We start from the raw sequence: 144,179 nt of genomic DNA, 5'->3' as shown, positions 1-144,179 counted from the left end.
AAGCCGTTAACACACCACAACATGTACACACGCTACTGCGCTTATTACCTTAAGGCCACGTTTATTGGGTGCATAACAAAATTTAAAAGGTTGCATGCGTTAAGCGTTTCAAATACGCACTAGTAACAGCCTGTCGCTATTGAGTACAACTCCTAAAGGTGGAGCTTTAAGGTCCCCTAATTTTTTATAGGTCCAAACGGTCACAAAGCACTCTTTTTTGTGACAACGTAGTTCGTCTCAGCTCTTCTGAGGGTAGGGCTTGCGTATGCCACGACATATCCATGGAATCCGGGTTCGCGCTGCTCCGGGCCAGCACCGAGGCTTTGCACTCGGCGAAGCACCACCGTAATCAACGCAGTGGAACACCTGCGTAGCAGTCACACAGGTGTCAGTAGCCAGAAAAGGCACCGATGAACCGTGTGCTTGTTCAGCCATAAAACCAGGCTTCTAAGGTGGTGCATGCTTGCAAGAAATGTTGGCTTAGACTCGCACTCGAAGATTAGAGGTTCTAGATAGTTTGAAATCTTTACCACTCTCACACCAGAAATGTAATATTATTAGTAATATTATAAATATAATTATCAATCGCAATATTGATAATTTTCTTAATAATATTTGCGGATGTTAAATATTCCGAAACTATCATACCATATGATGCCATATCATATGAGAGGTGCCATAGTGGAGTGCCGTGGGACTTTCGACCGCCTGAAGTTTTTTTAACGTTCACATTCGCGCCTTCATAACACATACAGCCAGCGCACACAGCTTTTGATTAAGCGATATTGAAAGAATGCTGGAGTGTTTTTATTATGACGCTACAAATTAAGAGAACGTTTTCAACTGCCAGTGCTTCAGAATATTCAGCTCTATTCTTAGTGTTCACTTCCTTTTAAAGCCGACCATAACGAGAAGTAATAACGATAATTACCAGACAAATATGCCAAGTTAAGTATGAGGAATGTATCGGGAGTAGTATTTTGGTGGAAAGAAAAAAAATATGGCATATTCCATGCAATTTGGGAGTCGACGATATGTGAATCACGAATGATGAAGGTTGATTTGACTTTAAAATGACTGCAACTTTACGAGGTGGACGGTAATTATGCCGAAGATGACTTTCGTGCCATGATTATCATGTTTTGATGTGTCATTTACCTTCGTCGTCCATTCACCGCACATAATACCAAATTTGGTTTTGGGGAGCCAGAGAAACGGCAGCGAGTACAGTATCTACGTAGAATACGTCATCATGTGTCACGTGATATTCATATCATGATTATCACGTTTTGATGTGTCATTTACCTCCGTGTCTATTCAGGTCCCGTAATACCAAATATTGTATATATGGCGCTAGCGAAACGGCCGCGAGCACGCTATGAGCGTAGTCTTTATTCATGTCGCACGTAATACGCATATCAAGATTATCCCACTTAGATATGTCATTTGCATCCGTCTTCCATTCGCGTCACATAATACGAAATTTCGTATATGTGCAGCTAGAGAAATGGCCGCGAGCGCTGTATGACCATAGCATGTGGTCATGCTTTACATGACATGCATATTATGATTATCATGTTTAGACGTGTCATTTACCTTCGTCACCGGTTGCCGTCACATAATACCAAATTTCGTATATGTAGAGCTAGTGAAGCGGCCGTGAGGATGCTATGAGTATAGCATGTCATCACGTTTCACATGACACGCATATCAAGATTATCATGTTTGGACGTGTCATTTATCTTCGTTGTCTATTCAAGTCACGAACGTAACACCCAATTTTGTATATGTGTAGCTAGCGAAACAGTCGTGAGCACGCTACGAGTGTAGCATGTAGTCATGTTTCACATGACAGGCATATCATGATTTTAATGTGTAGACGTGTCACCTTTGTCCTTCATTCATGTCACGTAATAGAAAGTTTGGTATATGTGAAGCTAGTGAAAGGGCCGTGAGTGCATTATGAGCGTGGTGGGTTGTCATGTTCTCACATGACACCCATGCCGAGATAATTAATGAACCAGACATGTACCTTCATCGTTCATTTACGTCGCTTCATACCGAATTCGAAATACGTGAAGCTACGAAACGACCGCGAGCTCCCCACGAGCGTGGCGGGTAGTCATTACTAGTGATAACATGAAAATCACGATATGCTTGTGATGATTTCTATGTTAGGGTCTGTTACTTGCGTTGGCTATGCACTCATGTCATACCATAACAGTTTCGCAAATTGTCATGTGAACGAAACCACCCCAAGAGCAGTAAGACTATGAAATGTAAATCACGACATCAATAACATATGACATACGTATAATGATTTTCAAGTTATGACCAGTCATTTGTTCTCGTCATACAGCCATGTTATCTTATACTGGTATCGGTATCGATACCATTGTCGAGATGGCCAGGAGAGCTAAAAGCATAGATAGATAGATAGATAGATAGATAGATAGATAGATAGATAGATAGATAGATAGATAGATAGATAGATAGATAGATAGATAGATAGATAGATAGATAGATAGAGAGATAGATAGATAGATAGATAGATAGATAGATAGATAGATAGATAGATAGATAGATAGATAGATAGATAGATAGATAGATAGACAGATAGATAGATAGATAGATACGCTCGAAGTCGCCGAAATTTACTGAAAATGCTTCGCATATGAAAGGTGGCCGACAAAATAGCTTGCCAGCAGCAAGAGCTGAACCTGCTCTATTCGAATGAGTCTGATGCTCTACCAGTGAGTTACGGCAGTGATCATTTTCGCGCCTATTTTATCTAGGATATATGCGCAGTTAAACGTGGAAGCGTCAGTCAGTGCCGCCCCTGACCATTTTGGTGACTGTGTAATACTTGTTCTTTTGCCTTCTGTCATGTACCAAAGCATCTTATTTCCAGCTGGTAGCTGAAGAATATTTCTTCGCACACTACTTGAAGGTTTAAAACGTGCCGGAACGAGACGGTCGCTCGAAGCGAGGGCCCCAATTCATTCAATTTGTTTCTTGACATTTACCGTTGAATTTCCTCTAAAAAATCCCCTATACTCCTTATACAATTTCCTCTTTATAGAACGCTTCTGCTTTCCGCTCTTAGCAATTTTATTGAGACATAGATTTTTCTGGGAGATGCTGCTCCCGTCCCAGGATGACGGACGCGGAGTCTTCCACCGGCGCACCCAGTTAGAGATCTGCTAAGGCGCGCTGCTCGGTAAATCAGCACACCTTGCCCAAAACTACTGAAGGCCACTGCCCAATGGCTATGGATGCGGATCCTTCTGTGGCGCTGACTGAGCAGAGATCAACTTACGCAAGCCTGTCATGGAAATGAAGCACCTGTTCAAGCACCAGCGAAGACACGGAACTGCACTTGGTTTCTAGCGATGACTCGTTGGATGACGGCTTCGACACCGCGAGAAGCAGGAAGGACAAATGAAGAAACGACAAGCCATCTTCATCAGCGGGGACGTTAAGCGAAAATTCAGAAGAACAGAACTGACCGCAAACCATCTAGTACGTGCCCGTGGACCCCTCCATTAGCCCTCGAGCAGTAAACAGGCAAGCTATCTTTAGGTACTTTGAGGAGGCTGTGCCAAACAAAATTAAAGATATGCGTTTGAACCCACGCAAGCATATGCTTACTGTAGACAAAATGACTGTCAGTGCCTTAGACATGCTACGAAGCTTATCAGAATTCGCAGACATCAAAGTCTGACTGATAATTCCAATGAATGGTACCTGTTAGGCACGAGTAATCTGTGACAATGATTTGGCCATTGCAAACGTGGAGCTTTCAATTTTTATGAAAACAGCGAACGAGGAAGTTGTCATCACGAATGTACTTTGCCTCGGAAGCACCCACTGTGTAAAGATATTGTTCAAAGTTGACAATATTCTGTCACATGTCAAGGTGGGAAATTTCCGACATCCTGTTCAGCCATTTGTTCCTAAGCCTCTTCAGTTTCATACATATATGAAAATCGGACACGTCAGATGTGTATTGGACATGCGCTGAGCCACGCAGTGCAGACGCCTGTCAAGCCAAAAGTCTGAAGTGCGGAAACTGTGAAGGTTCACATAATGCTGTCTTTAAGAAGTGCCCGTCGATAAAAAAAGAAATTATCATTATCAAACAAATGCCCAGAGACAACTTATTTTATTGCACAAAGAGGCTGCTGAGAGGGTACAGAGCTGACACAGCCGTCGTAGAAGGCATGCAATACAGGGTTTTGTGTGTCAAACGTCTTATTCGAACACCAGTAAAACAGTAAGCACGAAGCAAAATGAGGTGCACAATAGCTGCGGATGACTGGCCTACACTTCCTCGCACGCAGCCTGCGATTGAGCCCCCTCTCAGGCTTTCCCACCTTACAGCTTCCTCTGAGCCTACTTTCGTTTAAAATGTGTCAAGAATAGATCGACAGATTATCCCAATGCTACGGTTCCTGGTCGCTGTTATTGCAGACCTACTGAGAAGCCAAGAAACTCCAACTCTCTAAGTGGCTACCAGTGCAAGACGCGTTGAGCCGAGTCTTTGCCGCCCTCGCGTAGAGTCATGGAAGGAGTTCAAAATCGTTACGCAAAGAGGTCAGAAAGCACCAGTTATTCAATGGAACGCAAGAGGACAAAAATAATGGATTTCTGATTTTCGTCAGTACGTGTTTCTGAACCGTTTCCCAATCATCTTGATTATGAACCGAACCTAACAAACCCAATCGAACGATGAGGATACGTATCAGTTCTGTCCAAAACCTGCAATGAAAGCAGCAAGATGCTTTTATACATTTGTAGCGATATTCCTCACACTATTCATCATGTGCCACCACATGACGAAAACCAGTATGTTTGCCTGACTGTGAAGCAAAACAAAGTCGCCTTCACTTTAGTGTGTGGTTACCTATCCTCTTCAGCTCGTTTTGATTGAAAAAGACTACACGACATACTTGTGAGCGAACCGGGTAAGTGGTTGAATACAGGGGACTTCAACGCTCACCACCCTATTTGGGGAAGCTCAAAAGTCAATGCCACAGGCGGGAAACTGGCTCTAGTTGTGTCTGCGCGTGAACTTTCTCTACCTAAATGAGAGCACTACATTTCTACGAGAGTTCACATGCAGCAGCTGTTTGGCCTTGACATTTGTGTCACGTCAAGCGCCAACTGATTTTTAGACATTGAGGCACATGGTAGCGACCACATTCCAAGATATCTTCACATCAAAGGCTCCGCCAGTGGTGAACCACCGAAAACCAGCCGGAGGATCAAATTATATGCATTCACAAGCAACATAAAAGACGCATGTGCAAAAGGTTTTTCCTCTGGCATTGAGCAAGAGATCGAAGAAGCAGCGAAAGGCACGATGTGCACGCTGACGTGCTCTTCAAGGCCCTCGAGAAAGGACGTAGAGTTAGAGCGACTTCACGCGATTCGTCGGCGTGCAGAGCGCAGATATCAGCGCACAAAGCCCATTGAAGATCTACGAATATCAAGATGCATGCAAGAGAAGATTCAGCGCCTATAGATAAACCTGAGTTTCAATGGTGGGCAAAACTTTGCTATTCTCTAGACTCTCGCAAACCACTCTATCAAATATCGCGAACTACGCGAGGCATACGCACATTTCCCGAACAACGTTTTCCATTCAAAACCTTGCCACTATTCCGACGTAAAAAGGACGTCGAGCTACCAGAAGATTGCTGGCCCACCACATTGCAAAGGGGTCCTTATTGCTGCTACCGCACCACACTCCCTTGGTCCGTGCATAGAACTGCATTTTTGGCTTTGGTCCATTTTTGGTCCGTTGGCTTGAGTGGGCGAGTGTACCACTGGATCTGCTGCTACCTATAAAGAGATCATTTTTTATAAAAAGTGATGATGGGCCGACATCTGAGCATTACAACAGCGTGGCATTTCTTAAGTTGGTGTGTTGAGCCGCACACTTGTTATGATCTTGTCTTGTTATGATCAGTCTTGTTATGATCGGTGCCGTGGAAACTATACCAGCTGAGTTCTATAACATTATGCTATGCAAATATTACCAGAATTTCAACATTTCAATGTACCCTTCACCACCAGAAATGTTTTCCTAAGTGTAACAAAGTTAATTATGCATATAATTTTGTAAAGCAATTCTCAAAACTGTCTTTTAAAATTTGTCATTATTTATGCTGTAGTGCATTTAAACTTTGCACCATGTAAGAGCGATGTGCATGTAGAAAGTTAGGTTTGCACAAAAACACTTTTCCCTTACTCTCAGCACATACTCCTTTTTCGAATAAACAAGTCGCATTCACATGAAATGTTTGGGACGGCAGCGCACTCGACCGATTAAACTGTGCTACCCATAGTATTTTCACGTACAAGTTTGCGTATTTCTCGCTGTTTTTCGAAGGTTACCGGGAAATATGATGGCTCCGATTCATGACCGCGTAGTCTACTCGCCGTTCCCCAGTGTGGAAATTTCCGAGTGCTCTTTCTACACTCTGGCCAAAAAGCAACTGCTGGTGAATCCTGACAAACTATTACTGGCAAGCACAGATTGTATTTTTCTAAGTTTCTATCAGATATTTTTCTTGGTGATGACTGTTTATGTAGGTACAGCTTACCAGGTCTTATTGCATAAGCAGCGTGAGAAACATAGATGACGACGATGAAACTGGTTTGACTTGAAATCAAGCTCGAAAAAACCGTTACGTCAAAACCAGAGAAAACGAAACACCTTCTTAAGCGATACAGCATATTGACGCGTGTCTACATTTGGACGAAAACGATGAAGGGGGATTTAGTGGACAGGAGTACTGGGCCTCTAGCTTCACTCGAGACCGAAGAAGACGATCTTGTGGTTCAGCTGTTTTTAAAAGACACAAAATTTTATTGCTTCCAACGAGGTGTTTCCACGCCGAAGTATAACCAAACGAGAGGTGTTACTCAAGGCTCTGTTCTATCGCCTGTGCTATTTAACATTTTGTTAAGTTCAATACCACTGAAGAATAAGATACAAGTATACGTATATGCACATGATATAGCATTATTTGCATCTGACAACAATATTTATTTACTACATTCGACTTTACAGTGTTATTTGGCAACATTGCAAACCTGGTTTCAGAAACTTCATATGAACCTCAACGTAACTAAAAGTGCTATAATAGTTTTTCCATTGGACGCATCAGTTACTATTTTTCTTCAGTACCATCAAAAAATAATACCCCAGGTTAACTTTATTAAATATCTGGGCGTACTGTACGATCAAAAACTGAGCTGATGTGACCACATTGAATATATTAACATTAAGGCTACACGCGCTGTTGGAATAATAGGTAGGCTTGGCCGCCTCCGTTAAGGTCTTCGCAGAGATACGCTGATCAAGATTTATTGCATGTACGTTCGTCCGATTCTTGAATTTGGATGTGTACTATTCTCTGGTGGACCAGCATACAAAATAAACCCCCTGATTCTCTTAGAGCGGGAAGCTCTACGTAGTTGTTTAGGTGTGCCAAAATTCACAGCTAACAATGTTTTGTATCAAGAAGCTCGGATACCCACCCTTGCTTGCAGATTTCGTATTTTAACAGTAAAAACCTATTTAAAGTTTCCTGAATCCACTTTAAGAAGGCGACAGTTTGTATTATTTGCCGAGCCTGGTGTCTTTTTCAATGAGAATTGGCCCCGTGTATATATACCCCAAGTGCTATATGTTCAAACACTTCTAGATGCTTTAAACGTTAATATATTCGAGATCACACCATCTGTCAAACCAATCGGCCAAGTGCAAATAAAATTTGACGATATCTTTCCCATGAACGCTAAACACTTGCCCTTTAAATATTTGATTGGTTTATTAGAACAACACCTGTCTCAATTAGGTACTAATATAGTAATTGCAACGGATGGATCTATGAGTGGCAAGAAGGAAGGTGTGGGTATTTTTTGTCTGTCATTATTCTGGTCATTTTCATTACGCCTCCCAGATTATACACCAATATATGAAGCGAAATTAATGGCCGTTATACTAGCTATTCGTAAACTTCCTGCGACTCATTCGACAGCTGTGATAGTGCCTGACTCGTATTCCGTGTGTTCATTTTTATCATCATCAGCAGTACTAGAAACTTTTAAATCATTAATCCCAGCTAACATTCGTCTAGTCCGAACGATATGGGTGCCAGGCCATCGTAGTATATTTATAAACGAGATGGCTGACACACTTGCACGAACATCTCTTGATCTCCCGATTGTGCCAATGATGCCTCCTACAGCTTATGTAACAGCAGCGAGGTTTAGAAAACTTTCCCTTCTTGAAGACTCATCAAAAATCATGATACCGAATCCAGACTTCTCGCACCTGCACTTCACATGGAATAATAAATGGTGTCCAACGCGTAAATTGGATGTCTTGATAACAAAATCACGTTGGCGTGAACCACCTCATAATTTCTACTTAAACAGGTTTGGTCTGGTGCCATCCCCTCTGTGCTCAAGCTGTAACAAACCTGAATATGTCGAATATTTTCTTATCACATGTCACCGTTTCAAAAATCAAAGAAAAAACTGCTTCGAAATTTTATTCAGAAAACTAGAAATATCACTTAATATTCCCAATATTTTGTCTTTTGGGGCCACTTCATCGGGACACAGCGACAGGAACATCTGCGGGGCTCTCTGCGAATTCATATATAACACAAGAAGATTACCTTGCTGAGTCAGCGATCAGCTCTCGAATTTTACTAGCCACACTACCACTTAATATTTAGCTGATACACTGCAATGATTCAACTTTCAGGAGAATTTCATATAACGAATCCACCTCAGATATTCAGGAAATTCTATTATATCTCTCCCCCCATTTTTTCACATTGCGCCAAATTAATTTCACAGTCAAAACACACTAATCATATTCCCCTAGTCTAGAAAATCAAAAGGTATTGACTTGCATTAACCACCGGCTTCTTGGCCAATCCCCCTTAGTGAGTGAGGGCCACAAAAGAAAGGAACAAGCAAGCAAGCAAGCAAGAACACACTGCTTTCGTTGCCTCAAGGTGTATCTGGATTTTATTCGCGTTGTACCGCGACACTGGTGGAAGTGCTGGGCTGCAACCCTGTATGATGCTCCTGTAGTGAAGAGGAATGCCCACTACTGCAGCGACATCGACACGTTGGCGCGAGTCACGAGCTAAGACTGCCTGGTTGCTGCTGCGACGCTGCCCGTACAGCCGGCTAGCTCTTGCTGCTTTTGTACCGACGCTCATACCGCTTTTGACCTTGCACTTACATTATATTTTCGTGGAGTGTGCTGCGGTCTTCCCCAGTCCTGGAACTGCGTAGCCGAAAGTTGCCGTTCGTCATGCCTGACGACGCTGTCTTCCCACCTCCCCCCCCACGGCTTCGCCACGCAGGAGCTTTACCGGTGCCCAGCTCTTGCGAGAACCCGACATCTTCAGCGGCACCAACGAGAAAGACGTTGAGGATTGGCTGGAATCTTATGAACGAGCCAGCGCTACTAACAAATGGGATGATCCCACGAAGCTTGGTACCGTGATGTTTTATTTAACGGATGTTGCCAAGCTGTGGCACAGAAACCATGAGGCGGATAACCTCACGTAGACTACCTTCAAAACCTGCATCGCAGATGTATTTGGACGCCCTGGTGTGCGCAAACTTCGCGCAGAACAACGCCTACAAGGCCGGTCCCAACAAACTGGTGAGACATTCACCAGCTACATAGAGGACATCCTCGACCTCTGCCTGCGTGTCGACCCATTGATGGCAGAAACTGACAAGGTGCGACATATCATGAAAGGCATTTCCGACGACGCCTTTCAAATGCTGCTCTCCAAGAACCCTGTCACTGTCTCTGAGGTCATCGAGTTGTGTCAGAGTTTCGACGAGCTGCGACGACAGCGTCTTCTCACGCGACGCCCTGACGTCCCGGATGAGACCCTCTCAAGCCTGACCACCACATCTGACCTTCAGTCGCTGCTATCGCAGATCAAAGGGTTTGTTCGTGCTGAGGTCGCTCGTCAGCTATCGCTGCTATCAACAGCCGGCCAACCACCGTCAGCTCTGCCAGCAAACATTCGCAAGGTCATCCAGGAGCAATTTTGCGCGGCTCTGCCATCTGCCCGTCCCACTTCACTATTGCCGAGCCCTGTTGCCTGTGCCGAGGTAAATGCACCTCTAGGCTATGATGAAGTAGCGGCTCGACCACCTCTTCAGACTTTTACGTCACTTCGCTCAGCCGTGCCGCTGCGACCCACTCCTCGGTTTGCTTAACCAAGGTCCGTCCAGAGCAGTGGACAATGGCGTACACTTGCCAATTGCCCAATATGCTTTGCGTGTGGGCTACCTGGCCACATAGCGCGATACTGCCGTCGGCGCGTCCCTCTCTACCACCAGAGCTACGACCAGACCTTCGAACCTGCCCTTTATGTGGCACCGCGCTCTTTGTTCACAGGCTCTCAGCCCCTCAACCAGGCCCGTACGCCGCTCGCCAACCGCACGCCGACCACCACCCTCGTGTTAACCGCCGCTCGCCATCACTTCGACGCCGCTCGCCATCGCCGATGCGTCGTCGTCCTTCATTGCAGGAGCGGGAAAACTAATTGCCGCAGTTTCAGAGGCAGGAACTGCGTCGCCAGTAAAAAGACCAAGGCCTCTCACTTCACCAACGAATGTTCTGGACGTGCATGTGGACGGCGTCGCTGCACTCGCTCTTGTCGACACTGCTGCCGCAGTTTCAGTGATAAGTGCTAGACTCTGCCACTTGCTCAAAAAAGTTATGACGCCACTAGCAAGTATATCGCTTCGTACAGCCAGCGCAGATCACGTCACACCGGCCGCTGCCTGTATTGGTCGCCTCGCGATTGATGGCCTCATTTATGTCGTTGAATTTCTAGTTGGATTCCTGCTTCCTTGACCTCATTTTGGGCTGGTATTTTCTCTCCGCTAATCAGGCAGTCATCGACTCTCTCGCGCTGAAGTGGCATTTGAAGTGTTTGACGACGCTCCATTATATGATGCTCATGAAACCGGGGACAAACTATTTGTTGCTGAAGAGGTCATCATACTGCCGCATTCTTTTGCCCTTACCAAGGTGTCTTGAAACTCTCTTGCCGAGTCTAGTGCCCTTTTCACGCCATCGGCTCTTTTCGTTCGTCGCAAGTGTTCGCCGCTACCTTATGTCCTTCTAGAACTTCATGACGGCGTCAGCAGACTGCTCATCTCGAACCTGCTGTCATGTCCTTTAACACTACTTCGAGGTAAGTGCGTTGGGCGTGTTTACAATTTCGACCCTTCTGCAATTATCGACATGCCGGCTGGTCCTTCCGCCGAACGCGAAGTCGCCGGAGTGACCTGTGCCTCTTCGGCGCAGACTCCTAGGCCGGACGTACTGAGCAGCTCCATCGCCGACACGTTAACCGTTTCGCAACGTTCTCAGCTTCTACGACTCCTGGAGAAATTTCGTTCTTTTTTCGACTGTCATCATACTCCCCTCAACCGCACGTCAGCCATGTGTCACCGCATCCACACGGGTACCAATGCGCCGTTGCGTCAAAGACCCTATCGCCCGTCCGCAGCCGAGCGCCAGGTTATCGATGACCAAGTAGCTGACATGCTCAAGTGTGGCATCATCCAGCCTTCGAACAGCCTTTGGGCATCTCCAGTCGTTCTCGTTAAGAAGGACGGCTCAGTTCGTTTCTGTGTTGACTACCGTCGTCTTAACAAAATAACTCAAAAGGACGTTTACCCGTTACCGAGAATCCACGATGCCCTTGACTGCCTCCAAAGTGCGGAGTTCTTCTCTTCTATTGACTTACGGAGTCGGTATTGACAAGTCCCTCTGGCACCTGAAGATCAGCCTAAGACGGCCTGTGTCACACCTGATGGCTTTTATGAATTCTGTGTCATGCCTTATGGTCTTTGCAACGCAACCGCAACATTTGAGTGGATGATGGACAATCTTTTGTGTGCCCTGAAGTGGAGGACATGCCTGTGCTACTTGGATGACGTGATTATATTTTCACCAGATTTTCCAATGCATCTCCGCAGGCTAGATGAAGTGCTGCAGTGCCTAACTGACGCCGGCCTTCAGCTCAACCTGAAGAAATGCCGCTTCGGCGCAAGTCAGCTCACCATCCTCGGTCATGTTGTATCTAAAGAGGGCATTCTTCCTGACACCGCCAAGCTCCGGGCAGTTGCAGAGTTCCCTATACCTGCGTCTCTGAAGGATCTGCGCAGCTTTCTTGGCCTCTGCTCGTATTTCCGCCGCTTTATTCGGAATTTTGCTATGATCACCGCCCCCTTGACTGAACTTCTACGTAGTGACTCGAAAAGTTACGCTTGGTTACCCGCCTGGGACGATGCTTCCAAAAAGTTGCGCCGCCTTTTAACCTCACCGCCAATCTTGCGTCATTTCGACCCGACTGCTCTGACGGCGGTACACACCGATGCCAGTGGTGTTGGACTCGGAGCCGTGCTCACGCAGTGCAAATCGGGATTCCAGGAGTACGTAGTCGAATACGCAAGCCGTACCCTCACCAAAGCAGAGAAGAAATATTCTGTGACAGAAAAGGAGTGTCTGGCAAATATATGGGCTCTAGGTAAATTTATACCTGACCTATATGGTCGCCCTTTCGACGTTGTCACCGATCACCATGCGCTTTGTTGGTTATCCACGTTGAAGGACCCCTCCGGCCGTTTAGCTCGCTGGGCTTTGCGGTTTCAAGAGTTCGACATGCGTGTTGTTTACAGGTCTGGCCGACGTCACACTGATGCCGACGCTCTATCACGCACACCTATGTCCTCCGAAAGCTCTGCATGTTTATCTGCCGTGGACGAAATGGTTGCGTTCCCAGCCAACTGTTACATAGCGTGTGAGCAACGCAAGGATTACTGGATCAGCTCACTCTGTGATTCCTTTCAGATCCGTTGACTTCTCCATCTTCTCGAACGTTTCGCCGTCAAGCGGCTCACTTTGAGGTCCGCGATGGCCTCCTTTGTCGCAGGAATTACAAGTCTGACGGCCGAAAGTGGTTATTGGTCTTACCTCGCCACCTTCGTGCTGCAATATGTTCAGCCTTCGACGCTGACTCTAAGTGCGCACATGCGGGCATCTTCAAAACATACGCTCGGCTTTCCTCCCGGTTTTATTGGCGAGGCATGTACACCTTTTTGCGCAAGTACATTCAGTCATGCCCGCAGTGCCAACGACGGAGAGTTCGGCCTCATCATACCTCTGGTCCGATCCAGCCAATCCCTTGCCGAGCCAGGCCTTTTGACCACATTGGGATTGATCTTTACGGGCCTCTTCCATTCACGGCTTCCGGAAACCGCTGGAGTGTTGTCGCTGTCGACTATCTGACGCGATACGTAGAAACAGCCGCTTTGCCTGCTGCCACCGCACTCGACGTATCTTCTTTTCTTCTGCGACACTTCATTCTCCGTCACGGCGCACCGCGTGAACTTCTCAGCGACAGAGGACGTGTATTCCTCTCTGAAGTCGTCAACGCACTCCTTGCCGAGTGCCGTATCATTCACCGGACTACCACCGCCTACCATCCGCAAACGAATAAATTGACGGAAAGATTCAGCCGTACCCTAGGAAATATGATATCAAAGTATGTTGCCTCAGACCACACCGACTAGGACCTCATTCTGCGTTTTGTGACATACGCCTACAATATTGCTCCAAAGGCGACTACGGGCTTTTCACCATTTTTCCTGTTATATGGCCAAGACCCTTCCACCACACTAGATACCATTCCACCCTACCACCCCGATTCCTCCGAGTCTACGCCCATCTCTGAAGCTGCCCGCCGCGCCGAGGAATGCCGTAAGCTCGCCAAGTCGTTCACAATCATCGACCATTGGAGACAAAAATCTCGGCCTGACGATAACCACCCGTACCCTAACTTTGTTCCGGACACTCTTGCGGGGCTTTGGGTTCCCGCTGTGCCTACAGGCCTTTCCTCGAAGTTTTTTTTTTTTTCAAAATACCAGGGACCCTACCACATTGTCTCGCAGACTTCACGAGTTAACTACATCGTCGAACTTGTTACGCCATCCACAGAACAGCGCTTGCGGGCATGTGAAACTGTTCACGTACAGCGGCTGAAACCTTATTACGATCCGCTCGTACTCTGTTCACCGTGAGTCGCCAAGATGGCTCCTTTTCCGACGGGGGACGAAGTGTAGTGAAGAGGACTGCCCACTACTGCAGCGCCATCGACACGTTGGCGCGAGACACGAGCTAAGACTGCTTGGTTGCTGCTGCGACGCTGCCCGTACATCCGGCTAGCTCTTGCTGCTTCTGCACCGACGCTGATACCGCTTTTGACCTTGAATTTACATTATACTCCACACACCCGCTGGGCACCGTTCATCGAGTCCAGAATCATTGTCACCGGTAGCAACTCCGTTGCATCGCTCCAGTCGACGGTTGCAAGGCCTCGCGCCAGAGCTCACTAACTCGCCGGAACCTCCTAGGCATCGTACACCTCAACCAATGGCCAACGCAAGCCCGCAACAGGTGCCCCAAGGCAGCTTTCCGACGCCCCTATCTCAGATGACCATTTTTCAACCTCTCGTTCCCGATCGCTTTAGTGGCGGTGCCCATGAAGACGTTCACGACTGGCTCGACAACTACGAGCGTGTTGCCAAGGTCAATCAGTTGTCGGAACAGGAAAAGCTTTCTTGTGTATTTCTACCTTGACGACGGTGATCGTACTTCGTATGAGAATAGAAAAGGCAATTTGTCAGCTTGGCCCAACTTTCGACAGAAGTTCGTCGATACCTTTGCCAATGTCGATAGAAGGGACCATGCGCAGCAGGTATTGGAGATACGAGTTCAAAAACCCAACAAAACCGTTGTAAAGTTTGCCGAGGACATGGCTCGTCTCTTTCATCGAGCTAACCCGCACATGACGGAAGATAAAAAGTTGACTTACCTCGTGTGCGGTGTCAAGGAACAGCTTTTCGCTGGGCTACTACGCAACACCCCAAGTACCATGGTTGACTTCATTAAGGAAGCTACGGCTATCGAGCGGGCCCTTCATCAACGCTGCAGGCATTATGAACGCATGTCCGGCAATGTCCTAATCAGCGCTAACGCCATAATGTCTGAGAATCAGACCTCCTTACGAGAGTTGATTAGGGAGATAGTTTGCGAAGAACTGCAGAGGTTACGGACTCCTGTTGCTGAAAATCCCATCCCGTCGATCGCTGAAGTCCTACGCGACGAAATTTCACCAAGCGTGGTCTACGACTGGTCCTGATACTCAGCAGCGTCCTATGAGCTACGCCGCCGCTCTCCGACGTCTAACACCCACTTTGCCGACGCTGTACCACCAGGTGCTCATGGTCCCTTGGTCTCCACCGCAAGAGCAGACACTGCATCAACCACCCACGCTACGGCCATACAACCAGCCGTCTACAACCACCCCATGGGCAGCGACGCCAGGGGAGATGCTCAGACGTCCACCGACCCGGAAAACCGATGCATGGCGCACAGTGGACAGACGTTCACTATGCTTTCACTGCGGAGGTGCAGGCCATATTGCCCGTCATTGCTGACATCGAGGTGATTCATTCCGTCGTCATCGACCTTGGTTTGACGGTTGACGCGCCAACGACGAATACACACCACGCCGTGACGACACCTCTTTCTATGGAGCCCGTTCTCACTTTGAGGATGGCTGTGTCACTGCAGAGGGGGCAACGCCTACTCACCCTCCTAGTCTGAGACGTCGATCCCGCTCTCCGTCCCCCGCGCGTTCGCCTTTGTCGTACCGCCGCACCTACGGGGACGTTAATACAAGAAGGTCACCTAGCCCGTGACAGGGAAACTGAGGGCGGCGACCTCCGGGGGCAAGGTTGCAGGCCATAAAGATGACGACAAGAAGCCCCCACAGCATGACGTCTTACGGCCAATGAAAACGATGAAATCGTGACTGCCAACCTTAGTGTTCTTTTTGACGGCCAGAAAGTGACAGCTTTAGTCGACACTGGTGCCGACTTCACTATTATCAATCAGGACCTCGCCGATAGCCTCAGAGAAGTGACGACGCCATGGACGGGCCATCACATAAGAATGGCAGGGGGCCAGTTACTGATGCCCTCTGGAAGATGTACTGCAAGAATTGACATCAGAGGTTCTCCTTTCACTGCGTCGTTTGTCGTTATCGCCGCATGCTGCAGAGGTGTAATTCTTGGCATGGATTTTTTACGGGAATATGGCGCCGTCATCAACATACCAGAGAGCTTGATTACGTTTTGCAACAGTTCGGGCTTACCTATTTCTCCAGATGCGCGACCAAACCAACTGCGTATTACTGATGACGACGTGGTTCTCCCTCCTAGGTCACGCACGCTTGTTTCGGTGACCACCACTGCTCAGTTTGACGCCGAAGGAGTTGCAGACGAAATAAGCTTGCTGCTCTTCACCCACGGTATTTCCGTCGCACGAAGTATCGTCAGAGTTGCTGCTGGACGTACGGACTTGCTGCTGACCATTTTCAGTGCTGAGCGTCGGCACCTTCCTAAAGGCGCGGCTGTCGCTTACTTCGACGATGTCGTAGATGCCGAAGGCTGCATGGCGGTAGTCGATAAGTCGCTAAATCTTGATTCAGTGCCTGTTCTGGACGTTAGCACAACTTTGCCGAAAGACGACCACGCAGACTCCTTGAGCTACTGGCCAAATTTCAAGACTGCTTTTCGACAACATCAAAAATTGGCCGCACGCACTTAACGAGGCATCGAATAATTACCGAGGAAACGGCGAGACCTATTCACCAGAACCCTTATCGCGTGGCTCCAAAAGAACGTGAAGCGATACAACAGCAGGTAGACAGAATGCTTGAGGATGACGTCATTCAGCATTCACAGAGCCCCTGGGCGTCACCTGTAGTCCTCGTTAAGAAAAAGAACGGAAGCCTGCACTTCTGTGTGGATTACCGCAGCTGAATCAGGTGACTAAGAAAGACGTATATCCGCTACCGTGTATAGACGGCTCTCTCGACAGACTTCGACACGCTCGATACTTCTCTTCAATGGATTTGCGGAGTGGATATCGGCATGTCAACGTGGACCCGAGAGAGCGCAAGAAGACCACTTTCGTAACACCAGATGGGTTACATGAATTTAAGGTCTTGCCATTCGGCTTGTGCTAAGCGCCTGCTACCTTTCAAAGACTCATGCATACCGTGCTTTCTGGGTTGAAGTGAAAAACATGCTTAGTATATCTGGACGACGTCATAGTGTTCTTCGCAACGTTTGACGAACAACTTAAGAGACTTGACGTGGTCTTACGAGCCATACAGTCCACGGGCCTGACGCTGAAGCCTGAGAAGTGCCACTTTTGCTACGAAGAGCTGCGGTTTCTTGGTCATGCCATCCGTTATGACGGTGTTCGTCCCGATTCTGAAAAAATCTATGCCGACCGATAAGAAGGCTGTCAGACGCTTTCTCGGCCTCTGTGCATATTATTGACGATTGTTCGCAGACGTCGCACGCATAGCATCACCGTTAACTCGCCTCACGAGAGAAGACGTCACCTTTGAGTGGAATAACGAAGAGGAAGCTGCTTTCAACGATCTTCGCCAGCGACTACAAACACCTCCAGTCCTTGCCCACTTTGACGAGAGAGCCCCTACGATGTTTCCACACCGATGCTAGCAATGTTGGTCTGGAAGCTGTGCTTGTGCAGCAGCAAGAAGGCACAGGAAAGGTAATCAATTACGCAAGCAGAACGTTAACACGCACTGAGGCTAATTACTCCACGACTGAGAAGGATCGTCTCGCCATGGTATGGGCGGTTACGAAATTTCGTCCGTATTTATATGGCCGCCCCTTCAAAGTAATTAGCGACCACCACTCACTGTGTTGGTTAACAAATCCTAAAGACCCTACTGGCCGATTAGCGCGTTGGAGTCTCAGGCTGCAGGAATTTGACATGGCAGTCGTACATAAGTCTGGGAAGCGACTTATGGACGCCTACTGTTTGTCCCATTCACTTGTTGAGTCGGCAACCCTACCTGAAGAGGAGGAAACATCATTTCTCGGTGTCTTCGGGACGACCACCATTGCGCAGCAACAACGTGATGGCGCTGGGTTGCTTGGCCTTAATACCTACTTGGATGGCAGATCTCGGAAGGCGCCAAGACTTTTCGCAAGAGTGTTGTCACCGTTTTGTTCACGGGGCGGAGTACTCTACAAAAGAGATTATTCGTCGACGGGAGCTGCCTATCTACTCGTCATCCCAGCAGCCCTGCGCACCGAAGTACTGAAAGCATGCCACAACGAGGTTACCTCTGGCCAATTGTGTTACACAAGAACGTTGGTCAAGGTACAGCAAAGGTATTACTGGCCAAGATTAACCACAGCCGTGAAGAACCATCTTCATACCTGTCTTGACTGCCAGCGACGCAAGTCACCATCAACTAAACCAGCTGGCCTCCTGCAACCCGTACAGGTCCCAGTAACTCCAATCCACCAGATTGCCATGGACATTTTGGGCCCACTCCCTACTTCTACTGCAGGCAACCGATCGGTTATTGTCGCGAGAGATTATCTGACCCGTTATGCCGAGACAAAGGCTATCCAGAGAGGTACAGCAGCGGAGGTGGCAAGATTTTTCATCGAGAATATTGTACTGAGGCATGGTGCACCAACTATCGTAATCACAGACAGAGGAACTGCATTTACGGCAGCTCTTTTGGACCATTTCTTGATGCTGAGTGGAACAAAGCATCGTACGACCACCGCCTAAAACCCGCGAACGAACGGGCTAACAGAGCGTCTAAACAAAACCATTGAATACTTGCTTTTGAAGTACGTAGACGTTGAACACAAAAATTGGGATCAAATCTTGCCATACATAACGTTTGCATACAATACGGCCAAGCAAGAAACGACCCGCATGACACCGTACAGCCTCGTTCATGGACGGGAAGTACGAACCATGTTAGATGCAATGTTACCGCATGAAGGCGACGACATCGTCCCGAATGCCGACACGTTTACCGAACGCGCGGAAGAAGCTAGGCAACTTGCACGTTTATGCATCAGCCAGCACCAAGAGTACGATGCAGGCCGCTACAATGCTCACCGCAGAACAGTCGTGTACCAAACTGGCGACAAAGTATGGGTTTTGACGCCGGCACGGAAACGAAGACTTTCCGAAAAGCTCTTAAGAAGATATTTTGGACCGTACCTAGTGCTGCGAAGACTGAGTGATGTCACTTACAAAGTTGTTCCCGAGAGTTCCTATAGTACAAGGCGTCGCCAGCACCATCCTGAACTCGTTCACGTAGTGCGCATGAAGCCTTACTTCAGCGAGTGATTGTGTGTGACTTTTCTTGAGAAAAAAAAACTTCATTACATACTTCGCATCGGGGCGATGCTCTTTGAGAGGGAGGCGAATGACGCGTGTCTACATGTGGACGAAAACGGTAATGGGGGATTTAGTGGACATGAGTAGTGGGCCTCTAGCTTCACTCGAGACCGAAGAACACGATCTTGTGGCTCAGCTGCTTTCGTAGCCTCAAGGTTTACCTGTGTTTTATTCGCGTTGTACCGCGACAATATAAAAGCTCCGTAGTCATTGGGAGTTGTATACTTGAAACGTCTATAATACACCCTTGCATTGCTGCGTCTTTGATGCTTGTGTGCTGTACACATGGCAAGTGCAGGGTAGTAAAACTGATAGCTGACGAAGTCTGTCATGGTCATCATAGCTGTCTTGATAGCTGTCAGGGTAGTCATGTTGTGTAAAGCAAACGATTTTTTTCGCTAAAAAATGACCACAATTTTGTTCCCACTTTGAGGAGAGGTCCAGTTAAAGGAGTGATGATTGTGTTAACATTCTACAGACATTACAATCCTAATTTGCCGAAGAAGCTGTAAAATCTTCATAAGGTAAGTGCAGCATTGAAATGACGAGGCGAACACACGCAAGCGCTGTATTTGTATCGTCTTCGTCATTAAATTAGGCGCGTTACATTTTGAAAATGTTGAACCCGCAAGGCAAGCATGCGGAAAAGCCATATTCACAACACAAAGAATATTTTTCAGTGGAGAGCTGTGAACATAACAGCAATAAATATGTGACGGCGGCACACAACGTCAAATGCAGGGTCGTACCGACAAAGATGTCCTGATTGCCATCGTCGGGACTAGTCTGGCACAACGCTCGAGTGCAGCCCAGGAAAGTGCTGCTTAAGCGTGGCCTGGAAAGACGTTAAAGAGTACTGCCTGAAGGTAGAATCATTACGGAAAGCCCTGAAATAAGGTGTCTCGAAAACACGGCTTGTAGAGCACACCCGGTGGCTCACGCTCCTTGAACTTGAGGTCACCGGCCAGCACGTGCCTGCTTTTGTGCCACATTTTTCGCGAGGTACACTACACGGTAACCACGTGTTAAAACATAATAGCGTAACAGTATCTCTTTAAAAATCGACAACGGAATGTCAGTCATTTGAAGTGTGCGAACGATGCTTTTTCAGTCCTGAGACCCAAATATTTTCAGAAATGAACCGCGTATAATACCGTGTAGGGGCACCTTCTTTCAGTGGACAATGTTATCGGACTTTTTTTTTCAACGCTCCTACCACCTTCGCCTCACCGTCACCGGCTTTGCGGTCCCGGCAGTAGAGTGAATACATCGTGAACGTATTTACAGTGCAACACCAGAAAAAATACAGGACAGGGAAGGAGCAAAAGAGAAAGAAAAGACGGTGCTGTTTTTTTTTTACTCACACACAGACGAAATCACCTTGTCAGGATACCCAGCATCTACTAAGCGTTTTACCTGGTTATGAAAAGCAGTATTCGACACGTTCACACAGGATTTCCTGAGCGACGCATTTACGATTGTCATTGCAATCGCTCTCTTCACAATCTTAGAATGGCCAGACTTGTAGTTTAAGATATGCTTCACTGATCTTGGGTCATATTTCCAACACAAATGATTTTTACCGAAGGTTAGCTTAAGGTCAAGAAACTGTAGCTCGCAATCTTTCCAGACTTCATGACTGAAGGCGAGGCCTATACCATGCTGACTGAACAACTACAGAATGTGATTCATGTCCTTATGGTGAATGTCATTGTGGGAAAAAATGACAAAATCGTCGGCGTAATGAAAAACAGTACAGCAGCGCTTACTAAGGTGAGCTTCCAGCTGCGTGTCAATGTAGCGCCGTCTTTTCTTTCTCTTTTGTTCCTTCCCTGTCCTGTATTTTTTCTGGTGCTGCGCTGTAAATGCGTTCATGATGGATCCTAACCAACTGGCCCAACTTACCGTCTTACAAGAGTGAATACCATTTCTGAATGCGGCTTACTGGTTGAGGTTCCATCTATAGCGAGATTACCCCTGTTTCATCTATAGCGAGATTATCGTATTTCGTGCAATATTGAACTTTTATAGGCATTCCATAACACCGAAATTCGCTTTTCGGACGAAAAGCATGCAGTTGCTTGTCGTATTCAAATTTTCAATATTCGCAAACCAGTACACTGAATTACAGATGACTGCTGTACTGCAATTAAATCACATTTCTGCACAAGTATGATTGCGTATTTTTATTTATTTTTACATTTTTCACGAAGAATTTACAATCCTTGCAGAGTTACTGTATGAGACGGGTCGATACAAAGGTAGGAATGATGTGCGGCTGACATTAAAAACGACGGCAAGCACACAAAAGGAAGAGAAAAGAAGGTCAACACTAAGAACAACTGCAAATACAGCAAGTTATTCGTTAGTACAAAGGTAATGATATCGTAGGTTACATTACAATTACATTACATTGTTTTTGAGAAAGTATAATGAACACACATAACTGCAGCGGACTAGACCTTAGAAAAAAGGCGAAGCCATTATTGTCAGAGTAACCAAATTTGTTTTTGGTTTTTTCGTCTGGTGTTGAGAAAAAGACGTGATTTAGCAGTCCTAACAGTGCGCTCACGAATTGATTGAAACTTTGGCGTTTTCAGGGGTTAAAGAGCATATATAATAGATAATTCTGGGATATAAACCTACACGCTTGATTCTTTATTGCTTATAACTTGTCTTTTATGCAATTTGATGAGATGACTAGGCTGCTTATGCTTACTCTAACTGGGGTTTGGTGCCCTGGGCGTGTTAAGACACGTCAAGGGCATTTTGTAGCTTGTGACAAGAAAACCTCAATCATGTTCTGCATATGTCCTTATGTACCACAATTCCGTATCACCAATACATGAAATACTTGTTAGGTTGGCTCATCAACAGATCACACATCAAACAGCACTGCCTGAATCGTATATTACTTCAATCTCGCCTGTTGCCGACGTATTCACAATAATACAGTCGACACACGCTCGGTATCTGAACATATGGTAAATACTCATTGACCGAAAGAGAAGGTTGGGACACGAAAATAGAAGTATTTATTCATTTACTTATCTCCACGTAGAGCCAATGAAACTCCTGCTTATTGCATCAGGGCAACCAAGAATCAAAAGAGACACAAGCTTACTTTTTCAAAGTGACAATGTATGACTACAGATAAGATATAATTTTACACAGAGTGTATGGCAACGTAAACTATCGCTATTCCAAAACCCAGCGCCAGTAAGTACTAATGTCCATTACCATGCCAGATTATGGCCAAGTGTCGCGATGGATACTGGGTTGCTGGAGCCGCATGTTACTGAGAGGCTGGGGTACACAGCGCAAAACGGCTTTCGAGCGTTAAAACGGGGCTACGTATTCACCATAACTAAATATGTTAGTAAAAGTGATGTAGAGCACAATAATGCATTAAAAGCAATACGAAAAAAGCGTTCATTTTGACAGCTTGGACTCACGACCTTTCTAGTCCCAAGAGAGCCCTCTACCCAATACACCACACCCGAACACGTCTAGGTGCTCGTAAAATGACCATTTATCCACTCCATTTGCCTTCACGTTTGCTAGTCACATAGTCAAGATAGACAAAATATTCCTTTTAAAATAATCATAGCGTCTTTATTAAGCAATAACGAACGGGTGCCAGTCCCCGCACGACATGCGGGTATTAGCAAAAGCAAAGTTTTTGAAGGAATACACATCTCAACTCCGAAAATTACCAAATTAATTTCAGGAGTGGCAACATATTGCCGGCTATTGCTGCCAATTTTCCTTTTTTGATAGCTTTTTCTTGCTCATGCGAGATAAAGCTAGGTTGATATGTGCTGTGTTTTTATAAAGGATTGTTTAATAGATATGCGCGTACGGGATTGAATATTGAGTATATTGTTCTCGCAGAAGTGACAATATGGCAGTATAGATCAAACTGTAAAACGAATGACACCCATACAGATGTAATATAGTGTCTATTACTCACACCCCTACACTCCGAGAAATAGGTGTAGCAAGCAGGACTACACCCATACAATGGGCGGATTTCCAAAATTCCACCCGAGGGTATGTACATTTATTAGGAGAGTAAAAGCAAATGTCCGCCCAAGTGGCCTTAAGGCCTTGTGTTAAGGTCTGGTGTTAAGAAAGAGACGTAATTTGGCAGTCCTAACAGTTCACTCACGGATTGAGCAGTGAGGATGTAAAAGCAAATATGCACCCAAGTAATCTTAAGGGTGTGAGGGTGTATTCTTTCTATTGCAACCTCACATCCTTAAACAGCGAAAGTAGTGTAGGGGTGTAATAAACTCAAAAATTAAAATGGGTGAGGGTGTGCGAGTGTTTATGCAGAATCACGCCCCAACACCCATGTGAAAAATACCATAAATCGAGTTATCCCCTCCCAGTAGGGCCCCCTAGAGTACTAGAAAGCTTAACCTTTAGCTAGACTTTCAGGCGCGGATGTTCTATTTTAGTAGCTCCTGGAACAGTGTGGAAATTCTGGCCCTAGCACTGCTTTTATGGTTTAATATGAAGCATGGAATACACGGCTCTCACATGTAACATGTAATCCTAGCTGAATACAAAATACAAAGACATCACTCAAAATGAGCTGTCACATATAACACGACGTTGATAAAGTCATGCTATAGTGCAAAATGAAATCAACCTTTATTTTATTATGTACCGAGCACATTCAGGCTTCAAAGACAAATTATAGCTTAATTAGAAACCTGCTTCAAGTGTGCAGAGCGGAATGCTATTTGCTATAAAAGAAGACCGGAAATGAAACGTGAATGGTATGACATGGAGCTCAAACGACCAAAGCATGCATAATACAGTACAACAGGAGAGCCTTTATTTGCACTCAAAAATGAAGAACTAATTTTAACATGCTCCTATGCAACACAAAAGTACAGTGCAGAGAAGAATACAGAAAGCAAAAAGAGTAGTGCAATGTAGAATGCCTTATTTCTGTAGTACACTGAAATAATATATCAAAGTGCACTGTGTTTGCCCCGTCATTACGCCACAGTTTTCATGTGTTTTGAGATGCCTTATGCATAATATGCAAGAATATAGTGGTATTATAATGAATATAATGAATATACAGTCTCGAAATTGCAGTTTCTTTTCACAATAACCTTTGTGTGTTTAGACATTCAGAATACAGGAGAAACAAATAATACAGAAGTGAAAACAGTAGGCACATATACATTGGCTTTACAGTGTCATTACATGCTAACCATGCAAAATACTTGATGTAAATGTGTAAAATAGTTAGCACATCACATAATACCATGTCACCCTGAAGCAATGCAACATCAAAAAACATAAAATGAACACATAAAAGCAGGATGAAAGAGTAACCACTTACAGCTACCAGAGGTGGAACAGCCAAGCTGGGATCTGGAGCAATAACTTGGAGAATCTTATCTTGATTTTCAAGGAAGAAGACTTAAATTTGGAGCAGGTTTCAGGAAAAACAAACGCAGCATTTTTGAGCTTGAAATTCTAAATATACAGTAGTACAACGTATGACACTGAATCACCAAAAAGGCAAAAAATATATGTAGAAATTGTTCAACATCTGCCAATTCATTCAAAATACACGAGAGCACAGAAATTTCAATAAACCCAGTCTCTTGAACTTTCCCACAGCGCTAACAATGCTAAAACTCACAATAGCAATTGCCGAGCTTGTCAGCTTGTTTGACAGGCGACCCAGAAATTCGAAAGATTCGTAAAAAAGTTGCTCAAGGGAGTCGAGAAAAAAAATGTGGCATGCTATTTTTTGTTGTTTCTTAAGGCGTACAAACCTCATGCATCACTCTGAAAGACTGCCAGCACTCAGATGTTGTATTGTTGAACATGCAAACATAAATACGAAAATGGCATGTATTAGATATGAATGCCTGAATTCAGTAGTTTATATCGCGCCAAAGCTACGACCACACAAACGAAGAAAACACGTAGACAGGACGGGTGCTCACTAGCAGCTGTTTATACCATCTATTCATAAGGTTACACACAACCTTGAAAAGATCGCGAGTTGGCATGAAGTACTGCTGCAGTTCACCGCCCCTAAAAAACTTGCAAAGTTGCGCCTTTGCATTACTGGAAATCATGCTTCAAAGGCTGTCGAAAGAAGCAGGCGTGGCCGTTGATGAAGCGTGCCACTGAAGTGGTTTACAAAATACCCCTATTGTGTGGAAAGAGACATGTTAGCCAGACGGGGCGCTGCGTCCTTGACCAAGCGAGAAAACATGCTCTTACAGTAAAAAATCACGAGGGTGCCCATTCTAGCGCGCATGTCACTTTATGTCGATTCACACCACGAGAAATTTAAGAGGCCTTCCAAAAAAAAAACGGGATAACGATTGCGACAAAAATGACACTCTTGCAAAATTATTTATTTTTTCTTGTAATGTTTAGCAGCTTGAGACCTCCCAAAATATTTTTTTCATAATATACCTTTTGTGGAGTAAGTATTTTATACTCAGAGATTCTTACAGAGTGCAACATTGCAATAGAAATAATGCAAATATAACACATTTTGGCTAAGTTCTTGGAGGCGTGGTAGACGAAGAAATTGCTTTACAGCGCAAACGACAAGAGGGAATAGGAGAGACGAGAACAGAGCACTGCACTAACAACTAAAGTTCATTGCAAACCAACTGCAATATATACGAAACAGAACCTGCTCATGACCACGCAACATGAAAAGAATATCACGCACATGTGCCATACGCCGTACCTTATGAAGAACCAGCCAAGTCAGTGGACCTCAGATAACTAAATTCACATCCCATAAGGAAAATTGAGGGTACGCTAACACAGGAAGCACGAAGTTGTTGAATGTGGAAGGCTTCACTAATCTCGTGCACGCGCGGATTTTATATATCTGCAAGATCACACACTTGTCATGAATTGGCTGAGAACCACACTTTTTACAATGGTCCGCCAAGTAGCTGGGAACGGAGCCTTTCAGAGAGTAAGCGTGCTCCCTCAACCGATTATTGATGCATCGGCCTGTTTGGCCAATGTAGGAGAGCCTGCATGTAAACAATATCTTTTATACAATTGTTAAAACACATTCTACATAGCGCGTAACGAGTTTCTCAGTGCATGCTTGTTTCTTATGTCTTTCACTGTTGACCCTATGACATAGCCCCGCGAGCATGTCGCGTGCGCAGAACGCAGCTCTTACACCCATTTTGCCAATGACGTTCTTAAGCCTATGAGAAACCTCGTATACGCCCGGGCCAAGATGGTATTCTGTACCGAGCCTTGCGCAACCTTGGGAAAGGTGCAAGAAGAGAACTGTTGAGCTCTGACAACATCTCGGGGCAGGAGGGCAATGGTCCAGACGACTGGAAAGTAAGCAGCTTGTTACCCATCTTGAAGCAGGGCAAACTCCCACTTGAACTCGCCTCATACCGCCCGATAGAACTGGCCAGCTGCGTAGGGAAGATAAGGGAACTGATGATACAAGGCCACTTGAAGTGGTATCTTGAATACTACAAGATTTATCCGAATTCTATGGCTGGTTTTCAATGTGACCGCTCTTCCATTGACAATGTCGTTGATCTAGTTTCGTACGTTCAGCACGAAAGGTCCCGTCAGCGACTATCTACAGCTTTGATTCTAGATGTGAAAGACGCGTATGATAATTTACTACAAGAAGCCATTTTGGGTGCTCTTGCGATGGTTGGCATTGAACGTCGAGGCTTTCATTAGATTTAGAGTTACCTCACTGCAAGATTTTTCTTTGTGTTAACAGAAGATGGCCCAACTACGCGACGCTGTACTTCCAGGGGATTTCCGCAAGGCGGAGTTCTTAGCCTGACGCTTTTCAACCTTGGACTAATTGGCCTTGCTGAATACTTGCCAAGTACCATTTAAATCTCAATATACGCAGACGACGACATCTGTGTTTAGACTTGGGCAGTCACACGTCCTCAGATACGTTCCCGGCTTCAAAGAGCAGCAACTATGAATGTCAACTACTTGTTAAACAAGGTCTCAGCATATCACCAGAAAAATGCGCGCTGGTGGTCTTCACTCGCAAAGCAATGACCCCTTATGTCATCATAATCTGCGGGCGACCCAGTTCTTACGCCAGAACCCACCGGTTTATGGACATTATTATTGATAGGAGCCTTTGTGGGAGTCTGCATTTGGTCTCTATGAAGAAGCGCCTGACCGCTATTTCCCAATTGTTCAAGTTTCTGGCAAGACAGGCGTGGGGGATGTCAGTAGACGCAATGATGGAACTCCACAGAGCCCTGTTTCTCGGTTTCTTGAGATATAGCTTGCCAGTGCTTAGCAATACCTGCAAGACCAATGTTCGTCCTCTACAGGCAGTACAAGCCCATGCACTGAGAGTGTGCCTTGGTCTGCCCAGATGTACGTCAACAAAGGCAACAAATGCAATTGCTGGTGACTATTCAATACAAACTAACATTGCTGTAGAAGTCCTGGGAACACACATCAGACACTTCGCACATGCTCTCTGTCTTCACTTTGCACTGTTGTCTTCAGAGAGGCGCCAAGCATCGTTCGTTAAATTGATTATGAAGTACAACGAGAAACTTCCCTCGGGCTTTACTCCTGCATCTAAACCATCGATACTCTCTTGGTGTCTTATTCGACCCACACTGCATCTTAGTGTACCAGAGATTCGGAGGAAATCTGAGCTTTCATCACCCGTGCTGAAACAGCTGTCTCTCCTTTTTTTGCACGAGAAATATTCAGACAGTGTACATATATATACCAAGGGCTCCACGAACCGCCAGTGTTCATCAAGTGCAGTAGTTGTCCCAGCGAGAGGTATTACCATTAGCTTTGAGACTAACCACTCCACGGCACCTACAGAAGCAGAACTAGCTGCTTTGCGCGCTGCACTTTGTGTGGTCAATCGGGAACTAGCACAACGATGTCGATTTTCAGCGACTCAAGGACTGCCCTACAATCTGTGCTCTCAGCACTGCGTCGCTGGCTGTATTAGGAGTTTGTTTTTGAAATTCGATGTCTTCTCCACACTTCACACAAGAAAGTGCATCATGTGACGTTTCAGTGGCTGCCAAATCACTGCGGCGTCATAGGTAATCAACATGCCGATACTGCCGTGCGGGAAGCTCTTGAAGGAACGCGAGAAAAAGCCATACCACTTTCGCGGACCAATTCTGCCAGTAATCTATGACGACTTGCGCGTGAAATCTCTATGGTGCCCACCAAGAAACGAGACGGATCGTCAACACCACCTGTCCTCTTTGATGGCTCTCCGTATGCCCCCTGTGCTCGACCGGAGAGAAGCCACCCTTCTTCATCGCTTAAGGCTAGGAGTGGCATTTACAAAATCTTAATCCTTTGTCATAGGAATGGCCGACAACGCTCTCTGCGATCCCTGTCGTTGCGAAGAGACGCTACACCACATCCTCTGTGACGGCCCGTTGTATGACATCCAGAAACAGTCACTGGCATCCGTCCTTGCGCATGTCGACAACAGCCAAATGTCTGTGGACACTGTTCTGTCAAGTGCCCGAAAGAAGACATTGCAACAGAAGGTGACAAATACTTTGTTGAAATCCCTATGCGACACGGACTGGAACAAGTGGCTGTAACAGCAATGACACGCACCACGAAAGACAAGACATGCCTATGATTGAGTGTGTGCACCTGTGCTGGCGAATGGGCCGTGTTTATCTCTCTTCCCTCTCTGCTCTCTATCTTTCATCTTCCCCATCCCACTAACATGCGCAGGGTAGCGAACCGGCTGCATATAGGCTGGTTAACCTCCCTGCCGTTCTTTTCCTCCTATTTTCCTTCCTTCGTGTACGCAGGGAATAACATCCGTGCTAGAATGAGCCTTGTTGAATCGGCTGTTGCTTTGTCCCTTATCAGGCACTCATAGTGACGTAAGGAGAGTCTCGGAAATGAAAGTTAGGAGGGGATTAGGAAAGCCTGCTTGTTGAAAGCGGTGAACTTGGAGCGAAAAACTGCATTCTATTTGGTAGTGACAAGAACTAGTTAGAGCTGCCTTTAGGCAGGAAAAAGCGATGCTTCGCTTGACTATCTTCGAGTGGGTGGACGTAAAAGATGAAGGATTGATGGATATGTGAGGTTTAACGTCTCAAAACTACCATATTAATATAAGAAACGCTATGGTGGAGGGCTCCGGAAATTTTGACCACCCGGGGTTCTTCAAAAGTGCACCCAAATCTGAGCACACGGCCCTACAGCATTTCAGCCTCCATCGGAAATGCAGCCGCCACTGCCGGGGTTCCATCCCACTACCTGCAGGTGGTAAAAGAAGAAAGCTTTTCTTTGAGCGTGGCTCGTACCACCAACATACACGGTTAACCAATAAAATGCTTTTCTAATTCTAGGCATCGTTGCTTGTCGTCAGAAATAAACTCCAAAGTCAATTCAAGTTGCTTCATTTCACGCCGAAAAATGTCAAATATCTCACTGGTGGTTCACCGAGGGTCATATTGATCGATGCGGTAAGACACTAAAACGTTGCCAACGTAGCGGAACACTTTACCTGTGCTTGTCTAATGAAGGTAAACCATCAGACTTCTGTCACAACGAGAGTAAAAGGCCACTAAGAACCGGAGCTAAACATGAGCCAATGCACACTCCTTCCCGCTGAGGATCATATTATTGCCACCGCACAACATGAATGTCTTGCGCCTATTATATCTCTGCAAAGTAACGAATAGTGGGGCCTCCTTGGGAAATGTTAGGGTAGCGTTTATCCATATTATTGAATCACGTGTTTTCTACTCAACGATGCCGAAACATGCCGCTGCAGATGCTACATGAGTGTGCACGTGGCACCGGTAGAAACAGAACGTGCTCCAGTATGCACCAGCGCATACCAGGGAAAATTCCAGCGCTTCAGCGTTTCCAGTGCTCCGGCGTCACTGTAATCAAGACACCACCCCTACAGTGCGACCAGCTATTTTCCAGTGCACCCTCTGAAGTGACAATGCCAGCGTGTGCCAGCGCCAAAACACATACTAGTATCACGTTAGGGACACTGGTTTTCGGAATAGAGATTTAGGGACAATATTTAGCATGCTGAAATGATACATAGTGCACCCTTCCAAAACTATTGATAGTAATGTCACTATAACCGGGAAAAGTATGAACTGCGTAAAGCACGGATATATTATATTCAATAACACTTCAAAACTGTACAATAGAATAAAAATCAAGCATTGAAATTCAGGAACTTGAATACGGCAATCAAGTAGAGTTAAAATATTCTATTAATTTCCATCATTTATACAGCCAAAAAATTTATCAAGTTCTCTAATTTGCTGTGGGAAGAAACGTCTAGATGAATAGACAGACAGAGCCACAAACGCATGGAGGGACGGGTGAACGGAAGCACGAGAGAACGAATGGACTGATAAATGGACGCATGGACGTACGAACGGAACCACGGATGCATAGATAGAAGGATGGAATCACGGACAGAAGCAAGGACAGACAGAAGCATAAGTGAACGGAAGTGCGGATGGACAGACAGACAGATGGACGCAAGGACGAATAGAAGAGCGGAAGCAGAGACGAACAGACATACGGAAGGACAGAAGCACAGCCGCACGGACTGACGGACGGAAGCATGGACAGATTCACGAAAGGGTGAACGGACGGACGAGTGGACGGTTGCACACGCAGATGGACGGACGAACGCTTCGCCCCACGCCTCATTATTCACTCCGTGGACATGCTGTGAAAATCTCTAACGGCGTCTGGTCATATAATTGCCAAAGACATATACACACAAAGCTATCTATTTAGGAAGTCATAAACTGGAGGTTGCTATATGCTACATACGAAAGAGAGAACGACCAATGGACAAAGGAGCTTCGCCCCTAAAAATGAAAGATACAGTTAGTGTAGAAACAGTGATGCCACAAGGTTGATGGATGTTTGTGGCCTGACCGTCTGGTTTGAGAACAGGATGTAAACCTACAACTGCCGATATTTAAATGTTGAGGATTAAGTTGGAATATCTATGTTAGCCCGCCGAGTATAGCGTGATGGCATAACGTTACTAGCCTAGCTCTTGCGAACAATTCAGTAGATAAATCGAGCAATTACAAGGCCTTCAATTAGAAAGACCTTGAATAAAGCGCAACTTGAAACACTTTTGAAGGTATGTGTCCTAGAGTGCGTAAAGGCAGTTGATCGCCGCTGCATTCGAGAAGCGATGTTAGAGTTTTCAAAAATAAATGCAAAGAGCTTTTTTGGCAGGAAAAGTAAGGGCTATGGACGCTGGGTTTCTCGAAACTCTGCGTAAACGTGGCGATGTCATCATACGTATGCCACACTGTCAGGAGCAACTCTACTGAAGAGTGGCCTCCTCGATTTGCTCCGGCAATGGCACATATTGAGTGAGTTATAGAGGCCACGGTTGAAGGTAGTACGTGAGATGCTTCAGCATCTGTCCCTCCACATACCGTAACAAAGCCGCCAAACTTCGAGCTTCACTATGAATCAGCCGCCATCGCATAAACAACGCCATCTCAGTCAGTAAGGATGCGTAAGCGACAAGAATCTTCCGATGAAGTTAGTGAAGGTGACGTAGTTTTTGACTTCCATAGTTTTGATGGCTCGCGTGGACGAAGAACAATTTTTTTTAATGCGCAGCATTTTCAGCGAACATCGGCACTTTTGCTCGTATCTATCTATCTATCTATCTATCTATCTATCTATCTATCTATCTATCTATCCATCTATCTAATCTATCAATCAAACCGCTTATGGCTTTCACACTCTAAAGAATATTGAGCAAAAAGGGTGTCCTTTTTGTCCCACAACAATAATCGTCATCAGGCTTGCGTGCGCTGCCATTCTTGAAAACCCGGCGCTGGCCCCTTCCCTACCGAGAATTCAATGTAACCCTGATAATGAGCATGTCGATCGTGACCGAAATGTACCGGGCGCGGGCGATAGCGCAAAGATGGAACGCAATATAGATGACGATATTGTTGTGGGACAAAAAGACACCCTTTTTACTCGCTCTTTTTTTAGAGTGTAGCTCCCGTGACCGATTCGACAATGGTATCTAAACCAGCATTCGTATGGCATAACATGACTTTATGACGAGCACGAGTGACTAGTCACAACATGAAAAACATGACAGTGATCTCATGAATATCATTATTTACTTGTTATTATCATCATTCTCTTGCTGTGGTTTCGTTCACTTGACATATTGCAAAACTGGTATGGTAGGACATCACGGCATGGTGAACATAAGTGACGCGCCTTAACTGAAAATCATGACATGCATGTAATGTAAGCCGTGGCTACACGCTACGCTCATGGTGCGCTCGCGGTTGTTCCGCTACTTTCACATACCGAATTTAGTATGAAAAATGAAGGTATATGACTGGAGCAAACATGATACTTATGAAAAGCGTGTCAAGTAAGAACATGACTACATGCCTTGCTCATGATGGGTTAGAGACAGTTTCGCTAGCTTCGCATATACCGAATTTCGTATTACGTGACGCGGACGGACAACGAAGGTAAATGACACGTCGAAACATGATAATCATGACAGGCGTGTAAAGCACAGCGTGACTACTGGCTACGCTCATATTGCGCTCGTGGCCATTTTGCTAGCTTCACATGTACAAAATATGATATACCGTGACGTGAATGGGTGACAAATGACTGGCGCCAACATGAGTATCATATCATCAAATTATGTACGGCATAATTTACAAGCCTACCACTTCTGCTGCTGGTAGTTCAAATACTAGTGGTACCGTCCTAGCGTGACTGTAAACAACATACTTGTGTCTTTTCTAGATACCTTAGTGCGCACATTTTACTAGTGTACAATGTACTACGTCCGTCTGCCTCGTAAGGTTGTGTTAATTTCAAATCGACACATCAACTTTCCTTATTTATGGTTCGCATATCATCAATTCCCATCGTATGTGGGATTCACAAATGTTTTCGCGTATTCAGCATTCACTACTGCCACCACCAGGCAAAAAAAAAATCAGCGAATTGTCAACAACAATGTCGGTTTTTGTTCACGACATAGTTTTGTCAAATCTTAAAACTTCTTCAGCTTCCCTTTAAGATAAACCTGCATTGCCTTTCTTTTTCGAAAGTATACTGTGATTTTCATACGCATAATTGTAGCACCTAATTGCAGGTCAGTGATGTTGTCAGCCTCACGCGGAAGGAAACGCTGGCTCACATGAAGCGATATGCTATTGGTTTCCGGAACAACGGCGTAGCTCCAGGTCACCGCATCTCCATCCACCTGGACAATGGAATGGAAAATCTGGTAGCTATTTATGGCTGCATTTTGGCTGGGGCAGCCGTCGTTTTAGCAAAACCTTCGCTCACTGAAAGTGAGTACACAAGCTAATCTTTTTCGGTTTCCCTATTTAGTCAAGTATCTCTTTGTATAGCACTGTCTCCTCGAGCAAACTTCAGTGTTTAGTGTCATAAAACATGAAGTGACATTTTGACACTTATAAAATATATGCGGAACCATGTATTTATGAACTTTACAAGCATAATGCCTTGTGGCTAGTTTTTGTAATAAATTACCCAATGAAGCGAAAAGACGTTTATTAGTATCCTTGATGCGGCTACGACAGCTGATGAAGGCCTTAATCGTTCCTTCATTTAGGCTTACCATGCAGAAAAACTTTGTGAATACATTGTCCAAGTAAGTGAGAATAGTTCACAATGAATGTATAAACAATGAATTATTTCTCTAGCATTAACAATCACTGATGAGCACAATATTGAGGTAAGCGCTGAAAGCAAAATCACTGATTATTTTTTAATCTCAGAAGAACTTTATTGGATTTGGATGAAAACAGAATAAGAGTGATTAAACAACCACGATTGTTTATAGCTGAAACGTTTTTAGACCCTCTAAAGCTGTGCATATAAGCTTTGCGATGAGCATTGCACTTTATTTCTCTGGTTCCTCTGTACCTATTATTCAGAAGCATTGTTCTTATTTTCTTTGGTTTTGCTCCTGGCTGTCCAACGTTTGAGTCGAGGTGAAGGCCTCGTCGGGAGACGTACGAGTGTCCTTCTTTTCTTGCCTCGAGAACATATATTTGGCTAAAGTAGAACTAGAAACTGGAAACTTAAGTTTTTCACACATAACCCAAAATCATCATCACAATCAGTGCAGGTCATAGAAAGGCACGAAGCCAGATGCATACCCTAAAAAGTATTTCAAAGAGCAGCAAAATTAAGATGATAACTGGGTAAGCATGTATATCGCGTAGCAAAAAAAAAACGAACAGATCACCATGTGACTAACGTATACTCATAGTGTGCTCACCCAGTGAAATTTAGTCGTTGCATTATCAGTTAATCATGGGGATTACTTACGGAGAGTAACGCTTCGAGCATTCAGTACCTTTTTTTTCGCCTGTGGTGTGTGAAGCTAAAATATTTTATGATTTCCAATCAATCTACCGAAAATCACACCTTCACTTGAGCACCTCCGTTGGAAGCTCATCGTTTAAAGCTTTTCGAAAGCTGCTTTGATGGACAACTATGATTATTTGACAGCTAGTGTAACATGTTGGCATATTTCTTTTTCACAAATATCCTCCTATTTATCATTATTGGCCTGTAGGGCTTCAATATGAGCAAGCGCCCACTGTTATTGGTAGTGTTTGGTTTGGTGATTCGCACTGTTCGTGACGGAACGCTTTACAATAAAAGGGCCCTGAAACACTCCATTGAGTAACTATAGAATCACCTCACTGGAAAAGCTTATTGCCTCACAAATTGAACGCCGTCAAAATTTCAAGAATCCGCCCAGTACGAGTGGAGTTACAAAAAATTGCGACATGCTCCAATCGCATTCTCTCTATTCTCGTCCCGACTAAAGCACTGGAAGCTAAGCAGGGAGAGACGGCTGGGGCAAAAAGAAAACGTCTCACGCTACTGATGACCTTGAGCACTTTTTTCTTCTTCAAATATGCGGTTTTAGTGCGATGGCTCGCGCACGCGTGGACAAGTGATGGCCTCTCGCAGCGATCTCTGTGATGACCGAGTGTGCCATGTTCAAATCAGCTAGTGGCTGATGGATTGGCATTCTACGTGTGATTTTCGAGCGTCTTCCGTCATTCGTCGAGGGAAGAGGGAGCAACTTTTAGTTGACTTTGATATTCTATAGGGAATTCAAAGCAGCGTACTGCGCTATAACATTTGCCTCACGTGTTCTTGGGAGCCTCTACTACGGATTAGCAGCGTTTTCTGATTATGTTCGAAAAGTTTTACAGGACCCCTCTAAGCTACAAATATCTGCACCAGGTAGCTTGTGCATCTGCTCTGATGCTGTTATTCAAGTTGTGCTGCGTATAAGCATATTTTGCTTCTGTGAACATCGCCATCCTTTATCACTTAATTTTTGTTGCCCCTATCCGCCTTCCCTTGTGTTGAGTACCATGCTAGAGCAAACTAGCTCAGGCTGACCTCTCTGCCTCTAAATAAATCATCTCTCTTTTTCTTTTGTGCCAGCTCACTAGGCTCGTACGCATGTTCTTTTGAACAGAAGCGCAAACTTCAAAACAAAAACCAACTGAAGTCACGCGCAAGACAGCTAGTGATTGTGTTGTCTGCAATTTTGTTTGTTTTCATTGGCTCAATGTGTCTATAGTGCTGCACGTTTGTTCGCTACACTAGAAATGCTAGGCATTGACTAAATTTACTAAATTACAAAATAACGATGAGAGGGGTAACTCACGCAATCATAAGAACAAGAGCAGCTGTGAAAACAAGATGAACGCCGGTATTTTGTAGTCTTGATCTCACCAAAGCCAACGAGCTCACATTTCCGCCTTATTTTTTGAAACGGTTTCTAAAGAGTATTTTGTTGCCTGCCACGACGCATGACTTTCATGCTACAATGCGTACCTTCAGGCGCTTAGACAGATGTGCTTCACAAGAATAGAAAACTTCGCTGAAAAGCCACCTGCCATGGGCTCAATACATGTTAGCCTTGTCAACAGATGTAGTGGTTTGTCGGGAAAGGAGAAACATTCAGAGAACGAAGACATGAGAAACAGGTAGCACTAGCCATGGTCTAAACATCTACGTTTTTGGCAACGTGAGTTGAGCCCTGAGATATGGTTCCCACCGAAAACGTATGCATACTTTGCTCAAGCAAAGTTCTTACAGGCGGCTACCATGGCTTCAGGTGCGCTTTTGTGTGTGGACCTAATAAGGTTAGACTCAGAATTCTTGCACAGTCAGTTAGTCAGAGAACGCAGAACGGTGCCGTATTCCTGGAATTCTGAAAGCATTTGAAGAAGTGTCAGGTAAATTGTGGGTTGTGTAACGAGGGCCGTGGGCATGGAGCTCGAGGATAGAAAAGGAAGAAGACTTGCTGTGATCGCAGGCTTGCGTTCAGTTAGCCCTTGCGCTAAATAAAGCTCTCCTTCGCCGAGTCAACTCCTGCTTGTTCAACAACCCGTTACAGTTGGTATATCAAGTTAAACCTCAATCTAACAAAACCGATTCTTGCGTAATATCTGAACTGCTCGAACATTGCCATTTCCCCGCATGTAGCCCTCTAGCACAACGTCCAAATTCAAGAATGCTTTATTAAGACTGCGCCTCTGCTCAATTTCAGTGTGACCCTCATTCGACTTTGATGTTATACGTCACTGTGAATTTCATCTTTTTGGAGATCTTAATTGCGAGATTGTTCAGTAAATAAAAATAGTAGTCAGGGTCAGAATGAATATTATGGATTTGAGAAGAAAAAAAATTCTGGTGGTGTACTAACACTTTTCAAACTTTACATGGCACTAACATCATTGCTGCTTTGACATTTTTATTCAGATCAGCTACGCTACCAGTGTGAAGATAGCGAGAGTACGCATATTCTCACTGAACAGTATTACGCCGAAAAAGTGGTCGGAACAGCGGCGGCACTCGGCATGAAGGTAAATGAACGTTACTAGAATAAGCTCAGTTTCAAAGCTCCATATCTCCGCCAGCAGAGGAGGTTGTGGCGAACAGCGGTCGCGAGAACTAGCGGTGCTGCAGTCTTACCTTGTGCTACTCTCGGTGAATCATCTGCTACGAAGGCGTACCGCGGCGCTTCGTGGCACTGTTCCAAGCGCGGGCTTCCCTGTGGCACTGTTATCGAACTTAACCATTCATCACGCGCTTCCAGACGACATTCTCGCGTCCCATTTGTGGACTGGACAAGGTCTCCTGTATAGATTGGCCCGGATGTATCGCTCATTGCAAGTTGGCTAAGAATAGATGTCCTGCCTATATGTTCGCTGTCTGCATTCGGCTTAACGTCAAAGTACGGTAACTTTCACGTTGATGAGCATTTTCAGCGTAAAAATTGTGTGACAACCACCAGCATTTTTCCACTGTCATCTCGCCTAGACAAAAAATGGCGAAACACGTGTGTAAAAGCCTCAAACGAGATGGCTCACTGATATACAAAAATGCTCTGTAAAACAGTGCTCATGTTTCCTACTATAGTTTAAAAAATTGAAGAATTTCTTCAAGAAATAGTACCTGTGCTTCACACTGTTCATCAGAGAAGTCTTCACGAAGGCTGCCGATGGAGAAAAGAGTGCAAAATGTTACAGCAACTTTACCTCCTTGCTCGCACTTTCCACCTTTTCAGAAAGCTTCCGATTGATTTTCTTGCAAAACCAAAAAAAGCGAATATTCACGAACAACGTAAAACATAAACCTCATGTTCTCCTGATGAGCGGTATAACTCAAAAGATGCAGTGGCTGTCACTGCAGCTTTTAAAGCACAATCCAAAAGAGGTCATCAGCCAGAGAGTTTTCATGAAAAGCCTCTCGACAGTTTTCTCAATTGCTTTTATTGCAGAAAAAAGGCCGCGTGAGGGATGATCTAAGCAGCCTTCTCGAAAACACCTTAACTGAATGAGTGCACTTTTGTTTAGTTTGGGCGCACCTGCTTCAGGGGTACTTGTGAGAGATGCTGGACGCCCTCTTTGCACGTTGTCATTTATTCATTTTTCACGAAGGCACCTACAGACGCAGTAGACGCATGGTGGGCTACTGCCAGTACAACCATGGTGGGCACCTTGGTTATGAACATTCCGCCTTCAGTATATGCGGTTGAATTGCTCGGAACATGCTTGTATCGGTACCGGACGCGAAATCCCACTTATCACGTCAGATTAAAACTTGTTGTCCAGCAAGTAATGACGGTAGTGCATTACGATGTCGTCATTCTCACACAGAGTGCTTTGGTTGTGAGCTGTCTATCTTTGCGACACAAAGCTTGGTGCCACCGTCTGAATCACGCCGGAGTTTTTCGGAGGTCTGTCACGTTCAACATTCATTGTTTTATACCCCAATCGAGTATAAATGATGGCATGCAATTGATTAACTTCACTATGACTGATATCAAAGTGTTACTACAGTAAAATGGTGTTAATGTTTTTTGATCACCTGGTCACCCTCCCGGGTTAATGTTTTTGAAAGTTAGAACTACCTTTCAGTAGGTTTTCTTATCATGCTCTCAAATTGCCCCGCCGCGGTGGTCTAGTGGATAAGGTACTCGGCTGCGTACCCGCACTTCACGGAATCGAATCCCGGCTGCGGCGGCTGTATTTCCGATGGAGGCGGAAATGTAGGCCCATGTGCTTAAAATTTTGTGCCCGTTAAAGAACCCCAGGTGGTCGAAATCGCTGGAGCCCTCCACTATGGCGTCTCTCATATCGTTGTTTTGGGGCATTAAACCCCATTAATCAATCAATCATGCTCTCAAATAGGTTGTAAGATAAACGACTGTCTGTACACCTATATTTATAAATGTATAATTTTTATGCGTTAATATTAATTGATTATGATAGTTTTAATAAGCTCATTTCGCAGAAATTAGGGTGTTGGCATCGCTGTCAACGTCACTGGCAGTGGGCGAGCAGACATCATCTTGTCCGCGACGAAAAAAAATCAAGAAACTTGCAAATGCAAAAAAAAAAAACTTCAGACAAGTGAAAATCTATCCAAGGCTCTCTACGTGGCAATCAGGTAGAGGCACAACAAAGACACGCCAATTGTCGAAACTGATTTGGGAAAAAATATAAATTTTATGTATTAGAAGTTCAAATTAGTATTGTGTCCAGCCAAAAAAGCGGGGTCTTTTGTTTACACCTCTTTTGTTTCGGAAAAACTACCATGGTGGATACTAAAAAACACGGTGGGCATAGTGGAAGTATTAGTGGGTATGGTTGAAATTATGGTAGATATGCTGGACATACTGGGTGGCATAGTGTACAGAAGATGAGTAAAGTGGAAACGATAGTGGACAGTAGAGGCTAGATAGTTGAAAATCATGGGAGGGTTTGTCCATCATTGAGATAATGCTGAGAAGCACTAGGCAGATGATGGGAGGTGCATGTTATGGTGGGGCACATGGCGTACCAAGCTGAGAAGCTCTTCCCACCATTGCGATAATGCTAGGAAGCATTAAGCAGATAATGGGTGGTGCTTATTATGGCGGACCACATGGTGTACCAAGCTGAGAAGCTCTGCCCATCATTGCGATAATGCTTGGAAGCAATAAGCAGATGATGGGTGGGCTTATAATGGCGGGGAAATATATAGTGTACCAAGCTGGAATCTGTACACTACATGTTCTACCAGCATGATTTCCAACAAAGGTTAGGCCTACCGACCGAGCCCGTACAATTTTGTTACCCACGCTTCTGGGTTTCAGAATACATAATTTCGACGAATAAGAATGACAATAGAGCACAGATGTGGCATAAATTAACCTAAATAAAAGATTTTTCATTGTGGACGGTGTCCGCGCAAGAAGCAACCAACATCAATGCGACGCGATTCCAGCACTCCGAGAGAACGTACGTCTCCCCTCACCGACAGCCGCCGGTCGCACTTGCCGGCACTTCTCTGGCTCTCACGTGAGAACACAGACTTGGGAATTCATATGCTTGCTGAACCAATGTGCTTGCTGAACCAATATACTGCGTTCGTTTTGGCCAAGCTGTTATGTAGTTGTTGCTAACGATAGAGCAACAACTACATAACGTACAACAACTACAACGTATAGTGAAGTCGTGCAGTGCACTGGCACGACTTCACTATACGTTGCGCGAAAAGCACCCCAATACTCAATCAATTAAATTAGGTGGGCATACCTATGGAATGAGCCTAGAGGCGTCATAAAGCGTGAGCAGATGTCACCCTTCGGAATGAGCAAGAAACATATAATAAACTTGGCAGACCCCGCCAGTAAACTGTACCTGCACCCCAGTCCACTTGTTTTTTTTTTTCTTGCGGTTGTGAATTGTAACGAAAACATAGCGCTGGTGCCATTATCACAGTGTCAATCATTACAGGCAGCAGTCTCTAGTGTTTAATAAATGTGCGAATTTCAGTAGCAGGTGGATATCTCATCGATGTCGAGTACTCGACAAACAAAACTAAAGTTCAACTGTAAGTTCATATATGAACGAGCTATTTAACACATTAGATACATAATGGTAAAGAGAAAAAAGTATGGCACAGTAATTAGTGTCTCCCAATGGCAATCCGCAGGTTGTACGTTCGATCCTTTGTGGTTGCCTGACTGTTTTGGGGGGAATGTGTGTTTTTTTTTGTACAATTCTTTTTAATTTTTTGTGGCAGCTTGTCATGGTGTTTCTCACGCCATTTCGAGCTCATGCGTTGGCGGCACTAAAGCACCCACCATATCCCACCAGACACCATAGTGGGCATTTTCTTGTATTCACCCACTACGTTAATCCACTAAAATGGTGGGTTGTGGTTTACACTATGCCCACCATTCATTTTTTTCCAACAAGAATAGTAGAAAAAATTTATTCAATCAACGCAATATTAAGTTGTAGAAGTGTAGAATCGCGTCCAAAAATGTGAAATGTGCAACGAGTGGGTGTTAGAAAGGCCCAGCCGTTACAGAGCACTCAAACTTATGTTCGCCCGTTGCTTTATGAAGGCTTAAAGGCCCCTTTGCTGATTCGCAAATGGAACAATTATGGCGCAGTGGGCACGTCGTAACCGTACTTGCTGTAGACATTCTACGATAGCTTGTAACGGCCAGTGTTGCACGCACAGTCATTCGTTCCTTCACGACATAGTTCAGGCATACACCGATGCCGAATTTCGGTTAGTAATTGAGAAGAGGATTCGCACAGGACCCAGTTACGCTACTTCAGTCTACTCTTGAAGGCCAAGCTCAAGTGTTCTCGAACTTTTCTAATTGTTGTGTTTGTAAGTGCTGCGTAATTGTTGCGACACAATATACATAATACTCTGCCATATCCACCAAATGCCACCGCATGTAATAATAATAATAATAATAATAATAATAATAATAATAATAATAATAATAGATTTTAATTGCACTACCATATGAACTCTCTCGGGTAACGTGCAAGGCTGTTCAGCAAACTTGCTTACGATCGTTCGTCTGCTAGCCCGTCACCGCAGGGCGAAAGAGATCGGAGGCTCCATATATGAGGTATTGAAGCTACTTATAGCAGCATTTATGTTGGCCCATGCCACTGTGTAACCATGTTTACTGAAAAAAATAAATAAATGATTAAACATATAAACGAACTAACAAGTTGCGTGAAGCTGAGTCGTCAATGCGGTCGCCACTGTTGAAGACTGGCGCAAAGCTAGTCCGCGTTCCTCAATGTAGATAAATGTTCCCCTCCTCGCAACGCCTCATACATGACAGACGCGTTTTCGTACAAAAAACTGCGCAGTGCCAAACAAAAAAACAAACAAAAAACTCCCAAGCATTTCCCCGAAACTAAACATGGTTAAGTGCGAATGCATGGGGTGATGCTATGAGGGGGAGAAAAGTTAAAATCCGTCGGCATTCGCCAGTGAGTTAACGTAAACTCCCCCGTGTGATCACATTGCAATTCCCAGGAACCAATAGACCCTCTTAGGAAATCTTGGTAAGTTTAAGCGTATATGTGAGAGTAAATTTGCACTATAATGATGTTTATTTGCGCGGCCCGCTTCACCCGCTTGCGCTCGGCATCACGGGCCCATCGCCGCAATGCCTTGTCTTCACCCGGCGCGACATCTTCAACGACGCGTGCAATGCTCGCATTCGATTGCGTTGTACTCGTTCTTGGAGGTATCGCAGTCGGGCTTGGTGCCTGCGATGGATCTATACCTATGACGACTTGCCGATGTCGAGCAGGTCGTGGCTGCGCGGGCGCACGCAGCCACTGAGCGGAGGGCGGAGCGCGCGCAATCACGTGGTGTGTGACGTCGCTGCGCTGTTGTTACAGACGTTCCTTTCCGCTTCTGGCGCCGTTTCTAGGAGAGAGGAGGAAGCACCGCGGACGGTGGATTCAGGGTCGCTTGTAAAGTGCATTCGCACTTAGAACAGTCCGAGAAGTGACGCGGGAATACAGCGCACCATTCATGGTAGCCGCTTGCACGTCGCCGCCGCCGATCACAACACGCGCGCCCCGCGTCGCCAGAGGAAGATTGTACTGAAGCGCCACTAGTTCTCGTGACCGCCACGCAGCCCGCCTCTCCGGCGAAGTTTTCAAACGGAGCAATTCTGATAACGTAGAGGTAAATAACGGAAAGAAGGCCTCTATTGGTTTGACGATTGGGATAACAGTAGAAAAACAGAATGTTATGGCCGGACATTTCTGCTCAATGAGAACGACAGTCGTTATTATGTGTAACAAGCAGAAATGTATGTTATTTATAGCGGTATTGTTCGTGTTTGGCCCCAGTATCAATGAAACATTTAGAAAAGAAATACTGCGTGTCACTATTTTCGGCGAGGTAGGCTCCACAAATGTCCTCAAGGATGCACGTATGCTAGTCATTGAGATCATTACGGTTTCTTCGTACAGGTGTGGCGGACGCGACATTATATGTGGGACTAAACATGTGTACTCGATACTGATTTAAAATATTTCTGGCAACTAAATATTCCTCAAAAATGATTAGGAGTTGATATCGGTCTTTTATTTCAGCTCTGATACTCCGATTGTAAACGCCAGCATATGTGAATGTTGATTCCGGCCGTGGTATTCTGCCGAAGATTGCTTTCCTCGCAATGCCTCGACATTTTGTCAGCTTTCAAGAACAGGAGTAATTTCGGTAGACATTTGACCCCAGTGTGTACTGAATTTGTTTTTTTTTAAATCGGTTTACATCGGTAGAAATATCTGATGTATAAAGAGTGCTTGAAGCACCGGCGTGGCTCAGTCGTGGAATAAGGGGCTCGCACGCAGGGCACCTTGACTCGAATAAACAGCCATTTCGGCTGAATACTTTGTTTGGAGGAGCTGAAGAAGGAACGTTTGAAAAAACATTACTAAATTAAGCGGATGCAGTAATCACCAAAGCAATAAAGTCGTATAGGTACGTTATAACATTGAGGTCCCATTTTATGCCAATAATTCAATGAAATCTTCAAATGGCAGTCCGTTCAACTATATCTATGGACAACAGTGACCAAACAAAAACCTCTAAGAGCATTCCACTGTTTTTTTTTCCTATAGCAGTAGTTCAAGCGGAGTGGAATGTTATGTAAAAGAGATCAATTACGATAAATAATCCTCAGTTATTTGCTTGCGTTCTTATACAGACTACTGCACTCATACTTGAATTTTCCAAAAGTAAATTATAAAAAGACATAGACTCAAGAACGACACAGGTGGAGGCTAGTACAAATAACGCTATTACAATAACTTTTACCATCGGCAAGATTGAAAAGAGCATTGAAATCATCAACATTCTCATTGTCATAAGGCTGATTACGCCCGCTGCAGGGCCTATCTCATTTTATGCTAATCAACTCGGTTCTTTGCTCTCTGCTGGCACGTTGTACCCGCATACTTCTTATTCTCATTGGCACACCCAACTTTCTGTGGCCCCAAGAAGACGAAGTGTCTCTCTGACAGAACGGCGAGTCCCCCAGTATTTCTACTTTTGTGGATAACATTGTTTTCACCAGCCAAGAGCGGGTTGCTGCTGGCATGCGATGGAGATGGAGTCACACGAGCGTCCGGCAGACCCCACGAATCCCGCAGAAGCCGCCTCCAGGAAGCGCAACGGTGCCGAGAGCGACACTGACAGTGACGATACTATGAACTATTATGTCATCAGTGAAGAGTTCGGTGAGGACACCTTCGAGCTGGTGAGAAGCCGAAAGGCAGAGAGAAGGTTTCTGAGCCCGCCATCCGATTCGAGTGCGTCCACCATAACACCTTCGCGTAATGTCGAGGTATTCACCGTCCTGTTCATGTCAGTTCTCTCCACGGACAATATCAGGCACCTCAACAGGCAAGCCGTGTCTGCACAACTGGAGGCACTGGTGCCAACCGAAATCAAAGACGTTAGAGTGAACACGCACGAGAATGTTCGAGCCATTGACGTTAACCACGCGGCTGCGCTGCACATATTGCGCAAGGTCACAGGGCTGAATGGCATGGCAGTCCGCTCTCACATACCGCTCGGCAAAGAAGTCATCGCTGGAGTAATTTATGATGTTGACGAGACCATTGTCAACACATACTTTCCAATCCTGATCAAGCCCGCTACAAAAGGCACCATCATAACAATTTTTTTTCGTCTCAGCACGTCCCGTCGCGTGAATATTCTATTCAAGAGTGAAACCTTGCCATCACACGTGAAGATGGGACACTTTAGGCACACTGTTCGTCCATTCGTACTGAGGCCACTTCAGTGCAGAAAATGTACGAAGTTGGGTCACATGAGCAGCGTGTGCAAGAACACCACCGTTTGTGCCTGATGCACTAGACCTCACCCCATTAGCGCATGTCAATCCAATACTCGGAAATGTTCGAATTGTGATGGGCCTCACGACGCAACTTCGTAGAATTGTCCGATTATTCGAAGAGAATTGGCAGTGCTGAAGAAAATGGTTCGGTATCACTCGTCTCACCGGGAAGCAGCCACATCTATTAGACGATGACGATCGCGTCATTGACGGCACTCCAAGACAACCAAGACACCGTTGTCTCGTGAACCGCGCTCAAAGTCGCATCCACGTCTGTCTCTCAGAACAAGTGCAGTCGGGAGAAGGATAAAGAAGCCGCCAACAGCGACACAGCCGATGCCTTGCCAGAACTCCCTCGACTACACGCCACTAGAGAGAGGGATCAGACTTCAGCAGTGAAGCACTCCTTGTCCAAATTCTCTAACCCAGCAGAGGAGGATAAACAAATAGTCGCCATGGTCAGGTCGCTCGCGAGTACCATTCGTGTGTCCGTGGAGAGGGTGCAAACACCAATAGCATGAAGCTCATTGCAGCTGCTGGATACCATCAGCCCAGTTCTAGCAAGCCTTCAGAAGTCCATTGTTTAAGAAGAATAACAGCAGAACCATTGCCTATCAATGGAAACAGCCATCGTTTGCAGATAATATTCAAAACTCCTTCATATTTCAATAAAATGTGAGAGGCCTGAGGTCCCGGATATCAGATTTCCGGCAGTTTGTGTTTAAAAACCGCTTCCGGATAATGGTAATCTGTGAGCCAAACTCATCGACTATAAGAATGTCAGGATACGAGTCTTTCACTTCAACCACGAATGGAAGTAGCAGAAAACTTATTTTTTACATTCGCAAGGACCTTACTTATTTCGCCCATGCTATCCCGCCAGATGATGACAACCAGTACGTATGCATTACTCTGAAAAAGAAGCGGTTGTCTTTTAGACAATTGGCGTATATATATCCCCCGCAAGTTCATTTGCTTGTAAAAGATTAACAGACATTATGGCAGCTATTCCAGACCCTTGCATTAAAACAGGGGATTTCAATGCACATCTTCCAATATAGGGAAGCTTGAGGACAAACTAGAACGGGCACTCACTGATATTGTTTGTGTCAGACCACAAACTGCGCCTTCTGAGTGATGATAGCCCGACATACTTGCGAGGAACGACGTACAGCAGCTGCCTCGACCTGACACTGGTGTCGTGTTGCCTCACTTCAAAAGTGCGGTGGTTTACAGATATCAAAACCAATGGTAATGACCACATCCCGATAATGTCAGCATTGATGGCCAAGAGATTTCGTCGTCGCCGGTCAATCGGTATATAGACTGGACACTTTATGAAGATCAAGTAGAGGACACGTGCAAAAATGATTCCTCGTGCGGGTTAGAAGAAGTACTTGCAGATGCAATGAAAAATTGTACGCGCCACTTCACACCCTCACAGAAGCGCACAGAGCTTGAAATCAAATTAGAAAGGCTTCGGGCGTTACGTAGACGTGCTGAGAGAAGATACAGGTGTACCAAGTCGATGCTTGATCTCTAAGTAGCAAGACGTATGCAGAAAAAATACAACACCGAATAGACAAGCTAGAGGATCAAAGATGGAAAAGCCTTTGTGATTGATTAGACCCACGCAAGCCATTGTCTCATGTATGGAGAACTCTACATGGTCTTCGGTCTGGCGCCATGCAACGTCATTCCTTCAAGGCTCTCGCACTTCGTCTCAACCACCGTGAAATTGACGTTGCAGAGGATTTTTGCACGAACATCACCGGTGGGCAGTCGTATTCTCCGATGTGCTTTTATGCCAGATCCCCTGTCCACGAGATATAAGTATGGATGCTCTATTTTCTATGGAAGAGCTGGAAGCTGCACTGACACTGCGTAGGCATTCTTCTTCACCAGGGACCGATGGGATAACGTGTACAGCTCTGCGTCACTTAGGCCAAGCAACTAGACGGAAACGGCTAAATTTATTTAATTGGTCATGGGATGATGCTATCGTACCTGAAGAATGGAAACGGAGCCGTCTTGTGCCACTTCTAAATGCAGGGAAATCCACTCTGATGCTAACATTATACCGGCCTGTTGCTCTCACCAGCTGCGTTGGGAAACTCATGAACAGATTCTCACTCGCCTGGAATAGTTCTTTGAAGGCGACAACAATTTACTCCGACTCCATGGCGTGATTTTGACGAGACCGTTCATCGATTGACAACGTCATTGATTTGGTGTCATCAGTAGAACAGCAGATATTTAGGATACGACTAGCACTTGCGCTCTTTCTTGATGTGAAAGGTGCATATGACAACGTTTCCCATCAAACTATACTAGACACACTGCTGTTAATTGAACTGGTAGGGCGAATGTTTCGGTGAATCCGAAGCTACCTGACACGAAGATCCTTTTTTGTATATACTGAAGATGGCTTGACCTCAGACTACCACACGATTAGTGGCTTTCCGCAAGGTAGTGTTTTAAGCCCAATTCATTTCTATCTTGCCTTGTTTGGCCTGGCGGAAGCTCTTTCTGAAACAGTCAGTGTTTCAATGTACGCTGATGACATTTGTGTCTGGGCATCTGCATTGACACACCTACAAGTTCGAGCAAGAATACAGAGGGCAGCGTCGCAAGCATCTGACTATCTTCGCACACAAGGCCAGCAATCTTAACAGAAAAATGTGCACTGGTGGCCTTCACGCGCAAGGCGATGACAATTCACCGGATAAGCATTAATGGCCAGCCCATCTCTTACAAGCGTAGCCATCGTTTTTTAGATGTAATTGTTGACCACGACCTCTCCTAAAGCCCTCACGTGACTAGCTTGAAAGAGAAACTGGTATCTATTGCCCACGTCCTGAAAGTCACCGCTAGAAAAAGATGGGGTCCTTCATTTAGTTTCATGCTGAAGCTTTACCAAGCACTTTCTATTGGTGTACTGTGCTACAGTTCTCCTCTGCATACTAAAACTTGCAAGACAAACATTCGAGCACTTCAGAGCGTTCAAGCACAGGCACTTCGTGTTTGTCTCAGCCTACCACGCACTACCTCAACCGCTGGAATATTGGCTCGGGATCATTCACTTACGACCTACGTCACAACTGACGTGCTGAGAGCACATATTTGGCTCATTTTACGAATGGTATCCAGCCATGTGACATTTCTGCAAGAACAACGACCGCAGGCGTCGTTCTCTAAGGTCGTCAGCTTTCTACGAGCTTCGCTACCATCCGGTTTTATGCCCTTGGTGCGTTCACCGTCCACCTTGTGGAGCCTACGACAACCCGACGTGCGCCTTTCCGTCCCAGGAATTAGAAATAGAGAAGTCCTTCCTGCCTTGGTCTTGAAGAAATCGGCTCTGAACTGTTTACACAGTTTCTACGCTGACAGAATCCATGTATGCACAGATCGATCTACCACCCAGACTAGCTCCAACGGTGCCACCATCATTCCATCGCGACACATCAACATCGCTTACAAACTTTGTCACGTGAACACTTCGGCTGGCTCGGAAATGATTGCCCTGCGAGGTGCCATTGATTATATCAAGTAACAACCGGCTAATCGATGGGCAGTATTCTGTGACTCCAAGGTGGCTCTACAATGTCTTTCATCGGCACTTCATCGCGGGTCGTATGAAAAACTGGTATGCGAGATCAGAGAAATGCTGCACTATGCGACAGAACAAGGACACACCGTTGTGTTCCAGTGGATACCAAGTCATTGCGGTATCTCCGGCATTGACCTCGCCGATGAAGCAGCCAGAAATGCACACGTACAAACAAACCCTCTGTTTGTACTTTTATCTAGGATTGACTCGGCTAGATAGCTAAGTAAGCTGGCGCAAGACATGACACTCCAGAAGTGGCAGTCATCTCAGTTCGCACATCATTGACTATATTCTCTCGATCAATCTCTACGACTGCGGCTACCCTCTGGTCTTTCCAGGGAGGAAGGTACAGTGTTATACCGTCTGTGTCTGGGTTTTTGCTTTCACCAATGCCTACTCATTTAAGATAGGAATGGCCGACAGTGTGGATGCAACGACTGCGGCACCGATGAGACTATTGAACACATCTTATGTTACTGCCCGACACACACAATTGAGAGGCTTCACTTGCGCACTGTTTTAAATCAACTGGAAAGAAAAGATTTCACTGACGAGAAAACATTGAGACCATGGCACTGCCCATCCAATTTCCGAAAGGCAACGAAAGCACTGCTGCTTTTTCTCAAAGACATCGGTCTGTTTCATCGTTTGTGATGGTGAAACTGTTACGCGTTGGCCCATTCAGTGACCTTTTATCTCCTCCTCTATAACTTTCCTTCTCCTCTCTCCTTTCCCCAGTGCAGGGTAGCCTACCGAGGCTCAGCCCTTGTTAACCTCTCTGCCTTTCTCCTTGTCTTTTCTCTCGCTTTTTCTGTGCCCCCAAAAGCATGGGCCTTTTTTTGGAATAGGGTCAGTTACCCATAATGAGAGTTGTTATCCTGCTGACACGCTACATGCCTAACCGATGTCTATTTCATATTCTTGATTTCATCTGTGATATTCTAAACACCATTTCCGCATATACACCACATGTACTTGGCAAATGGTTTGGAGCAGGACATGCAATTGGAAACACTTTTCCTCACTGCCCACATCATCGAGAATTATGCCGAGCAGATTTTACACCACATTTTTTATATTGCTCTGCTTTCTCGCGAGGAAAAACTTAGATAAATAAAGTATTTCTTGCTGATCTTCAGCATTGCCTGGAAATTTTAAGAAAATTTATTTACAAGTGGCATGTTTAACGCTTCTTTGAATGACACTGTTAAAGGTTCCACAACTTTTTACTGGAAAGTAAGAAGGCATAAGAAAAAATTACAATAAAAATATGAAAAAATTGATACCTTGTGTGCTAAGGGCATATTTACTTTTATATGACAACCACTAAAGGAAAGCAAATGTAACTTTGGCACTTGAATTTGACTTTACATACGCTAGTCATAGGGGAATGGCTTCAAGCCTAGGAATGCTCAGGGTTCTCTAAGAGGAGGCGGAATTTCATCACTGCGACCCTCTTCTCTTCCCGTTAGTGAAATAGAAAAGATAACAAGCATCGCAAGGCACGAAACAATGAAAATGATGAAGTCAATAACGCATTAAAGCTTAGAATTAGACCGTTCTCAGAACACAACACCAGCGGTTTCCATCACCATGTACAATGAAACTCCTTCATGGTATAACACTGGATGCTATTGAAACAGCAACCTTACAGGCCTCAAGGCAAACGTAATGTCATTAACACGACTGGGGCTTGAAAGGTTGCAAACGATAAAAAAGTCTGGTATTTACCGTGCGCACATTTCCTGTGTCATTTAGGTAAAACTCATGAACAGTTGTGCAGCTTGCGTGGTTTAGAAATGACGTGCATGCTTGACTTCTACGAACTTCTTTTTACCAGGGTATTTTCTGTATGGGTCCTGCCCCAGGGTTCATATCCACACCGAAATTCTTGAACTTAGACGAGCGAGACTTCTCAAAGGTGCCCGTTGAAAAGCCTCGCGACACAGTGCTCGCCATTATTTACACATCTGGAAGCACTGGCTTGCCAAAGGGAACAGAGATAACGCATTACAACTACGTGGCAGCGTTCTACTGTACAACGTAAGAAACATATCGTTCTTTATTGACAATAACCACGCCTGTCTGCATACATACAGTGGTGCAGTACGTAAACTACCTGTGCCAATTGTTATTTCACTCGCAGGAAGCAGTAGTCGTTGTGTAAGAAATGCAGTGGAAGAAGGCGAAGTCTTAACCTGTCTCACAGGGACGCTCACACAGTGACAAGGCGAAGTCACTGCCGGCGAACAAAGGACACAATGCGCGTTGTGCTTCCCTGTAATTAGGCAGTATCATTTATTAACACGCTGCGAATAGATTACGTAAGCCGTCATGCTACGTGAATGCCATATCATCACTTTTCATGCGGCTCTCACCATTTCCTGCAACAGCTAGCCTAGGTATATGTGACCACAAATATTGTTTAAAAATTAACCAATCAATTATCATGGACGTTAGTCGTAGGAATGGATAGTTACTGATCATCGACCTGGATGCAATAACTATAAATTGGGCTTTAGCTGCTAAATACGAACAAACACTGGATAAAATTAATTATACCAGTGTAGAATAAACTTCACCTACATCTACTAGGAGACGTTTTATTTTCGTGTTAAACGGATTTCTATGACAGAAAGATCAACAAGGTTTTGTTTCTTCTATCTCCTCCGTTAGTGTGTTATGCAATAAATACTGTATTAGCATATAACAGTATGCTAAACAATGATAAGTAAATGTCAATATTTGCAAATAAAGCGGAATTTAGGATAGAAAACTGCAAAAACAAGAAAATTAGGCCGTGTTCACGGACGCGTCCACGCTCGTGGCACGTAACATCCCAATATAAAGCATCAGGGATACCTCAAATGTCTTTTTCTTCATTTGAAATTGTCGTGTCTTTTACCTGTTTTATAAGTAATCTTTTTCATTGGAGACCGCAGCACCTACAATCACAGCTTGGACAATTCTTGTGTCTCAGTATTAAGGCGACCCCGTATTGCCTAATCTGGTAATTTTCTTTTCTAATCAATTGTAAAAACGTAATATCGTTCTTTATTGTGTGCACTTCATCGAATTATTTTGCAGCCAACACCTACCTTGGTCAAGTTCAGACATATTACTTGCATCCTCGTCTATTACTCACCAATCAGGTATGATGTTTACCATGTGGAGTGCCCTGCGCGGTACCATAATAGTCATAACGCCATCCACACTAACGCCCCTGGAGTTTATGGACACCAGTCATAAATACAAGGTTTGTTCTGACATCCTCTCATTCTAAAGTATCTTGACTTGTTTTTGTTGATATCAAGAACACACATAAATTCATTGATGTGAGAAGTAGGGGCAAAGCACCACATGGCCTCGGGAAGTCAACGTGCGAGGCAGTCTTCAAACTCCACTGAGAACGGGTACGCGCCGAACGAATGAGGTAAATCTCTCTACTTGACACTAGATCACAAATGCATAATATGGGTTAAAAGTTCGTCGTTACAACAAAATAGATTACATTTCGCTGAGGGACCGCGCCAGAATCCTCGAAGAAGTTTACCATGGTGATCGAGTGTTTTATCTATAACCAGAGATCAAAACGTGCCTCTTTATGGTGATATAATCTATTTACAACACTACTACTTCAAACATATCTTTAAATTGACAGCGTGTTGGAACATTGAGGAGTAAATGTAAATGTAGCCTCATTGGCTCTTTTTTCTGGTCGGGTGGAACAGAGCTGGTTTGCCGAGCAGCTCTTGGGCAACCGAGAAACTGCGGTGGATTCGCATTCCCATCCGTCTCTGTTCGCTGCCGGCTGCTTGCCCTGCGATTCTTACTTCGGTTGTTGCATGGTGATCAGTGCCCCGCGCGTGATCTCGCCTGCTATTTCTTAGGCACCAAGTTACGCTATTTACTACCAGATGCACGGCTTAATTCTGCACCGCAAACACTTCACGTACCTGCATTTTACTCAACGGCAGTAGCATTTTATCGACATGCGCTGCAGGTTTGTTCCGATGTGGACATTCTTGAAAGCCGCATTGTAGATACAACGGCGGCTCTTCTGCTTCCTCTGGTTCCTCCAGCCCGTCTAGCACAATCGAGACATGTCTCGTGGAGCGCGATAACGGCATTGTTTTTGCCTGGTCACCTCCGTGACTTTATGTGGCGCCTTGGATGGAGAGTACTCCCAACACGGGACAGACTGGAGAGGTGGGGCATGGTCCCATTTCCACTTGTCCTAACTGCCCGTTACAGGAGTCTAACCAGCATATGCTGCAGCAATGTGTCATTGCAAAGGTGTTTTGGAAGTCAGTTAACACTAGTTTTCGCGGCCTAGGTGTTAATCGCTTTGTAACATCTGGTCGCTGCCCGCGTAGTCGCTTTGCACGCCTTCTAATAGCTGCGGGAGCTTTTTGTTTATGGCGTAATAGGTGCGAAGCTGTTGCGGCAGATCATCGTCGTCGTGCTCTTTTTCCAATACTGGAACGCCTCTACTCTGAACTCATATCGTTTCTGTCGGAGGAATTGTTCTTCCTTGGGGAGGAAGAATTTCTGCGACAATGGTCGTGCCGCTTTCTGTCCGTAGTTGACAGACGCGTTCAATTAGTTTTCCACCTGGCCTGGTTCCTATAGCCAGGTCACCTGTCAATGTATGATTGGTACATGTAATCACTATGTGTTTACTATTTTTATGTGTTTGTGTGTGTTCAATATGGGTGTGAGCTCTCCTATATATGCACTTCATTCTAACGCTGTGAGTTATGTAACCTTTATGAATATTGATACCTGTTGTACATATTTTCTAACATCTTCACCAAGTCTTGTAAATTCTGTACATATATCATCATGTACATTGTCCATATTGTGATTAGTGCATTTACGTAGTATATGTACAGTTATTAGTACAACGGACTATGGACATACTACGGACTTGGACACTTTAGTTTAAATGTGTAGTGTATGTTGTGCTTTGTCTTTTGTTTGTTATTGTGCCTGTTATACAGACGCTTGTCTCTAAGGTTTGTTGCGTCCCATGAAAGAATAAACTTTTTCTAAACAGGAGTAAATGTTCAGCTGAGGAAAACAGTGTTACTGCTGCCAACACCGCATAAAAATTATATGCTTGATGCGTCGCCCCTTCCTTGTTTTACGTAAGTGCAGAAGCAACATTTTTTTCTATTTTATTGCGTGCTGCTCTCTCTTCAATTTTTCCTTTATTCTATTTATTTTTAATAGATAATTGCTTGTTTATTCTTGTTTTTTGTATCTTTTCGTTTTTATGTTCCTATCTCTCTCCCTACACAATTATCGCTTCGACTTTCTATCGTTTCTTTTACTGTTCTTATTCCTGTGTATTTATCTTATTCCTTCTTTCCTTGTTGTGCTCTATTTTTATAGCTCTTTTTTCACTCGTACGATGTCTCAGACCTTGTCTCCAAGCGCGGCATAATCATCAACAACAAGTACGTTGAAACCTTAGTCGATGTAGCTGCATATGATTTATTACACATGAGGCAGCCTAGAAAGAAAAAAAAACGAAGAAACAGAAGCCTAGAGAAGATGAAGAAAACATAAGTAGTATTATTGGAATACAGTAAATGAAATAAATAATGACGGATGACACCGGCCTGTCATGGGTTAATATTAGTGCTGTATTTTTACTTAAGTCCACTGCCAAATTTTGGTGCACCTGAAGGTGGACATGCAGATTGAGTTCTTCGTTGTCTAGACTTCATAGCAGCATTTTCTCTTGACGGGTGTTCAACTGCATGGTGAGCCAAGAACGAACCTTTCTCGTCATGTTAGTTCTGCAGCCTTGACGGAGAAGTACATGAAGGAAGTTCTCTTGAGGCACGAAAATCTTCTGCAGGTGGAATCCGTGGAGAAGTCTCTGAGTCGTCTACAAGCACAATAACAGCTTGTATTTCAACCTACACCATGTTCACAACTTTCGCAAGAGACTGCTACAAAAAAAGTGAGCGAGTCCATAAACACAATTGAACAGCAACAACAGATGACAGAATAGTCACCTAATAAAAATGCTAATTGATGCAATGCAAGGCGCTCAATCAAAGCAACGAAGGGTGGAGCAGGATATTTTTGAAGAAAGTGCCAAAAGCCAGCAAGAATGAATGCGTCCTAATAAATACGCATCACTAAACAATAAGTGGTTGTCAGATGATGATAAAAACCTATAACTTGCGTCCAGATTTTGACGCCACCGCGAAAAAGTGATATGACTGGCAGCTTCTTGACGAGACACCATTGTGTTGGAAGCAATGCATACCGAGCTTCTCTGCTGCATTTGAAGGAAGCGCTACGCAAAGACGGGATCAACGGAAATCCCAATCTCCCTAGAAAATTTCAAAATGTCATCTCTGTTACACCTGTCTCTGACTGCCTAAGGCCTAGTGTGCAGGCGTTGCATAAAACGGTTCGAAGAGTCGTTGCGTTGACATCTTCAAAGACCCCAGAACAGTTTTTGCAATGAATGAAACATTTGTTCTCAAAAGTAGACAAGAAACAAGGAGGGCCATTATGGGAAAGAATGCCTCTATGTAATAGACATGACGGGTGCAAGATTAACACTTACTGACAACTCAGTGTGCACGTATACACAGACATCCCATGTGAATGTATCAGTTTCAAAGTGGACAACGTGTAATTACCTACAACTCTCTGCATCACTAAGCTCTGCACAATTTCCAATCCCAACCTAACGAGAGAGATCCAAATCACATCAATAGCAGCCACGAGATCACGTATTTGACATCGTTGTGCCTGCTATGTAAAGTTGGTGAAATTGATGGAGTCTAAATAAAGGTACTGTTGCGTACTGAAACTTGTACGTTTATTATTAACAGAAAGCGTTTTCATGGTGTTAAAACTATCTTAGTACAAGAAAATAATGTCTCTGTGAGCTCACATAATAAGTGGGCGTTCCTAGTCAGTGAATTCCAAGGTCATTCTGTCACTCGCAGTGTGTTGGCAATGTCAAATGTCACATAAGATTGTCTGCTATCTGATTTTGACGGTTCAAGATTGCCCATTCCTGCAATAAAAAAGTTCTCGTTAATATCTTAACGTCAAAAAAAGCACCTATTCAGCACCTAGCCCATTAGGAGTAGAAAACTGAATGCGAAGATCACCAGATGACATGTCAAGAGAAAAAAAAGACTTGGCTCAAAAATCACACCGCCGAATTCGCCGAATAACGATAGCACGCCATCTGCCGAGTGAACAATCGACTACGGTAGTAGCACGGGATGGATGTGTTGTTACCAGGATGTCTTCGGCAGTTCGCACCTGCAGTGCACCCGTGAAGTGTTAGATTTTTTTTGCCTGTTTCAACGCTCGTTGCAACTCTGACGAGAAAGGCAACGTTATCCCAAGGTGCTCATGATTTGCCGAGTAAAGCAACCTAGGCCCAGGTACTCGTACTTACCGAAAATCTGAACCGGCTTCCTATGTTCTTCCTCAAGTTGTCCTTTAGAAACATGTTCTTGTGCTTTTGTGACGTTTGTTGTATATGACGAGGTGGTTGCGCATCAATTCGTTCAGCGTTTTCGCTAAGTGTACGTTACTTTCCCGTGACAAGATGACCGAGTCGTACTTGGCTGCCATTGTTCAATATTTACTCAGCTAGCGCTTCTATTGTGAGCTGATCTGGCGCCAGACACCGCAAAAATCGATACGTGAGCGATCAACGCGGACCAAGCCCATTCGGCGGATCTCGCCGCAGCCAAATCGAATTTGGTGCGCTTTCGATGGCCGGGGTTCTCAATGTACACGAGCCATAAAGGTGTGGACGGTGCCACAGACCATAGAGTTTCTCAATATACACTAGAGGGAACTCTGGCGCTAGTGTCTATGGGAGCTGCAATGCACAGCGCTTCAGTGAACATGGGAATGATGGGTACTACACACATTTGTCTAAACTTCGTACTTCTGGCCTGCTTTTGGCTCCGCGTGTGTTCGTGTGGCTTGAAGATGTTTTCTCACGAAACAAAAATCAGCAAATTTTCAGCGATTGTGCTTCACCACCCTATTTTTTAATTACCTTTCCGAATTGGGTCACTAAGTTCAAAAGAGTTGAATCTTTCTTTCAAAACAAAATCGAAACACAGCGATAAATGAAACCGCAAGTATGATTTGCCGCCCGCAAGTACGAAGACTAGGCAAATGTGTGTACTACCCAACCTTCCCATGGTTGCTGAACGATCGCAGCGCCAGAGTGCCCTCTAGTTAATTTTGAGAAACTCTATGCAACAGACGACGCTAAAGCATGGCATCTCGCGACTGTAAAATGCTCCGCATTTAAAAGCGTTAAGCGTTAATGAAGCGCTGGTGCTCGCAATGATGGAAGCCCTGTACACTCCTACAAAAATCAACATCACAGCATGGCGCCTAACGTCTATTGACATTAACCCGATGTGACGGCTGTATCATAGAAGTACATACGTGTTCTTTTTAAAATTGAATAGTCAGCACTGGGTGATCCCACGAGAGATCAACTCTAGTCGAAAGTCGATATTTCAGACTTGATTGTTTATTTTTCATTTTCTGCACATGCGCCCCAGTAGCCTGAAAGTGAACTTCGTTTTTTTTCGCATTGATTAGGACGAAAAAATATTGAACTTATTTTGTTCTGTCCCTTGTCATTTTCGAAAGTTGAGACAATATAAAACACAAATATTAGCTCGATTAACACGATTTTTGAAGCAAATGTACGCGTAATGAAGAGTGAGGCGGAGGAAGAAAGAACTTTATTGAGAGTGCGGCGAGTTGTTGGGTGGCCCAATGGCCCCACCTAGGTTACGGTCAGGAGTCCTTAAATCCCGGCGGCTTCCTAGGCCCGCTGGACGGCCCGCATCTGATGTTCGAGGACGGGGCTGAGCAATGCAGCTTCCCAGCGCGCGGGAAGACTGTCACTACAAGCTGCATACTCTTTGTGGGCACTAATCCCTCTACATTCACATAACATATGCTTCAAAGTGGCCCTGGGGTCACAACAGTTGCACCAGTTCGTTTTGTATATATCGGGATATATAGTGTGCGATAGTGCAGGATTCGGATACGTCCTAGTTTGTAACTGTCACCATTCGACAGACTGTCTTTTTCTTAATTTTGGGTGAGGGTGCGAAAATACACCCTATGTATTTTATATTGTTTTGTAATGTCAATGTATCTGGTCATTCTGTCCTCCCACTCGTCTGCCGCGCCGTCATCACCGGAGGATGCTGGGGTGGCCCGTGAGAGGGCAGTAGGTCGATGAGCCCTCGAGCAGCGCCATGTACAGCCCCTTGTTGCTGTCCCCCGCGATTGCGTGAGCAAGTGGCCACATAATGTATGTATTTCTGTGGCTTGTTCAACACCCTCCAAGTAGAATGCGTAGTGCCTCCAGGGAGATGCGACCATTAGCATAGTTTCTCGCTGCCGTTTGAGAGTGACTATCACGATTGCGTTTGTCTGAGCTGCCGCGAGCGCTATGGCGACCTGTTACGCTGTCTCGGTACTTGTGGTGAGTATCGTCGCGCATGTCATAGAGCGTCTATTGCTGCCGATTACGGCTGCCGCAACCCATAGAATTACCTAAATACTTACTAGAGGGAACTCTGGCGCTAGTGTCTATGGGAGCTGCAACGCACGGCGCTTCAGCGAGCATGGGAATGATGGGTAGTACACACATTTGTCTAATATTCGTACTTCTGGCCTGCTTTTGGCTCCATGTGTGTTCGTGTGGCTAAGAGCTGTTTTCTTACGAAACAAGTATTAGGAAATGCTCAGCGGTTGCACTTCACCATTTTGTTTTTTAGACCTACTTTCCAAGTCGGCTAATGAAGTTCAAAATGGTTCCATCTTTCTTTCAAAACAAAACCGAAACACAGCAATAAACGAAGCTGCCAGTATGATTCGCCACCCGCAAGTACGAAGACTAGGAAAATGTGTGTACTACCCATCATTCCCATGGTAGCTGGAAAACCGCAGCGCCAGAGTGTCTACTTAATTTTAGAAAAGTCTATGCCGTCAACCTCCATCTGTGCTTGTATCGATCAGCGTCTACGAAAAGTGCGTCCTTGTCATTACCAAACTTTTTTTGTATTTGCTTTGCTCTGGTCTCTCGCCGGCTTTATTGCGTTCGGGATGCATGTTTTTGGGCAAGAGGGGTAACATCATTGTTCCCTGGTGTCTCTCTGGATGTCCCCTTGACGCCGTGCTGTGTGTGATACGTTATGCCTAGTCGCTCTAAGATATGTCTTCCTGCTCGTGTCTTAGACAGACGGTCATATTGTGCCGTACGCTGTGCCTCATTGAGCACATATATGGTATTGTGCAGGTGAAGTTCTAGCAGTTTGTCTGTGCTTGTGCTAATCGGTAGCCCTATTGCTGGTTTGAATATTTTTCGAATGAGGCAGTCTAACTTGCACTTTTCCGCCACTTACTATTTCAAGTATGGCTCTACGTATACTATTCTGCTTATCACGATTGTCTGTATCAACCTTATCGTGCTGTCCTTCCTCATGCCACTGTGCTCAGTTGCTATTCTTCTTATGAGTCTCATTATTTGGTGTGCAGTTGCACCCAGTCATCTGAGGGTTTCTCCATTGTTGTACTTGGCTTCGATGAGCAGGCCCAGTACCCTGATCCTGTCGACTATGATTAGGGTTTTTCCATTGAATGTTAATAACTTTATTTCTTCGCTATGAGCGAGATCTTGCAGGCTACTGGGAGCGCTATGGCTGCCTCTTCCTCTGTCTCGGTACTTGTGGCGAGTATCATTGCTGGTTTGCGACCTCTTTGAGTAGTTCTGTACAACAACAGCTCCGAGTATCCCGCAAAACAGGCTAGTCCGGTACGTTCCATATAACGCTCGACCGTTTCGACTGCTGTTTGAAGCGTTCCCGATATTTGCCCATCACTCCAATTCCTCACCCATAGGGTGATTTATTCTGCATATATAACTTTATTGAGTCCTTCGATTGCTTAAAGCTTGGCCGGCAGTCCAATTAGAACCAGATTGTATAACATATAGGCCATAATACCGAACCTTGCGACGTACTTGCACTACCGATCTCAATTTCCTCTGAAACTAGGCCCCCTATTATGATCTTTTCCATCCTTCCGGTCAGAAATACGTACGTATTCGTACGCCTGTTGTGCAAGTCTTAGATCGTTTACCCTTTTCAGCACCATGGCGTGGGTTACATTATCAAAGGCCTTCTTGAGGTCTAACCCTTAAATGGTCTTTCTCGCTGTTCCCGGATCATCTATAATCTGATGTTTAACTGTAGCATTGCGTCTTGTGTTGAGAGCTTCCCCCTGAACACTACCATTGTGAGTGGGAGTGCATCCCGGTCCTAGAGATACGTAGTTATCCTCTCCAAAATTACGTGCGCTATGAGTTTCCCAACGCAAGATATCAGGAATATCTCAATCTGCCGTCGCTCGCATGGCTTACACAATTTTCGCCGTCTTATATTGTTGGGGAATCTGTCCTACCTTGCATAATTGTTAATGAATTCAGTTGACTTAGTTATTGACTCATTATCTAAAGTGTGTAGCGTTTTGTTCGTTATGCCATCTAGTCCAAGTGCTGATTTAGTATTGAGGTTTTGCAAGGCGGCCCTCACTTCTGCCTCACCAATCTCCTCGTCTTGATTATCATTTGCCAGCCTTGTGCGATCAAGGTGTGTAATGGGAAGCGCTTGAGAGATGTATGTTTTCTTGATTCCGCGGCCCTGCTCTTACCGTTATTTCAAGTACAGAATGATCGCTTCCCAAATAATGTTGCGCATTGGTCCACTGCGTGTCCAGCAAATTTTTTGTGAACGTCAAATTGGGTGTGGTATCCGCGCAAATTCTGGTACTTGTTCTTGTAGGAATTTATGAATCGGTCACGAGCGTCAGCCACAAGTTCTTGCCTTTCTGGGTTTCAATCCTGTATCCTCATTCACCGTGCGGGACGGTGAAATTGCCTTCAATCACTAGCGCTCAGTTGCCTGTTATAGCGAGTGTTTCGTGAAACAGCGTGCGGAATATGTGCTGTCTGCATTTAAGACTGCTGTAAATGTTTATTACAAAGAGACTGTCCTTTGCTTTCAGGATTTGTATGAGTTCGAGGAGAACGCGATTAATTGCCTTAATTTTCGTGCCGTGTTGAACCACCGCGTGATTTTGCCTAACCAACATTGCTAATACCTTTGTCTCCCCATTGGCTCTGCCGAATGACTTATCTCCCGACAATTTGGCTAGCACGTGCGCTTCTTGCATCATTATAAAATCCGGGGCACTGGTGTCCTTAAGATGTTGTTGCAAAATGTATCATTTCCGATTATATCCTCGACAATACCATTGCCAAATAATGTAGCGATTTTGTTTGCCGTGGTGGCGTTACAGGCTCTTCGATCCCTCAGTGGGCGCCGAGGTCCTACCGTATGGCTTGAAAGATGTCTTAACCGGGCCCCCACCAATTGTCTGCGATCCCCATATTACTAGCTTGGCGTCGGAATCAGCCACCATTTGCTGCACTTTCTGCAATATTCTCTTGCCTAGCGCCTCAATTTTCGCCTCAAATCTAACTTCTTGTTTGAGCTTAGCTTGAAATTTGCCTTCACTCTATTCTATTTTTGCTTCCATGATGTTTGTGAATTCCCGCAGTCCTTCTTGTGGCGTCGCCACTGCTTTGGGTTTCTTTACCACGCTTTTATTCGGAGCGTTCTCTGGTTTACGTTTAATGGGGGTGATGGCTGCTACCTCTTCGTCCATTCTGCGCCTTTTTCATCCGTAATAACTTGTGAGGTTTCCTCGTTGCGTGTTCTCCCCCCGTTTTTCAGAAGGTAATTTCTTTCCCTGAGTTTTCTAATCTAATTCATAAATGCAACATTGTTCTGTCTTATCTGCACCAATTCAGTCTCTAGCATCTTAATCCTACTTTGAATAGCAGCCTCCGCCTCTATGCGCGCACCGGAAGCTTCATCAGCACAGCTCACCTGGAAGGGTCCCGCGGTGCCACGGACGCCGCTCGGTTTTATTTATGTTTTTTTTTGGGGGGGGGGCTTTGGAATTCTCCTCTCCCCGGTGCTTGCGGAGACCTGGTATTGCTGGCCTTGGGTCTGGACATCGATCTGAATTTCGATCTGGACCTCTATCTGGATCTCGACTAAGATGTGGTGGTAGTGAACGTAGAGTGGTTTTTGTCTTGTGCTTGAAGCTTCGGGAAGGCTTCTGGTTCGGATGCGTCCCACGTCCGATGTTCCGGTCGTTGACTTGAGTCACCCCATCCTCGCATGTGAAGTGCTTTCGCTTTCGTGTCATAGTAAATCGCTTTTTCTTCCTCTCGAAGGGCCCGTTCCCAGCGGCGTCATTTCACCAGTTACGGTACCTTGTATCTGGCCTTGCAATGGTGATCTGCCATCAGGTAGTTTTTGCCGCACAGCTGGCACTTAACTTCGCACTTGTGGTCCTGCGGTGGGTTCTCAGCGCCGCATCCTCTGTATATTCCGCTATTCGGGCTCGGGCAGACACCAGCTCTGGGACGAAGGCGTCCACACAGGTAGCACACATCTATTTTCTTGCGGTATAATGAGTACTTGATGAGTGCTCTTCCGTATCTCTCATAACTTGGAACATGATGCCCATCGAAAAGGACGATTGATTGATTTGTGGGGTTTAACGTCCCAAAACCACCATATGATTATGAGAGACGCCGTAGTGGAGGACTCCGGAAATTTAGACCACCTGGAGTTCTTTAACGTGCACCCAAATCTGAGCACACGGGCCTACAACATTTCCGCCTCCATCGGAAATGCAGCCGCCGCAGCCGGGATTCGAACCCGCGCCCTGCGGGTCAGCAGCCGAGTACCTTAGCCACTAGACCACCGCGGCGGGGCGAAATCGAAAAGGACGATGACGTTCTTGGTGTTTCCCATCGTCTTCGCCATGAGGACCGTCGGATTTTTTGGCGTTCCTAGCATTTCCACCGTCTATCTTGGAGACACGTCCTGCGTTACTCCTCGGATCACCACTTAAGATGCATCGCCCGGAGCGGACTTGTACGCGTAGGCTTCGAATTCCTTGTCTCCAATCGTCAGTTGAGCGAAGAATCTGTATTTTTTGGCGCACTCCTCTGATGGTGTGCTGACCACTAGAATGTTCTGTTGAAAGTTGGCACATACCGTGACTTGTTCCGATTCATTCCTAGGTTTTTTTTGGCAGCGTCGGCAACATAGCATTCTAGACAATTGATCCCGTAGTCAGTGACCTTGATGTCGTCACGTGGGCGCACAATTATCTTGTAGACTTCTTTTGGCAGACGGGGCAGCCTGCTTGAGGCCACGATTGGTCTTGTTCTCTGTTCCTTCCTCTACCTATTACTGACCGCGTTCTCACTTGAGAAGTGCGTTTCTTGGTCCTTGTCTTCATGCGTTGTGGTTTCTTCATTGGCTCGTCTTCTTTTGTTCACAAAGCGCCAACATGCTTCATTGTCATGCTCTTGTTGCGTGATATCCTCGCCGTCCACGCTCATCGTAGCCATCCTGTGGCATTAATCCGAGAAAACGCCGCCTTGACTGGGCTCAAGACGCCATCGTCGATGGGCTAGGCCAAGGACATCAGGCACAGCAGCAGGAGGCAATGGCGTCATGCGTTCATCGGCGTTACAAAAAAATGGTTGATGTGCCGAAAATCAACCGCTTACCTACTTGAGAGCGGTATCAGGGGGTTGATTGATTGATTGATTTGTGGGGTGGACGTCCCAAAACCACCATATGATTATGAGAGACCCCGTAGTGGAGGGCTCCGGAAATTTCGACCTCCTGGGGTTCTTTACCATGCACCCAAATCTGAGCACACGGGCCTACAACATTTCCGCCTCCATCGTAAATGAAGCCGCCGCAGCTGGGATTCGAACCCGCGACGTGCGGGTCAGCAGCCGAGTACCTTAGCCACTAGACCACTGCGGCGGGGCAGCGGTATCAGGGGGTTCCGTGAAACTTGGACTTCCTTCACTGTAAGAAGGCGTCCGTGAATTTTTTTCATTTCCCCCTGAGAATCATTCAAAATCTGCGGAGCCAATGCGACGTGCGTGTTTTCACTCCATGGCCCCCTGGCGGTCCTCCAATGAAGAGTAAAGCAGCATTGTTTAAAACTTGTAAGTCAAAGCAAACTGTTTCTGAAAACTGTCTGAACAGGTGAAATTTTTGAAAGTTGCTTTATTTGGGTTTTTTTTCTCCTTATGTAAAAGAGCTGGTGTTTCATAACTTGGTGACCTACTACAACATAATGATTACAATATTTCCTGTCAGTATTGTTGCTGTAGCTCAAACACACAAATTTGTAATTCGCCTCAAGCTTTCAAATTTGTCGACAGTAAAGCCTAATGAAAACATAATATTAAAAAAACCCTCCTTCAATTTTACCTAAATTCTCATAATACGCTCCTCACAGATGATATAAAAAGAATATTAAAATATATTGCATTATTCTGTATGAGCGACAATATTACGGGTGGAAGTTCCATCTTTTTGAGCATGCACTTAGGCGATGAACGCATGAGAAGTCGGGCTAAAAAAAGTGGGCTTGAGCTTCTGAGTCGTTTCAGCAGGACCATACTTACAGAGGAGAAGCGGATTTAGCACATCGAAGAATAAATTTCTGTACAGGCGCATTTATGGTGCGCTTTCATAGGCTTCGTTATAAGCTGGACGAGCAATACATAATGACACACTCTAAGGCTCTACGTACATATTGGAGACAACACAATAAATTAAAATGCTGTAGCACCAGCATAAGACCACGGAAGATAGTACATGAACACTTGGAATGAGCCCCTCTTCTATACCCTCTTAAGCTGAGGAATGAATAAAACAAAAGGTATGGCGTGCACAAAATGCTGCATTTTTTTACATATGGCTTACAGTAGTGCTTGACAATAACAAAACACGAGCACCATTTGTGTCGTTAAGTGAGGTTGACCAAACGCATCGAAAACATATTCCTGCAGCACATAGAAAAAATATGTACTAAAACAATCTTAAAATAATGAACGGTCTCTAGGTAATCTTTATCTCAATAGACCATTTTGAAATTTTTCAGCTATCTGATCTTCTACACCTTCATTTGAGAGGCCAGCTTAATCAATCCCAAGCTTGTCGCTCTTAGGTGGGAGAGGGAAGTTTCGTGCTTTGCTAGGCTTTAAAAAATTATCTTCCGTTAACGTTTCAGATTTCTTACCGTTTCCTATAGTTGAAACACTATAATATTATACATTGCCTACAAGAGGGGGTGCGCATGAAATTGTTGAGCAGGCGACCGGGGAAGGAAACGCTAAACCATGTTCAGGTTAAGCAGGTGGCAGCAGCGTTACTAAATCTTAATATTCCTTATGCTTCGGTGGTTCCTTGCACGAGCCTATTCCCATTTAAGTATACTGAACCAAAACATTAAAATCAGATGACTGTAATTTAACCGATGGAAGCAACTGAGGTTTGAATTTTTTTTTGGGGGGGGGGGGGGGGTCTCAAGCCTTGGCTTAAAACGGCAAATTGAGGTATTTCAGTAGGCCTCGCTCAAAGGGGTCATTCTCTTTTACCAATTCTGCTTCTCCTCTGTAAGTATGGTCTCATTAAAACAACTCCGAAGCTCAATCTCGCTTTTCTAGCCCGAATTTAGCCCGAAGTGCATGCTCGAAAACATGGTACTTCCACCCGTTATATTGTCTCTGCAAACGAAATAATGCAATATGCTTTTATATTCTTTTTCTAACATCTGCGGGAAAAGTTTTATAAGATTTCAAAGAAATCAAAGATGGTATTATTTAAATAATATTTATTATTGAACTTTATTGTTGACAAATTTGAAAGTCTGAGGCCATTTATAAAACTATGTGTTTGAGGTAGGGCAACGGTATTAGCTTGAAATATAGTAAAAATTATGGTACAATAGGTCATCAAGGTAAGAAACACGAACTTGTTTAGCTTAAGAGACAAAAATTCTCAAATCGAGCAACTTTTCAGAAATGTCACATGGTCAGACATTTTTCCAGGCACAGTTTGCTTTGGCATACAAGCTTCAAGCAATGCCGCTTCACTCTTCATTACACGTACATTTACTAAAAAATTGTCTTTATCACGCTAATATTTGTGTTTTATATTGTCGTTAACTTTCGAAATCGATAAGCGATCAAACTGGTCTCTCTGTACAAAATATTTTCACAATTTTTTCTTTCTAAACTATGCATGGAATAAAAAAACGACGTTCACTTTCGGGCTACTAGGTGGTATATGAACAAAATAAAAAATAAACAGTTAAATCTAAGATATCAACATTTCGATCAACACATGTCGATCTCTCGTGGAATCACCTCACTGCAACCACAATTAACATCTCACGAAGTAAGGGACAACCTGAAAAATGCCAGGCCTGCGCAGAGGGTGCAGCCAGTCACAGCGAAAATATGAAGAGTGGCCTTTCAGAGCCTTTTCTAAATGCTCTTTGGGTAAATGCCAGAAGCACACTTTCTAGGGACGCATTACGCCATGAATATTCATAATTTTTGCATAGTAGGCCAGCACTCACTATGCTACCTTTCGTCATTTTTTTTTTTGGAGAAGCGTGGTATCTGCTAAACACTTGCAACGAATTTTTTATTGCATTAAGTGGCTGACAACCATGAAGAACAACGGGTGAAGTGGGTATGAGGCACAGCTTAATTGGTGATGAAGAACAACATTTTGTCATGTGTCGTATCAATGCACGACCGATTCCTTACGTGATTCGTCTTGTGTAAGCCCTGTTTGTTCCTTTGCTCTTCTAAAATGTTTTATTACTCATATTAGTGCGACTCTTTTCCCGACATCAAACCTGCCTAAGGCAAAATTGCGAGTCCCAAGTACCAAGTACCGGCGTGGCTCAGCGGAACAATATTGCGATGGCACGCAGTGTACTCAGGTCGGAAACTCACTATATTGTCAAATCTATTTGGTGTCCTTCATTTGTGTTTTTTTTTTATTTCGCCAGATACCCGTTTCGGAGACCGGCGGCCGCGGCAGCAGTGGACAACTACGGCAGTGCGCCTGACCCGTGTTCTGATTTCATAATAGGAATCATCGTAAACGTAGTTCCCTAACCTGGCGGGGCTCTATGGTACATACTTGATTGCCACGCAGAATGCTGGGGTTTGATTACTGCTGAGGCCCTAGAATTTATGGCTTGGTCACACTGAGCGTTCCGGCCTCATAAAGTGCACCAAATCCGATTCGGCGGCGGCGAGACTCACCGAAAGGGCCCTTTCTGCGTCGATCGCTCTCAAACTAATTTTTGGGGTGTCTGCCACCGAATCGGTCATCGCAAACCAATAGAAGCGCTAGTCAAGAAATTTCAAACAATGGCGACCAAGCCCTTCTAACTTGTCACGTCGCTGTGAACGTAACTAAATGTTGTTATCAACGAGAGTTTAACCTGTTCGGTGCCTACTTCACGTTCCTATTTCGTAGAAGAGGTGACCGAGTTTGTTGTTGGGATACCCGAGCTTGTCGGGGTCTTGCAGAGCAAAAGGAACCCACGCTGCTGGCTTCGGCAGTTTTTTCTGCTCTTCATGCATAGAAGACCACGACTTGCCAGCAAACTATGCAGTACTACTTCTTGCTTCCTGCGTACGAGAATAATAGAAGGCTAGACCACCGAGTAGCGTAGCGATGCTTTTGCGGGCCGCGACAACAACTGGGTGACAGCGCATCCAACCCGCGTTAGCCCTGAGGTAGATGGCATTATTGGCGGTCCGCGGAACGTGGAGTGCGTAGGACGCTGCGTTTCGGTTGTAGGAGAGTTTCACTCGCGATATGAAGTGGATGCCTCAGTGTAAACTGGGGGTTATTCTTCGTGTACGTCGGGTCAACATGGCCGACGTCTGCTTTTTCTTACAGCTCACGCGTTAAAATTGCCTGTTCTCGCAGTTCCTCGGTAGATCAATCAACAACAACAATCATCAGCCTGACTACGTCCACTGCAGGACAAAGGCCTGTTCCATGTTCCTCCAGTTAACCCGGTCCTGTGCTTGCTGCTGCCAATTTATACCCGCAAACTTCTTAATCTCATCTGCCCACCAAGCCTTCTGTCTCCCCCTAACCCGCTTTCCTTCTCTGGGAATACAGTTAGTTACCCTTAACGACCAGCGGTTATCCTGTCTACGCGCTACCTGCCCGGCCCATGTCCATTTCTTCTTCTTGATTTCAGCTATGATATCTTTAACCCCCGTTTGTTCCCTAATTCCCTCTGCTCTCTTCTTGTCTCTTAAGGATACACCTACCACTTTTCTTTCCATTGCTCGCTGCGTCGTTCTCAATTTAAGCTGAAGCCTCTTTGTAAGTCTCCAGGTTTCTGCTCCGTAGCTAAGTACCGGCAAGATACAGCTGTTATATACCTTTCTCTTGAGGGATAGTGGCAATATACCTGTCATAAGTGTCGATGACTTGTTGCACATGGTCGCAGGCAGGCAGGCAGGCAGGCAGGCAGGCAGGCAGGCAACCAGGCAGATCACTAAAGTGTCTGCAGTACACAAAGAAATACTTCAGATTTAAATGCAACCCGAACTAGATCCGCAAATTTGGGAGACTTGGCTGTTGATTATAGGGCATCCTGCTCCACGACGATAGATATTGTGTGGCCAACGAACTACGCCGCCAGCGTACTTTCGAATAGTCCTTTAGACTGCCCTTATATATCTCACTTCTCCATATAATAGCGCCCTTGGTTTGGCGGGCTGATATGGCCTGATACGAGCGATGAGCCGAATGACTGCATTATGACACCAGCTTGGAATGTCACAGAGCACTTCGGCATTCTCAGCACTACGGCACCGCGATTCCGGCATTCGACCAGACGCTGGTATCAGGGTGTTCTACCATTTCACCTAGGTGGCGCTGGCCCTACTAAGCTTAGTGAAACGTTGTTTCCGCAATTATCTCTGTTGTTTCTGAAGGCACATGCAGACGTCATATATCAGAGGCTGCGATTGCAAATCTCTATAAGCGCTGCATTGAATCATTGATGACACAGTTATGCACTGCGATTATCGTGCTGCACTACTTTGTTCAGCTTCCACAAGCACCAACGATACTTGTCCCCTATCTACTGATAGGAGAGTGATGACAACGAGTACGAGAACTGTTGCATTAAACCCCACCGAAAGACAACAGTGTGAACATGTGAATGCCACGCAAGTGAGTTTAGTGGAGCGATAGAAATACAAGGAGAGACAGGAAGGGGGAGGGGGGGGAGTGCTCTCGCACATGCAACACTTAGGCTGACATCTCAGCTTCCTTCGCTTCCGAAGTTAAGCGCGTATGGCTGGTTTTCTGGTGACCTTGTGCCATTTGCATTTCAAAGGGGACATTTGGCAGTAGTATTATCTTCAGTTAGACTGGCTCTGAATCGGTTTTTCAGGTGTACAAATATTCGAAGTAGTGGTCTTTATATTAATTCGTTAACTAGCAGTGATGTCTTTCTGCATATCTTTTCTGTACATTTACGATAACCTTGCTCTAATTGCAGGTGATGACAGCATTCCTATTTCCCACACAGCTTAAAGCTGTGGTGCGTGAGATGCGTCACTCAGGAAGAAGGTTACCAACTGTCCGCAGAATTGGTACTGGCGGCAGCGTGGTTCCGGCATCCGTAGCAGAAGCAGCCTATGAAACATTCAGTGGTCTCGAGCAACTCTTTATTCTATATGCCATGACGCGGTTTTGCGGTGTTGTGACGGCTCATCCGAAGTCTTCCAAATGTCAGAACAGTACGAGTGTTGGAATTCCTGCAACCGGAGTCACTCTGAAGGAAGATCACAGCAAACTCATGTTGCCGTTCCGAGTAACACTTGCACCTGATTTGTCTATGTTTCCTGTAACATTATGATTACATATGGTGTAGAACTGGACATCTTAAAGGAGTCGTCAAAAGTTTTCCGAAAGTTTTCAACTACTTCTGTGTTCAGAATTCGCGTCATGTATTCTATACAATACCTCGAGCTTGTCTATATGGTTGATTGGTCGAGTTGGTGATACATGATTTTCAGTTGGTAGTAAGCACTTGTCCCTGTCTTTCTGTCCGCGTCTTAGTAGTGCGCTCACATTTCAACACAAACTCGACCTTGTGTCGTCGCCCGGGTTTATTCAAAAGTTTTAAAAACACAATTGCAATCCTTAGCTCACTTTCTTCTCAACTCTACAGCGGACGCCAAAATACAGAAAATAAAAAGTCCATGTCGTCAAAAAATCATAGCGACGCAGTAATATTTTCCCAGCGACTGCTTATCGATGTTCGTAGCATTGTACAAATTCGATTGAAAAACCGAAAAGGCATTACTTCCTTTTTTATAATCTGTACTGCACAGTTTGACGATGCTCACAACTAGCATGGTGGGGACAAAGTCACCCAAAACACAGCGTCAAACAGAACCTAACGCAATCAGTGAGAAAAAAAACAGCTATGTTGCACTAAGCGAGCGAAGGTATTCGAGAAAGCCCGAATGCACACGTGATGCTGCCTGGACGTTCTTCAAAGCAGAACCCAGCAGATCAGTTACGGTGTTGCACAGTATACAACACGGGACGCAGTAATCGCTTTTCTATGTTTTCATACGTTAATAAATCAAGTTAGAGCAAAATAATGCTAACGCTCTGTTTATTGCTTGTCTGATGACGTCACACTGACGTCCAACGGTTGTGCCTCCGGCACCTTGTGGTGCCGCACGGTCGCTGTATAGCCTGCAGGAAAACAGTGATCTCAAACTGGTCAGAACATATGGACTGAATATTGTACCGAGTTATTGGGGAAACGGTGTGTGAGATCCGCATCAATGCAAAGAAAATCACGAGCGGCCCACCCCTTATTGTTTTCACGAGAGATTTGTATATTAAAAAATGATACAGCACCGGCTTTTTTTACACGAGAAACGATTTTCCAGGGTCAGAAAAATTAGGCACCGTCATTCATATCAGCCACGGTGCGAGCACATCTGTGTGCGTTGAAGAAGCGCTATGCAAGACTGCCATGTATTACACCTATTAGCTCTTTCCCTATAAAAAAGACTTCCTTTATCGCAGTACAGTATTGCGGATCCTTAGGTTTTTCTTGAGAAATTGGTATTGTTTACTAACATTGAAGTTACACGTAATTATCACAACATTCACTGCCTATTTAGCAAGCGCAAATGGTAAGTATGAGGTTAGGAGGCTCATGACCATAAAAGTAGACAATTACTGTTACTAATTGCAGGGAAGCAACAATACAAAGTCCTGAGCTTACTGCCACGAACATTAAAATTTTGCTATTTTGGTTGTTACTGCAAGTAAACCGTATGTTTGAACTCATTTGCAGTTTACTAAAATGTGCAGTATGCACTGTCTTCTAAAGTTGATTCTCTTTGAAAGCAAGAGAATCAGATATGAGTATTGTACCTTACAGCACTGTCCTGTTACGCTAAAGATGCATGAACTGCTTCATGTGATTGGCTCGGTAAACGAAATGGAAATCACATTATCAGATAATAACATGCATCTGGTCGCATTATTATTAATAGCGTCGGCATATTTTCGACGTCTGGTGAGGCTTAGGTGGTACGCCGTGCACGAGATAATTTCGTGACGACATCATATTCAACAGGGCTGATACATGTGCATGAACGTGTTTAAAATTAGCAAATACACATGCTCTGTGGGCTAGTTGTGCAGCATAATCAGCAAACTAAACATTCTCTTTAAACAAAATATTTGATAGCAGAAGCGAGTAGCTTCCAACAAAGAATATGGTAACGCTTTACGCCTCCATTTCTTTCTATATTATCTTGTTGCTAACACTTTATGCACTATTAGTCAATTATACTTCATTTGTTTATGACCTATGTGTCAGATTTTTTAAACCCCTAATGCCTTATCCACTCTGCAAGGCAGCCAACGGGACGCTCGTCTGGTTAACCTCCCTGCCTTTCCTTTTTTTGCTTTCTCTCACACCTCCGCCATAACCAAAACAGAAACGCCAGGATAGGTGCTTAGATGTTGGTGCCATCTATTTTTTTTTGATATCTGAGATATTGGCGTGATGTTGTAGGCATTTTCTTAGATAGCACTTCTATGGACACTATAGGCTGAGTTTTGGCGTTGGCGTCACCGTTAGTCGACGTCGTATGCCTACACCGTCATGCCCCGCATGTTCATAAGTCCATATAAATACAAAAGCCAGGAATAAAAATACTTAGAAAAGTATTTTCCGATGATCGTATTTTAACGGATGACCACACGCGCCGCAACGCACGGCATTGGCCTTTGCAACGGCAAGCTATTCATATACGATTTTTATCGCTGCACTTTGCCGATCTTATTAAAAATATCAGCGTGTTCTCAGCTTTTCCAGCGACATAGAACGAAGGACGCCCTCGGCGTAAAGCCCAGATATTTTGAAAATAGCAACACTCTCCTCCGAGTGCCCGTTTTCCTCCTCGACTCTGCTCGGATGTTTACCCTTTCCTGGTTGGAGTGGCGCGCAGATCACGCTGAATTATCCACTGGTTTGCTGTAGCTCTATTGAATCAGTGCGCACGCTTTGTTTATTCTGCTGCTTCGATGCAGTCAACGAGGATTTGTCAATTAAAAACCCCACCTTGGTTAAAAGCAAGAGGCTTGATGTACAACATAGCGGATGATATAATTTTTATGCGGTTCGATGAATAAAACTGGAAGCCTTTCCAATAAAATGAGTACCGTCTAGCGGCAGAGTGGTTTGCCCTGTCTACGCTTGTGCTGTCCATAACGCGGAGACATGTTAGGTGCTATAGTGCAAGCGCATAAGGTGTGCACTGAGTTTTGTTTCATTTACTGCGACCATGACGAGATGAAAGAAGCTAGTCTACAAAAAATGTAGAATGTACGTGATAAATTTCCTAAAACAAGTGGACCTTACGTCCATTTATACCAACACCAACACGAAATATTTGTGTAGTGCATCCAAAAATCCAGAGTACCTAAAAGCCACAGTGTTAGCAAAATGACAGTGCCCGTGCCTTCACTTCGTCACGGTGGAATGACGAGATATTGTATTCAATTACCTCTGCGACTTCCCTCGCCCCTAAAAAAAGGTAACTGGTCATACAAAAGTTTCTAATAGTATGGTACATCATATTTGCAGTTTAGACATACACAAATGCAAGTGCACACTCGCGCATACATACACGCAAAAACACGTGCGCGCACTCAAGTGCAAGCTAGCGCGCAAATACAGAGAAACACAAACAAAGCTCACACGCAGGCATATATGTTCGCAAAAATGCATGCCTGCGCACGCGCACACACAAACACACGTTCACAACTGCAAGTTAGGACCTAAGTTAGCTTACCTAAGTTATGTAAGCTAACAAGTTACACACGTTAGCTTACCAGTTGCATACATTGAAAACCAACGCACGCGGACAAACACAACAAAGATTTGTCAGGGCACAAATAAAACAACATAGCATAGTGACTCACTCAGAAAAAAATCGACAGATCCTACGCAACTGGGAATGAACGTTATGCGAAGCATGTGGAGGAAAGGTTACCGTGTTGAATTTTTTTATTGAGCGACACTTGATAAAATGACGGTAAATATATGTGCAAGAGTTGCACGCACAAACATGTGTTGAATAGTCGCAGATGTTCATATAACCAGTTGTTTATACTTGCGGAATCATGCCAACTGGAACATGCGTGTTAGCAACACCAGAAGCTGATATGAAGCGCTGATGCTCGCTAGGAGGCTGGCCCTAGGCACTGCTACATAAGTCAACTTCCGCTCATTAGAACTAACCACAATTGATGTTAACTCGACGTGGTGGCTATATCAAAGGAGTACATAAGTAATGTTTATAAAATGGGGTAGGCAGCGCTGCAACCACTATTGACATTTCCAGAAGATTAGCGTCTATTTCAAAAGCAGTTCCGAGACCTGGTGTAGCTCTGTGCTAGAATGCTTCATTGCCATGCAGAATGCTTTGGTTTTATTCCAGGTAAACCCTGACATTTATTCTTTGCGTTCGTCTGGTTGACGCTACAAATGTCGGGTATTTCTAAACGCTCGCGAGTTAAAATTTCCCATGTGTGTTCTCGTCACTCCTGGGTAGATACCAAGTGCCAATCACCGGTGGCACATACCCGCATACCAGCAGCACATACCCTCCCGTAGGTATGTGCTATTGTCTGTCGGGTAGTGTTTGATGATGTACGCGACGGGATTGTGACAGTATTCATGTGTTTGCTAGTGCTTCCTATTCGTCTACCCGCAGGTCGCGGGATCAAATCCCGCCTGTGGCGGCTGCATTTCCGATGGAGGCGGAAATGTTGTAGGCCCGTGTACTCAGATTTGGGTGCACGTTAAAGAACCCCAGGTGGTCAAAATTTCCGGAGCCCTCCACTACGGCGTCTCCCATAATCAAATAGTGGTTTTGGGACGTTAAACCCCACAAATCAATCAATCAATCAATCCTATTCGTCAAACCATCTTACCCACCCGTGCTAGTTTTGGTTCGCGCCAAATTAAAGGGGTGACCACGAGAGCACCCAAACGTAAGCGGATAGATAGATAGATAGATAGATAGATAGATAGATAGATAGATAGATAGATAGATAGATAGATAGATAGATAGATAGATAGATAGATAGATAGATAGATAGATAGATAGATAGATAGATAGATAGATAGATAGATAGATAGATAGATAGATAGATAGATAGATAGATAGATAGATAGATAGATAGATAGATAGATAGATAGATAGTTAGATAGATAGATAGATAGATAGATGCTCAAGTCGCGTAGTTCGCTAAGAAATGCTTCGCATTTAAAAGCTATACCAGAATTTATATGTGCTCGCCATTGAACTCAATGCACGATCTGGTTATGCCATAGCATTTTATTGTGAGTGCAACTTCATCCAGATATATAGGGAAATTACGTACAGTGATCTCGCGGAGAAGTACGTGCTTCAAAAGGCAAAGTTTTTTCTCTCAATGTTTTGAATCCTCTGCTTCCTGCGCACGGAATTTTTTTTTTCGAATCAGAGAATGTATTATAGTTTACCTCAGAGAATAAAACAACCCAGCATTATCACGGCGTTAATTATGTCGAGTGGGGCGAATAGCTGGAGGGTTTCGTCGCTAAATGGCGAATGATCCGTGAATATCGCCCGCTACATCATCAAAGGCATGACAAACACTGTGTATATTTATACAATAAATTTATTTTTGGTAAGTGGTAGCTGTACGTCGATTCCGTTACGTCTTCATTTTAACGGCTTTATGATCGGTGAAGTGATGGATCGGTGATGGGCGTAGCGGAATGTTTGCAAGGACGAAGTAGTGGGCAGTTTGGAAAGGTGGAACTGTAGGCGGTCACGTAGAAACAAGAGATGGATGCAGTGGGAAAAACTATGGTTCTTTAAAGCGCGCCTGGTTACGAGTACACGACCATCTTACGTTTCATAATAGGATGTTAACGTGGTGGCTACATACCAACGCAAGGACAGACCCACACCATTAAGGGCTTCGCTCCTAAAAGCTCTGACGTGCTGCTGCACCGAAACGCGCAGCAGCGAGGCAATGCCATGACGAGCAAAACTCAGAATTCAACTCGGAAGCGTGTTGGGCGTGGGTAGCCTGGAGGATTCATGGCGGCCGTGGTGAAAGAAATTTACACGAAGTTTGTTTGCGCGTGGTTCAGGTGACGTCAGGGTCACCTGATTAGCTAGTAGCGCTCTTCCCAGCCATTCAGCACTGCGGATGATGGGACCAAAAAAGAGGAGGCTGACGGCGCGGCGAAAGTGCGATGGCGTGGATCAAGGAGTGTGGTTACTTTCCAAAATATGGGGTTATGTCTCGGCCGCTCGCTCGTGTACTTTGTCCTATGGTGCGTGAATCCGCTGTGCTCGAGGACGCGCTCATGTCGCCATGCTTTCTGCGGTTGCTCCGTTTGTGAAAACTGTGCACTTTTTAAACACAACGGAGTAACAACTGTTAAATAGGTTTGCGTTCATCTTCAGTATACATGCGCGTATATCCTTCAGCGTCCTGTGTATTTAAGTATGGCGTTGGGTGTCGTACTGTAAACGTTGTTAGATCACGGTAGTCCTTCATGTGTATTTTAAGTGTTCTTTCGTCTTAAGCAGTGCACTGCACGTTTTCATCTCGTTGGTGTTCTTCGCGTAACATTCAAGTTTGTTGCCATCACATTCACTGCTTCGACCTTGTGAAGAAAATACGGCAATTCACTTACACAGATTAGTCTATAAGTGATATGTTAAAATGAGATCAGTTACTGTTGCTTAAAGTACTCAAATGATTTGTGTACAAAATTTGTTTTGGTAGTTGTGCAGAGTACTCCTCATGAAACACCAGATACATTCATCATTAGAAGAACTGAACCTCTTGAGTGATAAAGTGTAGCCAGTTAGCTACAGTTTCATTTTTTTGTTGCATACGTTCACTTTACCGAAACTGCCATCATCCTTGATGAAAAGCTTGACCAGAAGACACATCAAGAGTACTTATTTTTTTTTTTCATAATGAGATTAATCAGAACAAAACTTCCTAACCTTTTAGGCTGATATTTGATGCTATGTCAAAGAAGGTCATTTATGACTTGAGGTGTATCGCATTTTCAAAATTATTTAGGCATGGGTAATGACTCTGAATATGTGTGTCAACGTCTTGGCACGTTTTTTTTTTTTTGTTGCAATGAAACTTTGCGCCTTCAAGTGATACTGCGGAAAATTTACGGATGTGAAATTTCCGCAGTATCACTTACGAATGTAAATTTTTCCCATGAGCCACGCACGAAAGGGTTCAACAGAAAAACCAGTAATAATAAAGGGTCATTGATATGGCATGTCGCTAGAGGACACATTCCGAAAGTTTCACTGTCTTAGCCATGACTGTAACTGATAATCTTGGCATCTTCTTTATGAGCGCGTTTCTGATACTCTCCCAACCTTAAAAGTTAAGGAGAAGAAAGAGCACGTGTACATAGTAGGGAAATAGGTTAGAGTTTATAATGGTGTTACTGAGGAAGTTATAGTAAGGAACTCAGACAGCCAGATGCTGCTCCGGCGAAATGTATGTGAACTTGTGCAGGCATCGTCTGCAGCGGCATTCTCTGTTCAACAGTTTTTCACCACCTCGACGTTGTCCTGTGCTTCTGTCTTGTATTGTTCCACAGATACGTTTACACCAAATAAGCAAAAAACGGCATGGAGGGATAGACCAGTGCTTAGGACTAATCGCTGAGCACGGAGAAGTGGAGTAGTGGACGTTCTTGTTTGAACAGCAAAGCTGTTCTTAGTCGAGGATTCACGGTCCAATAAAAAATTGTGTCAAGAAAAATATTGTTTTCACGCAAATTGAAGTTGTTACCACCCATCTCCGTCCGATGGCGTAGCGCTGATCACGTGGTATCGCAAATGCGGCGAGAGTGACGCCTCGTAGGAAGAGTACGGTGGCGCCATGTCAGGACGGGTGAGGGTGAATCTTGATGGAAGAACCAATGAGAGGCCTACTTGAAAGAGGAATGGTGAGGATTTACAAAATGAGGGAATCAATCAGGGGCATGTTGACAGGGGCGAGAGTAAGGCTTACTGAAGGAATTTACCTTTTTTGCAAGGAGTAGGTCAGTGGGTGTATCGGTGGAGTAAAAAGGAGCCCCTTGATTTTTAATGAGCTTGCAAATACATAGTGATGAAGACTGCTCCCGAGAAAAAAACCACTCGACGTGAGTGACAGTGAAAGCTGACGGAGGATTGGGCATGTCGTCGCCGAAGCAACCGCGATCTTCGTTCAAGAGAAGCTGAAGCTAACCAAGCGTGAACGAAGGGAAGGCTTGAAACGCCTAAAAGTACGAGAACCTGATAAAGGAGGGACATTGACTTCACTCTTTTGACAGTGTTTGTCGAGTGGAGCTGGCTGGCTTGTTTCTTTTTCTAAAGTGTTTTCTTTGCTGTAGACGTTAAACCACAAACTCACAAAATCACAACGAAGCAAGTGACTCGCTTCGGGCCTAGTCCTATTATGCTCCGTCACTACTATTTATGTACTCCAGACGCCTACAGGCGTCGTACAGAAAAGGACAAGAAGAATAAGTAAAAAAAAAGTGTATCACTACATAAATAGCCAGTAGTCCCAGACGGTGCCGTCGAACGCATGCTGAGCGATGTGAACTACGCCTTACTGCGTGAAGGTGTCAGTACTCATGTTCCCGCTCGTGAGCAATTGCCACCAGGAAAGCAGGTTTCTAAGAAGATACAGAGTGAATTAAAAAAAATTTATTTTTAGCCACTTTTTCTGATTGCCTGCTACCATTCGTTGATAGTATATTCACCATCACGATTAGTCGTTTTGTTGTTGCTTGGTTTACGAGCTAGGCTACGGCAGCCTTTTGTGATTTCGGGAGCCTCTCTTTTTATTTTGGTCCCGACATTGTCCAAAACACTGCGAGTGCGAGCTTGAAAGCGAAATGTCTGTCATGATGAAAGAGCTCACCTGGTAAAGCGGACATCTGCGGCATCTCCGAAAATTACTCAGCACGCCGTCACATTTGGATTCCCAAAAAGGATCGACTGCACAAGTATCGCGTACATTAGTAATGAGTATGAGCAGTACAAAGAGAACCCGAATGCGTGCACGCACTGAACTTGGTTTATTTGTGCCAGTGTATCGCGTATTTATATTTCATTCGCACAAACAGAATAATGAACGAGTTGAAATTACACTGTTCAATGAAGACCACTGTATAGTTTAGAGATCACGACTGCCGGTTTCCGGACTTCTGCATTCGGCTGAGGCGGATATCATATGAAACTGAAGTTGAAGCTGTGGATCTTCAAACAGTCTTTCAAAAATGCCGAAATGCGTAAGGTGCTTCTGAGTGTGGGAACCAGGGCAATCCTTAACTAAACGAACGTGTAGTATTTTGCTATTGTTGCTGCGTTTCCGTTTATATTTTAGTTCTAAAGGTACGTAGACAATTTTTGATGCTTCAACTGTGCTGCATAATACGTGATATACAGAAAATATGGTATGCGTTCCAAAAGAGGCGTGTATAAGCTTACAACAATAAACTATTAAGAACGCAGACAATTACTAGCAGCGATGAGTGGAATTCACGGTAGCAAAAGTCGTAGAGATACGGTCGCTATCTTAAAAGCATCTTAGATAAGTTCATACGTCCCGAAATTTGTGCGAATGTGTGCATTTGCGTTGAAATCAATATGATTAACATGAACATTACACCAAGGCTTTTTTCGTGAGGACATGCAGTTGATGGCATCTACATATTTAGCGATTCTATCCTTTGCAGGCCAACATCAAATAGGCAGTGATGTAATATTCCCGTTATACAGATTTACTTCAGCTCAATTACATTCACGCACAAAAATTTTGAAGCGCTTTCACACCTACCAGTTATGAGAGCAAAAAGTGATAAGGTGATGATCGCATCCATCTAGAGTGAAGGCATAAAAACAGCTGCGACTCGCACCGGTCACTGAGCTGTTTGCGAATGGTGACTGAAAGCGCAAGGCCATTGGCGGCTCAAGGCGACCGCTGTTGACACATGCGCGTGGCGTATAATCATCGCCGCATAGTATTCATAGCTTGTGTGTGGCTCGGAGTGCCATTGCCTTGTAAAATAAATTGACGTTCTGTTCCTGCGCACGGGACTGGCGCAGAGGCTTGTGACTGCAGTCGTTAGGCTGCAAAGTATAGCATTGAATGGCAGAGCCGAAGCAGCTTCTTTGCTACAAAAACAACAATTTGCGATCTTACGAGCCCAGTCGCTTTGAGATTAACATAGTCCATTGTCCGCTGCTAGTTGCGGCTGGGAACGAGCCTTAACAAGACAGCCTTACCGCTTCGCACTCCATGCAATTACTCTATAGTACGTCTTAAAATAAGACTTTCAGAATTCTCAAAGGCCACTTCAAAGAGAAGCTACTGCACAGACAAGCACGAATGCTAACCAATGTGCAGCTCCGAGCATTCCATGGGGCTATCAGAGGTTTATCCTTGGTTTTATTTGCCACGCAAGTACATACAACCAGATATTATGCTACCGACGAGTTCTAAGATCTAAAACTGGCCAGTAATTTTAGAGCCTTTTTAATAATGCCGTATATGCATGCCAAATATGAACGGCAGTTGGGAACAATTAGTACGAAGCCGAACGACAGATGTTGTGCGTCATACGTCGTGCTTAATGACTGCCACGGAGCCTCATTAGTGAAGTCCGCTCATTTTGTTTCTTTTGCGCAGACGAATGTCACCCGCTCCTTGCTTTAATATTTAGGACTTCGCTGTAAACAGTGACTCTCTAACAAGCAGTCACTTCTCTTTTTTGTTTTTTACAGTTTATCATAGAGATTTCAAAAATATGTCTGAGCACGACAGGCATAATAAAAAGCTCGCTCATAAACTTTTAAGACTGCTAACGAACAAGTGGAGTGCGTAGCTCTTGCGCAGTTGCAATGACGTCTGCTGGTTTCAACTGACCCAACAATGAGCATGAAAATAGTGAAAATGTCAACCTCTCTCACTCTCCCAGGAAGCAATCAACTCAACTAGAAATATTTATTATTTATCAATATACCACTTATTCGGCAAGTACGGCAGCATTGCTTAAACATTGTCGTAACGAAACAAAAAGTCCTTGTCTTTCTTTTCCTATCTCGATATAGAGCTCCTAGTCACCATGATGGTTCAGAAATGTTTCGCAGCTATGGAGAACTTGCATGATAAGAACATTTTCAAAAGAAATCAAACTTGCGCTCCATGAAACTACTTAAGTTGCGTTAGACCATTGCTACTCTCTGAGAATTAAACAGACGTGTTTAGGTTTCTGCAACTTTTCGTTTCATGCTACGCTTTACGCAGCTCATTTTTAAATGGTGTGCTGTGCTCGGTAACTACAGAAGGCTTCATTGAGGTGTCCATCGGGACAACGAGAAACACGCAAGACCAGGCATAGAATGGCACAAAGCCTAGCTAGCCGGTACGGCTTCATTTTGAAAAAAAAGAAAAAAAGTCAAGGCTTGCAGACTTGGTCAGAAGGGATGAAAACGAGACAGAGCGAATTTCTGTTCTGCCCTTATCTGCATGCGTTGACTGATTTCGTAACAGACCCAGAAATGTGTATGAAAATATTCGCCACTATACAAACAATAAGGCTCATAACATCGTACATTATGCGGCAAAGTGCACTGAGCGTTTATCAGTGTCTGCATTTCCGGTGATATCGTACTTGGTTCATCAACTTTAACGCACGATGTCATACGTGGCGCATGTTCAACCAAGTGGCCGTGAAGGAAATCAATCGAAGCGAAATGAGCAGGTAAGAGCAACGTTACTGTGTCAATACTGAAATTCCAATTAGCCTGTAACTTTGAAAGTGGACAGGGTCATTGGCACAGAAAGCTGGAAAACAGAGAGGTGCTGCGAACCTGCATAGAGTGCCCCCTCAGTGGTGAGCTGGTCTTTGTAGATGCAGGAAGACGGTACTAATGTATTATTATTTGTTATTAGTGCGCCTTGAAGCTATTAGGAAAAGATATAGTCGGCGGAAAATAGTGTGATATAGGCTACATCAGCCCTTTTTTCTATGGCTGATTTAAAAGCCGTGGATGAAATATTATCGAGAGTGTAGCTTGGTATAGTTCGTCTTGGGTGTTTGCTTGCATGATTAGTTTAGGGAGTACTAGCCAGCCATCCACGGACTTATGGAACATGAACAACCCGTAGATGTGGATTCGGTGCACAGAACTAGCTGTGGCAAGTTGTATTTTGCGTCTGCTTTTATTAGCTTGTTTGTACTGTTATTTGTAGAATACATTTAGGGCGACGCACAATTTCATCTATGCTTTTGCCAGCTTCGTTTTCTACGATTCAGTATATAAGGGACCAACGCAAACAGATTTTTTTTATCACCTATGTTAGATCAGCGTATTTTAAGGGCACATTCACACTTCAGAAGTGAAGCGAGAACGAAAAAACAAATAAGGCCACAGCAGCCAGAAAACCACGACCGGGCTCGTCGGAAATGTTCGTCCTGTCCCTGGGGGATGCTACCGCCACTGCTGCCTTCGGTACTTTGAAAATTCATTCAATTTTTTCTGCCTTCTAAGCACTAAACTTTGTACCGAATTCTAGTTTGTCATGCAAAGTACTGAAAATAAGTAGCTGGCACCTTTTCAAACGTTGTTTCGGGAGATACGCCAGCAGAAACGACATGAGCGAACGCTACGGCGGGGGCGGTGGAACATTCAGCTGGCTGTGCACAAAAATGAGACTCGTTGGGGCGTGCCAACTCGCTGCTAACGTATCGTCTACTTCCAGTGTTCTCGGCGATCGTAATCCAAACCAGTCTCTTGATGAACGCCTTTTCTTGGAGGTCATCAAGCTTTGTCGTACTGCACGGATATTTCGCAATTTGAGCCGGTGCTCAAAATGACCAACATTTGGTCTAGAACACGCCTACGTGCATTTCGCTTACATCGAACATTCACAGGAAGTTCTCGGGGACTCAATACAGAAAAAAAGTTGCTTACGCTTCTGCAGACTCCTGCATGGTACTTGCGTTGCATTCTAAGACGCATTCGCCACTACGTGTACTTAAAGTGCATGTTTTTGTGTGTTCAGTGTTGTGCGATTGCAAGGTATTGTTGCTTATACTTTTTACCCGCCCGAGTGTCCAGGCTGCTGCTTTTATATCTATATATGTGCTGTTTTATTGCTACTATGATTCTGTAGATGTTATTTAGTGCAGCCGGATTGCCTCACGACAGCATGCTTGAAATGTGTGTGCTTTAAATTGTGTCCGCATGAATTTTCATATGACTCTGTTAGCAAAAAAAAAATGATATCCAATACTTACTAAGCTACTAAAGTTATTGCAAAGCTATTTAATTGTTGTTCTGATTGATTAAAAGCCCCGTAACGCTAAGGACTGCATCGATATTTTGTCTCAATCCAAACAAGCCGGAGGTTCAGGTGAAGAAGGAGGATCTTTAGGAGGTGAAAATTCTTGAAAGGCGGTTGCCTCTAGAGTTTTCAACAAGCGTTTTGTATGCAAATCTTGGACAAGCGGGCATCGAGGCTGTGTTGATGAAGACAAGTTCACTTGCTGGAACATTGGCTTCAGAAACAGCACATGTTCGTAGACTTTTTATCTCCAGTGTACCATAGTGAAACATACGTGTAGGAATTTGGAGAACCGATCATTGTGCCAGAGAAGTGGTTCAAGATAAAGGCCCTTACAAAAGCACTGCCATTCCTTAACATAGATTTAACGCATACTACCGTTCGTAACGTTCGCTTACATGCTTACCAGTAAGAGCATGATGAATATCCTTTGGTGGATTGTAACGGGCTTAAGAATCGCAGACATGCTGCCGTGCTTCTTAAAAAAAAGCATTACTCAGACGAGAGAGGGAGGGAGTGGCAAATATTTTAGTTAGCGCCGTGTTCTACGTAGAGTGTTACATTATTTAATGGCCCAATCGATTGATGACATGTCGAGGGGTACGTGGCTGCAGTTGGTGCGTAGTAGAACAGAAGGGACCTATAACGGATAAGGCGGGTTTGCAAGTTCACATCGTGCGATTGACAGGGTCTTGTCTGTTTGCAAGGGTCTTGTCTGTTTTGCGGGCGTTTCATTCTAGCGCGACGCCTGCATGCGGAACTTCTTGTGCTCTAGCTTCGCTGAGGTTTGTGTGTGCTGTCGGGGCGGCGTGCATAACGAAGGAATGACTTGTGCTGCATGCCTATCGTTGGTGCTTGCAAAACAGTGTCTGTGTGCTCATTGGTATGTCGCCGCTGTTGCCTGAGTGCGTTTCGTGTTACCCCGCTCTGAGCAGATTGCTGCGCCGAAGACGGGACCACTCCTTATGGCCTCTGCGTGTTGCTGCAGAAAGAATTCACCAACCCGCCGTTCCTAGCCCTATCGCCTGGCTTTAGGTCGGCTCCAGATACAGGTTGGACACAGGCACACTGTTCCAGACGCACATACTTCACCCAATAGCGGTGTTTAGGTTGCACAATCTCACTACCTCACATGATGGACGCTGCACAAGCGTCACCGATTCCTAAGCACTTATATACGGTTATAGACTACACCCATTTCAATACAATACCACAAGATATTTGTAAGGTATACTGTGTACTTTCGAGCAAAAAACTATCTATATTTTAGATGTTCCATCGCTCTTGTCCACCTTGCGTGTCACCGTCGCCATGCGCATATCGTCATTCTACGTCGATTCAATATACGGCACTGATGAAATTCAGGGGAAGTTAGGAACAGTAAAAACAGAATTGTTAAGGCTGGTGCTCCATTGACCAATTCTGACTTAAAGAATATGCTCCACGGTCAATGGCCGGATATTGGACGTTCAGATTTTACTCTTAAAAACTGCTGATAGAATGGCAGCATTTGGATTCTACAAAGCCGACAATGTTCAACCTCACATGATGCCAAAACTTGTGGGCTCAATTTTTCAATTAGTGAAGCTAAATTTTAATCGTTGATGGTAGTGTTCTAAAATTTTGTGGGTGCGATAATCTGAAACTAGCCTGAACAATGCTCAGTAACAAAATAATGGCGGTGACCTCATGGAGTGTCGTGTATTAGTTGCTTAGCTCTAAATAGTATCGGTAACATTTCACTGGTATCAGAAAAAAAGCTAGTTTTAAATTTTTTTCTTTTTACAGAGAAGAAATAAACAGTGAAAACGTATGTGCAAGAGGTATATTAAGGATATCTTCGCTGGGCAATTCCATCGCGGAATGAATTGTTTCATGTTTAGATATGGTTTGTGGATATCAAAATGCTGAAACGCCTGGCTTTTCTGTGGTCTAAGAAATAAGCTATCAGGCTTTAGAACAACACGAACGTGTATGCCAAACCGTCGCCATATGCGATCTCAATGGCAAAAAAAGTCAAGTTTTTAAGAAATTCGGGCAGCCTCACCTCAGCCCGCATTTCTTACGGAAGGTTACAGTCACAACGCTAAACTTCAGCACTAGATAGAAAAGACCTATGCTTGTAACTTATGTCAGTGCTTCGCACTTTGCGCTTACCACTCTGCAAATACTATTAGTGCAGTAGTATCAGTCTAATTGTTCTTATTCATGCTCGGGCATATATTACTGATCGAGCGTAAATGAAAGCTGTGGTGCACTAAGTATAGGTGTAGAAAAAAACCTCATTGAAGCTAAACTACGGAAAACCGTTGTCTAGCTTCGTACTACTGCCTACTGCCTGAGCTTTAAACGCATGCGATTCGTGTAACTGTTTAAGCACCTGCCAAATGTGTCGTAGTGCGGTAGACGATGTAGCATGCGTATAAGACTCACAGAGGGCACTAGTGGTCGGCCCGTTCCCCACGAATCTAGTCGCTTGGGATTTCAACTGCGGTGTTCTACACGAACCTTTATAGCACCATATTGTCAAACGTATTCTCCATAAGTCTGCACCACAAGCACGCTGCAGGTACTTCATGCACTCTGACGCCTGCCTCTTAATTTTAGTTGCATGGCAAAATAAACACAATGGCTTCGCGTAGCTATAGTGCCTACGTCACAAAAGCACCGGCAGTGCCAACCTGCTTCAGCGAAAGCTATTGTTTTAGTGAAACCCACCGACATGTATTTGGCTTTAGTTTTTTTTTTATTTGGCTGTAGGAGCTTGTGAAGCAAGATCTTCAATGCACTTGCAATCTTCAGACGTCTACGCCCGATTAGTATGAACAGCAGCAGCTCATCAGTGTTCTGATAATGCTCTAGGCTTGTTATCATTTTTCTGAAAGGTTTCTCGTCGTGTCATGAGTGCGGTATCTCTTTTTACCTTAATTCTCGCCATTTAAAAGGAATTATATCCCCGCCTTTCTCAAGGCATCACCGCCTTTCTTGGTGTAGCAGCTGCATATTATAGGTATGAAACAAATAAAATAGTTAAAGTTGCGTTTTACCAGAAGTTTTTAAACATTTGGCTCCATACATATCAAAGTCAATGCCATGTATCCTACCATATTGATATTTTTTTTGCTTACGAGCAGAAGTTCAAATAATGTTAAACTTATTGCGGTGCGTGGGACACTGCTCGTTCTTGAACCAGAGCTCTTGTCGGGGATAAAAATAACATCATTCACAAATGAGCAGGAAAAAGCTGTGCTGCAAAGTTGAGGACGAAAAACTGGACAGGCACAGAGAAAGCGTTTTTCCTGTGCCAGTCCAGTTTTTCGTCCTTAACTTTGCAGCGCTCCCTTTTCCTGCAGTATGCTCCAACTAGCCCCCACACAAGCTTTTACAAATGAGCATGCGGGTTTTACCCTCGTATTAAGCTTGAAATCTTTAGCTACGATTGTCGGCAGCCTTCAAGCGTTGTCTGGGCGAAGTCATGTGACGTCGGTGCGGTCAGCAAAAATTATTTTAAAAACTACGGATTTCCGCCGCAGCCACCCTTTTTTACAGAACCGCATTACATACCCTGACAGTGGTCCTAACGTGGTCTGAGTTCTTTCTTCGTACCACCTCTGTTTAACGCACTTTGAAATGCGAACCGTTTCTTAATGTACTTCGGTGACGTTTGGCGCATCTATCTATCTATCTATCTATCTATCTATCTATCTATCTATCTATCTATCTATCTATCTATCTATCTATCTATCTATCTATCTATCTATCTATCTATCTATCTATCTATCTATCTATCTATCTATCTATCTATCTATCTATGTACCTATGAGCCTATGACGTTATACTTTAATGGCAGGTGATATGTACCAAAATGGGCATGGCATAACATGACTCTAGTAAAAACCTAAACGACAAGTGAAATGATGAAAACTTTCACATACATTTCGTAAAGATCATGATTTACTTTCTGTGGCCTTGTAACTCTTGTAGCCATGCAATAAACTTGGTATATACCTACCTCTTTATGCTATCACTACATTATATGACGAACGTAATTGACAGGTCTAATGTGCAAATCATGACAATCATGCCATGCAAGGCCGAATTTTCATGTCATAATTTTGGGGTGGTTGCGGAAGTATATTTCATGAATACGCTACAGAAGTGGTATTCCGTGATGTAAGTTCATCAGGAACATAAATGACTGGTGTTAACGCGAAAATCATGAATCGTTCTTATGTACGCCACGACTTACACGCTGCGCTCATGGTGAGGTAGCGTTTGTTGGAATAAATTGATGTCCACTAAAATTGGTATTGCATGACGTAGCAGCATGAGATTAAAATATGACAGCTGGAAAAATGATACTAATAACATATATGTCATGTGCGCTGTGAGTTCCGGGCTACTATAACAGTGAGCTGCTAGCTATTTCAGTAGTTTTGTATTGTGCTTCTCTCGCAGCAATGGGCATTGGTGGACGAATGTTTCAATGGATAAAAGATTATATAACTGGCAGGGGTTTCTTTGTACAAACATATGAGGGTACAACTGCCCAACATTACACCTACTGCGGAGTACCTCAGGGAGGTGTTTTAAGCCCCACATTGTTCAATGTGGCCCTCATTGGTCTGGTGAAGGTTCTGCCAAAGTCGGTGTGCCTATCCATATATGCCGATGATATTTGCCTCTGGAGTGCTGCAGTTACTCGCCCTCAGGTGCGTGCACGAATACAGCGGGCAGCAACCCCCACAACAGCCTATCTTTAGAAGCAAGGCCTAACTATATAAACTGTGAAGTGCGCGTTGATGGCGTTTACACGCAAACCAATGACGCCATACCCTGTTTACATCAATGGGCAGAGTGTCAAATATGCACGGACGCATCGTTTCCTGGGCATAATAATCGACAGAAGTCTTTTGTGGAGCCCACATTGTGCGTACTTGAAGAAGAGACTACTATCTATTGTGCATATCATGAAATTCTTGTGCGGTAAAGCATGGGAAACTTCTGTGGCCTCCATGCTACAGCTGTACAGGGCCCTATTTCTGGGTCTATTGCGCTACAGCTTGCCGGTACTGACTAACACTTGCAAATTGAATATTCATTCATTGGAGAGTTTGCAGGGTCAGGCACTGCGTATCTGCCTAGGACTGCCCCGATGCGCTTCTACTTATGCCACAATCATGCTTGCCAAAGACCATCCGGTCAGGACATATATAGTTGTGGATTGCCTGAGAGCGCACATTCGACATGCTAGCCGTGTCCCTGACCACCACTTGGCCCTTCTACCTTCCGGAAGACCATGTGCTACGTTTTAGGACGTCATAGCCAAGCACCTAAACAGCATTCCATCAGGATATACGCCAGCTGCGAGAACGGCATGTCCTTTGTGGTGCCTCGACCAGCCGCAAGTACGTCTAGAAATTCCGGGAATCAAAAAGAAAAGCAGTCACTCCAGAGTAGCATTGAAGCAAGCAACACTGCTATTATTACATGAGTTGTACTTGGACCGAACGCAGATATACACTGATGGGTCCGTCTCATCCATCAGCTCATCAGGTGCCGCTGTAATTCCGGCTGCAGAAATGACAATCAAGTTTAAGTTGTCGCATATGACTACATCTACGGCATCAGAGCTTGCTGCTATAAGGGCTGCTTTACAATAACTCGTTCAAAAACGTCCAGGAAAATGGGTCATATTCTGTGATTCGAAGGCAGCGCTTCAGAGTTTGCAGTCTGCCATGCGTAGGAGGAGTCATGACCAACTGGTACAAGAAATAAGACATTGCCATCATGAAGCTCTAGCACGAGGGCATGATATTATATATCAATGGCTGCCTGGACATATCGGTATTACCGGAAATCAATTAGCCGATGATGCAGCCCGCTCAGCCCATGAAGAAACCCGTGTAGTCCCCATTCCTCTATCAAGGAATGATGCAGCAAGACAACTTTACCTGCTGGCTCGAGATCTCACACGCACGTTCTGGTCGTCTACCAGCTTCCAAAGGTGTCAATTTTATGAACTGGATCCTTCGCTCAAGCTAAAACTACCATCACAACTTTCCCGCTCCGATGCGACACTGTTATGCCGCCTTTGGTTGGGTGTTGCATTTACAAAGGTGTACTCCTTCCGCATTGGTATGGCAGAAACTCCTACATGCGACTACTGCGGAGCTGAAGAGACCATCGAACACGTCCTGTGCAGCTGCGCTTGTTACGACACACAGCGATGCCAGCTACGGATGGTTTTGAATCGACTTGACCCGGGACCATTTTGTGTGCAGAAGATACTAGGACCTTGGGCATCTGCCTCAGTTGCGCAGAAAGCAACTAAAGCACTGCTACTTTACCTTAAGTCAACAAACCTGAGCGACCGCCTGTAGACTGTACGTGCTCCCCGAGTGTACTCGTGATTGTGTGTACCTTCTCATCTTTCTGCAACCTCTTTTCTCCCCTTTATTCCTTCCCCAGTGCAGGGTAGCAAACCGGATGTGCGTCTGGTTAACCTCCCTGCCTCCTTTCCTTGCATCTTTATCTCTCTCTTGTATTGCACCAAAAACCGGTGTTGCCTGAGGTGATTATATAACGAACATACATTATAAGTGACAATATTAAAGAAATAATTGCATGTCATGCATAGCTCGATTGACATGTCACGCTCACCTTGAGCTCGCAGTCGCTTCGCTCGACTGATATACTCAAAAATCGGTGTTTTGTGACGTGAACGTATAATAAATATATATATGGCATGCCCTAACAAGAATATAATGACTTCCATGTCACGCATAGCATTTATTACATGCCAAGGGCATCGTGAGGCAGTCGTAATTCTGCTTACTTGGTATACACCAGAGCCATACACACTATACACACCAGATCTGGCGGTATCACGAACTCTCGTGGCAGTGGGAATTGGAAAATTGACTTACACATCAATCATATCATGATTTACATGCCATGCTTAGGGCTAACTTGTGGTTGTTTTGGTCGCTCACTTGATATAGAAGAAAATTGGTGTTGTGTGGTCACTGTATGACCAACATTTATATGACAGGTGTGAATGAAAAATTAATTTCTTGCACTTCATGCATGGCATTACGCACGTACATGTCAAGGTCTTTGTGAACTGGTGGTCATTTCACTCAATTATTATGGAACAAAACTGCTATTTTGTAACGTGATAAGCGAATAGTTATGAATTTGTGACAAGCGGGAATAAAAATAATGAGCTGCATGTCACGCGTAACATAATTTACACGGTGGGCTCGTGGTTACCTCGCGGTTGTTTCGATCGCTTAAAATACACTATAATCCGCTTTGTTTATTGCGACTGCATGATGAATGTATATGACAGGTGCCGACGGGAAAATAACAACATGTATGTCATAAATGTCATCACATGCTAATGGTGAGTTCGTGGCGATTTCACTCTATTCACACACCCCAACAGTGAGGTTGCGCAATGAGACTGTATGACGAGCATATGTGGTATAATAATAATAATAATAATAATAATAATAATAATAATAATATGATAGCTTCTACGTTCCAAAATCAAGATATGGTTTTGAGAGACGCCGTAGTGAAAGGCTGCAACAATTTCAATTGTCTCGCGTCCTTTTATTGTGAACGGGCAACCCACAATATGCGTGCGTCAAGGCTTGCATGTGTCCCACTCCTTGCTGGCTGCTTCGCAATGAATTAATTTCTCGGTGCGTGGAATCTGTCTGTTTTTTTTTTTTTTAGGGGCGAAGCTCCTTATGGCGTGGCTTGGGCGTCCCTCGTAGTACGTAACCCCCAGTGGCTCATACCAGAAATAAATATAACATTTGACCTCCAAGGTGGTGCCGGTGAGAGATTTCTTCTGTGCGTTGTTTAACAATAAAAAATAGTGCTCAATGTACATGCCAATGGCTGCTAATGGGGAATGGGAGACAGGAGCATTCGGCTTTTAGTCAACGCGCACGCTGCGATCCCCATTAGCAGCCATTGGCATGTACATTGAGCACTATCGGACAAGAAAGGGCTGCTACATTATACTCGCTGGGTGTAACCTCCTTAGTTTTAAAAAGGTTTAGCGAGCGTTGAGCCGCAGGGCCATGAATACAATGAACTAGTATATACCATGAATGAATTCGAGGTGTTTAAAGGGGGGAAGCAGATACGAAGCGCAAGCCGTAAGAAATTAAAAGCTGAATCCTCCTGTCTCTCATTTCACATTAGCAGCCACTGGCATGTACATTGAGCACTATCTGACAGGAAAAGGTTGCTACGTTATACTCGCTTGGCGTAACCTCCTTGGTTTTAGAAAGGTTTAACGAGCATTGGGCCGCAGTGCCATGAATACAGTGAACTAGTATATACCATGAACTCAGGGTGGTTGAAGGTGGGAAGTAGACCCGAAGCGGAAGCCGTAAGCAAGTGTGCGTGTGTAACCTCTCGTTTAGTCCTTGGAATGTGCACTGAATGGCGGTGCTTCTATATGGGGAATATATGATAAAAAGATGTGAGATGGTGGGACTTCGAGTGTTGAATAGATGGACGAACGGACACACAGACAGATGCATGGATGGACACATGAACGGACGCAGGGGCGGATGCATGAACGAACGCAGGGACGGGCGCATGAACAGACGCATGGACAGTCACACAGACGGACGCATGGACGGACGAATGCTTCGCCCCACTCTCCATCATTCACTCCGTGGATATGCTGCCATTTTTTTTTTGCCACTTGAAATCATGAACTCATCAGCCATAGGCGTACTGTAATGTGACCCTAACAAATGACCGAATATATTATATCAGAGTTCTTTTTAGATATTCTCGGCACTACCACTGGGGCTGTAAGTTCTTGTACGCTAAAATCCTACCTAGCATTTACAATATCGGCGTTTCAAACGCCGATGGAACACTACACACTTTTTCGTTTTAAAGGCGCCCTCTACCACTTTCCACGACCTCGTAATTTTACATGTTTTTCTATCTGGTTGTGTACACTGAAGGCTTCAGAGATAAGTGCCGCAAGAACGGCAGTGACAGGGACACGCAGCGCGAAGTTATTGAGTATAGAAACATCAAAATACAATGACATGGTTGCTATGCCCTCAATTCAATTTTTGCGGGCTCCCTTGACCGTGTTTCCCTCACCCTATGACGTCCGAAGGCTGCCCAATAAAATTAACTGAAGGACTTACCGTGCAGGAAGCCCGCACGACATATTGCCTGTCATGCCCAAGACGCCATTGCGATGATAACAAATAATCTCGTACTTGAAAAGTGCGAAACGAGCGCTCGTGAACGCTTCTATGTTTTGTAGCTTTACTGATCTTTCGTTTTCTGATTGCGTCTGTGTATCAACGCTCTTACAATTTTTTGCTTTTAGTTTCTTCAAACAATGATGCCCGGGGCCGCGTTTCCTTCAGCACCGTGGCGTTCGGCGCATTCTTTGACCAGCTATGCAGTTTTCAAGCTGGAAAAGTCGGAAAGCTTCATTCTCTGCCGCTTTGAGTGAAAAACCATGCCAATGAAAAATTAAATCCAATAGTGATCCGTATTTAGATGTAATTCCGTGGTTACATTTAACATTGCATTTATCCAATGATATTGCGGCAACCTTACGGCGTCATTTCCACTCGTAATAGTTCTGACAAGCGCCATGACCAGTTATGAAGTCAGCACGGATGCGTTCAAGTGTTAGAGGGCCCCTTTAAGACCAGTTGCAAGCCATTGCTCTTTTTAAGGGTGGTGGTTGGCACGTTAACAGCACACTGGCAGACGCACTGGTTTAGCAACGGCCTCCAAGATGGCGGGGGCTCCGCACACGTGCACGATTTCATAGTCCATGAATTTCTGGTGTGGATTACCACACCCCTCGAAAGATCACGCAAGGGGGAGTCCTGTGTTGTCGAGGCCGCATTGGCAGCAGATGCTAGGCTAATTTCGAGATTCATCTCGCACTGGGACAGCAGAGTGACGTACTTATGAACGAATGCCCAACGTAGTATGATGTAGTTTAGTTTGGTAGAGTTTGCCCTTGCGAGTAGGCTCAATATATTGGCTAGTACAACCTCCTACCAAATTTGGGCTTGCTTCTACTTTCTATTTCCGAAGAGCCAGTCTTTATATATATATGTATATATATATATATATATATATATATATGTATATATATATATATATATATATATATATATATATATATATATATATATATATATATATATATATATATAAGATGACCCGCTTATTGGAAGGATGAAATTCTCATTCTCGTGGCAGGCATCAATTCAATTTCCCGGCTTTTTAGACATTTTTCCTCACATGTTTTGTTAGGAATACGTATTTCATAACACTTATTGTTGAATATTCGTAATTACTTCATGTGAAAAAATATTGATCTCTAGAATACGCGTGATATATTTGATATCCATTCTTTAAAGTTGATGCCTGTGTAGCTCGTTTATGTTATATTTATCCACGAAGTGGGACGTTGCTTTAAAAAGTCGACATCGCGCTCTGATCCCATAGTCTTTCAGTTGAAAACTAATCTGCATATGCCCACGTTCATTTGCAATTCTTCACGTGACTTTGGCGGGAAGACGAATGCAGACCACAATATGGCAGCGTTGCCAGCTGCCTTAAGTTGCAAGTAAACGTTTCGTGGGTATTCATGCTCTCAAACTGAGCATAACTGCATGTAGTTAGTAGTGTCGCGGCTTTGGAAAAACATGCACTGCGCAATTTTTTGGCCAGCATCAACCTATTAGGAGTCATTTCGGCTCAGTCCAGCCACAGTCCTCACCACTACCCACAGCACATGGGAGGTGACTTTGGCGGCAGCAGCACGTACGGCATGCTGGCAGCAAGCTACTTAGCTTGTCGCTTGCGCATGAGCCTCAGCTGCCTGTGCCAGGACACCTTCTTTAGGGCAGCACACATTGCGTACAAGAAATTTATGACTCGAAAATATTGGTAACTGGCTGAATGGTAATCAGGGAAAAAAGGCGTTTGCATTTTACGGAACAGCCTAGCAAGAAATGCCGCATGAAGGAAGCTTCATTTCAACATTATTTTCTTTAATTTTCTTTCTCCTGCATGACTTTTGCCACACGTATTTTCTCGAAAAAAAGGAAAAAAAAAGGCACTCCACTGGAAACTATCCGGCGCACTCTGTAACGTTCGAGAATATAAATTTGGAGCCGCCATCGTTTTCCCACTTGCTTGGAAGCCGAAGCACTCTGCCACGCAAATCCAGCATGAAAGGCTCACTTGAAGAGGACTGAGAAAACCGCTCATGTTTTGGCGTTCTTAAGTAACCGCGTGCCCTGAGTCACCTACGGCGCATGGTTTGTCGTGCTACTTTTGGGCCTCTTTAACTTTATGATGAAGTTCAAAATTCTGTGTCATCAAATGAGCCCTCTTTAACGCATTCGCTGTTTTAACACTTGGGAATATAGTTTATACACGAAAGTGCTCTTCAAAGTATCAGAAACTTACAGGAACACGTTTAATGTTAGAAACATTCTGGAGAAGACTGGTCGAGCACATAGTGCCCCGAGGGCACGAAACTGAGCCACCAGAAATTCTTTTTGTCAAAAAATCACTTGCAGGATACATACTGCCTTAAGCTGTCACATAGGCTGCCAGCACCAACTTTTGCAAATTAAGTCAGTGCGGAAAAAGCTGCCCCTGAATGGATGACTAGGTGTTGTTTTTGGAAAAAAATTGCGAATCTACAAAGCGGTGGCATTTTTGAAATGTCTCGAACATTTGGATTTTCACTGGAAATAACTTGTCAGTGCTTCGCAGTAACTCTGAGGGAACGAGCTCTTGATCCGAAGAATTCTCTTGAGAGAAATATATTGAGCCTATTAGGTGTAGACGGAAACATACTGTAGTTACGGTACCAACGCAATGTAGCTTACGCATGTCAATGTCAATTAGAACAAAAAGACCTTCATTAGTCTCCTCAGAGTCTGCGCGCTAGATAAACAGAGCTAAAATAAACAAACAAAAATGAAGATAACACCAGAAGTTTCGGCTGCCATCTAGAACAACAAAAGATAAAATGTTTTATTCTTTAGTCGAGTGCTTTGTCTGTATGTTTTTTTCCTTTCTCGCTGGAATAGCTTTGAAGAACAAACATTTGGTGTCATGCCCATTTGACCGAGAACATGCTTGACAATTTCTAAATATTGGAGACGTTTTTATAAAGGTAAATCAATCGTAATTACTAGAACCTCCCGGTCGTTTTGATACACAAGGAGGCGTATAAGTATGATAAGGAGCGGCAGTTCGTAAAGTTTTGTACTCTTGCTGCTATCTAGAATGCAAAGAAGGTGGGAATTTCACCTGATGAAAACCAATTAGTCCTTAAAAATCAATAACATCACAAAGGTGCCCCAAAAAGTTACAAGGACTAAAGGCACAGTGACTCAAACGTTTCCGTGCCTGAACAAGAAGTTAAACAATGTCGTTCAAATAGATATTGACTATCGCAGAACGAGGTTCAGTACACGTATTCAGTCACTGTTAGTCGCAAGTGAGAAGAAACGCTGTAATCATCCCGCTGTAATTGAGATAGTATGCTCAGCTTTCCGGTAATCGAAGGCAAAATTTTTCAAAAGTGAAAAGTATAGCGAGCGCACTTGTGAATGAACAACCAGACGCAAAATGAATTTCTGGCGTGGGCACATGTCTTGCGCAAGTAAACAGGGTTCTGTTACGTCAATGATTTCCCAAGTTCTCGTTGAATAGCGAAATGTTTCAAAGGGAGCGCCGATAATTGAGTTTGCCACAACCAGACGCATTCACCTACCTGTACGGCACACGGCAACGCATAATTGTACTGGTGCACGTTCAAATTTTTTTTTGTGGAAAGTAAAAAAAAAATATCACAACATATTGTCCTTGCGATCAGCTCGCATACACATTTCAAAGTATCTAGCATGGATGATGTCGACACGAAGCAATCTTTGTTATTTTTAGCTAGCCAAAACGAATGAGAGTATCATAATAATTAGGTAAGTTTACTGAGCGTGGACAGAACAGCAATGTGCCCACTAATTTTTTTTGAGAATCCATAGAAATATACCTGCTTATAATGGCCTGTCCCTGCTTTTCAATTACTCTTCAATTTTGGGGTTTGTCAATGCGTATCGATGTTTAGAAAACGCAAATTATTGATGACTTGAAACAGCCTTTGAAGCACAGTTTAAACTCCGTTAGCTAAATAATTCCACGCTGTTACGAAAATTCACCATTCTACGACATTGGTAGTTGTTCTTGAAGCATATATAGGTTTGCTTATCTAGATTTGCTTATCTATTAGCCCGGTAGCTTATACCAAGATCAATTGTATTGACGAAATTATTTCTGTCTACTACTACTGCTCATGATCAGGACTAGAATTCCGGAAATAAAATAGTATACATTATTTTTCTCGAGCAAGGTTTAGTCAATAGTTGAAAGAGAATTGGATAATGGGATATCAAAAAGGAAGTCATGCATCAACTTTTCACCTATGTAAAATCAATAATCAAACAAAAATGACAGTTAAGGTCTTGTATATCATCTTGAATAAGGCCTCTAATTTCTGAACGTCACTTTTCAAAGCGTTTTCTAGACGCCTTCATCATCGTAGGCAAACTGTTCGTTTATATGCGAAGCATTTCACTTGACCTGATCTAACATGCGTACTCAGCAGTGCTGCAATATTGCTTTTAGTTCACAGTTGCAAATTTCAAACAATATTTTTTTTCTCCCTCTGAACGTAGCGCTCTTGAGCTATTACTTATTAACTTCAATGCCCTAGATGAAAATATTCTTCAGAACTGCCAGAAACAATTTAATGATTTTTTTTTTGCAAATGAAGCAACTTCCTTTCAAAATGGGCCTGGTCGTTTTTTTCAGAAGATAATTTCTCTTCCAAGTTAGCTCTTGATTATGGAAATCGATTTTTTCGCTATGTCATAACTTCATTACGAAGTAATGATATGTTCAGGGTTTGCGCATATGCAAAAATTGTGATTGAATATCAGACAATAAAAAAATTGTCGCCAATAGGTACTTCAAATTGTACTAATAATGAATGAGATCAGTATCAATGATAGCACAAATCTTTCAGAAATGCTTTGTAGTTTCACCTTGGGCACTCTCTACGAGGAAGATTTGTGCAATGCACCTTCCTGAATCATGCTGCCTTTTTCTCCGAGAACAGGGTCTCATCGCTCAACAACACTTTGCGGAGGCTTTTTTCATAGACTCGGGAAGCAAGAGATGTTTATTGGTAAGCTAAGTGAACAAGAACGTCTGCTTTCTTATTACTCTCAGAGAAAATGTATGGGTTAATTTTGAAGGACAGTAGAATAGACCTCGACAGTGAGTGAAAGTTTCGCTCAGTGTGTTAGAGCGGTGGATGAGGTCGTCTGCGCTGTGGCTTGATAACCGTGTACGTCAAGCCCATTCAGGTGCTTTCAGTGCATCTTTATTTTAGACATATAATTTTACTCTTCCTTTTTACGCGCTACACAATATTTAAATTCGTATTCTGTTTGCAAACAGAAAAAAAGAGGGGAGAGAATTGGTTTGCTGGTAATGCGTCAAAGCTAGATTAGAGATGATATTCATGCGGTTACTGTGCAGAGATAATCCAGCTATGGGGGGGGGGGGGTTCAGCACTTTGTTATGTCGCATAAACGCCAAGCACAGAAACGCTAATTTTATGATGGATTTGCAGTTTGCTTCGATCTGCACCGTGACTTGCACTTTTTCACGTTTGCTTTGTCAAGTACCTGACACTGATCTCAGTTTGCCCTTGCACTACAGGGATCATTGTTTTGCTCTGCATGCGGCAGTACACCCTTGTTTATAGAGACAACCGCAAACACATGCCTTATATGCACGCTCAGCGTGAAGCTACGCACGGGCTATGGCAAATTTTGTGAAATGGCTCATCTTTGCCCAGAGTTGAATAGTGCAATGTTGGCAAAGTCCAATGTTTCAATGGGTTTGCAGATAAATGTTTGGAACAAAAGATCAACTAATAATTAGCCGAACTTTAGATTTATAAACATTCTCGAGCAATCAATGCAGTAATATGGCTGCGCGAATCCTCTAATATGCAATTGCATTGTCTGCTGCGCGCATTATCATTCATTACTGACCACCTCATCTAGTGGGCGGATTGCAAATGCGAATCATTGCAAGCTGGCATATTCTGTTATATGACAATGGCGATGGATACAGAAACGTTCAATGTGTCATTCATCTCGCCTTTAGTCTACCCGTTGATCACTCTTTACATAAAACGGTGAATTGCTAGCAATCTTATCCAGAATAACTTCCAGCTTTGCAAGACGTTACATAACTCTTTCACAAAAAAGAAAACAAGCGTCGCGAATCAAGAAATAAATGTTACCTTTTACTAGTCAGTATAATAAACTCTAGGCAGCGTAATAGATGCCGTGCCGATTACATACATTCGTGAAACTTTGCATGGGCACGCTTGGTTTGTGCGCACGAAGTCGCTCATATATTTTTGTTTTGCAAGCACAGACCATAAAGCATTGAATCATGAAGGAGCTATTTTTTTACAAGAAGAGTTTTCTTAATACTGATAATCAACGAAACAGCCGTGATCAAAGTAGGTCATTCATATAACGCGCACCGACCTGACAACAATTTTAGTGTGATTTACATTGCAACACTACTGTGCGCACTACATGCATGAGAGCAAAAATACCCGTGACAACATCGAAGCTGGTGGATTTCTCATTGGCGAAGCTCTTAGCTGATTCCAAGTCGAAACAGTGCAAATGGACTGAACCTCTTGAAGTCGATATTTATCAAAGATGAACTATATTGTGAATGACATTTTGTGCAAAAAAAAAAAACTGACAAGAATGAAGAGACCCCAGACAGGCGCAAAACTCTACCTGTCTGTGCTCTCTTTCTTCTTGTCCGTTTTAACCCTATAGCGTTAGAGAGCTGGTGTCGCAGAAATTCCGTCATCGGCATCGGCACCGTTGGTTGACAGTGCAAAATCGTCCATGCGCGAAAAATCGAGGGAAAAGCAAATAAAAGAAAGAATAAAATTTTCGGTCACATTGAGGAATCCGGCTGTTCGCGTGGCAAGCAGGTATTCGACCACAAAGCTACCATGTTACTTGCAGCTGCTTCGGGAAAACACATTACATAAATGCCATGTAGTGGAAGGAGTCTCCTAACGCATTTTGTTCCACAGGTGTCATGACGGAAGTGAGCCCATTCGGCGATTGGCAGGAGCATTTGGGAGGCCATGAACTACATCAAAAAATACCGGAGTAGTGCAGCCATCGCCGCTAAAAACAAACAGGAACTTTCAAACAGCTTTGAAAATGCACAGCTATGTTCATCTAGCGAAAATTATATCATGCCCTTCCAGAGGCGCCAATCAAGCAAACCGCAAACACTAGATAATGTGCTGCCATATGTGAGGCATGGTGAGACTCTTTATGGCCTCTCCACGGCCACCTGGATCTGGCGCGCACACCGCCGCGCGCCCGATCCAGACAGCCGTGGCCTCTCAGATGGCAAGGGTACGTCGTGTATCTTGTAAGCCATGCGACTCTTGCTTTAGATCAAAAACCTGTATGTACCATTCGCACACGCGCGCGTGTGTGTGTGTCTCTGTGTCATTTGTCAGACATTGTGAAAAACGTGTCTCGACTACAGCAGAGCGCCGTTCTAGCAGAGGGAAGTGGCCACACTGCACAGTCATTGCATCACTATAAATACGTAGCACTTGCGCGCGCGCGCGCGCGTGTGTGTGTGTGTGTGTGCGCGTGTAACAAAACATTATAATAAGTATGCACTTAGCGGTTAAAGGGCGCAATAAGGGCCGGATTTCACTATCACGTTTATTTTTCATTTCGTTTCATTTCATTTATTGCATACTTTGACCCGAGGGCATTACATAAAGGGGAGAGGCGAAAATACACTGTGAAGGTGTACAATTCAATGTGAACAAATCATTATAAACAATAAAGTTCTAAATACGCATATGGTAGTTTGGCCAAGAATGGCAACAAAATCTATTCAAACAATAAACAAAGAAACGTTTGACCAGAAATTAGAGTACAAACAACATGGCAAAAAAATTATACATACAGTACGCTTCTAGGATATATCTACAGCTATGGGTTATTGGGTGGAATCAAAGTGGGATTCCAATTTTGCGCGGAATGTTGTGTGGTCAGGTGTGGAAACTATGGAGTCGGGTAGGCGATTCCAAAGTGTAATAGCTTGGGGGAAAAAGGAGTCGTTCATTGCAGATGTTCGGCCGTTGATAGGTGCAATGGAGATAGAATTGTTCATGCGAGACGTTCTGCTATAGGGGGCTGTAAAAGTTCGTTCGCTGATTTCGGGCAGGAAAAGAAACTGTGCAGGAGGCATAGGTGTGAGATCAGGCGGCGTGACACGAGAGATGGTAATTGAATTGATTGTTTTAGGGCGGTGACGCTGATTTCTCTGGAGAACTGTGAGGTTATGAAGCGGGCAGCGTGTTATTGGAGTGATTCTAGTTCGTTAGCGAGATATGCCTGGGGTGGATTCCAAATGAACGATGCAGATGAATGATCGAGCTTTGGGCGTACGTATGTTAAGTATGCTAGTTTTTTAACGTCAGTAGATGCTGATTTTAGTTTACGGTGCGTAAATACAAGCGTTCGCAGATGGACTGCACGTGCGGCGCATATGGAAGACTTGGGTACATGTGCACACCGAGATACCTGTACGACGAAGCCAAATAGAGAGGAAGCGAATTGACAAAGTAGGTATGATGAACAGTGGCGCGCTTACAGGAAAATGACACTGATTTGCATTTGGTAAGGTTTAACGGCATTGATGAGTCTTGGCACCATAGCGCAAGTGCGTCGAGGGCTTGTTGTAGTTTAGCGCTGGTTTCAATGTTGTGAATGGGGGAATATCTGACACAGTCCGCAAATAGTCGTAGTTTTGATTGAATGTTTGTGGGCAGGTCATTTATGAATATTAAAAATATAAGGGGTGATAAGCCCGCGCCCTGAGGTACGCCTGATGATACGCTAGTTAAAGAGGAGTTATTATTATTAGCAGAGGTGAATTGTTTGCGGTTAGAGAGGAAGTGTTCAACCCAGGAGACAATTTTCGGTGCAATGCCAAGTGAATGAATTTCGCTAAGTAATATGTTATGTGGTACGCGATCAAAAGCTTTAGAAAAATCAAGGAATATGGCATGAATCTGAAGGTTATCCTCCATTCTCTTTAGTAGGTCGTGGGTGAATTCGGCCGATTGGGTCTCGCATGAGAAGTGCTGTCGGAAAGGTGCTGGTGGTTATAGAAGAAATTTATTGATTCAAAGCGAGTCGCAATGTGAGAAGATATAATGTGTTCCAGTAATTTAGAGGGAATGCTAGTTAGAGAAATCGGGCGGTAGTTTGCTGGAATCGTCAGTTCTCTGGTGTTGAAGATCGTGACTATTCGGCCTATCTTCCAATCGTCTGTAATTTCACTTGTTTTAATGGACTGCATGAAGATGAGGCAAAGAATCGGACTAACCACTGTGACGGTGTTAACTAAAAGTTTGGTGGTTATTTGGTCACATGCTGGCGCTGAAGATATCTTAAGAAGAGTGATTAGTTAAAAGATTCTTTCAGGGTTAAATGTGATTTCGGGGTACACAGCACCGGGGGAACGGATAGGTAGTCGTGTGGGCTGGACAGTGTAGGGGGTAGAAAATACAGACGAAAAGTATTCATTTAAGGCGGTGGTAACGTTTTTTGTGTCTATTGGTTCGCCGTCTGGGTCTCTAAGATATATATGTTAGCATTTAGATTCTTGTGAGAGAGCATGCGCCAGAATTTAGTAGGATTTGAGCGGAGGATAGATAGTAGATTACAAGAAAAATATTTCTCTTTGGCTTGTTGTAGTTACTCAATATATTTTTTGGCGCAGTGGTGGTATTTTTCGCACGTGAAAGGGTTATTGGATTGACTGGCGTTCCTGTAGAGACGTTTGTTTTTATTTAAGAGACTTTTCAGTTGTTTGTTGAACCAATGATTATTGGAATCTGATTTTACGCGGGTGGTTGGAATGACTCTTTTTCTGAATTTAGTATTGTGTTTTTGAATATCTGCCAGTTGGCATTTACTGAATGGGTTTGATACGATCCGCGAGAAATGTCAAGAAAGGAACCAACTTTGTCATTGATAGCGTAAAAATTTCCTCGTTTGTAGTCAGTTATGAATTTTTCAGTTGTCAACCTTCTAATCAGAGGCAGAGATATGCGGTTGGGGAGAAGGTTATGGTCACTGAATCCAGGGAGTGATGTTGTGCGTTTTATGTCTTTCGGGCCTAACGTTAGAAGAAGATGTAAAGTGTGATCGCCTCTTGTGGTGCATGTTATACCTTGGTGTAGGTTGAAATCTAGCGCCAGATCGAGGAATTGCTTGGATTCGTTCGACAGGGTTGTTCCAGCGGTTGAGAGTAAAGGCCAGTTTATTTGAGAGAAATTAAAATCACCCAAAGAAAAATAGGGGCGTCCGAAAACTGGTCTTTAATGCGGGTGAGTGAATTTGAAAGGAGGATTGAAAAGCCTGGTCGGCTGGTAACAGATACCGAAAATTGCCTTTACGACAACGTTTGAGACTCGCACCCAAGTTAATTCGAATGTGTCATCATGAGTGATAAAAGTAGATGATAGATTGTTTCTAATAGCCATGAGCACGCCTCCGCCCCTACAATTAGTGCGATCGTGGCGATATAAAGCGAAGCCCATCTTAGACGGGAAGATTTAGTGGTCGAGCATGCCTTGGTGTAACCACGTTTCCTTTAGAAGGGCAATGTCGGCTTTTACATCTTCGATAAAGCTGTGTAGTTTGTCGAATTTAGGCAGCACGCTTCGTATATTAGTAAAGGTAACATTTATATTTAGCGCTGATGATCGGCTCGGTCGAGGGTTAGAGGTACAGAAGACAGAGGGTCGTCACTCGGTGGTTTTATTGCTCACACCTTGAGATTGATCAGCTATGGCAAGCACAGTCTGTTTTTTGTATATTTCTACAATTTTGTCGGCACTTTGGTCATACATGCAGCACTTTTTGTCCACATGAAGTCTCTTGAGACTCAGTTTACATGCGTACTTTTGGGGGCGGATGAACTGCAACAGCTTTGACCGCGCAATGCGGGTGGCAGCTGCGAAGTCCTCCCTAATGGCGAAGTCTATGACTTTAAGCATGCGACCGCAGCTCAAAATGCGTTCCATCGTTTTGTAGTGGGCTAGTTTAACAATGATAGGTCGAGTTTTATTTTCCGAAAAGGTCCCGATTCGGTGTGCGCGTTCCATCGCACCTAGCTCAATAGTAATGTTAAGCTTGTCGGCGCAAAACGTGGATATCTTTTGTTCCGACTCTGCACATGCTTATTTTATGTTGTCTTTTATACCAAGAAAGAGGAGATTGTTGCATCGTAGGTGGTTGCTGGCGTCAATAGTTGCGGCTTTGAGCACAGAAATTTCGCGACTTATCTGGGATGAATTGTTGTTATCGCTAGGTTGCTGGTTTGGGGCTTTGGTTTTTCTAGGTTTTCAAGTCGGTTTGTAATTGAAGAAATTTGTTGTTACTGGGCAGTTTGGGCAGTGTTAAGGCCGTCTGCCTCTGATCGAATAGTTTCTAAAAAGTCCTCGATGCGTTTGATAGAATCTAGGTCTGCGGCTATTTTACTGCTTCTTGTTGAGCTATGATTCAATTTCACGTAGCCAGAGAGCAGCAGTATTAATTGAGAGCACAGACCATAAGCAATCGCGTCAACACGCAAGTTCAATATACTATGCCATTTAAAGTAGCTGGGGCACGACACAGCAATAAAAAAGCGGTTACTGGTTCTACACGATTTACAATTGTTCAGATAACTAACCTGCAAAGTCACAAGTGGGTTGAGCATGGTGTCGCCTGCGGTGTCGTGCCCCAGGCTGACGACATCGGCGGAGCGGTTTTGTGGTGACGACACCGCGCATGTGACCGGTGATGTCATCGATGAGATGGGTTGCCAGCCTAATGGGGTCCACTGGGCTAGTTTTGGCGGAGCAGCGGGATCCGAAGCGTCAAGGGGCGGGCCAGTTTCTCAGGCGAAGTTCCTGGGCGTATAGGGATAGGGCGCTCCAGGGTTTGTCTTGAAGGGATGGGCACATACCTTATTTGTAATGTCCAATTTGTCGTGAGCCAAGGGCATCCAAACAAGAAGATGGAGCCATTGTTTTCCCAGGAGCTTGCAAGTACGTGACGTCCTTTCATTGTCAACGCCTCACAGTCACTACACGCACTGTCCTTGTTTCCTTGACTCTCACCCCAAGAAATGAAAATGAAGCATTCATACGAATAAAATAAACTAACCAGCCATTTTTGTTTGAAGTTTCTAAAGTTAAGATTTAAAAACACAAACAAAAGTGACCCGACGGCTGACCAGTCAGCGGTGAATGTTTGGCCCGCTCCGAAGCTTGCGGTTTTTCTTGGTGGTGAACCCCTGTCCATTGTCTTTCTTCCCGCCGTTCTTGTTTCTGTGGTGTTTTCTCCACTGCTTTTATAGACGTAGCAAGTATGCACTCAGTGAGATTCCAGTTGAGCCCTTAATGTTTCCAGGTGTTGTTTGGATATGCCGGGACTCTAAGAACTGCCTTTTTGTTAATTTTTGTTTAGAAATACTTCAGGCCTTGAAAAGGCCCAGGCAAGGAGGGAAAGGTACAAACAAGCAGTAAAATGTGTGCAGGTATCAAAGATAACATACTGACAACAAAATGAATCTACCAATAGATAAACAAGCACTCAAAAATGTGAAACAATAAAAAAGAGTATACAGAATGAAAAGATCAACAATACATAACTAACCAATGTACAAGGGTATCGATACAAGGCCAGGTTTAAGACGTAATAAATGCGAGAGGGTCCGTGTTGCTGATTGCGCTAAAGGGTAGGCTGTTCCAGTCCGCTACTGTTCGAGGGAAAAAGGAATACCTAAATATGTTGGTTTGGCATTGTAAGGCGTCAATGTGGCAGAGTGGAGATGTCTTGTTAGGCAAGCAGTGAGAGGCTCGATCTAAGGTTAAGGAGAAAAAGACAACCTATTATTACAAAGCAGGAACAGATTGTTAAGACTGTGAAGTTTTCTTCTTAGATATAAAGACTGAATGTTGTGTGGGGCCATTAAGATACTTGGAGAGTCGCTGGTATGATATTTAAAAAAGATAAGCCTCACTGGTTTACCTGGTCCGGCACTTTCTGTGTCTTTGACACAGGCAGCGTCGGGTGGCGTTTCCCGACGTGCACGGACTAACCGAATTCAACCGAATTCATGCTTTACACCTTTTGCACTTTTATGTGAGGGGAAATGTGGCGCCGTGGTGCGATATATGCGTTTCTGTATTGCGGTTTATCAGTGCTGAAAAATGATTGTGTATCAGCATACGTGCTGTTATGATATAAGAAAAAAAAAACTTCCGCGTGTCTGCTTTCTCACCTCGAATGTCGTTGAAAGGCACCCTCAAAAGTCATTTCTCTCCCATCAGCCATACTACATGAGTCTGGGTCTCATTCGAGGTCACGTGTAATGCTGTTCTCGTACCATTTGCGTCATGGCTTGATAAATGCAAAGAAGGTATGTTTGCATCATTACATTCACCAACATTGTCACTGATATCATGTCATGTGTTATGTCAGCAATGTTTCGGTCGCGTGTGGTACATTATACCAAGATAGATTGCAATGAAGAACTGTTGGTGAGACATGAATGTATTTTATTGCGTGGAAGCACCATTTTGTCCGTAGAAGGCTTTTTCGTGCACAGCATTGCATTTTAAGTGCAGCCTAAGCAACATTAGGGTCTTTAAAATAAGTATCGATGCATATTAGGTAAAGGAACACACCGCATAATACTTACGTACAGATGTTGGGCCTCATATATGCATGTTTCTTTTTGATCGATGATGTTCGCAAGTATGAACGCCGCCACCAGTTCAACATGGCGGGGCTTTCAGAAAAGTTTCGCCGGGTGGCTGAACCATGGGACTCACCTATGCACATAACATTGCTGCTTCGAACTACAGAGGTTACAAATATAATTTGCATGGTTTATTCCTTCTGCATATGATAACCCGAGCCATGCTACAGGTGAAGTCGAAGTGAATGTCTATTCATTTTCTTTTTTAGTAATAGCAGCAAAGCGTGGCCACTCATGTTATCAAATTACACCCGCAAGTCACGCTTTCATATTATATCTTTAACAGAGCCTTCCTCATAGCTTTCATGTTGTAATAGATTTCGGCGCGCAAAAAAAATCGACAGATCCCACGTACCTAGGAAGCGACATTATGCGAAGCATGCGGAGAAAAGGCGACTGTGTTGCATTTTTTTTTATTGAGTGACAGGTGATGAACTGACGCCAACTATATGTACAAATGTTGCACGTACAGACACATCTTGAAGAGTTGCAGATGCTTGTATAACCACTTGTTTGCACTTGTGCAACGATGCCAACTGGGGCATGCGTATTAACAACACCAGAAGCTGAAATGAAGCGCTGATGCTCGCGAGGAAGCTAGCCCTGGACAATGCTACATGAATCAACTTCAGTGCATGGGAACTCACAACAATTGACGTTCACCCGACGTGACGTCTGTATCAAAGGAGTAAACATAGAATGTTTTTAAATTGGGTAGGCAGCATGCACTGCAACCACTATTGACGTTTCACGAAGATTAGTGTCAATTTGAAAAGTAGTTCTGTGACCTGGCATAGCTCTGTGGTGAAATTCTTCATTCACGCGCAGAATGGTTTGATTCAATTCCAGCTGGGACCCAGACATTTATCCTTTGCATTTGTCGGGTTGATGCTACTGATGTCGGGTATTTCTTAACGCTCGCACGTTAAAATTGTTCATGTGTGTTCTCGTCGTTTCTGGGTAGATACTAAGTGTCAATCACCTGTGGCACATACCGCATACCAGCGGCACATGCCCACCCGTGGGTATGTGCCACCGTTTGGTGGGTAGTGTTTGACGACGTACGTGACGGCATTGTGACAGTATTCATGTCTTGACTAGCGCGTAATATTTGTCAAACCATCTTGCCCCCCCACGCTAATTTTGGTTCACGCCAAGTTAAGAGGGTGACCACGAGAGCACCCAAACGTAAGTGGCTAGCTAGCTAGTTAGCTAGATAGATAGATAGATAGATAGATAGATAGATAGATAGATAGATAGATAGATAGATAGATAGATAGATAGATAGATAGATAGATAGATATATAGATAGATAGATTGATAGATAGATAGATAGATAGATAGATAGATAGATAGATAGATAGATAGATAGATAGATAGATAGATAGATAGATAGATAGATAGATAGATAGATAGATAGATAGATAGATAGATAGATAGATAGATAGATAGATAGATAGATAGATATGCTCAGAGTCGCCGAAGTCCGCTAAGAAATGCTTCGCATTTAAAAAGTCAAGTTTGATTTCATCGCTTGTAATCTCGTTTTCTGTGTCTTTATTATCGATTTTAGGAAGACTGGCGTTTATAACTAGAGTCGACTTACTTAAGGCGCTGGCAAGTGCTGGCGATACACACCATGTTTGAGCGGCTTATTTATTGTGCTATACTGTGCTGGTCTAGTGCTTTCAGATACAAGGCTCCTGTACTGAGGGCTCCTCCCCCTCACGGGACCAATAAAAAGAGTAAACCGAGGCTTTTCTAACGCGCAGTTCTACCTAAATATGTCGGTGCCCACGCATTATGCCCCGTTTTCTTAATCCCCGTTTTTTTTTTTGGTGTGTGTAAGGTTTTTTACGATGCGTTACCAACAAAGCCCAACGTACCCATCTGACTGTCTTCTTTTACAGCCAGATTTTATACGTACGCCCTAGAACGGTTTCATATGCATGGAATAAAAACGTCAGGCCTTAACCAACAGACATTCGCACTCGCGTGCTATTCGGCTACCAGATGCCCGCGTTCTTCTTGTTTCACCTCTTACGTTGAAGCGTTTCATTTGGAGAGGCGGACAGGCAAGCGGATGAATGCGTTTGCTACAGGCTTGTGCACTATTGCAACGTCGTAACTAACATTCGACCTCCGCATGGTTTAGCGGCATCTTTGTTTGTGTTGAGGGATAAACAATAAGGCCGAGTATTCTTTTTGACAAAGAACACGCCTTACCAAGCCTTATCATCGCATGCTGCTTAATATAGATAGATAGCTGTAAACCTTAGCTGTAAACCTTAGCTGTAAACAACCGCACCAGCCTTCCACGCGTACCCGGTGAAGATGAGGTTGCAGCTGCTGTGCAGTAATCAAGAGGGCTTCGAGTGATGTCAAACGGTTTTTACCTCCGTGCGTTTTTCGCTTTTGCATATATGAGAAGAAAACCTATTGAACAAACTATTAGGTTCAAAATTCAGTTCGTAAGTGTTCCACCGACAATAAAGGCACCGTAAAACAGGGTGATTACAGTGAAATAAACAAAGTCGTCTTGCCAAAAATAGTTCCCGAACCAATGAGAATTCCCTATAAGCGTCATAACGTTTATTCTTACCAGTGCTCTATACAGCCTACCAGCATGCGAGGTGTACGTTTTACACAACTTCATTCGACACGCACGTTCGCTAAATGGAATTGAGGTCAATTTTTTATTCGGGGTCGTTAAGTTCCGTGGCAGTGCCCGGCCGTGTGGCAGGTACTACTGATAACGGCAATGCACGAGTACAGTTCTATGTTAGGCGCATCTTCCGTAGCTCACATATTTCACGGGTGTCATCGCAAGCGAAATGGCTTTGGTATCCTCATGAAGCCTCAAAATCAGGCAAAGTACCGACACGCCCTCTGTCGCGAGACTCTGCTAGTAGAGAAGCAAAAACGCACGCATCTAGCTCTCAGACACGTTGCCTCAGACTAAACTCACTGGTTCAAAGACCTCGGACACAGGTTCTCCGTTCGCGTTTTATGACCACGTGGATGTGCCTGTTTGGAGTCTTTGCCACCTCCAATGTTATCGTCATTTTGTGGCGTTACATATCGTGATGCGATATAATGACGTCAGCGCATGCTGTCGTCGCTTTGCACTGCATATGTCATCGGCGCTCTGATTATGGAGGCAGTGGAAAGCGACGATGTCACGCGTCCGGTCAGGTGCAGAAAGAGTACGATGCCTGTAATTCTGAAGACATTGGAAAACCACGTTAAGCGGAAGTGGTGGTGGTGGTGATATGTTTATTTCTCCACCTCCCTCCGAAAGAATGGAGGAGACCAGTACAGAGACTAGTTGCGCTATTTCGGAGGAGGTCGGTGGCAACGTTACTAGATTATTTTCAGTTGTAAAACTGGCCGGCGCTGCCCGGAACCGCCACCGATCTTTCTCTCTGTGGCGCTGCAGTCGCAACCGGCTCGGTTGCCGGGGCGCTCGCAGGCGGTTTCGCTTATGCGCCGCAGTAGCCGGCGCATTCGGTGCCCCGGTCTCCGGCGTTTCTTGTTCGCGCGGTCGTTTTCAGAAGTGCTGAATGAGCGATGCCGTTCGAGCGGCACATTTAGTGATTTTCCAGCGACTGTATTTCATTGCTGTGGGCCTCTGAATGTGAGGCTGAGGCCGACAATGCCGACCTGCTTCGTTCCCGGGTGTACCAGTGGCTACAGCAGCAACAAGAACAACACGGACAGGCACTTCTTCTCGGCTCCCAAAGATGCGACGCTTCGCTCGCTTTGGAATAAGGCCATCCCGCGTGCGGATAAGGAGCTTTCACCGGATAAGTTTTTTTTTTTTTGTGACGCGCATGCATTTCTATTCCAGATTCCTTCAGCGAGAGCGTGCCTTGAATGTGCAGGTCAAGTCGACGCGCAAACGCGCTAAGCTGCTGTAAGCACGCTGGCAAAGTTGTAGAGTTTGTTGTAAATGAAAAAAAAAACCTTGCATACATGTATCTATTCATTACTTTTTTTCTGTCAACATGATTTCGTATTTTGTAGCCATATTCACCGTAAGCAAAAAAGATGTGGAGTTGATTTGTAAATAAAAATGCTTGCATGTATCTATTCATTACTTACTTTGTTTCTCTTAACATGCTTTGGTATGTTGTAGCAATATTCACCTCAAGCAAAAAAGGTGTGGAGTTGATTGTAAATTTAAAAAAAAACGTTGCATATATTTTTCTACTCTGTGTCTGCCGTAAAGTGTGCACTGTGAAAACCAATAAATTGCTGAAAAGAACATTATGCTTATTGACATGTAAGCTGGTTTAACTTCGTCAGTTAATTGACTCAATAATTCTTTCAATTAAAGCTATTTCGCCTTTTGCAGAAATGTCGCTTCTTGGTGGCGTTTGGTAAAGCTAACTGTTGTCAGGGCAAGACATGGAAAAGGTACTATTCCAAAAAGGACGTCGAGACAATTGGGAAGTTTCGTCTTCGAGTGGCCATAATTACTAGAGCCACTAAATGACGTAGCTCCAATAGTGACCTTGCTTCTTTGGCTGGAAACAAAATGAGCGGTTTCGTGATTTTTTATAAAATTCGGAAGAGACAATCAAAATAAGTTTTACCCGAGGCTTATTCCATGCTACCAGCTTGCGGCAGACGCTCGTGGTTGACTGCCGGCGAGCAGCCGACGCAAGCGCGCGCAAACTACGATGCGCTTCGGCTGACCTGTTGTAGAAAGCAATGCAATGAGCCGTAACGGACGGCTTTTCTGCCCCACATTAAGCTATCCTGAGCAGCTACTGGAAAGTACTCTGGCCTAGATGTAGTCTGGACGCGGACAACTTGACGGGTAGCGGGTAATCTTTGATGTTATCGTGCGCTAACGTCATGAAAAGGCCGAAGCGGCGTTGGGAGAAGCGCCGTTGCACGCGATGAGCAGCGGCCGGGTAGAGCAAAATGCGGCGGTCCCGCCCTCTCGCGGCACGCCGAGAAACGGAGACGCCGGCGGCGCACGGCGCATGGGGAGAGTGTTACAACTGAACCTATCTAGTAACGTTGGTCGGTGGGGACTCCTAGGGATACCTCGGCCTCCACTTCACGCTGGTGGAGTCGGCGTTGGTCTTCTGGCTCGAAGGCACACAAGAGGGACTTTTAAGACTCTCTAATGTTTGTGTTGTCGCCTTCGCCGCAGGGTGGGAGAGGACGTACGTGTAAACTGAACAATAATAACAAGAAGATGATTGCTTTTGACTTTGAGTAGTGATATTGTACTGCCTAAGAGACCTCGTGAGTTTTGTAAACGAATGATGGCCCTGGCTCTTTTAGAGATGCTGCGGGCAAATTAGTCGCGACGCGTGAGCTTTCGATGTTTTATTGGCATGCCCGTGCTCTGAACCTTACTGAGCCCATAGGGACAATAACTTTCTCTCTCAGGGGACGCGTACCCAATGTTGCAGGTTGGCACGATTGATCCACGCCTCTCCCGAAACAGCACCTGAGAAAATAACGTAGCATTCTTCTTTGTTTCAGCGTGAAAAGAGATTCAAATGCGTGTGAAATGCCTGAAACCAGTTTCTATTGATTTAGGTACGCGCGAAAATGCACCGAAATGAAGATGACCCAGGCACGTAGGGCCTAGGCCGCATAACCGCTGGTCTATAGGGTAACCGACTGCTATCCCAGAGAAGGCAAATGTACGAGGGGGAGACAGAAAATTAGGTAGGCCGACGAGATTAAAAACTTGGCACGTATAAAGTCGCAGCAGCAAGCACACGACCGAGTTGACTGGCGGAACATGGGAGGGAACTTTGTTTTTGCAGTGGGCGTAGTCAGGCTACAGTGTACTAGAAGGGGCAGCGGAATGAACGAGGCGGCCGTGCCGCATCTCGAGTGATTTTTCGAGGGGTTACAGTAGCACCGGCACTGTTGTTCATGGTACTGAAGATCTCAGGAGCGTCTGTATTGGGAGTGCGCGCACCGCGGCCTGCGAAAGCGTGTGAGTGCTTGTTTTTAGCGCGTTTAATGCGTTTCTGAGCCTTTATAAGTGGCCTCACCTGCTACGCGCCATAGTGCACGAGTGAATATGCAGGCTCGCCGCAATTGCATCGGTACAATCACTGTTTCAAAAGCCTGCCGACCTAGAAAAAAAAAATGTCAATCGGAATTTGCACAGATCCGCCTAGCTTCTCACTCAAGCAGCGCTTTGAGCTGTTTCACTTTATAAGTGGCTACTGGCGAACTACAGAGAGAAAAGAAGTATCAAAACTGCGATTAAATCATACGCTCGTTTTGTCGGCAGTATCTACGATATCCAGAGCACAGTGTTCCTCATATGAGCCTACATGCGCTCGATTGTTTGAGAAACCCGAGTATTAGTAACGTTGACACAACATTTCTATTGGTGACGACTCAGTGTTATCATGCCAGTTTTGCGGAAGATAATACTTATTGCTTTTCGAAAGGCTTATTACTTATTAAACATATTAAAAACAACACACAAACATATTACAAAGTGCTAATTGTATATATAGCCCGTCTGTTCATCTGCGTAAATTCATTGTAGCCAGTTCTAATTTTTTATCGACAGCTTAAACTGTGCTGCTTTTCAAGTATTCTATTGGCGTATCACCATTGCAAGCAAGCAAATTTATGACGATGTTTTGTATTTTAAGCGTAGTATTAGGTGTCAAAAGTGTAGGGAGGCAGTGGTGCACCTTGGTTGAGAAATTTAACTTGTATGTGTACACACTAAACACAAACAACAAATATATATATATATATATATATATATATATATATATATATATATATATATATATATATTACTCTTTTCAAGACGTCATACTGTCGAAAAGGTGAAATGTAAAGTGCGCAAATGTAGAGAGACACACACACTATATTCAGTTTCGCCAACTGTACACGTTTGGCGCAAGGCTACCCAGAACTTTTTCAGGGGGGGGGGGGGGGGGATGCTGCAGAACCACTAACTTTGGCAATAAGTAGTCGCTCAGAATTCTTGTAAATATTTTAGTGTACCCTGAAAAGTTAAATTACAAACACGTTTTGTCGTGTAGGGAGTTCAGATTCCCTTCATTTCCGCTCTTTACTTATGGCTTCCTGTTTCTGCGTGCGTTTCACATGAAATTTGTTTTTTAATCTCACAGCTTTCTGAGCACCGCTAACTTTGAATAAACTGGCTCAATTATTCTGAATATTGTAGACGCCAAACCAACGAAGAAAGATTTTAGACAGAGGAAATCAGTATGAAATACTCCTTTTCTGAAATATTTTTGACCTCTCACAAGGGCTTTTATAGAGCTCAAATTCAATAGATTGACTTGTCATACTTCAAGGGCTGTGGCATCATGTGCTAGACATGAAATATGGGCAGGTAAAAAGAAATCTGCATCAAGAAAGCGCGACGCAGGAGCCAAAGCGAATAGGTGTTCCTGCACGCAGTGCTCGACTCTTTCAGTATTATCCGACTGCAGTGCCGCTGCTACAAGCAACGCGGAAGAGAATAGGCGGTGAGGCCCAGTCACACCGCTCAACACTTCTAGTACACTCTAGTCAGGCTTATAGTGTTGTTGTTGATGATTATGATGATGATGATGATGTTGATGATGTTGATTATAATGATGATGATAATGCACCAGGTAGTTGACATTTCAGGAAGCCTTTACTACAGCATCCTTCACAACGTTATACTATCTAGTGAGAGTTTTGTAACTCCGGGACCTTCTACTGTACTAATGATGAATAAAGAATTGGTATAAATTGAATAGACGTCCCCCCTTCCCCCCCCAAAAAAAAGAAGACTACCACAGTGAGTTTCGGGCTCTTTCATCTTTCATAATGACATGTGGCAGGCAAAAACTAGTAATTCACGGTTAAAATTCCAACATTGACAAACCGTGTCTATGTTGCGATTCGTATTCTCTATTACTCACAAATGTAGGAGTGTTGAAACTGTTCTTGGCGTTGGTGCATTCTTTTCGCGCGTTTTACAGCCAGCGCGAAAGGTTAAGCTGCCATTTCTTCAAAATATACTGTAGCCTTCAGTATGAAAATGGGCTGGCTGAATACTCACTCTTGTTAGGAGAGGAATTAAATTTTCACTTTCGAGCACTCTTTCTAGTTCTTATAAAGCAAATGAGACATTCGGAAAAAACACGCTTTTTGAAAAGCATTTCCTATATTGTACGACTATGTACCGCTTAACAAAAGAAAGGAAACCATTTTGAAAGTATCGTTTCTGAAAGTTTGTTGTTCCACAGACCCTTTTCTCGGGGTTTCGTGAGCTACTGATAAACTTTGCCTGGTTGTGCTCTCACCGATTCGCCTAAATGGCGAACTCCGAAATGCCGTTCATCTAAGGAACCTCTGTCACTGACGCCAGGGTGGGATAAGAGCATTCAAGTACATAAAAGAAACACACGAGCTACGCAATAAATGTTGGCAGCAGCTTGTAATCAGCCAGACCCGGAAAACGGTCCTCGTAGTTAGGTTGTTTCAGTAGAATCTCGCCCCGCTAGTGGCTAAGGTACTCGGCTGCTGAACGACAGGTTGCGGGATCCAATTGCAACTGCGGCAGCTGCATTTTCGATGCAGGCGGAAATGTTGTAGGCCTGTGTGCTCACATTTGGGTGCACGTTAAAGAACTCCAGGTGGTCAAAATTTCCAGAGCCCTCCACTACGGCGTCTCTCGTGACCATGTGGTGGTTTTGGGATGTTAAACCCCGCATATCAAATAATCAATCAAATGAATCTCGGATGCGTTGTGTTATCCCCATTCTCTATGGCTTTTTGCGAAGATAGGTACTGAATCCAAAGCAGTGCACATGCTGCAGCTATTAAGGAACAACATCTGCTATTAAGCAGGAGTTCTCAACACTAGACTATTTATACGAAAAAGAAAAGGAAAAAAAAAACGCGATGCCCGACTGACTCAGGAAGCCAACATGCGCCTGGGTGTTACTGAGCACCGCGTCAAATTCTTGGTAAAAAAAAGTGGGTTGAGGTGCGTGTGAGGTAATGAATGGTTGATATACCTTTTTTTTAATTACTGTGCGTGAATGCAGCAAAACTTGAATGAAAAAAGTTTGCTATAAAGTAACAAGGGGAGGGGGGCGTTTCTTGGAACTTGCTGAAGTTTAGCAAGGTTCTTTGGGGCCAACACGCAGACACCACGTTTTGAAGCTTTTGTGCATTCAGTTTATTTTAAAAAGGCCCACGGGAAATATCTGATTATCGCCTAAAGCAGCGTTCGTTCAGGGTATTTTCCGTATAACGTCACATTCATTCCATTTAGATTGTGCAACAGTATAGTGCCACCAGGGAAAGTTATGGCAAAAAAAAAAAAAAATAGAACGGCCACCAGCATGACCAAAAGTATTTTTTAAATAAATGTCCTCTCGACCTCCACATGAGCCTCTCGTTCATTGTTGCATATTATAATCATTCGAAACACTGTTCACGGGCGCACAAGCGTTAGCAATTTACCGAGTGTGCAGTGGTATAGGGGTTCTAAGTGTGCAGTGGTATAGGGGTTCGGCCTTTTGTCAGTAGGCTCTTGTATACCCTGTAGTCCGCAAGTAATTTATACAGGCCTTAAAACTTGACTTACAGGGCTCAAGACAGGTGAATAATAGACTGGCAATAAGGTAATGTGGAGAACAAAAGCAACAGAAACTTCATTGTAATCCTTTAGTGACTTAAATTAAAAAAAAACAAAAAGCATCTGTAAAACTTCTAGTCAACGTGCGCCCTCAGAAAAGACTCGAGCGTCTCGGCAAGCGCTCGATCGCCAAGAAAATCGGTGGGTTGCACCTCAGCCTTGCTTTTCAGGTTTCACGGTAGAGTAGCTGCAGTGAAGCAAGATTAAGGACTTCATTAAGATCCACACAGAAACCATCCCATCGCTGAATACAGAACTACAGCCGTTTACCTATAAGGTCTGTGCCTACCTGCGCAGCACCCTTTGTCTTCGCTACAAGTGGACCGACCAGGCTGTACCTATTCGCGATGCCTCGATACGCATAGGCACATTATCCCGTCAGGCTTTGCACCTGCCGTAATCCCTGCAGTGCCTCCGTGGACATTGACTAAACCACTGGTGTGCCTTCACATAGGTTGAATTTCGTATAAGTCGCATGTTTCCTATATTGCCCTCGAGCAACTCACCTTGGCACATTTAGATGACCGATACAGCGACTCTGTGCACATTTACACCGATGGATCTGTAGCTTCATCCGCCTCAGCTGCAGCCTTCGTGATCCCTCAACTCGGTATTTCCCGATAGTACAAATGAGATCATAGGTCATCTTCGACAGCTGCAGAACTTGTTGCTATACAAGAAGCCATAAAGATTGTGAACGACCAAGCACCGCGTAAATGGACGATTCTGTCTGATTCAAAATCAGCACTTCAAGCTATCCATTCTTGCTCAAGAAGAGGCCAATTTTACAAGTTAACGTTAGGAATCGTCCAAGCATTTGACCTAACACACAGGAGTGGTCACTTGATTACACTCCAATGGATTCCTGGACACTGCGGCCTGGTTGGCAACGAAACAGCCGATAGCGAAGCAAGAGTGGCAATATACAACGCTCCTATGTACGTCAAAGTACCCTACTCGCGAGGTGACGTCAACACATTGTTGAGATCACTCATGCGCGAATGCGCTGCCACTTACTGGTCGCTACCAGATCACCGGAACAAGCGCCTGCGGGAAACAGACCCCGGTATGACTTTTCGTCTTCTAGATAAAATCAGCCGAAGACATGCTAATATACTGCACCGAATTCGCCTGGGCGTCGCCTTCACTCGCCACTACACCCACCCAATCGGCCGTGCGGACAGCCCGAATTGTGAACGCTGCCACGTGCGCGAAACTTTAGCTCACATATTTTGTGACTGTGCATTATACGTAGCGCAAAGAAAAATGCTAACTGCAACGTTGGCAAGCATTGGACGAACACCATTAGGTGAAAGCCACATATTGTGAGCAATGAACGACCAAACAGTGTCATAAACTGCTACAAAGGCTGTTCTAGACTTAAAAAAAAACCACTGGACTAGAAACTAGACTGTAGGGTACTATGCTAAGTGGCTACTGTACATATGCACCACCTCTTCTTGTTCCCATCATCACCCTTCATCCCTCTTTCCTTCCCCTTTCCCTCTCCCCTGTGTAGAGTAGCAGGCTAGAGCGAACTAGCTCAGGCCGACCTCTCTGCCTTCTAGTAAATTCTCGCTATGCTATATGCTGTGCCTACCTGTGTGACAGGCATAGTTTTCGCGAAGGCTGGCTTGACAGAGGTGCTGTCTAAGGAGATTTTATGACGTTAAGTCAGTGGAGCTGCTTAATTTTCTTTTCTTGCTAGCTGGTGCCCATTGTTTTAGCTCTAACAGAGCTTTTCATTCCTAAGGATCCTGGTACTGCTCGTGCACATCACAAGCGAGTATTTGCCATAGTCATTGGGTTAATTTCACTACACCTGGTTTCCAGTAAAAAGCAACAATGTAACAAGTAGCCCGAAAAATGACTTGTGCATTACCGAAGTCTCACCAATGTTTTTTTGGCTATAAAATGAGGTGGCTATACTGCAGCCTCAAAGCTTAAGGGAAGCAGTGACACCACGTATACGAGCATCTTAAGCGAATGCTTCTGTGTAAACCTGTCGATAAGAGTGCTTAGTCTAGATTCAATAAGGCTTTATTACCACATGAAAGTGTAACAAGATATCTATAATAAAGTTCCGTGATACAACACATCTAAAATCCATGACAAACAAAAAAAAGTGCCGCCATATCCACGAAGTGAATGATGATGAGTGGGCGAAGCTCCGGAGGTAAACCTGGTAAACCATGAATCCTCTGTACATTTTGCCCACTCGATTTTATTACATCGCACCCCCTAGCGTACGTCGCCGCACTAAATCGAACGATTGCCTTCAACCAATGACACGCGCCATATGTGACATCATTCCTATTTTATAAGATCTCGCGTCTTTCATCAACTACAAGTACCGCTTTCTAGTTTATAACATCTTGCATCTTTTCATCATCAGCTACAAGTACCACCATCTAGTAAACACTACAAGAACTAAACGAGAGGTGGCTACATACAGGAGACGGTACCGCCATCTAGTGAACACTGCAAGAACTAAACTAGAGGTGGCTACATACAGGGGACGGTACCGCCATCTAGTGAACACTGCAAGAACTAAACTAGAGGTGGCTACATACAGCGGACGCACAGCCCACGCCCTAAGGAGCTTCGCCCCTAAAAAAAAGCGTTTGCGTGACGGATGAACTGCCACCAGCTCCACTGATACAAATGTGGCTGCGAAGCGGAGCTGGTTCAGGTTTTTTTTTTGGTAATGTCAAATAAAAAAACATGATATCAACTCGAATTAGGTGTTTCTGGTTTATTGAAAATTTTCTGCAGAGAAATGAATGTAGGAATAGTGAATGGTTCATAAATAAAGCCATCAAATGAAAGTCATATTATATTTAGTTCTGATGATTGCTATAAAAATATCTGTAAGTTAATAGAGATTTGATCTTGCGTTACTGCTTTCTTGCCACAAATGAGCAACAAGGAGTGACATAATACTGAGTAACACTTCGCGGTTTTCATATGCGTAGTAATTTTTTTTAAGTGTGAAATCTCCGGAATGTTCGCTGGCTGCAGTGATCCTCACAGAGAAGGGCTGGCAATTGTCACCAAATACCATATATGAAGTGTGAAAAGCAGGTTGGTAGAAAAAAAAGTAAAACGAACGTTGAGAAACAAATGATTTTTGAATAACTCTTTTCTGCACAAACATCCATGCTCTTCTTAGCGAGGGAAATATGACGGGGTAATCAATCAGATGCACAACAAGTGCACGAAATGCCCGCCTGAAACATCTGTCATACGGTGTCGAATCCAACTTGACAAAAATACTATGATAAAACGAATCAACAAATTGAAGTAGTCACGACCATCAAGCTATTCACTTTTTTCTGTACATATAGTGCTAGCCAAGACGTCAAGGAGGATGAGAGATGAAGATGACGAAAAGCGCTTGTTTAGTAAGAGAATTGATGATGGTGAAAACTTTATTTGGGTCCAGAGCAGACGCGGGGGAGAGCCCGCGCCTCTCCGCTAGTCCCACGTAGGGACCGCCAAGGCGAGCTTGGCAGCCCGTTCACGGGAACTCTGGACGGATAACTTATTTTGTTATGTTTAAAAAGACACACAAAGCTTTTTTTGTTTCCTGAATAGACTTATTCATCAAATCGAGCACCATAAATTTATATTTATTCTGTAATCTTTGTATTATATATCTCCCATTATTCTAAATTTCCATAGTGCTATATGAAGGCAACCAAATTGTTCGGAAATACCCCCCACTGCCCACTGGGTGTTCGCCACAGTTAATCGGCAAAGAAGAAGAAGAAGAACAACAACCTGACAGTATACTTATGTTTGGTGATTTGGCTCTGGACTTCAGCAACAGGGGCGTTTCTCGGGCCGTTTGCAGTTTCCTTCACGAAATAAAACATTTCGCTTTAAAATTTTCACTTGTATAGGTATTATTACAAGGTGTATTGAGCGAGTTCAAAACGGAAATAAAAGTTTTGACTGCCTCTGCTGTTTTTCTATTCCTTCCTAAGAATACTGTCTTGTCTGAATAGTAAAAACTAATTATCACATTTTTCGTTTAAGGTACTTTTCTTTAATTCTTTCTTTTTATCCATATTTATATTTGAAAAGTTTAAGAAAGCAACTTTTGGTGATCTATCAGGCCAAGGAAGCTGCCGGGAGACACAGTCTTTCCGTTAGCTCACAGGCGGGAACCCAGCCCCGCAATCTGCCGGAAAGAATAAACTTTACCTCTCTATCATGTAATCAATTCTTGGCCAATTACACTTTGTGGGTATGAGCTATTCTATAGAGACATAATCATCAATGACATCCTGAGTGCGTATCAGTGGCAGCGCGGCATCAGCTCAAACTTATCTTGTCACACCACCTTTAAATAATCATATCTCATCGTACCAGCAGTGGGAATAGTTAACTGATGCTTCTTTGCGGTTGGCTACCGAGAGTTGAATCAGTTGTTGTGCGCCGCGGAGGGCCATGATTTTTTCAACGGATGCCTTTAATGCGCCGCGAATTTTCCTGGCCTTTCGGACATAGGTTTTGTGAAGAGGAAATGTTCGCAGGCACTGTCATTAAAATCAGGTGGTTGTGCATGATAGTCAAGAGCAATCGTCGTCTTCAGCTGAAGGCATGCTCATCGAGCCACTGTCGAGGACTTTATTAAGGCCACTTTTAGCCGAACGAGAAGCATGTTCGCCCTTTCCTTTCATTACGCTCAGCATGTTTATCAAAGCACACGAAATGCAACGTTTCTTTAGTTCGTTTACTGCAATCTTAAGTCCTGCCCGCTATGCACTTGCACTTGCCTAATGTGACATTAGTTTCTTGCAGTAGCATTTGATTACAATGTAGTGTACCAAATTTTGAAATTGTGGAATTACCATCTGGAATAACAGAAAACAAATGTTTTTTTTTTTCGCAGACCAAAAGTGCCTACTGACAGCTTAACAATTTAGTGACAATTGACTTTTTTAGGAAAAACATGCCACCGCTTTGCTAGTGCCATTTCCGAAGATTCTCAAAGAACCGCACCAATTGTATCAACATTGCCGTTAAAGCAAAAAAAAAAAGCAGAAACTTAGTGCCTTTGATGGGATAGACCCAATACTCCCCGTCAACATTTAAGGGCTGATTTGTTTTTAAGGGAATTTAAATTAAAAAACTACATTTCGGGAAGGCGACTTGAGTAATCTTTGATTACGTTTCGCAGTACGCCTTCGACAAGCTTTGCTGTACCTACCATAATGGCCGCTTCGAATGTTGTGTTTCTGTTTATTATATTCAGAGTCTAGAATACGTATGGTTATGTACTTTGCTACCCAATATCATTTGTACGTTAAAAAAGTGAGAGCTTTTCACGAGTTTTTTTTTGTAGTTCATATTAGTATTGTGTATAAAAAAGAACACTAGCCCCTAACATTTTCACTTCTTTCCATGTGTGAAATGTAATGCTAGTTGAATTTCATGCAATCGGTGTTTAAGCTCGGGCTCTGTCATCGTCATAAAATCTGCATACAATCTAGCCAGACTTATACAGTGTGTTGAGCCTTATGCAGCTCCAATTATCGAGAGCACTTAGTACATATAGCCTTGATATAAAGTGCAGTTTCCCATCCGCATTATTTAAATGAGCAAATTAGTATTCGCATAGGCTTCGCGATCATGTAGCTTTTTGCTTACGTTTTTCTTTACGTTGCAGACGAAGAGCCTGAAGAACCAAGGCTCACAGTGCTCACGAAACAGCATAAAAATGCTATTAGGTCGCTCAGAAAGGTAAGTGGAGATGTTTCGAGCTCCTTCAGCACTAGTTTGCTCTGCGAAGCTATGTTATATTGTTGATGAGGTAATACGAACTTCGCAGATGAGGTAATATACGAATTTCGCAGATGAGGTAATATACAAACGCACGATTAGAGCACCTCGATGACTACAAAAAAATCTGGTGTAAACGCGTGTCCGTCACCGTTTTAGCAGAAATCAGGTTGTACGGTGATCCTTGTTCACTAACGCAGTCTCAATTTGCATTATAAAGCAACCGGAAAATCAAAACAATTGCGCAACATATATTAGCTGAGCGTTCCATAAAATTTTCAAGCAGGAAATAGGCAAATATTTCTTATGCAAGTGAATTGCGTGAATTCTGATGCTGTTTAGACTCTATCACGAGTAACATTTCCACTAGCAATAATAAATAGCCACACAAGACCACTCATTGTGGTCGACTGTTTTCAACACTATTTCCTGGTTGTTGAAGTTGAGCAGTTGTGGCCAGCGGTCCTGGTGTTGTGAAAGCTACTGTTTAATGTTCTGGTTGTTATATGTGCAGTGCAGAACAAGCGCCTTCATGGAAGTCAGCTGAATCTTGCATTCTTTAGGTCTACATTTGATTTAACGTCATTTTGCTGTATTGAAAGAAAAAAACTAATTGGCATATTTTCATTTTGTGTTTGAAAATCTCTTTGAATCAGAACACAAGTTAGGTAGTGTGAAAAATAACCAATAATAATTTGCGCCTATTCATTTAGACGAATGCATAAATATTACTAAAACAATAACAGTTCGGCGATTCCCAGTCTTTATGGAGCTGGTTTAAACACTGATACGGAAATTGTCTACGCAAATAATTGATACAGAAAGAATCACACTATAGTAAAGGTACTGAACTTTGTTAATGCTTGGCATAGTTAATAACAATGAAAAAAATCTTATTCGAGGCAACAAATATTAACTCACGTATTGTTCAGTATGGCGAAGTCGTTACACTCAGAATTAGTAGCTACTGTCGACATGTGAATAATTACAGCAAATTCCTGAGTAATGAAATGTGAATTCTATTACGTCTCCCTTCGATGTTTCCTTTTTCAGATTAAATATTTTGTAGCGCGGAGGAAATTCAAGGAGGCCCTGAAGCCTTATGATGTGAAAGACGTCATCGAACAATACTCAGCCGGTCATGTAGATCTCCTTGGACGAACCAAGAATATCCAATTCAGGTAATTTGTATGCTCTCACCGTTTTTAGTGTACAGCCTTTGCATGCTCATGAGCGAACACTAGGTGGTGATGCAAGTGACAGCTCGTACTAAAAATCACGTAGTGTCCTTGCGAAATTCCGCTAGCACTTTGCATACATTGCTCCAGAGAATTATGTTTGTAGATATCTGGCTGACACTCTCTTTCAGTATGACCACTTTCACACGTGAAACAGGTGTGGAGCAGAGACAGAGAGATACAAATAAGGAAAAAATCTGAAGGTCAGCCGACATTGGAACACTCTGTTCGCTAACATTCACCAAATAAAAATAAAAACAAACAAACAATCGAAAGAAAGAAAGCGACAAAAAACAAAGCGAGAAAGAAAGAAAAAAAGAAAGAAAGAGAAAAAGAGAAAAAGGTATAAAGCAGACAGACATACAGACAAACAGACTATCCATAAGGTGCACAAAGGACAAAAAAGAATTGGGGAGCAGCAGTAATACAGACCATCTCACAGACTAGCGCTACTCGTAAAATTCAAAAATTCAGCTTGCCTTAGCAGACTTCGATTGCGACGACACTTTTAGATCGGAATCACAGTACTGTCTGTTCAGACAGGATCTGTCTGCGAGGCGGGCCAACACGACCGCTAGCGGCAACTTGTGCCTGCTGTAATCAGGATAGCGGCAAGTGATATGAGGCGTTTTTTTTTTAAGAAGAGTCAAATTCAAATGCAGGAATCGAAACTACACCCAAATTTCACGGGAACGTAAACCACGCCTAAGTATATTTAACATCTAGTACAGTTGTAATCGAAATTGAGCAATTACGCAATGTAAAATGAACTAAAAATTTCAGTCTATAATGAAACATAATCTAAATTCTTCAACTATTTGAATCAAACGGCACCACAATCATTATTCAGCACTGCGCCGACAATAGTGACGTGAATGGTTTCCGCCAAAATGTTTCATTTGTGTCCTGGTCGCTTTGTTATCGTGTTTATGTTCCACAATTATATTTTATAGGGCGAATCGGCACTTACTGAAGGACATCGTTTTCTATGACAAAAGTTGATTATAAAGAACAGGAGGCTGAATTTTCTCCTATTTTCTTTGCCTCTTAATGATTTTCCCCGAGTTAAGCGCTTCAGTACCATGCCCTCTGTTCGCTCCACCGCGTTGTATTTTTAATAGGAGAAGTATAAAATGAGGATAATGGGCATCTATATATTCCCTAAACAAGAAGAAGTGGTGCGAAACGTCATGGCGCAAAACAAACTGAATCAGTTTTAAAGCCCTTCAATAGATGCCACGAACAATAACGCACAAGTGGGAGACCAAAATAATGGGCCTTTTCTCAGCAAAGACCACTCGGTCCTCAAGTTTAGTAATCGCCAATAAACACATGCGATAAGTACGACACCGGCGGAAGCACAAGGATGACGTCCATTTTGTCGCAAAGTATTGCTTTGCTGTGCATTGGAATCGTTTATACTTATTTTACGGGCTGATTCATTCTCAAAAGAAATGTTGCCATCTATATGAGTCAAATAAAAACTTTACTTTTCAATACTGAATATATATTGGGCTATGTATATTTTAGTACACGTACTGATTTCGGATATTCAGGGGAGATCAAGATACTACGAAAAGGTTGTTTCAGCAGGCCCGACCATATTGTCAGCAACGAAAAGTGCGTTTTTTTTTCTGTTTTAGTGAAAGTGCATTTGGCTCTTTTAGAAAAAAAAAAAACGCCTAATATATTCCACCGTTTCTTCGCTGTCGCATTGGTTACAAGCACCGTTGTCATTCATGTCAGTTTTGTAGAAGAAAATACACGTAGAAAGAGGCTGTTCGACAAACTGGAAACAGAAGAAATCAAGTTCTTCTAAAATATCCAGCTTTACCAAATTTACGCGGAGTGCGCGAAATACAGATTCAAATAAGCCTATCTAAAAACCGATTCCTTGTGCGCCAACGTGGCAAGGAAAGGACATTTTAGAGCTGCCTTAGTATGGTTATTGAAATACGATCATTTATTGCTCGTTTAAAAACAACCCTGTTTGTGAAATCGGCTCATGATGACGCTACATATATAAGTAATTTCAGTTTTCATTGGTTCTCAGCACATATATGTGGTAGAAGCCACTTGTGTTGCACGATGAAATGTTCAATTTACGATGAGAATGGAAGAGAAAGGTGACGAAGGAGTGTTCGCCGGAATGGTTGAATTGGCAAAGCATGCACCTGCTCAACTGCAAGGTTTACATAAGCGATAGGCAAGGGGAAGAATGGGGCGAGTTAGTAGATAGTTATCGTGGCTAAGAGCGTGAAAAACAGAGACGAATACGAGAAATGAACATGGCACAGTGCTCCCTGGCGCTGCGCCTTGTTCGCCTACAGTCTTCGTCTGTGTTTTGCGCTGTTAGCCACATCGACATAAGCGATTGTGAATAATCGGCTCTCTTTGTTCTACTTAATAGACTGGACCAAATACTCGGAAAAGTTGGCTCCAAAGCAAAAGATGTATATGAATCAAAGATTAGCCTCGCATCGAGGATCGTCAAAGTGGAACGAGCAGTGAGTACTCTGTTCTTGCTTTTTTGCATCGGAACGAAAGTTGGTGTTATTGGCCCTACACTTGTTGAATTCAAGCATTTTCTATGAATAATTGGTTGTTGATCGAATATTGTTGAATAAGTGTCTATTGAATGTTGATTAGTTATCGATTGATGATCACGAGGTCTTCACCAAATGTTGCGTCACACTAAGCACATCCTTGCAGTTTTCTAATATTTATTCAGTATTATTAGATTATGCACTCTTATTGACAAAGCTTGTGTTCGTAGATTGGCTGTCCCTTGGCAGCGATAGTTATGTTAGTAGATGCTCGGCACATACGTTCAGCAGGTGGAGTTTTTGTGAAAGATGAACGAACTAATGGCCAGTATAAGCATCTGCAGTGTTAGGAATCAAAGGTAAATATTGTATTATTTCACTTTACTACTACACTTAATTCCAGCCTGAATGATGCTCTGCTGTCATATAGGCTTCATCGATTAGCGCTGTGCCAGAATTAGCCCAGCCAGCAGAGAATTTTCAGTATAGGTGGTATCAGAGAGTAACATTCGAGTATTATAGACGACATAAGTATATATTATCCTTGAATAGCACGGAAAAGCAACAACAAACTTTGTTTATTTTTTATTTCGCGCTAAAAAGTCACAATTGAACCCTGAATTCGGAGTTGCAAAGATTGAGTTCTGGTATCGAAGATTATTGGAGCTCACAATGTTGTCATTGCTTGCTGGGTGAAATTCCGGGTAAACTGAAGAGGACGTGATCGTTATTTATCATTATTAGAAACTTTAGGGGTGCTATCACCCCGTGTAAAGTCGTTTGAGCCTCGTGGCGCACATGTGCCATGCGTATGGGCCAAATTTGGGTTTAACAGCTGTCTAGCAGAAGCTGGCGCTGTGTTCGTACGGGTTATGATTAGCGATACCCTGGGGAGAGGCTATGCCGGTGAATGGAAAATAGGAGCGAGCCTCTGTGCTGTTTTGCACGTGGGTGCATGGACGCCGTCTTAGGAAGGGCCGTGGGCAGCGGCCCCGCAAGTCGTCTCCCGCGGGCCCCTTGTGGTGAGCCGACCATCGGTTGCGCTGCATTCGCGGTATCTTATGTCATGTGTTTGCGGATAGTATTTGGTAATATTTGATAACGTGTAACTAGAGACGTAATTGATTTGACTGGCAATATTATCGTTGTACAAGGAAATGAATATTTGTATACGTGCTTGCACGTGCTTGGTTTACTCGACCACGTCGGCTGTGTCCGTGTTTTTCGAAAGTTTGGTTTACCTTCGAGGCTTTAGAAAGCTTCATATTGTCACGCGACACTTACTCGCAGAAACCACTGGTAGCGTACAAGCGTTACGCTGATGAGTCATTCAATTGTCTATTTATGTGTTCGCCGAATCGCGCATATGGATTCTGCTACAAACAACATCCCGCAAGATGACGCTGGTTCGCTGAACAAATCGGAAGTTACATGGTGCCTTACCCGTTCACCCAAAGGACTGAAAGGCTAATGCAACTTGCAATATTTTGTGGCCCGGGCCGTTGTCTCGTGTCTCATGCCGAGCGCTTTCATTTCATGTCGCTGCTTCGCGTCGCGCTAACACAATCATGCATAGCAATTCCATGCATGCACGAGGCCAGGAAAGTGAACTGAAGATGAGTAGGACAGGCAGGAGGAGGGGAGCGAGTAAACCATATACTGATAGACATTATGGTGTAAAAATGAGTTGTAAAAGAAAGTGAGCGTGAGCATCAGTGTTGTGAGGGTGATAAAGATATTTTGTGGAAGAACGAGCATGGCTCAGTTTTGCATTGTCTTGTATAGCAAGAAGGTGGGAAAGGGAGTCGAGACGAAGAAGGATCGATCTCATTGTGCAAGGGTTAGTCGACGCGTAGGCTGAGATTGATACAGCGTTTTGTGTTCATCACTACAGGTGGAGGACATTGAGTCCAAGCTGGACCAGCTGATGGAGATGTACATGGAGGACCGGGCGCGGCTATTCGCCGCGCCGGCCGTGCATCCGCCCGGGCTCAGCATGCGTCACCAGCCGCCGCCACCGCCGCCACCGTCAGCGGCGCCGTCCATAGCGCCTTCGCCGCCACCTCCACCCCAGCCACCTCCTCAGCCGCAGCAACAGCCGGTGAGCGTGGCAGTTCCGCCGAGAACTACCCTGCTGGACAAGCAGTGCAGCGAGCCCAACACGCCGGTCACCAAGACCTTCGAGCGGCCCACTGTCATGCAGCGCGGGAACTCGGACCTAGGCACTCGACTGAGGCGTCGCAACCAGCAGAGATTCCAGGCCGCCGAGGCAACCATGGAGGACCGGGGTGGACCGACGGCGGCGGCCTCTTCGTCGATGGCCAGCACATCGGAAAGCGCGGCGGCCAGCGACGACGAGCCGAGTGGAGCCGAGGAGGAAGACGTGAGCGTGGTCACCGTGTCTGTCACGGAGACGGCCGCGCTCCTCAGGCCCACTCTGCACAATTTCACTTCCGCCTGATTTCCAGGCCGGGACGTCGCGAGGCGAGGCCTCCGCACGAGCGCGTCGTCGACGGTACGTCCAAGCTGCGGCACTCCGCCGGCGACCGGAGGCCGTCGCTCGCGCCGCCCGGCAACACAGACGGTGACACGGCACCACAGACTGATCATCAAGACGATGCTGCCTTTGTGCGCATCCTAGCGCACGTTGTTGAAGCCTGTTTCACGACGCGATTTTACGGGAGGCCCGTGACAAAACGCGATGTTTCGCACGAGCACGTTCGCATTCGTTCGACCGGCGCTAAAACACTATTCTGACCAAGCCCAGGCGGTGGGCCTTTTGCACGGACGGCTTCGTCTACCTACCCACAAAACAGTTTCATTTACTAAACTACGAGCACTATCTTCACCAACTGAGAGCGACAAAAGTTCGCGGTATATAGTATAGAATAACTTCTTTTCACGATAATGCAGTCACTGTAATTGTCAGGTCTAAAAATTCAAGGTCACTCCGCGTGCGACTGATTTGCATTGAGTAAAAATTGGTACAGATTGATAACCCGCATAGAGGTGTGTGCGCATATTTGGAAATTCCGAATACTGAACCGAGTAGCACTTTACTTGATTTGGTGCAGCCATCGAATATTGCATGGACGATATACTGAATATTCATCAAAAAATTCTCGAATAGTCGACCCCGAACTACAGGTACGTAGAGTAACAAAATTTTGTCACCTTGAAAAGCCAATTTGCTTTTTCAATTGCTAGATTATCATTGTGCATGCAGCTAATGGTTTTGCGATACTACGGATACTATTTTGATCCCCTCATGAAGACGTTTCTTCTGTAAACCACACTTTTACTGCGATTTTAGTAGGCTGAGAGTGCATCGCATTAACCAGACCATGTCTTCATTTTGTAATGACTGAAAGTGAGGACTTCGACTGAAGTCTGCTTCAAAAGTAAAACGGGTTCAAATTTTATGTTTGCAAAAAGAGTGCTTGCACATAGAGCTTTTAACATTGACGTTTAGAGACTGACAGTTACAAAGCCTGCGCTGTGATGCCATGTCTACCTGTTTTATTTCCCGTTTCGCTGTATACTGCTGTTCGGATCAAAATATCTCACCGTTCATGTATAAATTTTTAATAACAGTAGGTGATCAAATATCTACTCGATTTTCTGCCATTTATACATTGGTTTTACGACGTAAATCCCGAATATAATATCCGTGGTAATAATTTTCTGGAGTTACAAAATAATGTCCTGGCTGTGGCCAATAGTTTATCTGAGCATACGAAGCTATTGCTACTGTGATATTTCGATTCAGTTACAAGTATCATTAATGTTGCTTGATAAATGTTTGTGAACATTTGTTTCTCAATCAGAGGTTTTCGAGGACAAGGACTCTTTTGAGTTGCCTTACTATAACAGAAGTCTTCGAAATGTAGTCGAATAATATTTGTATTCAATGCGGTGTCATTGATATCGATTTGTGTTCGATTCAGGTACCAAATTCAGTAATCGCACACCCTCCAATATTCGGTATAGTCAGCCGCAGTGCGTGCTGAAAGGCCTTTACGCCGATGGTGGTGCTTCGCATTCTGTATCAGTGTTGAGTCCAACGCTCGTGCAGATGCAACGGGCCAGTTTGTTGTTACAGGAGTGGTCAGTGGTGAACCGTAAGCCCGCGTGAGAACAAAGAGGCAACGCTCATCGTAGCTGCCACCATTACGGTGCACTACGCGAAACACTGCACAGCCAAACATTCCGATAACCTGAGTGGTTTGTGATGACGGTGCTTGTCAGCGATAAAAAGGTATGCACAGATTTTTAAGTATCGCAAAGCGTATGCGTGTTTTGGCTTACTTAACTGTTTCTAAGGGCATTGTTTTCACTTGGTCTTTGTGTCAAAAAATCTCTTCATTTATTATTAGGAGAAAATAGGATTTGCACAAAACTGAAAAATGCTCGGGTAATATATGTTTTGCTTGCAATATATGCTCAACTCTTGTCTCATAAAAGGCACATGGACAACCGCGTGGGCGTGGCGCCGTTGCGCCGCTGATTTTGCCGGTTTGATTATTTGTTTATGCACGGAACTTAATTATCGACAATGTCTGCGTTTCATCCAGTCGGTTGTACCACTATGTCTCAGCTATTTCTGGTGCAGTTTCAGTGAACATCAACCTCCAAGATTACGCAATATTATTGGAAATCTTTGCCTCCGAATCAATGGTATTGTCATCTACCACACGGAAAAGTCATCACTCATTTCCCTGTATTTTGTTTTCAGGACTGATCTTTTCCGGTACTCAATGTTACTCCACTTCACTGCAGTTTAAATCGGCCTTTTGCAGTTTTTCATGATACTGATGATCATTTTTTCAACCTCTTTTGTTGCACTTGTTGCACGTCTCGTTTATGAACGTATTGAACAGGCGCCTTCATCGCAGCATTAGGTAGCTCCAAGACGGTTCAATGAATGGTATGCTTGATGCAGCAGCAACCCTTGTTACCGCTTCGGCACTTCGGAAAGACTACAGTAGTCGTAGGCTTTTCAACTCGCTTGATAACTTGAAGGCATGAAGACATTTGTAAGAACGAAGATCGTCCATCAGAAACATGCTTATTTTCTTTAGAAAAAGCACCGCTGCTTTGCATGTGATGTGGTGGCAGGTTGTGTCTTCCAGTTCACAGGATACTATGCCGAATGCTCTTGAGCGCACGGACTTAGGCTGTCACCTTCACGTACGTCTTTGGACTTAAGCGTTTCTTTCTCTATAAAAGACGTCTGGTTTCAGCAGAGTTGTATTTTGATTAGTTGCACATATAAAGCGAAAAAAAAAAACGGACGTCGTCTCAAATGCACCGTCTTGTTTGACCCAGTCGAATTGCCATAACGCATTGACAGTTTCCTTCCGGATATAAGGCTATTCGTCGAAAGCGTGCTGATTCTTTTTTTTTTCGATTATGTGTATTCGAATCCTGAGTAGCGATTTTTGCTTGCTTTAGACAATATTAAAATTCATCGCCCTTGAAAAAGAAAATGATGTAAAATGTTGCGAGCTCTCGCATTAGCCACGAGTATAATTTGATGCCTTTATTGTCACCGACTTAAGCAACAAATTTGCTTTAGCTGTTATTGTTTTAGTTGTTATTACTAACTACTAAAAATAACTTCCGTGCATTTCATAAATAATAGCAGAAGTCCTCTGCAATAATTTATGCAAAAAAAGAGAGCATAAAATTGTAAAGAAGGATTCTTTCTGTCAAAAATTGATATCGTCACCACATATGTGGCATGCCTAGAAAGGACTGCTTGCATGTTATTATTATACTCTATGTTTTTGAACCATAGTACACAGTCGTCATGAGGCAACACACTCATAAAGTCACAAAAACTCTTCACTGTTGGGCAATGCAGTGCTTTGGTGATTTTGCAAGTATTTCTGATGTAAATTTCAAAAAAGAAAACAGCCTCGATGCACCTTAGGTTCCGCTTGAGCACGCTTGAGCATACTTGGGCACGCTTGAACACATTTGAGCACTCTTTGGCTCAAGCATTCTTTGGCACCGAAAACAATATTTGAGCCGTGTAACCATGAACAAAAGGAGAGCAACAAAACTGTTTGTCTTGATGAAACTGATTCGGTAGCAGCCGAATAAACTTGCTTTCATGGAATCCGTAGCCGATGGGGTACATCTTTCTTATTAGTACGTTTATGTGAATAAAAACATTGTTTAGAAGGACTGGAGGCATCTAAGGCCTAATTTAATGTGTCTTGTTAGATCAGCATTTATGTTTCGCGTGCAATCCCGGCAGTTTCAAATAATTATTGCTTTATTCACATTGTAGTTTTTACACTGTTCTTAAATTTAAAAGCTTTATGGCAAGTTATGCACGTGTGCAACACTATTCTCGGCATTTCTGTAGCAGAACATATTTTTTTTTGAAACATGAAACATCAAGATATATTCAAAGCATACCTGATCAAACTGGAAAACGAGGACAAAAAGCTGCGAATTGGAGTTTTCATTAAATGACCATCTTGATGCCTCACCGACAGCCTACGATGGCTTAGCAGAGTATGAGCGCGCCATCAAAGCTTCCTTTCAACTGGCTAGATGCGCATCGTAGCTCTGCAGAACCTACAAGTTGTGTCATGCTTGAAACACCTGAAATTGCTAATTTTGCAATAACGTTTTATGCGTAAAGTTTTCAATAATATTGGTGGTACTTCGTGATAGCAGTGGCAGGAAGAAGCTAATCGTTGAGTGTCGGCACTAACTTTTTTCTTCATTGACTGAAAATCCTACTGGCACAAAACACGCAAAGCTAGTAAGAGATGTATCAGTTGCTTGTTAGAGTGGTCATCAAGATTGAGAAATGGTGCCATGTATGATTACTTTGTAAACTTTAAGTTGCTCTTTCAGTGCACTGATAGGCTGTGTATTTGTTGGAAATATAGGGATTTGCTTAGCTTGCTGTTGCTTTATACGGAATTGACAGGCGCGCATACATATCGTTGCTAAAATTGCACTCATCGCCAGCGTCGTCATGCTTCTCTTGACGACCCCGCAGCCTAGAATACCAACACAGCTCGCAGGAGGAAATCCGAAATCTTATGAAAGTTGCTGTAGGACATCTCCAGGATTACTCGTCTATTTGTTTATTGATAGCGCATTCATTTGATCGAAGATGACATGCCTTCTTGCAGTCTTGTAACTCATGCCTGACAGAGTATCAGGACTCTTAAATGGAGTTACATAAACAACTTGATGCGATGTGTATGATGCACCAGATAAAATAGCCTATGGAAAGCTTGTTCTGTCGTTCACACGAGACCTTCTGAACGGTGTCCCTATGTTTGGCAGAAATTATAGTTTAATGCCTTTTCCTTTTAGCTGGAATTTTACGGAGGATCGGTATTACGAATACAAAGCTAGAAAAAAAAACTCGTGGTGTTTAATGAAGGCGTTGTATTTGCTACAAGCCAATCAGAAGCAGACAATAACCAATCACTTCAAGGTGTATAAACATTAGTTGGAAACAACAATGTCAGTGACAGGAAATTTGATCATTTGATCCACATCTGTTGTTCTCACTTTATTTTTAAGTTATCGTCTTAGAGATACGTATACTCACGTCGTCGTGTCGCTGACATTATACGCTCGTAAAATTTACACATACCCTGTGAGAGTTTCATATATGTAAGCAGTGTGCGGTCGTAAACACTACCCCGTTTTGGCGCCTGCTGACGTCGCGTACATGGTACCTGAAAAAAGCCCGTTCTGCAACACGGTCTGCAGCGCATGAGGTGAAGCCGAGGCTGCTCGCTTTCGCTCTGCTACGTGGAACTTCCATCAAAAAGCCGCGGCTGCACTTTTTTGCTCTGCTGCACGGAACTTTCGTCAAGCTTCGCGTTTGTCTCTATGAAGCCGTCATCGGTTCCTTCCCTTCGTGTTTCAATAATCTGTGGCTAACCGCCCAGTCCTTGCTCCTTCCTCCTCCCTTCTTCTGTAAACGCTATCTTTCGTCTTTTCTCTCTTTATCTCTTTGTAACATCTCTTTTCTATCGTCGTTTATTCCCCGTACCCCTTTCTCCAGCACAGAGTAGCCGGTTGGTCTAAGAACTGGCTAACCTTCCTGTTTTTCCGCCTATTTGTTTTCTTCTTCCTTCCTTCTCCAACTGCTAACTGCAAAGCACGGACACTCGACACTGTAATCACTTTCCGGAAACATCATGTTCGACGAGGAAAACGACAGAAAAATGCAGTGACTAGCTAAAGAACTTAATCACATACCTGACGGCGGTTAGAGAACGTTACGCATTGTGGCTCGGTAAATAATATTTTCACAGTATTTCCTTCGTGAAAACTTGTCAAAATGCGCTAATAAATAAGTAAAAAAAGAATTCATGAAAAGTAAATCAAATACTTTTATGTAACAATCGTACCGTTCATAATCAGTATTTCTTGTGGCTATGTTATCCACCATATAGTTAATCTATTTGAGGCCTAACAACAGCCTGGAGGCAACCAGATCAAACCTCCGAAATGTTCCTGATTGTTTTTACGCACCCTGGCTGACTCAGTGCAAGCATCGCCAGTTTTTCCGCAGCGGGTATAAGTAAGGAGCTCTCAAAAAGAGGCAGTACGCATGTCATGTGCAATGGCGTAGAACGCTCTCACATGAGCCGGAGCTCGACAAAAACTCAGTCGTAACATAATGTAGTGCTTCTCCGCATCGTAGCAACTAAGTTACCACAGCGGTTACTTAGTGGTGATGGCGTAGCAAATGCTTGTTTTGGTGGATATAGAAGAGAATTTCAAAATCAACGGTAAAGCTTGCTAGCAGTTGCGCAAGACACAAATGCAGCAAATTCGGTCGATTCACAATTTTTTAAAACTTTTTCGCCTGCTTTTCTAAAGAGCATTACATATGACTGGGCCTCTCCAGCATTTGTGCTGACGCGTTTGACTTGCCCGAATTTCGTGCTCACGAGTTATCGACGAAACCGGCTATTCGCGAAAGCGGCACTTTGCCGGACTATTTCGCGCGTGTGCTGCCGATTGTGCTGTGTTTATCTCTCTTCCCTCTCTGCTCTTTATCTTTCATCTTCCCATCCTTCTCCCATGCGCAGGGTAGCAAACCGGCTGTCTATAGGCTGGTCAACCTCTCTGTTGTTCTTTTCTTCCTATTTTGCTTCCTTCCTTGCCGGACTATGCGCAGGAAGTTATCGGCGACACGCATATCAAGTTCGCGGCTGTTTTCAATGCATTTTCTTCGACGAGTGGAATATCCTGTTTCTTCTGTGGGCCGGCAACACTTGACAGCAGCCTTTTAGGCTCCACGTCTTCGAGCATATTTCTTCTAGGCAGCACGTGATTGTTCTTTGTAAGAGGTCTTTTGCGGGGTTCAGGTTTACCCTTGGTGAAGCAAAGGCGCATCGCACGCTCCCGACATGCCAGCCACCTGTATAGAGTGGTGTAGGCGCGCCGAAACGGTCGTGCGCAGTGTCATGAGACAGGTGGGCTGAGCTAGGCGAAGGTATCGCGCGGTGCGCAGTCAAGCCTGGTTGCCATGGCGATGCTGCGTGACGCTATAGCTGTATTAGTTTTTCGATCGAAGAGCACGATTTTACGGATAGCTTATATAGCTTCGCTGTTAAAACACTCGCGTAATCAGATTTAGGTGCACATTACTAATACTTCCAGTGGTCCAAATTGTTTCGTATTCAATATTACCACGTGATTTATGATGGTATTGTGGTTTTAGTGAGCGAAACACCCGAATTTATTGAAGTAAAAACTAGCTTGTTTTCTCACAATGCATGCAGGGCTCCTAAAGGCCCTGATGTGGAAAGGAAGAAATGTAGAAAGAACGAAATGAGAAGTAAACGGCTGCCACTAAGCTTTCCTGGCCCTGTTAATTAGGTTTCTTCGATGTTCCTTAATTTCAAGCAGCGTGATTCCTTTGTCGAGTGTTGGTTGATCGGTACCGGTCAAGTATCCTGCTATCTAGTGACGTCTTCGCACGTGCTTTTTTATTTACAACTTTGCAATTTCCCCATTTTGTTTGCATGGCTCATGTACGTTAATGATACACTATGCTTTATCGACAAGCCCAAATTGCACAGTACCAGCGGTACACCACACCGCCATGTCAAGTTTAGCTGCCCGGGCACGATAGCATATTGCTTACTCGGGGCACAATATCAATATGCTACACACGGTGTGTCACACTTGTCTGTTTAATTGACGCTTAGGGTTCATCTTTATATGCTTTGTATATCTTCCGAACTCGGTATGCATACCACTTAGATTGATCGTATATTTTCCCCACTAAAAAGCAAAAAAAGAGCGGAGGTACAATTTTCTTTTCAAAAATCAAATGCATGGACTCTCACAGGTAACGATAGTGTTGAAAAAAAAACAGGAAGATTATTTCGATCTCTCTACTTGTCACTTTCAGCGCATTGTTTGAGCACTTGATGCTTGAAAATCAATTATTGTTTAAATATACATTCACCTGACTTGCCGACTAAAAACTGGAGTGACAGTCTATAGAACTTATGTCATAGATGAAAGTAACGATTCGCTAAGAGTAGGCGCAGTGTCAGTGCACAGTCCAAGGGTAGTAAAGAAACATACGCTCAGATGAAGCAAATCGAGCAAAACTACGCATTTACTGCTGCTGCTGTAATACGCAACCATTCGGCGGGTCTCTTGGATGTGTACATGGATAACTCATTAACAGCCGTGAGCATGAAACGTGCATGAGAGCATACACAGGCACAAAAACTGTTGACTCCTAAACTCCTGATTTGGAAGAGGTCTTCGTTACTGAAGGAAATCACTTCATTCCGTGATGCGTTAATTACCAGCGGGGGCTGCATTTTGCTTCTGATGAAAACAAAGGAAGAATCGTGAATATGACCGTAGTACTCTCGTAGTGCATGTTTTTACTCGGTACATACCTGCGCGACTTTTGAAGGCTACAAAGAATGCACGTGTGTTGATGTTTCTTTCAGACAGACCTTTAAAGCACAAGGAAAAAATATTGATACTTTATGGTTGTTTCGTAACTCTTTTAGGGAGCCTGGTATGGGAGCTTCTACATTTCCACGAGCTTACTTCCGAGGGACCAGTCAATTCGCGTCGCGGGTCTTGTAGTGGAATAGCCACAGCTGCATTTCTATAACAGCCGGTAGCCTAGATATTGTCCTCTTCACTGGCCTCAAGCGCGCATAACAATTGGTGCGCTCTAGGCACAACTTTGAATTGAGGACTTCAAACCAATTTGGTCAGTTTATGATGAAGTTCTTGGTATGAGCCAGCCCGATTATGCAAATTACGAGACGTTTTTGGTAATGGCTTCGTGAACGACTGCACTAGGAATTTACGGCACTTTCAAAAGACGGATGTAGTATTGTGAACAATGATTTCGTTTTTGGTTTGATTCGAGCAGTGTAATATACGAAGAATTTGCCTTGAGTTTCATTGGTGTCGATACCTTAGCCAGTTGCACACGTGAAAAGCTGATGACATCGTGATGACGACTTCATAAAATAATCTGAGAAAAATATCAGTTTTTTATGGGTCACTGAATAATTTTCCTCACAGCACAAGCAATAAAAACATGCAGCAATAACAAATTCGCTTGAGAAAAAAATAGATGTCACTTTGGAAAAGATTTCTTCGTGCATATACATGTGTGTGCTGGTGATATCATTCTCATCGACGATTAAGCTCTTGATGCATGCTAACTGTTTCTCGCGAATGTCTTAACGAATTAGTGCTGACAAATGTTCGCTAGAGAAATATCCCAGTTTATGGCGCAATGGGTAGCACATTTCGGTAATGTGCCACGTCTATTGTGGGCTGATGACTCCGAATAGCTGCCTGCGTCTTCACACCAAATATTTTGTATTGGATCTTGTGTAGTGAATGACGGCTGGGAAAAAAATGGTTGTAAAATTTTTTGCTCCGGTGCCATGGTAATGACACTGAGACAGCGTATCCTTATATCTCTTGTTGAAAGTTTCTACGGCTACAGTTTCCAGTTAAGTTCATAAACAGGACCTATACTGTTCCTTTTTGAACTTCAATGTCCTAGACTTAAAGCAATACTTCCGATTCTTCGCAGGCAAACATAATACATGTGTTCTATATGCATGGTTTGAAGCAATTTTTAAATAACATGACGATCCACTTATTTCAATAAGAGTTACTAAACAAGCAGCCTTTTCATTAAAAAGTCTGCGTTTTCAAAGGACACAGCTTTCCCAATTTCACACATATTGATTGTGACCGCGCAACAGTTTTAGCATTACCGTGCGTCTTTCTTAGAGTAATTAACAAATCGATTCCCGATGAATGCGTAGAGACACAGCCACTGTTTTATATTGCACTTAGATCGCCAATTTTTTATATTCTACATGCACGAATAAATATAAAAGTGAATGTGCAGAAATTTTACTTTACGTTTCATCCTAGAAACTGCTTTCGCCCGCAGAGCAAAAAAAAAAAAAAAAAGATCAACTCCAAACGTCACATATTGCGAGAAATTTGGAAAGAAGAGCTAGTTTGTTACTTTATTATTATTTCGAAGTTATTGTCACTTTGGTGATTTCTTCAGAAATAATTCTTTCATGGAATAAAATTAAATTTGCATTGCTTAATGACAAAAAGTTATAAACAAAAATTTTTATAAAAAAGCAAAATGTGACAAACTAGTGTGAAGGCGCTTTTGGTGATACTAGAAAAAAAATGTTTCGGCCTCACAATGAAACTCTAAGCAGCCACATGATAAAATTTATTCAGAAATTCAATTCAGATGATTAGAGTAAACATGCGACTTGTTATAATCATCGTTGAACGCAGGCGTTCGCTTAATAGCGCCACACAACTATGATGTATACTTGGGATGCGCACCTTAATTAGCACAGTTTTTGTACATAGAAGTTGCAGTCGCTGATGACACGAGAAACTTTATTAACCCGACTGACGTTCACTTGCTGGCGGTAAGGAGATTAAGCAGCCCTTTGTTGACGCACACATTTGGACATATAATACAGTTGTTGCGTAATTGAGCCTTTCCTTCTTTTATAGGTTCTTTCTAATTAGTAAGGTGAAAAATTATGCAGCATCTAGTAGTAATCCTGACTTCCGATTAGCTCGTTGTCTTAGCAGCAATGAAGAGTTCCCGCAAGTAGTAAAAGCGGGTTACACAAGTTCTGCCAAATTGTCTTATGCTGTCGCCGGGATGGAATATTTTACTTCACCTGACATTGAACAACAAAAGTATGAATTATTTGCTACTATAAAAGCAGACTTTTACATAGTTAACATATTTTCGTGCATATCACTCTTTGACAATGCTGCCAAAGGTGCCTGGCATGCGCGTATGATGAATGGTTGTTAGTCTAAACATAGTTCCTTCCTGCCTTTTTTAAGATCTTGCCTCAATAAATTGCTTTGCACTCTTGTTTGTACAAAATTTGATATAAACGCATCGACGGGGAACGTTATCTGAAAATATTCATTATCAGAATTGGGATCCATTTTATTTCCAACACACTCGTTGGGGGCCCAAAAACGTCTTGGTGCAAGTGGTCATACCAACAGCAGTAACCATTTATGAGGCTCTACCTTCGAAATATTTTTTACCTAAGATATGCAAAACAACATTTAAATGGCTTAGGAAAAAGTTCGGCATTATTTTGAAGAAACTCGGAGAGTATCTTTGGAGAGAACGGAGGTACGTAATCTACCACTGTATTTATATTTGGGCATACGAAGTTATATATACGTGCACTGCGGTGGTATCAATTTTTAAATTTGATCTGGCCTTTCATTTACATAATAATTGATGCCGTTTACTTTTACAAACGTTTCAAGCATTCAGTGCATAGTGTAGCTTAGTTTTTGCTGAACAGCTAGCTCGTGTACAATTATGCATGGCACCCGTGAAATGAACCTGCGACGCATACGCATCAGCCTAAGCCAGCTCATGGCAGCAGTAATTAACTAAACCCAGTGTGGATAGCGATTGACGCCACTTTTGCAAATGTAGTCTGTGTTAAAATGAAAATAAAAAATACTCTATAATTATTCACTGTGTTGGCGTGATAGCCTTTATGTTGGGGCCAGCATTACCAGCCACAATCATGCCCGGGAACGGTTTGTTCAAGTTTAAACAAAACGAAGTGCAGCAAAAATATCTCTGTTTTGCAAGTGAGCCACTAGGCTCTCCTTAGTAAATGGGTTAAATGTTGTCGCATTGTTTTCAATGTGCTCATTCAGGCCACGTCAGCAGACAGTGAGCAGTAATCATGGCACACGCTAAATTGATAACAGTTGTCTTCAATATCTCGTTAAATGCTACCAACTGTAAGAGCTGCGCCCATTTGGATGTTCTTTTTAATTTCAGTGTTTGAAATGAGAAAAATAACACCTTGGTACCACTCTCGCACGAACGGTAAAAGAAAATATACAAGTACTACATGCCTTTACTGAACGATGACACAAAACATATGTACTTTAGAGCGAGGGTATGTACAAAATATAAGCCTCCTCGATTAGCACAAACGGGACCAGTAATGCAAATGCCACTATACTGGAATGTACAATAAGTCACGACTACATTACAACAGTTTATATTTCGAGCGCAAAAACAATTTATTTGCCTTGCGTGAAAACGTGCTGTAATATGCTGGCTTTTCTTTATTTGATGTGGTGTAGAAGAACCCTATCAAAACGTAATCATAAACTGCGGTTACGACGGCAGAATTCTTTATACCATGGGTGCTTTTTTGCAACTTGTTCTTGTTTTATCAGAAATGTTGTTTTTTAAACTTCAAGTGGCAACGACCCTATTTGCGTGTTGTATTTAAAAAAAAATGTAGACTCTTTTTTTTGTAGCCAAGCGACTTTTACTTTTTCTTTCATCCCTAATTACAGCTTAACTTCCAACTGCTATTTTTTTAATTGTTTGTACATTTGTAATTTTCATAATACACCATGTTCAGTGAATTTATAACAAGTGCTGAATTTCTCAACAAAACAGCATACTCAGAAGCCGGATATTAAAAAACTCCAGTGACCGTTAATTCGTTTGGCATAGTCAAATTCTGAGTGGTTTGCAATCAGGTCATTGTTGGTAGCAATGACGTAAAAGATTTCAAACATGGCTGACTGTCGCATGGCATACAGTCCTTGGTTGTTAGATAACCAGCACTGCATCGATATTGATTGTTACTTTTTCCCGCTAGTGAAATGCGCACTTCCGAAATATAGTGTAAAATCGACAAGCACATGGACGCACGAAGGTTATGTCGGTCAATGTGAACGCTACTCTTCTATTATTTTGCTGTACATTTAGGCGTCTTCATGGGAAGCTTGTGTACAGATAGGCAGTCCAGTTGCCATTCTAATGTACAATTGTTCTATCCATCATAGCCATCACAGCTGTGAAAGACGTTGTTCATAAAAACGAGCCCATTTCGCTTCGAGCTGCAACCAGCGTAGCATCATTGGTATACCTCAGAGTTCCACACAGGTCCTGGTCATGATGAGAATTGCGAAACGCCTTGTCGATCTGCACTTGTATCAATCGAGGCGCTAGAGTGAAGATGCATTAGTGCTGCGTCGCTAGAAATGAATGGTAATGTTCTGACAATACCAAAAAAGAGGTAGCGTTTGGGCGGTTTTTTTCTTGTGAAGGGAACGATAAGACAGTGCACATATATCCCGGTTCAGATAAATATGAGAATGATGCTTTGCAGGTGATAAACTAGAGGGAAACTAGCCTACCATATTTCATCCTATGCTGCACTAATATGCGTCTTTTCTTTTCTGTTACTCTTTCGCAGCTGCCGAAAAGTTATTTTTTTCATAAAAATCAGAATACTTATTTACGCTTTACTCTGCATGGAAAACATGCAGCTAATTTATTCAGTTCCGTGGAGTAAATTGCCGCCGGGAAAACGCTTGTAGTTCCTAATTGATGGATGAGCTCACTTGTTTTATAAATAGAAAAAAATATGTCGATGGCAAGCTACTATAGAGCGCTGTCGCCCTCTTTCCTTTTTTTCTTGCTATTCATGGACACCGGCGATCTCCGTACGATGGTGAACAAGAAACAATATCTCACAATATTGAAGATTTCACCAGCAGAAAGAAGATCTAGGGAAGACAGCGGGAATAAAATACCAAAATGCTGCTTAAGATAAAGTAGCCTATCTTAATGAAGCTGAATGTTAACACACCATCGTCTTCATGCTAAGATCGAAGAATATGAAGAACCATTCCCTTTCGCAGCTAAGGCGCTACAGGGGGCCTTGTTCCGTGCGTCGTAGTCAAACTCGTGTGAAGTGCAAATAGATGCAACGACCTCTAAATGCCGTCGACGGGATGGCGATGTTATGAAACAAACCACGCCTCACGACTATATTTCCCCAGTAAATGTGAAGTTGTCACTGTTAACTGTCATAATCAGCGCGAGTGTTGTGTGCTATCACTTTTCCACTGTACTCGATGCTGATATTTGTGCTACTGTTGTGAGTGGTCCTTAACAGAGATCGAGACACCTGAAGGGGGTAGCGCACATTTCTGTTAGGGTTGTTTGTGGTGCTCGGTGTAACTGACACCAATGAGCAGAGGGCAGGATTGCTGCCATGGATATTCAATGCTGGGTCCAGCATATACAACTCCTATAACTAAGAGCTTTCACACGTAGTACTTATGTCGAATAGCAGCCGTCCAACAATATGCTATTATCACTCATCTGCTTTCACCGTGTTATCCGCATTTCCGCAGGTTACATTCATATCAACACAAATCGTTTTATGCAAGCACAGCTTTTTGTTTCTCCCTACTTCGTTAAATGTGAGTGCGCGTAAATTATGGCTCTATGGTGTTGAAGTGCTGCATCAACTTGACACCGCGATATTGTTCACGTTACAGGGATCTCGCTTCCCGATGACTCAGAAGATGTGAAGGCCACCCTATTGTCATATTTCAGTCTGATATATCCGCAAGCAATCCCCCTCTTCTTCCACGTTCTTGTCGTCCCCTTATGTTTGATATTGTTTAAGTGTTGCTAAACAATGCGATGACTGTAAGCTAGCTGCTACTACTGTGAAATAATCTACTAATAATAGTGTATTTAGTAATATAGAATTTGACTAAGGCACATTGATATTCTTCAGTGCTTCTCTGGTGGTATTGGGAGTTAGAAAGAGCCCGTAATTTTGCATGTGCCTATAAGTTCTTGGATCGGTTCATGATAAGTGCTTCTATATGTGACGTATTTGTTTTGCTTCTCCACTACCTATTGAATGTTTTATTGCTGTATTACCAGCCAAAGACATAAAACTTGACATAAGTTTCCCTGTGGTTGTAAAAGCCAGCGGCACTCACATAAACTAGGGTGTATATAGCAAGGACCATACATTGAACAAAAGCACGGAAATAGTGAGAGATAGTATATTAGTTTCGTCGTTACTAGTATAATGCATGTATTGTGAGCCAATAGCTTGATGATCTTGACAATACCGTTGTGCTCTCGTAACATGTTCAAGGCTCCCAACCGAGAGTCATCCAATGCTCGTGCTTCGTGCGTTTTACGAAGAACCTGCATGTGATAATGAAAGCATGGCAAATTCCTACAGAACTTAGGAGAATAATATCTGTCTAATCACAGGCTGTACAAGTAGGATTCTAAGAGCAGAAAAAAAGATAATTTTGAAAGCTTTTGTGTAGTCTGAAAAAATAGTTCGCCTTTTGCAAAACCACTTTGTCAAAAGCGTCTGTAAATTGAGCAATATATTTTATTGCTTTTTATTGCAGCCATTTCAGACTACATGAATATATATTGTCATTACCGTTTCTATTGAGAAAACTAGAATATGAATACACTCAACTGATTTATTCTTGAAAGACTATAGCGGTTGTTGCAGAATACACATCGGTAGTGGTTTTGAGTAAAAGAAAAACATGATTAAAGTAAGTAATTTAAATTGCCCGAACTTCGCAGCACAATAATTCATCCGAAAAGGATTCTGTGTAATAATTATACAAGACAGTGAATGAACAATGGTATCAAAGGAGCCACGGGAATGACTACAGTACTGAAAAATTCGCACGCATAAGGTTTGTATTTCAGCTAACATTCCGAGAAGCGTACTTGTCTTTTTCAACGCTGCCAATGACTGCAGTCTTGAAGAGCACAAGTCCGCTTTTCGAAATGTCGGTTGCAGCACTAACTTGCTGCTTACAGGAATTCCGTCGCAAACTTCCATCTTTCCCTCACTACTGCCATTTTTGTTCATTGCAGAGAAATGATTTTAATGTGCGACCTGAGGGTGTCGTATGTGTTTCCAAAATTAAAAAAAAAACAACTGTGTCCTTGTTTTACTGGTCTCACGAATTTCAGCCATATTCATTGAAAAATTCAAAGGCCACACATCCTAAAGCTACAACTGTCAGATGCTTATTTTACTTTTAAGATTGAAGCCACTGCTCGATCCCGACTCACGGGTGAGCATTAGGCGCCTTCGCGTCTAGATAATCGTACCACATTGACATTCAGACACCCCGTGGCGAGTTACAGATAATGAAGTTACGACTGTATCTTATAGTAGTGCGAAGTATGTCATTAGGCTGTTTCCTGTTGCTATTATGTGTTATATTTACACAAACTCACCAGCGTACAAACATCAAAACCATTGTCGGCTTGATATTTTCATTTATTTACTCTCGAATTATGCTCCGCAGGATCTTAACTTCAGGCACTCGTAAAGAAGCCTTCATAAAAAATTAGTTCGTATGTTTCATGTTATTGTTTTGTCTAACTTCTACACAGTGTCAGTTTCAGTGTCATCACTTTTCGAAAGGCAGTCAAAAGTAAGTAATTTTAAGAAAGTCAAACTTGTTTCGGGCAACAGAGAGTGTGCATGTTGTGTGCAAATCAACTTTGATTTTATTGTGAGAGATATATGCTCATAATAATTGACCATTTTTTATTCGTGAACCAGTTGTAATACAGACGGGCACAAAGAAGGAAACTTCTGAAAAATAGCTAAGGTTTCTTTAAAGCGGTAGCTTACACACAAAGCCACGTTGTTCTCACTGCGGAATTTAAAAGCTACAACTTTTTAAATGTGTGGGCAGGTTCTCAAATAAGTCTTCTTTCTTCTGTATGTCTGTTGTACTTGAAATTTAT

General features: G+C 43.8%; 1 protein-coding gene across 1 annotated transcript; it reads left to right on the top strand.

The window, feature by feature from the left end:
• Nucleotides 1-44,423: 44,423 nt before the first annotated feature.
• Nucleotides 44,424-127,915, top strand: LOC142817591 (uncharacterized). The gene is made up of 5 exons (XM_075894643.1): nt 44,424-44,988; nt 121,112-121,185; nt 122,278-122,405; nt 124,873-124,969; nt 126,903-127,915. The coding sequence occupies exons 1-5, from the start codon at nt 44,424-44,426 to the stop codon at nt 127,467-127,469; spliced, it is 1,431 nt and encodes a 476-aa protein (XP_075750758.1). The 3' UTR covers nt 127,470-127,915.
• The last annotated feature ends 16,264 nt before the right edge of the window (nt 127,916-144,179 follow it).

The sequence above is a fragment of the Rhipicephalus microplus genome, chromosome 5 (genome assembly GCF_043290135.1).
Source record: "Rhipicephalus microplus isolate Deutch F79 chromosome 5, USDA_Rmic, whole genome shotgun sequence".
NCBI lineage: Eukaryota > Metazoa > Arthropoda > Arachnida > Ixodida > Ixodidae > Rhipicephalus > Rhipicephalus microplus.
The sequence above is the reverse complement of the archived record's forward strand: the minus strand, read 5'-3'. Positions and strand labels throughout refer to the sequence as shown.

Excerpts from the sequence above, each read along its gene's own strand:
- LOC142817591 (XM_075894643.1), top strand. The coding sequence starts at position 44,424 with ATGGAGATGGAGTCACACGAGCGTCCGGCAGACCCCACGAATCCCGCA. Across the intron at positions 44,989-121,111 it reads GATCAAGCCCGCTACAAAAG|ACGAAGAGCCTGAAGAACCA; the intron begins GCACCATCATAA and ends TTTACGTTGCAG. Across the intron at positions 121,186-122,277 it reads CTATTAGGTCGCTCAGAAAG|ATTAAATATTTTGTAGCGCG; the intron begins GTAAGTGGAGAT and ends TTCCTTTTTCAG.